The 142,703-nt window shown below is 45.8% G+C and overlaps 5 protein-coding genes and 2 pseudogenes across 6 annotated transcripts; 3 read left to right on the forward strand and 4 right to left on the reverse strand.

Annotated features, from left to right (window-relative positions):
- Positions 1-426: 426 nt before the first annotated feature.
- On the forward strand, positions 427-467 carry LOC121450238 (annotated as a pseudogene).
- Positions 468-9,360: 8,893 nt separating this feature from the next.
- On the forward strand, positions 9,361-43,564 carry Cacng8 (calcium voltage-gated channel auxiliary subunit gamma 8). Its single transcript, XM_041654660.1, has 5 exons — positions 9,361-10,408; positions 13,220-13,680; positions 31,694-31,777; positions 32,607-32,747; positions 35,511-43,564. The coding sequence occupies exons 2-5, from the start codon at positions 13,503-13,505 to the stop codon at positions 36,269-36,271; spliced, it is 1,164 nt and encodes a 387-aa protein (XP_041510594.1). The 5' UTR covers positions 9,361-10,408; positions 13,220-13,502; the 3' UTR covers positions 36,272-43,564.
- Positions 43,565-44,882: 1,318 nt separating this feature from the next.
- Positions 44,883-59,307, forward strand: Cacng6 (calcium voltage-gated channel auxiliary subunit gamma 6). 2 transcript variants are annotated; one of them, XM_041654310.1, is made up of 5 exons: positions 44,883-46,177; positions 51,337-51,411; positions 52,970-53,107; positions 55,228-55,368; positions 58,300-58,391. In XM_041654310.1, the coding sequence occupies exons 1-4, from the start codon at positions 45,844-45,846 to the stop codon at positions 55,329-55,331; spliced, it is 651 nt and encodes a 216-aa protein (XP_041510244.1). In that variant the 5' UTR covers positions 44,883-45,843; the 3' UTR covers positions 55,332-55,368; positions 58,300-58,391. The 2 variants fall into 2 exon arrangements, with proteins under 2 accessions (XP_041510244.1, XP_041510243.1); XM_041654309.1 differs by lacking the exon at positions 55,228-55,368 and having other exon boundaries at positions 58,300-59,307.
- On the reverse strand, positions 54,214-54,391 carry LOC121450232 (annotated as a pseudogene).
- Positions 59,308-91,748: 32,441 nt separating the features above from the next.
- On the reverse strand, positions 91,749-93,635 carry LOC121449082. Its single transcript, XM_041653283.1, has 3 exons — positions 93,360-93,635; positions 92,725-93,002; positions 91,749-91,909 (listed from the first exon to the last, which is right to left on the reverse strand). The coding sequence occupies exons 1-3, from the start codon at positions 93,602-93,604 to the stop codon at positions 91,791-91,793; spliced, it is 642 nt and encodes a 213-aa protein (XP_041509217.1). The 5' UTR covers positions 93,605-93,635; the 3' UTR covers positions 91,749-91,790.
- A 4,288-nt stretch (positions 93,636-97,923) lies between these two features.
- On the reverse strand, positions 97,924-106,854 carry Vstm1 (V-set and transmembrane domain containing 1). Its single transcript, XM_041654474.1, has 4 exons — positions 106,821-106,854; positions 100,499-100,534; positions 98,490-98,774; positions 97,924-98,042 (listed from the first exon to the last, which is right to left on the reverse strand). Exons 1-4 carry the CDS (start codon positions 106,852-106,854, stop codon positions 97,924-97,926), a joined length of 474 nt encoding a protein of 157 aa, XP_041510408.1.
- Positions 106,855-110,986: 4,132 nt separating this feature from the next.
- On the reverse strand, positions 110,987-123,138 carry Tarm1 (T cell-interacting, activating receptor on myeloid cells 1). The gene is made up of 6 exons (XM_041653305.1): positions 123,105-123,138; positions 120,737-120,772; positions 118,159-118,446; positions 117,364-117,660; positions 112,487-112,655; positions 110,987-111,122 (listed from the first exon to the last, which is right to left on the reverse strand). The coding sequence occupies exons 1-6, from the start codon at positions 123,136-123,138 to the stop codon at positions 111,098-111,100; spliced, it is 849 nt and encodes a 282-aa protein (XP_041509239.1). The 3' UTR covers positions 110,987-111,097.
- Between the last annotated feature and the right edge of the window lie 19,565 nt (positions 123,139-142,703).

Raw genomic sequence — 142,703 nt, forward strand, 5'->3', positions numbered from 1 at the left:
TGCCCAGATGTGTTTGCATTCTTTTATGCTGCATTAGTTTAATTCTTCTGATGCTGTGTTACTTTGCCTGTCTAAAACACCTGATTGGTCTAATAAAGAGCTGAACAGCCAATAGTGAGGCCAGAGAAAGGATAGGTGGGGCAGGCAGGCAGACAGAATGCACAGAAAGAGAAATCTGGGAAGGAAAGATCAAGGAGCAAGAAAAGGAGGAGGAAGACAGGAGGAGGCCAGGGGCCAGTCACCCAATCCCACAGCCAGCCAGGGAGTAAAAGTGACAGTAAGATTACAGAAGTAAGAAAAGAAAAAAGCCCAGAGGCAAAAGGTGGATGGGATAATTAGTTAAGAAAAGCTGGCTAGAAACAAGTCAAGTGAAGGTTGGGCATTCATAAGTAAGAATAAGGCTCCGTGTGTGATTTATTTGGTAGCAAGACTATACTTTCAGGGATCATTTCTATAGTTTGTGATTTATTTGGTAGCTGCGTGGTGCCCCCCCAAAGAGGCAAAGTACCAAAAGAATAAAAGAACAAATAACAACACTAACACTTTCCCTCTGTCTCCGCCTCTCTCCCTCTCTGTCTATGTATCTACCATCTATCTATCTATCTATCTATCTATCTATCTATCTATCTATCTATTTTTTTTTAAACAGGCCTCACATAGCCTAACCTGGCTCCAAACTCACTTCACATTGGGAAGGTGACCTTGAACTTCTAACACTTTTGCTTTTACTCACCAAGTACTAGGAGTATGGGGGAGGGTTTACCTCTATGCCTGGTTTATGCTGTGCTGAGGATGAAAGTCAGGGTTTCACCCATGCTAGACAGTCACTCTCTACCCGCTGAGCCACACCCCAGCCTCTGCCTTTTTTTTAAAAATTAATACAGACATTAGAGATCCTTTTGAGAATCAGATAAAAGCTACAAATCTCCAATGCGTTGTGGGAATACACATACTCACAAATTCTGTATATAATTTCAGGAGCACCATGGACATCGTCACAGCTCTTCCAAGACTCTCTGGGTGTGCTGTTTTGAATCTCTGTTGTAAAATGTCCCCTCCAGAGGGGGCTCGCTCGGGCAACCTTTCCCTTGTGCAGATTAAGAGACCCAGTGGGTAGAGGGTGAGGCACTGGCTCTGGATGCCTTGGGGGAGACCGGGAAAAACAGCATGTGAAACACAGACCACCTGACTCCCCAGAGCTGGGACATTTCCACTTCACCCTGAATGAGGACATTCTAGAAGCGCTGATTATCATCCTTCCCCCGATGCGATGGGAAGGAGAGCCGAGCAGCCACTCTCTGTTCCTCTCCAGAAACACAAAGGCCCCAGCTGTGGCTGATGACAAACACCTGGGGAGAGGATGCAAGGGACAGGAGGCTTCGGGTGATGGGAGGATAGAGCTGACGCTTCAGGGTAGGGACTGCAGAAAACAGACCCACTCATTCCCAGACTCCATTCATTCGTTCACTGAGCCACCAGTTTGGTATCCGGGGACAGAGACCTCCCATCTACTGGCTGTGGGAGTGGGGCCGAAGCGAGTCAGACCCATTCCTGTTTTGGTCAGCTCCGAGCTGACAGGCAAGATAGATTCCACACACCAACCACTAGGTGGGGTACCTGGGTGCTGGTGGAGGTAGCACAGGGCAAATTGGAAACATAGCAAGGATACAGACTGCAGCAATCAGGGAAGGCTTCCTGGAAGAATGAGGATTGAAGGTGAACTTTTTTTATATTAAAAGATATATTTATTTATTCATAAGTTTTGGGGGGGGGAATGCACGTGCCACAGCATGCCTTTGGAGGTCAGAGGACAATATGTGAAAGTCAGTTCTCTGCTTCCTCTGTGTGCATCCTTAGGGAATAAACCTAGGTTCTCAGGCTTGGCCGTAAGAACAGTCTCCTGCTAAGTATCTCACTGGTCCTTATTTTATTCTTAAGACAAGGACTCATGTAGCCCAGGCTGGTCTTGAACTCATTTGTAGTCAAGAAGGACATTGAATTCTTGAATTCTACTGACTGTCTCCAGACTGCTGGGATTTCAGGCAGTCAGGACCACACCTTGCTTGATGCAGCATTGGTGAATGAACCCAGGGCTTCATCCATGCTAGACAAGCACCCGAATCAACTGAGCTCCACCTTCAGTCCTGTTATTTTGTTTGCTTGTTTTGTTTTTTTGAGACAGGATTTCTCTGTGTAGCCCTGGGTGTCCTGGAACTCACTCTGTAGATCAGGCTGACTTGATCTCACAGAAATCCACCTGCCTCTGCCACCCAAATGCTGGGATTAAAGGCGTGCACCACCACTGCCCAGTGCAGTAAGTGCTCTTAACCACTGAGAAATTTGGCCAACTCCTGTTTGTTTTTGAGACACCTGGTCTATACGGTACAGACTGACTTGAAATTTGCTATGCAACTAATGCTAACTTTAAATTCCTCAGCCACATACATGCCTCAACCCCCCAATTTTTTGGATTAAAGGTGTGTACCATCACAGCAAGGATAAGGGTGAATCTTTTTTTGTTTGTTTGTTTGGTATTTTTTGAGACAGAGTTTCTCTGTGAAGCCATGATTGTCCCAGAACTAGTTCTGTAGACCAGATTGGCCTTGAACTCAGAGATTCATTTGCCTCTGCCTATTGAGTGTTGGGATTAAAGGCACGTGCCACCATGTCCGGTTGAGGCTGAATCTTTTAAGAGTAGATGGAAGCGGCTAGAGAGAGAGTTCGGTGGTTAAGAGCACTTTTGCCCATCCTGAGTTTGGTTCAAGATTCCCTTTAAGTTCTCAGTAGTCCTCATTGTCCGCTATGTTCAGCGAGTCAGGTTTTATTCCAGGCTTTTTCAGACCCAGGCCAGCTGGCCTTGGTGAGTTCCCGATAGAACATCCCCATTGTCTCAGTGTGTGGGTGCACCCCTCGCGGTCCTGAGTTCCTTGCTCGTGCTCTCTCTCCTTCTGCTCCTGATTTGGACCTTGGGATTTCAGTCCGGGTTTTGATCCTACTGCACGTACTGGCTTTGTGGGAGCCTAGGCAGTTTGGATGCTCACCTTCCTAGACCTGGATGGAGGTGGGTGGTCCTTGGACTTCCCACAGGGCAGGTAACCTTGATTGCTCTTTGGACTGACGAGGGAGGGGGACTTGATTGGGGGAGGGGGGGAAATGGGAGGCGGTGGCGGGGAGGAGGCAGAAATCTTTAATAAATAAATAATAAAAAAAAGATTCCTTTTAAGCCGGGCGGTGGTGGCGCACGCCTTTAATCCCAGCACTCGGGAGGCAGAGGCGGGCCGATCTCTGGGAGTTCGAGGCCAGCCTGGTCTACAAGAGCTAGTCCAGGACAGGCACCAAAGCTACAGAGAAACCCTGTCTCGAAAAACCAAAAAAAAAAAAAAAAAAAAAAAAAAAAAAAGATTCCCTTTAACTCCAACTCCAGGAGATGCCAGGCTGTCTTCTGGCTTCTGCAGGAAACCACACTTAGAGGAAACAGCAAATACCCCGCCTCCATACACACCTCAATATAACTTTAAAAGAATGATTTTTAAAAAGTGATGGAAGGCCAAAGGAGAAGCCTTAGTGTGTTGAGGTACTGGCTTATGACCAATACTGACGATCTGAGTTTGCTCCTTGGAACCCACATAGTGGAGAACCTGACTCCTGAAAGTTGTCCTCTGACCTCCACACTCGCAACACGACATGTGCTCATAATGCACGCCATTAATTACTTAACCACTGTTTGAAAATCAAACAACATCAAAAGGAGTGGGCAGACGTCTGTGGGCTGAGCTGGGTAGGAGAGCGACTGTATCATAAGGATGCAGCAGAGGGCATATCCTGCCTTGAGGCCCATGTTTTTGTCATGAAGACTCAGTTAAGGAGCCTGGCTTTTCTCTTGAGGATGCACAGGGAGCCAAGGAGGAGTCTAAGAGGAAGAAGGACAGGACCAGCTATGATGCCGCACAGTCAGGATCAAGTAAGAAGACATCGAGAGGCTAGTGGTGTGGGCTGGGGGCAGAGCCTATGGGAGAGCAGAGCAGGGAGAAGGGAACCGAGATGGAAGGGTACCTACACGAGGCCTGACTGTTGGAACAGAAGGCTTCAAGGCAGTGCTAAAGGAACAGTGGCTGAGCAGTGTGTGTGCCCTTCACAGTGTGATGCTTTATAGGACATATTCGTCATCTGTCAAAATAGCAGAAGGCCTATAGCTTCAAGCGACACATACCAGTCATCCCAAAGCTTCTACAGATCAGGGTCAAACAAGATATATGGTGCTGTGACCAGGGTTTCTCAAACCTGAAAGCATGGATTGGCTTGTTCTTATCTGGAACTTGGGCTGGGAGAGATGGCCAAACTCATGAAAGCTGTACAGAATTCACTGCCCTGTAGTCAGAAGTTCTTTGTTCTCTTGCTGTCAATCAAAATTCTCTGTACCATGGCTCTCTCTATAGTAGGCTGTGTGTGTGTGTATGTGTGTGTGTGTGAGCGTGCATATATGCTTACAGATACACATGTACCACAGCGTGCAAGTGGAGGTTAGGAAGCTAAAGAACACATTTTTGAGAGTCGGTTCCCTCCTAATTTTTTCCCTATAAATTTATTAGTCTTTTTGTGAATGTATCTGAATGTGGGTGTGCATATGGGGGTCAGGGGGTGGCTCTGAACTGTCTCTTTCCCTCTACTCTGGGTCCTGGGACTTGAACTCCGTTTGTCAGGCTTGTGCAGCAAAAGCGTTTACAAACTGAGCCATTTCGATGGCCCATCCACCTTGTGGTTAAGACAGGCTCTCCTTTGTTGTATATTCCAGCTGCTCTATGAACGTCTATGTAATTCTCCTGTTTCACCGTGGGAGTGACGGGATTACAGATGTGAGCCATGTGCCACATCCGACTTTTTATGTGGGTTCTGAGGGTTGAACTGAGGTCATCAGGATTTCATGGCAAATTTGTCTACCTGGTAACACATCTCTCTAGCCCTGATAGCGCGCTTTTTAAAGGACACTACAGGGACTGGGGATGTGGCTCAGTAGGGAGAGTGTTTGCATAGTGTGTGCACAAAATCATGAGTTCAATCCACAGCCAGCACTGTATAAATCAGGTACGGTAGTGCACACCTGTAATCAATACTTGAGAGGTGGAGGCAGGAGAATCACAAGTTCAAGGCTATCCTTGCCTACAGAGAATGTTCAAGGGAAACCTAGGCCCTGTGAAACCATTTATAAAAAACAAACCAAAACAAACAAAACCAGCTTCCGAAGACACATAAATAAATTAAAACAAATAAATAAATAAATAAATATGTCCTCTTTTTGGTCCCCAGAACAGTAAATATCCTAATCATGTATCATTTAACATATAGAAAACAACTAGCAATATAAAAAATTTATATCTGAAGTAAGGGAGAAAAAAGTGAGTAAAACCATTATCTATCAGAGAAACAAACAAACCAAAAAAAAAAAAAAACAATAGATAATGTATCATGAGACACATCCAAAGGTAATCATTACTTAGAAATGTCAAGGAAAGTCAGAGAAGAAATACCTTTTTCCCCCTTTGAGACAGGGTCTTACTATGTACCCTTGGCTGGCCTCACACAGATCCTTTCTGCTTCCTGAGCGCTGGGATGAAAGGTGAGCGCTACCACACCAGGCCCCAAGAGAATACATAATTTAAAACACTTACAAAGTCAGAGAGTTGGCTCTGTATGTAAGAGCGCTCGCCACACATTCATGACCATCATAGTTCAAGTCCCAGCTCCTACTCCACAAGTTGGGTGTTTGCAAACTTCTATAACTTCAACTCCAAAATGGGCTGAAACTTGGAGGGGGCAGTCCTCTAAAGCTTGCTTGTTTGCTTCCAGAGTAAAGCCCCAAGTCCTGGTACAGGGACAGACCCTGCCCTAAAGGAATAGTCCACACTTATACTAGTGTATGTCACCTGAGTATGTGCTCATGCACACACACACACACACACACACACACACACACACACACACACACGATGGAAACAGAGAGATGGCTCAGTGGTTTGGAGTGTTTGTTGCTCCTATAGAGAATTCAGGTTCAATTCCCAGCACATACATGGTGACTCATAACCATCTGTACCTCCAATTCCAAGAGGTCAGACTCCCTCTTCTGACCTCTCCTGTACCAGGCACACATGTGGTGCAATACATAGATGCAAGCCAGAAATTTATATGTATAAAATAAAATATAGAGCTCTAGAGCAACGACAACAACAGCAATAAAGCCCTATTAATAGCCTTTCCCCAGAAAATACGGAATTTGAGACACAATTGGCTGAACTGTTTTTATTAAAATCCCTCATGTACTATTTGGTTCTTTTCTGTAAAAAGTAGTTACTAGGAATACTGATTTGTTTAGGAAATTTATTTTAATTTAAAATAAAAATAAAGTTGGCAATTAGCTCCCAGTGGCTAATTATCTTATGTGAGCATGTCTCAGCTGTGGATGATTTTTGTCTCTCAAGGGTCTTGGGACAGTTCTGAAGACTTTGCTTGTCACAGCCTTCCTTGCTCAGTCTCCCAAGTGCTGGGATTAAAGGTATGCATCACCACATCTAGCTTAGCTCCCGTTTTATAGAAGTAAAAACTGAAGGTAAGAAAGAGAAGCATCCCATAGCAAGGAAGGCTGATGTAAGTTTAAAGCCTGTCTGGTCTATATAATAAGACCTTTTCTCAATGTATATATGGGCTGACTGTGTGGCTCACCAGGCAGCAGGTGCTCGCCGTCAGGCCTGATGATCTGAGTTCAATTGCTGGGATTTACTGGCGGAGAGAACCAACGCCCGTTGGCTGTCATCTGGTGTGCACATAAGTACTATGTCGTGCATATTCCTCTCACCACCCAAAATCGCACAGAAAATAAAATGTAATGAATTGAGCAATTAAAAACTAGGTATGCTGTTGCACACCCCAAATCTCAAAGTTCAGGAGAGAGAGACAAGAAATTCAAGGTCATCTTTGGCTGCAGAGTGAATTTCTGGCCAGTCTGGGACATATGAGAACTTGTCTTTTAAAAAAATAAAACAAAGCACATAAATAACTAGAAACTGTAGGGGTGGCTCAGTCAGGGAAAAGCTTGCAACAAAAGCATGATGACTGGAGTTCAGATTCCTAGCACCTACGTAAACATCCAAGTGTGGCAAAGTGTGCCGATCTATAACTTCAGTTCTAGAGGGGAGGAGACAGGAAGATGCCTGGGGTCTGCTGGCCAGCCAGTCTAACAGAACCCTCAAGCTCCAGGCCTGTGAGAGACCCCGTCTCAAAAATTATGATGGGATGATAGGAGCAATTGAGGAAGGTATTTAACACTCACCTCTGTTCTACACACACACACACACACACACACACACACACACGCACAAGCACACACATGTAAAAATGAATGCATGCATATACATATACACAACAAAAAATAATAAAACAAAACAGAATGGGGGCTAACCTCTGAATTGTTTCTCGAAAAGACTGAGCCGATGCCTGTAAGGTACTGAGTCTGCAAATTAAACATTCAATTTATATTGGTTGTCATTGTTGTGTCTGTTATATTCCTCTCCATGGCAAAAGATGATGAAAAAATATACCCCGAACTGACAAGTGGATTCCAGGTCCCTTCCTTCCCTTAGGGGTTATTTTTATTTGCTTCTAAACCAGAGGCGTTAGGATGTTCTTCCAAACTCTAGTCCCTCAGGGGGCATGGTGGGGATGAAATGAACTGAGATAAACAATACCAAGATAAGTTGGTGTCCTGATGCATACTTGTCAAAACCGAGACAGGAGGATTGTCTTGAGTTTGAGCCCAGTCTGAGCTATAGGATGAGTCCCAGGCCAGCCTGACCTACAAACTGAGACATTGTCTTAAAAAACTGAAGAGAAACAACAAAACAGAAACAGGAGAATGAAGAGAAAGGAAAACTAGTGGAATTTTTTTGAGAAACTGGGTACCCTGAGATACAAAATCAGGTAAATGATGGAAAGAGGAACATAGGAGTCCTCCATGAGTCCCCAAGATGGAGAAATGCCCTGGCAAAGGTATGTTTAAATGTCAGCGAGATGGCTCGGCCCATCTAAGCATCTGCCATGCAAACCTGACCACCTCAGTTTCACCTCCAGGACCCCTGCCGTATCAGGGGAGGGTCAACCTTGCATGTTGTCCCCTGACCTTCACACGCAAGCCATGGCACACACCCTTCCTCACTCACATGCACACTACACACACGCATACTCACACACTAAAGAAAAGTTTCTGAAACTTACCCGTTGCTGGTCTCTCTCCACAAAGAGTCTTCTTCAACCCAGCTCTGCCTGCAACCCCTGGGTGATTTTGAATGAACGGCCTCACATCTCAGAGTCTCAACTTGCCCATTTTAGCAACGATTTTATAAGAATTTCATGAGATAAAGTAATCCATAAGCTGTCTAGCCCAACACAGAGACAACCCCTGGGCTAGTTCTTAAGATTTTTGTGGTTCGCCTCCACCATGTAGCTCAGGCTGACCTCAAACTCCCTGTGTTGTAAAGGACAACCTTGAACTCCCTATCCTCCTGTCTCTACCTCCCTGGGACCCCAGATGTGACCACCACATCTGGCTCAATTTGTACCGTTCTCCAAAAAAAAAAAAAAATGTGTAAAGTGACTTTTCAAGTTTTTCTCATTTTATCTGAAGATAACTTTGGTCCCTAGAATGGCTAAGTTTAGGACAGGAAATGTTTGGTCCAAGGTCACCCAGAAGCAAAAGGTCATCTCTGAAATTCAGACCAAGACCAAAGTTATAATCATCAATTTTCTGCCTCAAATTGGCCCAACCCATACTCACTGGTTAGTTCTAGAAGTGACAGCTATGTTCAAAACTGTTGCCTAGCTCTCCAGCCCGGTCCTGGATACCTTTATTTCTCCTCTTTGCTCCTTAACCTGATTCTGGTCTCGATGGGAACCGAACGGCATCCTCCTTTTCCATCAGGGTTAAACTACGGTAGGAGCAGAGGGTACCAAGAAAAAGAAAATTGTTGAGAAAACTCAAAATGCTTGCTATGCTTGTAAATGAATTATGGTTCATTTAGAAGAAATCTTTGGCCCCGTTACTTGGGGAAAGAGAAAAAAAGGACCCTGAGAAGTTGAGCTTTCCCTTGATTTTTTTAGGAAAAAGAGGGGAGAGCATTCCTGGGGTCTTTTTAAAAAGGCCCTCCCCTCATTTCCGGCCGCCGCTGCCAACCTTGGCTGGGCGCCTGGATCCTGTTGCTATGACAACAGGAAGAGGCGGTGGCGGCGGCAAGCCATGCTGAAGAGATGGAGGCTAGTGGGGGTGGGGGTGATGGCTTTGAAATGGGGGTGGGGGTAGGGATCAGGGGGATGGGGTGTTGGTGGGAGAGGGCAGAGGTGCCCTCTATTTCGGCCTTCCTCAGTGCATCTGAACTGGTCCCCTTTCCCATAATCAGTCTCTTTGTCTCTCTGTCTCTCTCTGTCTCGCTGTCTCTCTCGCGCGGTCTCTCTCTCTGTGTCTCTCCCTCACTCTCTTCCTTGCCCCCATCCCCAATTTCTTTCTCACCCCTTCCTCAGTTTCTTTTCCTTCCCATCCTCTCAGTCTCTCTCTTCCCACCGTCTCTCCTCCCTCTTCTCTGGATGGACTATCTCTTACTCCTATTCCCTTCTGTTTCCCAGACCCCGACCCCCTCTTCTTCGCTCTCCCCCACACCCTCCCCCAGCCTCCCCCTACCCTTCTATTTCTCCCTCATCTCTTGCTGTTCTCTCTTTGCATCTCTTCCTGCTTCTGTCCCCTTCTCTCTCTGGATATTTCTCTCTGTGTGTGTCTCCTCAACTTCCTTCTGCTACCAGTCACTGCCTCCCCCAAATTCTTCCCTCCCCCACCTCTGTTCTCAGTCTCTGGGTCTCTCTCTCTTTCCGATTCTCCTTGTCTCTCTCTGTCTCCCTCCCTCTCTGAATCTATCTCTCTTCTTCCTCAGCTTCCTCCTGCCACTCAGACCCCGCTCCCCAACCACTTCCCTTCCCCCCAATCCCTCTCCTCTCGGAGGCTCCCCCATCCTTCAGCAGCTCCCCTCCCCCTCCCTCTCTCCTCCCTCCTTCTCTCTTCCAGCTCCGCACTTTACCCAGCGACACGAGAACCAAATTGTCTCCTCACCTTTTTTTTTTTAAAGCCCGACCCTCTCATCCTTACGGCCCAAGCTCCAAGCTACCCCCAGCTCCCCTCCCCCTCACTCTACACCCCCATTCTTCATACGCCTCATCTCCATCCCCTCAACCAGGTCGGACGCCTGGGTCCCTTGCTGCAGGGGGAGGGGGAAGCAGCGAGAATTGGGAGCCCAGAGGTGTTTCTGGGGGTGTGCTGGCAGCAGGGGCTGGACGTCCCTCCCCAGTGCATCGGAGAGTTGATCTACCGTTAACTGAGGTGAGAGATCTTTTTATTAATCGGAGGTGGGTGGGAGTAGATTTAAGGTTCCATGAATCCCCCTAATTCTGGGAGGAAAAACACCTCGTCTCTCAAACGAAGGACTATGACCCCCCTCTTTTATCCAGAATCTTTATAATTGGGGGGTCCCCTTTTCCTTTCTCCGTTGCAGATAGACTCAATGAAGAGTCCCCAAAGCCAAACAGATTGTCTCTCAAATTGACAAAAATGAAAAGCTCTTAAAATCTTTATGGATGGAGAAAGTCCCTCCTAGTCCCCTTTCCCCTTATCCTGGTTGTAGGGCCCACGAGGTTTGGGAATAAGGTACATGTTGGGGTTAGAGCTCATGTCCGTGGAAGCAGCAATTTGTTAAGGCAGTGGAAGAGGCTGCTGTGGTAGTGGTGAGGGGCACAGGCATGTCCAGAGGCAGGAAGAGGGAAACTCCGTCTGGGTTAGGGACCAACCTGGAAAAAACGGGAAAGCTGGGAATGGGCCCAGGAAGGGGCTGTGTGTGATGGTGTGTGTGTGTGTGTGTGTGTGTGTGTGTGTAGGCAGGAACACACGTGTGGGGACTAGGCCCGTTGCCATGGAGACACCCCCCATAGACAACCTTTCTCTACAGCCCCTCCTGGGAGCAGACCCAGTACAGGGCCAGCTGGTGGGGGGGGGTGGAGCTAGAGAGGAAACTGGGAGGCCAAGGTCACCCTGTACTGGGACCTGGGGTTTCTAGTTGGTGCCTCTCATCCTTGGAGCTTCCAGACTCCTTCTTCACTGGGTTTTGGGAAAGGAGTCAGGGGAAGAGGTTGAAACAGGTGAGGGCAACACAGCCAGGAAGAGGCACAGCGGTGGGGATCTCATAGAAGGGAGAAATGAATGGACAGGGAGCAAACTGTCTGGAACTGGGAGTTGTAGTTTCGTAGCTTGCTTTCTTTTTTTGTGTGTGTTTCTTTTTTGGAGATGATGGGGGCTAAGTTTCTGCACAGGTGAGACTGTTATGAGGAAAGACTGGGGATGTTCCAGAGAATCTGCGGGGCCTGAGGAGGGGATTTTCCTTGGTGAGACAGATGCTGAAAGCTGTAGTGTGTGGAAGAAATAGGCAAAAGGGAAGAGGATTCTCTATGATGTTAAAACAAAAGTTGGGGACGACAAGTTTTAATCTGTTAGAGTGTGGGGTTCAGAGTCACCTGGGAAGATCTAGAATTGGTAGACTACTGAAGCTGTAGCGAGATGTCTCTGCTGAAGGCAAGAGCCAAGGCTTGCTGGGCAGAACAGGGGAAGGCGATTATATTTTGGGACAGTTTAGATATTAGAACATTTCTGAATGGGAGGGAATTGGGGTCTGGAGAAAGCAAGTCTGTGAGTAGGAAACCTTGTGAAGCTCACAGAGCAAATTTTTCTTAATGGAGGAGAGAGCAACGGGAAAGATGAGTTTGTGTGAGTTGTAGGGAGAACGGAGACAAGGTTCCAAACACTGGAAAGCAAGACAGAGGTGGAGTTTTCTTTGAGTCCAAAACATAGCAGGCCTCTGGGGTTGGAAGGGAGATGGGTGAATGACCCACTAGGGCCAGGGGGGGCTGCGAGAATCCGAGTGGTAGAGATTGGGGTGTAATCTTCCAAGCCTAGGGGATCTGGAAATTCCCCAGGGAGCTTTTGAAAAGCCCTAGGTGCTTGACCACATTTCAGACCCATTAACTTGGGATTTCTCAGGTAGGAGTCCAGTATCAGAATTTTTATTTAATCTTCTGGTACTTCGAAGATGTATCCAAGGTGGTAAGGCCAGTCCTAAGACACAAGGGCCTATAGAGAGGAAACCGAGGAAGCCTCAGTGCCACTGAGCAGATACTGTACATCTGTGAATAGTGAGGGTCACTTGCGAAAGCTTGTTTTAAGCTAAGGAGAGACTGAGGGATTCATTTTTTCTGGCTAAATTATAGGAGACATGCAAGGTGTCATTGAGTGACAAAAACAGGGAGGGAGGCATTCTGTCAAGGAGGGGAAAAACCAAACCAAACCATGGAATTAATGGGCAATTTTTGTTTGTTTTTCTTTAGAAGTAGCCCAGGCTGGCCTCCAACTTGCAGTGTAGCCAAGGACATCCTTGAGCTGATCCTCCTGCCTCTACCTCCTGAGTGCTGGGATTACAGGCATATGCCACCCTGTCCCGTTGATGTTGTGGTTGCGATCAAATGCAGGGCTTTATGCAGGTTAGGCCAACACCTACCGGGTACATCTGCATCTGAGAGTGTGGTTTCTAAATTGGAGAAGTATGAACAGGCTTTTCCTCAGCAGTGCCCTAGAGCCTGTGTGTGTGTGTTTATGTATGTTACTGTATGGGGGTCAGGGGAATTAAGCAGTGAGAGACGCAGGGACCTCCTTAGGAGGAGCTAACAGTAGAGTTTGAATCAAGGGTTGGGTTCCTAAGAGGGCAGTGGGGATCACAGGAGAGGAATCAAGGGGGCTGGGTCATGACCTCTGAGTATATGGGCTGATAAAGTACAATCTTTCAGTAGAAATTCGCAGGAAAGGTCGGGTGATGGTAGCGCAGGCCTTTAATCTAGCACCCAGGGAGGCAGAGGCAGGCAGGCAGGCAGATCTCTGTGAGTTCAAGGCCAACCTGGTCTACAGAGTAAGTGTTAGGACAGGGTCCAAAGCTACACAGAGAAACCCTGTCTAAAAAAATCAGAAAAGAAAAAAAAACCCACAAAAAACAAAAAGAAAGTTAGAAAAAGACATTAGCAGTTAACAGGAGAGCAGTTTTGAGCAAAAAGAGACCATCTCAACAGAACTAACTCCCTCTCTTGCCTCCACCAGCTGGAGACCATGGCTTCACTCTGACCTCCGCCTCCGCAGCCACCTGCTTGCTGCCTCCATCCCCTCTGGCCCCTCGAGGCCCCCGCTTCTGCCTGTGTTGTGACCCCCCCCAGCCGCCGGCACGGCCCCACCTCCGCTGCCCCGGTGGTGGCCCACGGCCCCCCGGTTGCCTGTGGTCAAACTGGAGTCATTGAAACGTTGGAATGAAGAGAGGGGTTTGTGGTGTGAAAAGGGCGTTCAGGTATTGCTGACCACCGTAGGCGCGTTTGCGGCCTTTGGACTCATGACCATCGCCATCAGCACTGACTACTGGCTCTACACACGAGCTCTCATCTGCAACACCACCAACCTCACCGCAGGTGATGATGGACCACCCCACCGTGGGGGCAGCGGCTCCTCGGAGAAGAAGGACCCTGGGGGCCTTACACACTCAGGCCTCTGGCGGATATGCTGCCTGGAAGGTAGGGTGCAGGAAGGCCCTGGCTGGCCACCTCCACTGAAGCCTGTGCCTCCAGCAAATTGACGGCTAATGTGTTCTGAGTCTCCATCTCAAGGTCTTCAGGGGTGTGCTTCCCTGCTGGAGCCTCTGTGATTCCACGCATTCCTCTGCCCTACCTCCCAACCCTTCTTCTGTGCTTCTCTTATTTTATTTGATGATGTGGATGGATGCGTCACCTGTAGGTTCGACTATGTACCACGGGCATGCTCCGTAACCTTTGGGGTGGGAAAGAGGGTGCTGGGTCCTCTGGAACTGGAGTTAGAGATGGTTGTGAGCCGTGTGGAATTACTGTACACGTATTTCTGTGTGTCAGTGTTTTAAATACGTGAATGTGTTCAAATACCCATGCAAGCTTGAACAGAGCCTCTGATCCCCTGGAGTTAGTTATTAAAACCTTGTAAGCTGTGCGATATGGGTGCTGGGAACTGGACTCTGGTCTTTTGGGAGAGCAGGGAGTACTCTTCACTACTGAACCATTTCTTTGGCCTCCTTAATTTTTTTTTATCCTGTCTATGTATCTATCTATGTATCCATCTATCTATGTATCCATCTATCTATGTATCCATCTATCTATGTATTCATCTATCTATGTATCTATCTAGCTATGTATTTTTCTATGTATTCATCTATCTATCTATCTATCTATCTATCTATCTATCTATCTATCTATGTATCCATCTATCTATGGATTATCTAGTGAGTGCTAGTTCCAGTGTGAATGTGGAAGGCAAAGGCAACTTGAAGGAGTTGATAATCTCCTCCCACTGTGTGGGTTCCAGGCTGTTCCACTCAGCAGCAAGCAGCTTCACACACAGGCCATCTCACCTGCCCTGCCAATTCTCGTCCCTTCCTCACATCTTTCCTCTCCTGTTGGCTTCCAGAATTGAAACAAAGCTATGCCTCCTCTGGTCTCTCTTGCTCTCTCTCTCTCCCTGCTGGAGGCCGTCTTCTCTTCATCTGCAGCGCTTAGCAACTTTCCCCATCAGAACGTCTCCCAAGCTCACATCCTGGTCTTTCTAGTTATTTGGACAGTTCTGCTCCATCTCCACAGCCTCATGCCTTCCTAGCGGACTCCTGGGATGCTTCCTCTTCTCTGACCCCTTGTTTCTCCACTCTCCCTCCAAGTATTTTCTGTTTTTGGGTGCTGCTTTCAGGCTCAAACCTATCTCCTTCCGGACCCTTCTTGTCCAGGACACCTGCTATCTTTCTCTTCGCTCCTTCTCTATCCCATCGTCCATGTTAGTAATTCTTTCATGCAAATTTCCTGTATATCTGTCATGCATATAGAGGCTGTGAAGCAAGACTCGGGGTGCTTTACCATGTGACCCCTGTCCTTCCACCTTTCTGAGCCTTCTCACCCTCATCTGTGGCACTGAGGATGGATCAGCAACCCCGAAGTTCCCCCTTACCACCAAGAGATGAAGTTTTTACACTTTTACTTTTTGTCTGTCTTATGTATTCTATTGCCCCTGATTCCTCTGTCTTGTCAAATCACTTGCCTCAAGTGAAGAATGGGTGGGCTTTGAAGATGAGTCCGTGGAATGTTTCATACTGGAAACCAAAGTCAGTCACCAGCGTTTCAAAGCAGGGAGACTGCTCCCTAAAGATCTCACCTCTGGCTTCCGGCAAGCTATCACAGAAGATCTGGTGTTCAGAACTGACCCCTACTGGCCCCATTTGAGTAGCAGACACTTTCTTAAATCTAGTTATGGAGTCAACCAGTTGTTATAGTCACCTCTGCTCACTGTCATCCCATGTCCCTCCTCTTCTCTGGTACCCCCACCCTACGGGACATGCCACTAACGTCCACTCTTCGGCCTCACCAGGGCTGAAGTACAGAGCCGTATATGGGAGTTTGCACCGGAACCCTCCTTGAAATATATTTCATTCATTCATTCATTCATTCATTCAATCAATCACTCATTTATCTGTGTGTTCATCCATCCATCTTTTTAAATTGACTTTAAACTGTGTAGCAGATTCTGTACCTTTTAATTTTGTATGTGTGTCAGTATGGTTTGAATGTGTGTTTTGGTGTGTAGGTAGAGGTCAGAGGAGAGCTTGTGGGGGTCATTTCTCTCCTTCCCCCATGTAAGTCCATGGAATTGAATGTAGGTTGTCCGTCAGCCATCTCCATGATCCCCAGGTTCTCCTTGTTGAATCAAGAGCAATAAGGGACAGAAACCACATACAAATCTCTGACTTTAAATATCTTCTGATCTGAAAGGAGAAAGACTAATGGGAATACTAGAGAGAGAGCAGAAATGGAGAGAGGGGTCATATCAGGGTTATGCATGTGAGTTAATTGAGAAGGATGGGAGGCGTTTGTTTCATACAGCAGTTGACATTGGTTGGTGGCCTGAGAAAGTGAGGTTGGAGATGCATGGATGTATGGGCTGTGGAAATAGGGGCTGCAAAGCCTCTGAGGTGACCATGAATCTGTGTTGGCCGCCAGCGGGAAGCCAGTGTGACTGGCAGACAGTAGGCAGGGAGCAATGCATGGTCAGAGAGATAGTAAGCTCTTGACGTCACAGGCTCATATGTATCCCACAGAAGATCCAGCTTTTGCCCAGAGATGGGAGCCATTGGAGTCTCTGGAGTAGAGAAGCCACGGGAGTTGGCTTAAGTTCTAGCAGGATGGCTCTTGCTGCTTTGTTGAGAAATGGCTCAGGGGAGGGTGGAAAGGGAGAATGTGGGAGCCGTGGTTTGAATTCATAGTATATTCCAAAGTTCCCCGTGGGAAGGCATTGCTGATGGAGCAACTGTGGGATCTGAGATGGAGAGACGGGTGAGGGGTGTCTTGGAGGCGGGGCTTCTGAACCTCCGCCCCGGTGACATTTTGGGACTGAGGATTCTGTGTGGCGGGGGCTGAGCTGAGCATCGTAGGATGTTGATCTGCTTCTCTATTCCCTGTCTAGTCCCGCCCACCCCCAACAGTTGTGACAACCAAAATTGTAAATTGTCTCCATACATTATCTACCTTCCCCTGAGGGATTAAAAAAAAAATCACCTCAGGTGAGAAATCCCACGTGATGAGGAAGTTTTGGTCAGAGCCACTTGACAATGGGGGATCTGTTCATGAGAAGGAAGAGCAGGGCATTTTGTTTAAATTCCTTTATTTTCTCTTATTTCTCTCACTATTAAGGAGGGATATCACTGGCTCAGTTGTGAACGTGTCTGCTTTAGAATGCTTGCTAAGAAATAATACCAGTGATGGGAGAGGTGGCATTCTCTGAAGGGCTAACAGCATGCAGAGGGGGTAATTATTTCTGGCTTTGTGGAGCACACCGTCAGTGTTGCCACTTCTAGTGAAAACATCCATTGTACCCCCGAGTGTGGCCGCCATCTAGCTGAGTACCCTTGGTGGACGTCGGCATTTGAATTTTACGCCCTCTGCTTTGCTCTTCCTTTCACCCCCTCTTCCCTCTTTCTCTCCCTTCCTTCTTTTCTCCTTCTCCTTCCTCCACCTCTATCTCTTCTTTCTGTGTGTTTTGGTTTGGGTTTTTGAGATAGGGTCTCACGTAGCCTAGGCTGACTTCTAACTTGCTATGTGGCCAAGGTTGGACTTTGTTTTTAAACAGGAAGTCTGTACAGTCTCTTTAAATTTTATTTGTGTTGCATTATACTTATTTATTATTGTGGAGGGGTGCACACACATGCCTGCCATGGTCACATTGGTTGAAGTCAGCAGATAACTCACAGCAGCTAATTTTCTCTTCTCTTCCTACCGTACGAGTTCCAGGGTGGAGCTCAGGCCATCAGATTTGACAGCAAGCACCTTTACCCAGTGAGCCATTTCCTCAGCCCAGACAAGATCCCTTTGTCTCTGTCTCTTACGTGGCTGGATTATATAGCACGACTCCCCATACCTAGCTTAAAGTTTTTGCTTTTGCAACAAGGCTATGAGATGCAGCTCAGGCTAGCCTTCAGTTCACAGCAGTTTTCCTGCCTCAGCAAGCAGCCTCAGTACTGAGATCACAGGTATGAACAGCCACACCTAGGCTTTTCCCCTAATAGATTGAATCCAGGGCCGCATGGATGCTAGGAAGGCATTCGATCCCTTAGCTGTACCCTCGGCTTTCTTTTTATTTTTATACAGTCTCACTGACTTTCCCAGGCTGGCCTTGAACTTGCAATCCTTCTGCCTCAGCCTCCCAAGTAGATGTAATAAAAGGTTTGTGTCAAAAGATCTTGCTGAGTTTCATGCCATTTGAGATACGAGGAAATCACTCTTCTTGATACTTTACAAAGTGAAGAAACCATTCTCAGTTAGGTCTGGTCTGCTCGTTGTCCTTCCCTCCTCTTGTTCTGACCTGTTAGAGACGTGCTCTGGGAGACTGGAGTCAGCAGCCTGGCTGGAGAAGTCTATGTGATGAGCATCAGTGCGTGTGTGGACCAGAGTCACCGAAGAGAAAAGGAAGAAACACAACAAATGACTAAGTTCATAAAGTGCTTTCTTTGCAAATACAAGGACCTGAGTTCAATTCCCAGAACTTACATAAAGAATTAGATGGGGGGGGGGGGCTGAAGAAATGGCTCAGTGGTTAAGAGCCCTGACTACTCTTTCAGATGACCTGGGTTCAGTTCCCAACACCTGCATAGCAGCTCACAACTGTCTGTAACTCCAATTTCTAGGGACCCGACACCCACGAAAAAAACACCCAAAGTCAGACATGGCAGCAAATGCTTTTCTGGGGCTTGCTGGTCAACCTAGCCTCTAGGAAGAGGCTCTTTCTCAAAGGAAGTAGCATACAATAGAATGACATTTAAACAAGCATAAGAAAAATCAAACCAAAAACATTTGAAGCCAGGCATGGTGGCCCACTCCTACAATCCCAGCATTCTGGAGGCAGGATCTCCAAGGCAGGATCCATACTCCAGATGGGCCTGGGCTACATAGCAAGACCTTGTTTCAAAAGGAAAAAAAAAAGACAGTCAAAATGTGTTCTAATTTCATTTCTGTTGTTATGATAAATATTCTGCCAAAAATAACTTAAAGGAAAAAGGGTCTTTTCCATCTTTTTAAGAAAACTATTTATTTATCTTCTTCTTTTTTTTTTTTTTTTGGATTTTTCGAGACAGGGTTTCTCCGTAGCTTTTTGGTTCCTGTCCTGGAACTAGCTCTTGTAGACCAGGCTGGCCTTGAACTCACAGAGATCCGCCTGTCTCTGCCTCCCGAGTGCTGGGATTAAAGGTGTGCGCCACCACCGCCCGGCTTTTTTTTTTTTTTTTTTTGAGACAGGATTTCTCTGTTTAACTAGCTGCCCTGGAACTAGCTCTGTAGAACAGGCTAGCCTTGAACTCACAGAGATCCACCTGCCTCTGCCTCCCAAGTGCCAGAATTACAGGCGTGCACCACCAGAGCCCTGCTCTTTTTATTTATTCTTTGTGTCTTTCACATCATGCATTTGGATCTCGTTCATCTCCCCATTCCTTCGTATCCACTGCCCCTGCAACTCCCTCCACCCAAATAAAATAAAATTTAAGAGGAAAAAAAAGAAAAGGAAAGAGAAAAGAAAAAATGGACAAAAGGAAAAATCTTATCATGGGAGCTGTGTGTGACACAGTAACCCTTTAGTCCATGTATTTTTACTTGCAAATGTTCATTGTAAAGAGTCATTGGGGGGGGGGTTGGAGGTCTCTAGCTTTTGCTACACTATCTATGCTGGGCCCTCATTGGGACTCCTCTAGGATATCCTGTTGTTGCCATGTGTTGTGGAGATTCTGCAGCTTTGGGTCTGCAGGACTGCCCCCTCCATGTACTCCCACAGATCATGGATGGGGTGGATGTTGGGGTGGACCAACTCATAACCCTGGTTCTTGGCTTGGGTAGTTGCAGGGTTGGCCAGTCTGCCAGCTCTCCCCCATCCTCACCATCAGGGTGAACTCTCCAACACTGCTCCTGGCTAAGTCACCCCTTGCAGTGATGAGCAAGAGGCAGGGCCAGTTCTGCTTCCATGCCCTCAGGGTCTGCTCTCCCACACTTGGACCAGGTTACAGTGGATTGTTGGCGGGCAATCAGGCAGTCACTTCAGATAGCTTGTCACATTGCATCCATATCAAGAGCTGAGAGAAATGCATGCATTGGTGAGAATGGGTTCTCCCCATTTTCTCTCATACCATCCAGGACCCCCAAGTCCAGGGAATGGGACCATCCCCAGTGGGCACATCTTGCCACCTCAATTAAAGCAAACAAGCCGTCCCTCCACAGATGCTCCCAGAAGCCACCCTGAACTAAACAGTCCCTTGTTGTGAGTCTCCGATGGCTCTAGGTTGTGTCCAGCTGGCAAATAAAACCAACTCTCACAAAGGGTTAATGAATGAGGGAGCTGGAGAAGTGCTTCACAGGAGACAGGAGGAAGGGTCAGATGTTGGGTGAAACCTGATGGGTGTGCTGTAAGCCAAAGGAGGTTAGTGTGTCGCGGAGCTAGCTTGTGAAGGCTCACTTGACTGTTCCTGAAGCTGCCATTCATGTGGTGCTCAAATAACCCCGCTAAAGAGCTACTATTATCGTCCCCCTCCCCACCCCCGCAAGAGAAAGAGTTGGCTCAGAGATGCACAGTGTCTTGCCCAGAGTCACACAGCTAACACACTGTAGCAACTGAATTAAAATTTAGGTCCGGAACAAAGCAGCGAAACTACCAGCTTCCAGCCCACTGGGTATTCAGGTGTGCAGAAGGTGGACCTTCAGTGGGTCTGGCACTTGTGGGACTCAGTCTCATCTTCCTTTGTGGTATTTGAAATGGTATAGAATTTTGCCTTGAGACATAAAGCATAAAACAAGACACTTTTTGTCCGCCACTGAGAGCAGTGTGGCCATGGACAGTCTGCATATTTTAACTTTCCCAGTTTCATTTCCATTATTGCAAAAGGAGGATCATGATAATGCCCTTTTAAAATTTTTTAATTTATATTTTATGTATAAATGCTCTGCATGTATACCCACATACCAGAAGAGAGAGTCAGACCCTATTATAGATGGTTGTGAGCCACCACCATGTGGTTGCTGGGAATTGAACTCAGGACCTCTGGAAGAACAGCCAGTGCTCTTTACCTCTGAGCCATCTCTCCAGCCCCCCATATATAATATCTTATTCACAAGATTGGGAAAGTCTGCATTAATAAAAGTAAAGCACTTAGTAGGCTAGCAGGTGCTACATGTACTGGTCTACTTATTACTGTTTTCTTCTTATTAGTATCTCAAGTATCCAGAATCTTTCCTCCCTAAGCACTCAGCACTGCCCAACAGAAACATAATATAAATACTATATAGAATTTCTTTTTTTCTAATAGATACATTAAAACAAACAAGAAGGAACAGATAAGGGCTGGGGTGTGGCTCAGAGGTAGAGGACTTTCTTGCCTCGGATCCTCCATTGAGGGTCTGGGGGTGTGCCTCAGTGCAGAGCACCTGCCTAGATCCCCCCCCCCCCAGGGCTCAAGGGCAAGGTTCAGTAGTAAAATACCTGCATAGAATCCACCAAGGGATTGGCTATTGGGTGGGGTAAGGTGGGCCAGTGTTAGAGCACTTGTCTAGGCTTTATTAGCCAGGGGCCTAGTGGTGTAGTTCAGTGGTAAAGTGGCTGCCTAGACTCTTTCAGTTAGAGGTTCCAAGTGGGGCTTGGTGGTAGAGTGCTTGCCTAGAATCTACCAGTAGGGCCCTTTGGTATTTCAGTTTGGTTCTATTCCCAGCAGTAAAATCCAAAAACAGGTGAACTTAATATTTAAGCAAATGTGACCAAAATATCGCATATGATCAATGTGAACCTTACTCCTCCCCCTCCTTGTTCCTCTCACTTCCTCTTATTATGAAAGTTTAGTGGATGTCCCCCTCATAGCCCGTGTCTGCTGCTGTATCGGGGTGGTGCTACCCACACTGGACAGTTGTGTTCCAGCCCCTTTCTGAGAACTCTCAGCTAAGCCGGCAGCTCCTCCCTGAGGATTCAACAGTCTGGACCCACGGCCCCATTTATTGCTGCAGACTCTGCAAATGCCTGCATTCAGCAGTTTGCCTGCCTTATTATCTCCTTGAGTCTTTGCAATTGTGCCACAGGGAAGGTATTATTATGGCTCCTGTTTGTCAGAGCAGCAAGCTGGAGGCCCGAGAAGGGAAAGTGACTCAGGCTGGGGCACCCACAGTGTGAGGCATGTGAAGGATGCCGTGTGCTGGACCTGGTTTTCACATGTCCTGTCCACGGCTATCTGCTGCCACCTAACCTTCACATCCATGTCTATTAGGCAGATCCTGGGCTTGGGGAAAGAGTTGTAGAGCTTCGGGGCCATCCCTGTACATAAACAGCTCCTGTCTAGCCCAGGGTTGGAAAGACGACTCAGCGGTTAAAAGCACTTGCTACTCTTTCAGAAGACCAGAGTTCAGGTCTCAGAATCCTTGTCAGGTGGCTCATGACTGACCGTAACTACAGTGCAGAAGGGATCTGATGTCCTCTTCTGGCTTTCAGGGGCACCAGTACTCATGTGCACATACCTGCCAATCCCCAATTAAAAATAAAATAAATCGCTGGGCGGTGATGCGCATGCCTTTAGTTCCAGCACCTGGGAGGCAGAGACAGGCGGGTCTCCATGAGTTCTATGCTAGTCTGGTCTACAGAGCTAGTTCCAGGACAACCAGGGCTATGTAGAGAAACCCTGTCTCGAAAAACAAAAAACAACAATAACAACAAAAACCCAAACAAACAAAAAGTACAAATTCTTAGCCTCCTGGGCTCAGAGCCTAGAAGTTGGTCTGTGTGGTAGCCGCCACAGGATCTGTGTTTCACTTCTCCGAAACCTCACGAGAACCTTATAGAGCCATAGCCTCGTTTTCATTTCTCAGCGAGGAGACTGAGACTCAGGGGTGTTCTGTTTCCTAAGAGCTGCGCTGCTGGGACTCTGGGATGGGAGTCCAGAGAAGCTGGCTCAGAGCCCGAGCTCTGTGACCTCCAAAACCTGGCTGTGGCTGAACCCTCTCCTTCTCTGTGCATCTGTGTGGGGCAGGCAGCTTCCTCAGCACTCTGTGCCTCAGTTTCCTGGTTTGTAAAGTAGGGGTCCTGTCACTGTGTACTTTAGAGGGTTGTACTGAGTACTGAGCAAGTTATCGAACGCTCTGTCAAATGCTCAGCAGCGGCGGGCACATGGCTAGCCGAGAGGGTACTGTTACAGTGTGTTAGATTCTTCAGTCTTCGAGTGTGAGTGTCAGGACAATTGTGGGAGACCTGGGTATCAAATTCAGATCAACAGGCTTGGTGGTAAGTGTCTTTACACCAAGCCGTCTTGTTCACTCCCTCCCCACCCCTCACCCGTTTTGAGGCAGAGTCTCAAGTGTCTATTCACTTTGCTTTCCATTTACTGTGATAAAATACTCAACAAGATCAACTTAAGGGGTGCGCATTTGCCTCATTTACGGGCTACAGTCCATCATCATTGTGGGGGCAGGGAGTCAGAGCAGCAAGAACTCGAAGCAGCCAATCACATGACAGCCAAAGTCAGGAGCAGAGGGCGATGCCCAGTGCCCAGCTCTCTCTCTTCTCTTTAATTGCATATGTCTGCCTGCCTGCCTATTTATTTACGTTTGGGTGGAGGGGAGTTTACAGCAGGGAGCATGTGTGGATGTCAGAGGATAAGTTGTGGTCAGAAGCGGTTCTCTCCACTCACCACATGGATTCCTGGTATCAAAACCAGGTCATCAGGCTTGACAGAAGGTACCTTTATCTGCCAAGTCATCTCGCTGTCCTACCTTCTCCACTTTATGTAGTTCAGAATCTCTTGCTCAGGGAGTGGTCCCATCCACAATTAGATAAGTCTTCCTATATCAGTTTAATTCAGAAATTCCTCACAAATAAACTTTTTTTTTAAAGATTTATTTATTTGTCAGGCAGTGGTGGTGCATGCCTTTAGTCCCAGCACTCGGGAGGGAGAGGCAGGTGGATTTCTGTGAATTTGAGGCCAGCCTGGTCTACAAAGCGAGTTCTAGGACAGCCAGAACTAAACAGTGAAACCCTGTCTTGAAAAACTAAAACCAAACAAAAAACCCAAAACCAATTTTGGTGTTTTTATTATTATTACTTATTTATAATTTATTTATTATCTGTACAATGTTCTGCCTGAAGACCACAAGAAGGTACCAGATCTGTTATAGATGGTTGTTGGGAATTGAACTAAGGACCTCTGGAAGAGCAGCTAGTGCTCTTAACCTCTGAGCCATCTCTCCAATCCGAGACATACTTGGAGGCTAACCTTAATCTACACAAACCCTCACAGCTATGCCCAGAGGCTTGCCTTCTAGGCACCCAGTTGATAATTAGTAACATTACAATATTCCAGGCTGGCCTTGAACTTGGTATGTAGCAGAGGATGAGTTGAACTCTTGATCGTTTGTCTGCACTTCTTGAGTGTTGGTGTGTTTAACACACTTGGTTTATACAGTGCTGCACGTGGAACCTAGAGCTTTGTTCTTACTGTCAACTGAACTATATGTGCCCAGCCTTTAGTGCGGTTTAGTGACCAGTCTTATGTGACTCCTACCATTCTGAGGTGGGAACCTGAGACATGGTAAATTCTCTCCATCAGCACACCTATGGCTGGGGAGATGGCTCAATTGTTTAAGTGTTTGTTATACAAGCACTAGGAGCTGGGTTCAGATCCCTGGCACCCATGACCATAGCACTATAATCCCAGCATCAGGGAGGCAGAGATAGGAGGGTCCAGAGGTCTGTTGGCCAGACAGCTTAGCTCAGTTGCTGAATTTCTGGTGCAGGAAGAGGCTCTGCTTCAAAGAATAAGATGATGAGTGATTGAGGAAGACACCCAACATTGACTGCTGACCTTCACACACGTGCATGCACCACACACACACACACACACACACACACACACACACACACATATATATATATATATATATATATATATATATATATATATAGAGAGAGAGAGAGAGAGAGAGAGAGAATGAACATTCAGATCAGAAAAATCTTTAGCCTGATCTACACAGCGGGTTCCAGGAAAGCCAGGGCTACAGAGTTGAGACCCTGTCACAGAAACGTTTGCTTATGTATTTGTGTATGTGTGCATGTTCTTGTTTTATTCCATACTGGAGGCATGCCATGGTGCATGTGTGGAGGGCAGAGAACAACTCTGAGGAATTGATTCTTCCCAACCTCGTGGATACAGGGTCTTTCTTGTTTCTGCCATGGTGAATAGTCTCAGCTAGCTGGCCAGTGAACTTCGGGGCGGTTTCCTTGTTTCCATCTTCTATCTCATCCTGGTGTGGGATTACAAATGTGTGCCACTCCGTCTGGCTTTTTGCATGGGTTCTGGTGATCAGAAGAGGCTGTCAGGTTTGCACGGCATGTGTTTTCACCCTCCGAGCCATCCTCTCCATTCCGAGGGAGCAGTGGTCTCGTTTTCCGTTACTGTGTTGCTTTGTTTTGTTTTATTTCATTTCGTGACAAGGTCTCACACAGCCAGGTGGATCACGAGCAGGCTGAGGCTGTGGATGATCTCGAATACCTCAGGTTCCTGATTCCTGGGGAATCGAACCTGGGTCCTTCGGTACACCAGGCTGGCATTCTACCTGCTGAGTGAAATCGCTAGTACCACCATACTCACTGTTAAGCATACAGATCATCAATGCTGAGTGCATTCATGGTGCTCTATAACTAATCTCCACAACACCTGAGAACTTGCAAAAACTGAAACATTATCCACCAAACCTTTCTCCATTCCCTCTCTCCTCACCTTGGTCACCACTATTCTGCTTTCTGTATTTGTGAGTTTGATTTCTCCAGGTGCCACTTGTAAGGTTTTTTTTTAATTACATTTTAAATTTATTATTTTTTTCCTTATTTTTGGTGTATTGAGGCAAAGTTTCTCTGTATAGTCCTGGATAACCTGGAACTCATTCTGTAGACTAGGCTGGCCTCGAACTCAGAGATCCTCTGCCTCCCAAGTGCTGGGATTAAAGGCGTGCGCCACCACTGCCTGGCTTTAAATTTATTCTTAGTGTCCATGTATGTGTGTATATATGTGGGTGGGTGAGTATGCCTGTACCAATGCAGGAGGAAGAAGCAGGAGGACAACTTTTGGGAGTCGTTTTTCTCCTTCTACCATATGGGTCCCAGGGATTAAACTCAGATCCTAAGGCTTGGTGACTGGCTCTCTGAGCCATCTTAACAGCCAAATCATACATGTTTTTTCCATGTGCCTGGCTTATTTCACATAGCATCATGACGTCAAATTTCAGTGACAGTTTCAGTCATGTCACAATTCTACTTTTAGATCGATATTTACTGTTGCGGTGATTGTTTTGATTTTTGTTGTTGTTGCGTGATTGAGGTTTTTCCTTTGTTTTGTTTTTTGACACAGGGTCTCTCTACATAGCCCTGGCTGTCCTGGAACTCACATGTAGATCAGGATGGCCTCAAATTTATAGAGATCCACCTGTTTCTGCCCTCTGAGTACTAGGAAGACATTTGCCACCATGCCTGGCTTGTAGTGGTTTTGAAGACAGTCTTGGGTAGCCCAGGTAAGTCAGGAGCTGACTGAGATGAACTTGAACTCATGATGCTCCTGCTTATGAGAGACTTATGTGTCATCATCCTGTTTTAGGAGGTTCTGGGGAATCAAACTCAGGTCCTCTGGTGTGTTGGGCCAACACTCTAGGCACTAAGCTACATCATCAGTATAATTCCTTTTAAAGGGTTCAATAGTACTCCATTGTATACATTACATTGCTTTGTCTTGTGCATTCACCTTAAAAGAGAACTTGGATTCTTCTCACTTTTTAACAAGGTACAGTGTAGCTGAGACTGGCCTTGAACTCCTGATCCTCCTGCATCCACCGCAGAGGTGCTGGGATTACAAGCCACCAGGTTTTTCGTTCCCGCTTTTTGGCTACCTTCAATGTTGCTAAGAACATGAGTGCGTTAATTCTTCACATTGCTGTTTGCAATTCCTTCAGGTTGAAGTCCAGAAGTAGAGTTGCTGGGTCATGTAACTTTATGATTTTTAACTTAAAAAAATAGGTTTATTTATTTCATTTTATGTCCATGGGCGTTTTGTTGGCATGAATGATTGTGTACCACACACCTGCCTTGTGCTCTCAGCATTCAGAAGAGGGCATCAGATCCACTGGAACTAGAGTTAGAGGCGGTCGTGAACTGCCATGTTGGAGCTGGGAACTGAACTCAGGTCACTGTGCTCTTAACCACTGAGGGTTCTCTCCAGGTCACCTGTCCTTAACTTTTTGAGGACCCTCCACACCATACTATGTCCCCCAGTGGCTGTATTGCCCTTTGTTCCTGCCAGTGGTGCACACGATTTTCCCGTTTCTCCACATTTTGTCAATACTTATCTGACTTTCTGCCCTCTGTAGTCCCAGTGGATACAAGATGGCGTCTTGGGCTGAGCATGGTACTGCACACTTACCATCTCAGCATTCGGGAGGCTGAGGGGAGAAGATGATGAGTTTAAGGCCAGCCTTGCTACACAGTGAGACCCTTCTTCATCAAGCCAAGCCAAACCAAACCAAAAAAAGAAGAAACTATCTCATTATAGTTGTCACTGTGTTTCCCTAAGGATATGGGGCTTTTATTTGTTTGCTTGTTTTTATTTATTGAGACAGAATTTCTCTGCATAACCATCCTGGCTGTCCTGGAACTCTCTCTGTAGACCAGGCTGGCCTTGAACTCACAGATGTCTGACTGCCTCTGCCTCCTAAAGGATTAAAGGTACACCACCACTACCACACACAGCTTTGAATATGTATTTTTAAACTTTTGTGTGTCTGTGTATATGCATGTGAGTGTAGTGCAGAAGAGGGCGATTCCCCTGGAACTGGAGTTACAGGTGGTTGTGAGCTACTAGATGTGGGTGCTAGGTGACAGAACTCAGGTTCTCTGCAAAAATAGGACATGCTCTAACTGCTGAGCTGTCTTTCTGGTCTCTGACATCTTTTAAATTTTTTGAATTACATATATTTATTTATTTAGTCTCTCTCTCTCTCTCTCTCTCTCTCTCTCTCTCTCTCTCTCTGTGTGTGTGCTCACATGTGCATGTGTGCTCATTTTTGAGAATGTGCACCATAATGAACATCTGGAGTTTAGGGGATAACTTTGGAGAGTTGATTCCCCCCTTCCACCATGTGAATGTTGGGGATGGAACTCAGATCATCAAGACGGCAACAAGCTCCTTATCCATCAAGCCTACTTGCTGGCTCCCCAACACCATTTTATTTGCATCTTGGCCATTTACTCATTCTTTCATTACAAGCATTTTTTTCCCTTTTCTTCTCTTTTTCTGTGTTGTAGCACAGGCCAATCTCTGACTTGCTATGGGACTAAGGACAACGTTGAACTTCTGAGTTTCCTGCCTTTCTCTGTTCTGGTGCTAGGAATACAGGCATACATCACAGCCTCCATTTTACGCTGTTCTAGGGGTAGAACCTCTGGCTTTGTGTGTATCAGGCAAGCACTCTACCATTTGGGACTATATACCCAGCCCTTATCACAAGTATTTATTAAGCATTTACTATGGGTGAGACAGTGTTTGAGATTCTGGAATCGCATTGATGGACAGGCCGATGCTGGCACTCCAATGGTGCATGTGTGAACACTTTGGTGTGAGTTCTGTTTCCTTTAACCATCAGTGCTGAACTGCTGAGCCTTTCTCTGCTTTATGTTCCTCATCTGAACAATGGGTACTATCTATGGTTCCTATTGCTGTGATAAAACATCATGACCAAAAGCAACATGGAGAGAAAAAAGTTAATTTCATCTTACAGTTTACAGGCCATCATGAAGGGAAGTCAGGGCAGGAACTCAAGGCAGGAACCTGGAGGCAGGAACTGAAACAGAGATCATGGAAGAGTGGTACTTATTGGCTTGCTCCTCAGATCTTGCTCAGCCTGTTTTCTATTTTCTTTTCCTTCCTTCCTTCCTCCCTCCCTTCCTTCCTTCCTCCCTCCCTCCCTCCCTCCCTCCCTCCCTCCCTCCTTCCCTCCCTCCCTCCCCCTCCTCTCTCTTTCTTCTTTTTTGGTTTATTGGTTTTCAAGACAAGATTTCTCTGTGTAGCTTTGGCTGCCCTGGAACTCACTCTGTAGAGCAGGCTGGCCTTGATCTCACAGAGATCCACTTGTCTCTGCCTCCTAAGTGCTGGGATTAAAGGTGTGAGCCATCACTGCCCGGTCAGCCTGTTTTCTTATAGCACCCAGGACAACCAGCCTAGAGGTGGCACCAATTATGGTGATCTAGGCTTTCTCACACCAATCATTAGTCAAGAAAACGCACCACAGGCTTTCCCACAGGCAAATCTGGTGGGAATATTTTCTCAATTAAATTTCCCTCTTCCTAAATGACTTTAGTTTGTGCCAAATTGACACGAAACTGACCAGCACAGGTTACAACGGATCAACAGAACATTCAGTTATGTTTATCTGGATCCTATTTTCACATCAGCACAATGAATTAGGTCTGATTCTTTGAATCTTGATATGTGAAGGCATAGAAAGAGTAAGTACAGATGTTAACAAGGTGACAGAATAAAGGTGGTCTAGTCTAACAGGAAACAGTAGGATTTAGAAAAGATTGATTATTCTGTATATGCATGCTCTGCCTTGCTGTATATATGTGCACTGTGTGCATGCCTGTTGTTCATAGAAATCAGAAAAGGGCATTGGATCTCCCAGGACTGAAGTTAGGGAAGATTTTAGATGGAATGTGTGTTAGCATTCAGGCAGAGAGAGAGAGAGAGACAGAGAGACAGAGAGAGGGAGAGAGAGAGAGAGAGAGAGAGAGACAGAGACAGAGAGACAAAGAGAGAAAGAGACTGATATGGCCTGGAGAAAAGGGAAGAGAGTGAAAACAGGCCGAATTCCACCTTTTAAAGGAAGGGGCTACTGCCTGCATCCTGAGCATGCACACAAGGGAGAAGTACTCTGTCAAGTCTCCAAGGGGTGGGCCAGGTGTGCCTAAATACACACCTGAATGAGAATTTTGGTAACTCAACCTTGGTCATCTGCAAGAGAAGCAAGTGCTCTCTCTGTCTCTCTCTCTCTTTAAAAAAAGTTATTTATGTATTTATTTGTGTATGTATGTATGTATACAGTGTTCTGCCTACCATGTGAATGCTGGGAATTGAACTTAGGATCTCTGGAAGAGCAGCAAGTGCTCTTAACCTCTCTAATATCTCTCCAGCACCCAAAGTGGGATTCTTAGCATCAAACATTTGGTCTCTTTATTTTCAATTATAATTAATTAAATTAATTAGTGGGGGGCACAGACATGTCCTCTCTATTTGTGATGTGGTTCTCAGGGATCAAACTCAGGTTGCCGACCTTGCAAGCTCCTATGCTTGTGTGTGTGGTGTATGCATGTGCAGTGTGTGTGTGTGTGTGCTTGTGTGTGCGCGCACATGTGCATGCAGAAGCCAGAAGAGGACATCAGATGTCCTTCTGCATCTGCTTTCTGCCTTACTTCCTTCATACGAGATCTCTCACTGAACGTGAAGCTAGATCAGCAGGCAGCAAATCCCAGCAATTTTCCTGTATCTGACCCCTTGCCCCAGCACCGAAGCAATAGACACATGCAACCATATCTGTTTTTTTAAAGCGGTGCTGGAGATTTGAACGCAAGTACTCATGCTTGCCCAGTAAGTGCTTTTACCCACCGAGCCCCCTCTTCAGCCCCTAAAGCTCTCTTTTGGTGCACATCAAGTGACTTGTCCGGCACAGGAAGCACCTAACCATTGGCTCTTCACAGCATTACTCACTGCCTCAGACTCGATCCCTCCATTTCCCCCTCTATTCCCATTTCTTCCCCTGCGTTCCTTTGCCTCACTTGTTCCAACCTCTTTCTGCTGTCTTTATAGTCATTCATTATTCCGTCCATCCATCCATCCATCCATCCATCTCTTCCTTGAGGCATCCTGGGAGCCAGGCTCTATGCCTTGCAATGGTAGGAATACAAGAAGTCAAATTTTAGTTGCCCCTCCCCCACCTTTAGGAACTCCCAGCTTGCAGAAGATAAAGAATATCAAAAAGTCTACCTGATGCATGCACTACAAGGGACGGCCTAGGGAACTGTTAGCCCTGGAGGGTCCACCTTGTGTGTGCGCACGTGTGTGCATGTGTGAACTCCTAAACTGTATCTGCCGAGTAATTATTACATCTGCAAAGACCAGCAAGTTGGAGGGAGCTTGGGTTTAAGAATGAATGTATTTTATGCAATACAATTTGTGTTCTCAGGCTATGTATCACAGGCAATAAAACAACCTGCTCCCACAGATTGAAATAGATAGGTTCTAGTGGGTGGGAGGGTGAGGGTCAGAGAGAGGATGGGATAAAGCTGCAGGATGATCTCTTGGTTCTCAGGAACTGCATGTAGTGTTTTCGGAGTCCTGGTTTTTCCATGCATTTTCAGCCTTTTCAACAAGCTTAGGGTACAAAGGTGCCTTGACATGGCTACAACACTGACTTCTTGGAAAATGGGAAGCCACATAAATTGAGAGCAAAGGTCTCTAGTAGTGGATACTTGGAAGGATGTCAGCCTCTGAGGTGTTGTCTTTCTCCCTTCCCTTTCCTCCTGTCTTCTCTTCTTTCTCCTCCCTCCCCTCTCTGGCAGGAGCTCTGCCAGGTTGGCCTCCGAATTCTGCGTAGCCAGGCGTGACCACGAAGCTCCTGTCCTCCTGCTTCTACTTCTGGCGTGTGCTGGGATTCCAGGCTTGTCCACCACACCTGCCCCGCCCCCTTCTCTTCCTTTAAAAATCATTCTTAATACAGGTGGGAAACAGGTGTGAGGGGTGCAAAGTTTGCCCCGACACCAGTTGTGGACTAGGATTCCAACCTCTTAGTCAACCCAGAGAGAGCGGGAATAGAAATTGGGGGCTGGGGGTGTGCGTCTGAGTAGGGGAGGGTCTTCTCAGAACACAGGGGTTGACAGTCCCTAAGTCTGACAACCCCACCATCCCCATCCCCTCTCCAGGGTTGAAAAGAGGTGTCTGCGTGAAGATCAACCACTTTCCGGAGGACACGGATTACGACCATGACAGCGCGGAGTACCTGCTCCGTACGTGGGCGGGGTGGAGGTGGGGTCGAGGATCCGGGTGGGATAAGGAAGGACAATGTGAGTTCTTGGAAGGAGATGGGCGGTCAGGGGACGGGTCATTGGGAGGAGCTTGAACCTCACTCCTAGATTAGTTTCCCTTCCCAGGCAATCCAGGTCCAGCCCCTCAGCTCCCGGGCCAGAGGGGCAGGCCCAGCGGGGAATCCTGGGTGATGATTGGTCGGTTGGATGTCTATGGCCGGGCAACTTTGTATAGTAAAAGGTTGTAGATTGGCTGCTGAGCTGGGCCTGCAATCTGCCGCCTGGACTGACTACTCCCCTGGGGGAGCATGTACTGCGATTGGGCTGTTATCCTGAGATCGTGGCAGTCTTTATGATGATTGGCTGCTTTAAACAGGCTCAGAAATAACAGAATCTGACTGTCCAGGGTTTTAGGAACGAGAGGGAAAGCACCAGTGGAAAGGTAGAAAGAAAAAAAAAAGAGATAAAGAAGCATAGGATGTACACTCAGAAAGGGAGCGAGGGATGATATATGGAGATACGAACAAGAGAGGGATGAAGACAAGGAGAAAGAAAAGCAGTGGGAGAGAGAAACGTGATAAAGGTGCAGAGAAAAAGGAGGGGAGGTGGGGTGGAAAAACAAAGAAACTTTAAAATCAGGAGGGAAAATGAGATGAAAAAGAAAAGAACCAGAGAAGCAGAATTGGCGAACTAAATTTAGCTAAGTAAAGAGGGAAGCAGGCAGGAGGTGCGGTGGGCCTGGGGCTCAGTGGCCCGCCTGACAGCCCACGCGCTCTCCTCTCGTTCCTTCTCTTTTCTTTCCTTCCCTCAGGAGTGGTCCGGGCCTCCAGCATCTTCCCAATCTTGAGCGCCATCCTGCTGCTGCTCGGGGGCGTGTGCGTAGCTGCCTCCCGCGTCTACAAATCCAAAAGGAACATCATTCTGGGCGCGGGGATCCTGTTCGTGGCAGCAGGTGAGAGGCAGAGAGAAGGGGAGGCGGGCCACCCACGGACGCGTGGGTGTCTGCGTGTGCATGGGCGCAGACGACTGCAAATCCAGCCTGCCCTAAGCGCCCCCTGGGGACTGGAGTTTTCCTAGGCTCCTTTCATGCTGGGTAAGGTAGGTTTAGGTTTAGTTTGTGCCTGCACAGACTGGTGTCTGTGAGTAAAGTGGGAGGCAAGGGGCGGAGTTTCCCTAGCAGTCCTAGAGAACTGAAGGAGGCGTCTGGGATGGAGGAGGGGACCTGAAACACCAGGAGTCTAACGATAGGGAGGTGGAACTGGGGCTGAAGAGGAAGAAATTGACCTGAGTGAATCCTTAAAGGGGCTGGTTCTAAGAAAAACCCTCTAGGCCAGTGTTTCTCAGTGGGTCGCAACCCCTTTGAGAGGTTAGACAATGCTTTCCCAGGAGGTGGTATATCAGATATACTGCATATAGATAATTACATTACGATCCATAACAGTAGCAAAATTACAGTTATGAGGTAGCAACAAAAATAATTGTTTTGCCTGGGGGTGGGTCACAGCATTAGGAAGATGGAGAACCACTGCTCTAGGCCCAGGAAAATGAAACTGAAGGTGCGAAGACCAGGCTTTGCCTGTTTGAGTAAAAAGGCTATTTACTGGAAAATTCAAAAGGAGATAGGTTATGCAGGAAGCTAGACGGAGGCCAGGATGTGAAGTTGGTTACCACATGAGCTAGGGCCTTGGATTGTACATGTGACTGGGCAATAGGATGTAAAAAGGCCCGGGTCCCATCCCAGCCACGTTTAACCCCCCCCCCCCCCCTAGATGTGATGCCTGCCTGCAGTCCAGGGGGATCATGACGAGTTTGAGGACTGCCTAGGCTTTGTGAGAAATCTCAAAATAAAGACTCCCAACCCCAAATAAAACTGGCCTAGGGTAGCAGATGCCAGGATAATGAGCCTTAAGGAGTTCAGACCTGCTCCTTAGTACGATTAGGACTGGAAAGTAGAGTAGAATGGAGAAAAGGCCCCTTCTGCACAGGAATGGAGTTTAGGGTAATGAACATGGGGCTTGCTTTAGATTCCCCCGGATGGTTTAGGCCAATGGGTAACAGGGTATAGATACCCGCCCCCAGACAGACACACACACAGCGTAAAGATTAGATTAATGAACACGGGGCTTGCTTTAGATTGATTCCCCAGGATGGTTTAGAATGGGTAACAGGGTATAGATACCCCCCAGACACAGACACACACACACACACACACACACACACACACACACGGAGATTAGATTAATGAAGGTGGGGCTTGCACCTAGAAGGGAGTTTAAGACATTTAAGTAGGCTGGTATGTGTTGTGGAGAGCAGTGGTCTAGACCTGCACAGGGAGGGTCTGGTTAGGTGTGAGAGAGGTGTGTGGCAAGGTGGAAATACTGACCTACACCTACAGGGCTTGGGGTTTAGAAAACTGGAGGTTGGACCTGGAGTAGGAAGATTTATTATAATTAGGGTGCAGTTATGGCTGGTAAGGCCAGTACTCTAGAGTGCAGGGAGGGTTAGGCCATCAGTGGACAGATTTTAGAGATTTAAAGTGGAATTATGCCATTAGCAACAAAAAAGGAACAGAAGGCGGGAACTGGGGAAAAATCCGGGTTTATACTTTGGACAGGAGCTGCAAACCGCGTCTGGGACTACCTCACCAAGGGTAGATTTGAGACCATTCAGTGTTGGGCCTAGATGTGTGTGTGTGTGTGTATTTAAATCCATGGAGGCTAGATAAGAAGGGGCCAAACCTGAACTACCTGGGGGTGATTAACCTAAACCGTGGGAGGAATCAAGATCATTAGGACAGGGATGGGCCATTCTCAGCCATTGTTAGGACTCTCCAAGGTAAGGTCTGAATCCTCCTGGGGGCAAGGCCTTGACCACATAGGGGTGCAATTTAGACCCATATAGGTAAGGCATATGGAACTGATGACCGGAGAAGGGGCCAGGGCCAAGTAGGAATGGGACCAAGATTGGGGGGTGCGGGGGATGGCGCTAACTCAGAGGGCAGAGGCCAGATCCCCAAGGAAAGTATTTCAGGCCAGTGGGGGAGAGGCTTATAGATTTCTGAAGTGGGGGTTTAGACCAATGAGGATGGGGCTTAGATTCCGGAAGATGGTTTAGGCCAATGGGAACAGAACTTGCATTCCTCTGGTGGGTTTAGATTCTTGAGGAGGTGTTAGCCCTTTTGAGTGATACTTAAACTACTTGGGGGTGAAATTCATACCGATGGCAGTGGGCCTTAGGCTCTTAGGGTGGAATTTAGCCCAGTAATGGTGGGAGTTAAGTGCTTGGGTGTAGTTTAGCGAGCAGGGCTAAGACTGCTGGAGTAGAGTTTAGTCCAGTGGGAACACGGGTGGAATTTAGCTTAGTGGGCTCAGGGCTTAAGACTGCTGGGTGGAATTCAGTCCGATAGAGGTGAATCTTAGACTCTTGGGTGTAAAGCTTAGACCAGTGTGGTGGGTTTAGACTCCTGAGTGGGTTTAGGCCAGTGAAGTGTAGCTTAGACCAGGTGGGCAGGACATAAGTGTTTAACCAAGAGTGGAGTTTAACCAGTTGCAGCCGGGCCTAGACTCCTGGAGTAGTTTTTAGCTCAGTGGGTCTCAGGGTTCATATTCCTGGGGTGGAGCCTAGCCTAGTGGAGGCTCCGGTTTAGACCACAGGGGATTAAGTCGGCCAGAGGGCTGCGGGTCCTCTAGGCTCCCACATGACCGTCTCCATCCAGGCCTGAGCAACATCATCGGGGTGATCGTGTACATATCAGCCAACGCGGGCGAGCCGGGCCCCAAGAGGGACGAGGAGAAGAAAAACCACTACTCGTACGGCTGGTCCTTCTACTTCGGCGGGCTGTCCTTCATCCTAGCCGAGGTGATCGGCGTGCTGGCCGTCAACATCTACATCGAGCGCAGCCGCGAGGCGCACTGCCAATCTCGCTCGGACCTGCTCAAGGCCGGCGGCGGCGCGGGCGGCAGTGGCGGGAGCGGCCCCTCGGCCATCCTCCGTCTGCCCAGTTACCGCTTCCGCTACCGCCGCCGCTCCCGCTCCAGCTCCCGAGGCTCCAGCGAGGCATCGCCGTCGCGGGACGCATCTCCCGGCGGCCCCGGGGGTCCGGGCTTCGCCTCCACGGACATCTCCATGTACACGCTCAGTCGCGACCCGTCTAAGGGCAGCGTGGCTGCGGGGCTGGCGGGCGCCGGGGCCGGCAGCGGCGGCGGCGGCGTGGGCGCTTACGGCGGGGCGGCCGGAGGCACGGGGGGAGGCGGGGCGGGCGCCGAGCGGGACCGCGGGAGCACAGCGGGCTTCCTCACGCTGCACAACGCCTTCCCCAAGGAGGCGGCGTCCGGCGTCACGGTCACGGTCACCGGACCGCCCGCTGCGCCCGCGCCCGCGCCGCCCGCTCCTGCAGCACCCGCGCCCGGGACCCTGTCCAAAGAGGCTGCCGCGTCCAACACCAACACGCTCAACAGGAAAACCACGCCCGTGTAGTGGTGCTCGCCTTCGCGGGGAGCCGGGGGGCGCGTCCGGGGCGCGTGCGCGGGCGCGCGTGCAACGAGGCCGCCGGATCGGGGTGCCCCCCAGCTTTATCCCCGAGAGCGCGCTGGACACCGCTGGACCTTCCAGCCCCTCCCCGCGCCCCTCCACACCCCCTACCCCCGTCACGCTCTGATGCAGGGACCCTTGGGGAGGGGGACGGGACAGGAAAAGGGGCTCAGGCGTGGGAGCGCTGTGTTTTATTTTTGTGTGGGGGCAATTTTAAGGGAGGTGGGAGGGCCGTGGTGTTTTTTGCAGTTTTGAGATGTTTTCTTTTTAAATGTTTTGCTGTGTGCATGTGGGGGCGGGGCGGGGGGAGGGAAGGGAGGGACTCCCAGCCCAGCCCAGCCCAACTCCTGGAGAGGGGCTCATAAGACATGAATATAGAGTTACAACTACAACTATATATACACATGTTCTGTATAAAGATACAGGCCCGCAGAAGGCAAAGGCCAAGGGAGGGGTGCGCTGACATTTAGCTCACTTTTTCATTCATCTTTTGACAAGGGCTTATTAAGCACCTACTGTGTACCAGGTAATGGGTACAGAAGGCGGTGCTAAGGAGGAAGGGACATAAACGCAGGCGCATCCATTCATCCATTTCTGGAAATTCTATGTGTGTTTGCATAACCGCTAGGCATTGTGCACGAGGTAAAATAGGGTCCCTGGCGTTCCTCAGAGAGTGTGCATCTTGTACACGAGACGGTCATTAATCACAGAATCATGTACCTACCCAGTAAATGACACTTAGAAATGTAGAGGCCCCTTGGGGCTGTGTTTTCCTAATGCAAGCCGTGGGTTACATCTCCAGTACTGCATAAACTAGGTGTAGTGGTGCGCTCCTGTAACTGCAACCCTTGGGAAACGGAAGGTGTGCAAGGTCATCCTGGGCTGTGTGCTGAGACTGAGGCCAGCCTGGACTGCGAGGCTTTTGTGCTTTAAAAAAGGCACACCGGGGATGGGGTGGGGTGAGGGTGAATATGACATGCTGCAGAGTGCTCCAAGTAGGGTGATTAACTCAGATGGGGCACGGGGGTGGGGGAGGTGGAGAGCACAGCCAACTATACTAACAAAGAATGGTGCTAGCTAGTCAGACCTGAGGTGAAGTAACCCAGGCAGAAAATTTAACATACCAAGGCCCTGGGACGAAGCAGCTTCCAGGGTGTACCGGAAGTCTAGTGAGCCTAGCCATGGTTGAGTAAAGGGCCTGGAGACAAACTGGTCCAGGGCTCCTATGTGACGTATTATGAGTTATCAAAAGGGCCACGAAGTGGCTTTGAGCAGGAATAGGGCATAAAGACAGGAACTCGGAGGTAAGAGTTAAGAGGCAGAGGCCCCTTGTGGGAGACAGAATACTCTGCCACAAATGCTGGATCTCAGAAGTGGTGTCTGGTGTTGAGGAGACTCAGAAGGTTGGGGCCATTTTCCATCCACCCATCCATCCATTCATTCATTCATTCAGTCACTGTCCTACTTACTAACTATTAGCATTCTGTGTTGTGTAAGTTTGGATTTGGGAGGTGACAGATCGCTGCTCTGGTTTCAGTGTCAAAAAATGTGCGATACAGACAGGGCAGTGGGTGTCACATTAGGGTCACAATGGTCACCTGAGAACACAGGACAGAGTGACCCACTGTCAAATACGTGCAGGGGGAATGGAGCATCCTAGAGTATGTGATGTCTGGACTTAAAGGACCAGCAGGTGTCTGCTGTGTGCTGATGGAGGTGGAGGCAACTTGGGTGAGAACCCGGGGAAGCAAAACAGCACAATGTGTGGGTGGTGAGGGCGGGAGAAGGTCAGTGACTCAAGCATGCTGCAGTCCAACTGCAGGCAGTAGTGGGGGATCTACAACCCGCACCCGAGCTCCAGAGTTCCAGGCTGAGGGGGCCTGGCAGTCACTCAGCAGGCAGAGAGTGGTTCTTGCTGGTTTCATTTGCTCAGTAAATAATCCCCGAGGTCTGCGCATCAGCCCTGTACTCAGTGTGGGAGAAGGGGAGCGGTAGACTGAGGAAGGAAAGCATAGGGACCGGGTATGACATTTGTGCTTGGGGGCAGGGAGGGCTTCATGAGTGGCACATACCTGTCATCTTAGTACTGGTGAGACGGAGGCAGGAGGACTGTAAATCTGAGGTTGCTCCAGGCTAAGAAGCTGACTCCAGAAAATGCAAAGAGCTGGGAATGTAACTGAACTGGGAGAGTATTTGCTGAACATTCACAAGGTCCTGGGCTCCATCCTCAGCATCATATAAACTAGGTGTGGTAAAACTGTGCTAGTAATCCCTGCATTTGGGAGGTATAACCTGGAGGATCAGAAGTTAAGGCATCCTCAGCTATATAGTGAGACTTAGACCAGCCTGTGTTGAACATGGTTTTTAAATAAGGGAGAGAATTTTGCCTCTGGGGCTCAGATGGAATTAGAAGATGGGGAGGCTGAGTCAGGGTCCTGGGCGCAGATCTGCGAGGGCAGTTCAAGAAGAGATGCTAGGGAATGGAGAGAGGAATATAAATTTAGTGGCACTAGGAGCAGGGATTGGGGAGAGGGCTAGTGTAGGGAGGGTGAGAGACTAGTGTAGAGAGAGGTGAGGTGAAAGAGACAGATGTGGAGACAAATGTGGAGGACATAACTGTTCTGGGGCATGATGGGATCTGTAGTCCAAAGGTCAAGCCTAGAGCAAAAGGGGGGTAGGGAGTGGGCAGGAAAAAGTGAAATAAGGGTGGGTAAGAGGGATGGAGGGCAGAAGAGATCAAGACAGAAGGCAAAGACAAGGTCATCCTGAGAGGGGAGGAATGGGAATGACTGGTAAAAGCTTGGCAATCAAAGATAAGAAGTTGCAAAGACACAAAACAGGAACAGAAAACCAAAACCTCACAGAGGCAAGACAGGTAAGAAGTTCGTGAGGCACGAGGAATGGGCAGTTCCTTGTCTTTTAAGAAATTGATTTTATTTGAACAGGGTATCACTATATAGGACAGACTGGCCTGGAACCCACAGACGCCTGCCTCTACCTCCTGAGTACGGGGATTAAAGGTGTGCTACCATACGCTGCGTGGCTTTTATTTTAATATTAGAGAAATACTGGACTGGAGAGGTGGATCCGTGGTTATGAATGCTTACAGCAAAGCTACAGAGAAACTCTGTCTCAAAAACCAAAAAGAAAAAAGATGCTTACAGCTCTATCAGAGGACTTGAGTTCAGACCCCAGCACCCATATCAAGTGAAGATAACTCAAGACTCGGGGAATCTAACACCTCCTTCTGATTTCCATGGCTACACCTCCTCATACAAGTGTGTGCATACAAGTGTGTGCACAGTCTCTCCCCTCTCTCTCGCATGCACACGGGACATGTGCACAAATCCACATAAAATTAGAAAAAGAGAAATACTTTGTATGCTAGCCCTGGTGGTAGAGACCACAGGAAACTGAGGAAGGAGGATCACTTGCTTAACTTACTGAGTTCAAGACTGGCTTGGTGAGATTGTTTCCAAACAAATAGGAAAGAGAGGGCTGATGATACAGTTCAGTGGTTGAGCCCCTGCCTAGAATCCCCCAGTGAGGAGTTGGAGATGTGACTCACTGATAGAGCCTATCATATGTGAAGAGTTAGAGTCAATCCCTGGAAGGGGGGCAGCTATCTGTCTTAGATTATCTGAAGAGACCTTACATCATGGTAGACAGGCAGCAGAGAGAAGAATGGTTTGGGACCGATAGCCTCCCAAGGCCGACCACGTAACTTCCTTCAGTTCATCCCACCCTCTACTTTCACTACTACCTTCGGGTAAAGCCACCATATGAACTGATGAAGGGGTTAACCCATTGATTGAGCCTTCAGGATCCAATCACTTCCCCAAAGCCTAACAATCTGTAACTGAATTCCTTTTTTTTTTCACAATATGTTTTTTAATTAGGATGTAACTGAATTCTTAATACCCCTCGTGGGATAATTCATATTCAAACTGTAGCAAGTGATAAGTAGACAAGGATCTGCTGTTTTGGGACCTCTCCAAGTGACCTCTCCAAGTGACCTCTCTAAGGTTCATACAGGAAAACGGAGCAGGAGGCTGGGGGTGTGGCTCAGATGGTAGCAAACATGTTTAGAATTCACAGGTGCTGAGTTCAAACCCCAACACTGCATAAACTGCACGGTGGTGCGTGCACGGTGTAAATCCAGCAGTTGGAAGATGGAGGCAGGAGAATCAGAAGTTCAAGGTCATTTCTAGACACGTGAGGAATTTGAAGCTAACTTGGGATGCATGGAGATGCTTTATAAAAAAGAAAAAAGGAAGAAAAGCCAGCGCTGGGTGTGCTGGTGCCCTCCAGAAGTTGAAGTAACAATTGTGAACAGCACATTGAGACTCCATCGACTACAAAAGCTACAGAGGATACGGTAACCCTATGTCAGGGCAGAGCCATTCAAGATAAATTGTTTGAGACGAGGAGTGTGAACAAGGATGAGCAACTTGCACACAAATTCCAAAGCATTGGGAACAAAAGACCGATGAGTCCTTGTAGCCCTGGACAAAAAAAAAAAAAAAAATCCATATTCTGATCCAGCTTTGATGGGAAACACCTGGAGAGCTTTAAGCACAGGCATGCCAGGGTCATAGTTTCGTTTAAACAAAACAATAACAGAATCCTGTCACTGGGCTGGGAATGATTTCACAGTCAAAAAGAGGACTAGGTGGGGGTAGTGCATGCCTGGAGGTGGAAATGAGAAGATCAGGAGTTCAGGGCTGTCCTTGGCTTCAGGAGATTCTCTTTGTCTTCCAAACAAAACCCGAGGGGCTGGGAACGTAGCTCAGTTGGCAGGGTAACTTCTCAGTATACAGCAGACTTTCCTTGTTGTATACATGGCATGGTGGCTCAGGCCTGTAAACCTAGTGTTTGGGAGATAGAGGCAGGGGCATCAAGAGCTCAAGACCAGCTTGGGCTGCATGGGAGCCTGTATCTGAAACAACAAAAAAGTCAAAAGGGGAAGTAAGCATTAGGGGCATGGAATTTTACAGATTCTGTCTACAGGGGTGGTGAACTAGGTCAGGGGGCGGGGGCCGTCAAGCAACTAAGGTTAAAAGAAGAAAGGAATCTGAGTTGAAGTTGAGCCGTTGTACACTGGACAGATTTTAGGTGGGAGCAATCTTTTGGACGTGCCCAGTTGGTGATGCCTCTGGAAATCCAAGTCAGGGTATCAGGTAGCCAGTTGGTTATGAGAGTGGTGAAGAGGTCAGGGCTGGAAATACAAGTCTTAGTAACGTCAAGATCCAGGAGACATTTAATGCCAGAGAATGGGATAACTGTGAGGAGTAATTAGATAGAGTTATGACTCCGCTCTAGAAACTTGGGAACATCCAAGGCATCTCTATGAGAGAGAGAGAGAGAGAGTGGTCTGGGGAAAAGCAGAAAGGCAGACCCTCACAGAGGGCAAAGTTAGTGATGGTGGGGTATGGGGCTCAGTGGTAGAGCACCTGCCTAGAATCCCCCAGTGAGGGGATGGGAGTGTGGTTCAGTGGTAGAGCCCCTGCCTAGAATACCACAGTGAGGGGATGGGAGTGTGGTTCAGTCCCTACCACGCAAGATGGAAGGGAAAGAAGGGTGGAAAGTACATAATGTTTTATGAAGCAAGAAGTCAGCCATCTGTGCCCAGTGCTGCTGAGAGCTGGAAAAAGATATGGAAGACTAGAAGGTTTGTGACGGGGACAGTGGTGACGAGCTCGATAAGAGGTGGCTTTTGTCTGATTTCAGAGATAAAAGCCTCGATCCAGCATTGAAGGGGATGGGGGCGTGAGGGAAGAAGAGGAAAATGAAACCCAAGCAATTATTATTTTGGTATGCAAACCATACAGAGCTGGGTGTAGTGGTTCACATCAATAATCCCAGCACTAAAGAGGCTGAGGCAGGGGAATGACGCAGTTCAAAGCCTGCCTGAGCTTCTGATGGAGACATTTTCTTAGAACAATAACAAAATATTTTAAAGAGGCTCAGTGGGATGGCATAGCAGGGGGCACACTTGCTGACCAGTCTGACCACCTGAGTTTAATCCTTGCCCTGGACCCATAAGCTAGAAGGAAAGAACTGAACCCTGCAAGTTGCTCTCTGCTCCCCCATAACATTCATACCCCTATACCACTCCAATATAAATGTAATAATCTTTTAAAATTTAAAAATAGAGAAGGAGGCCAGGCGGCGGCAGAGTACACCTTTAATCCCAGCACTCAGAAGCATAGGCAGGCGGATCTTTGTAAGTTGGAGGTCAGCTTGGTCTACAGAGTGAGTTGCAGGACAGCGAAACAGTGAAACCCTGTCTTGAAAAACATAAACAAACAAACAAAAAATGAGGGGGGAAGAGAGAAGTAAAATGTACAGACAAAAAGACAGAAAACACACCCCAAATTTCTAGAGCTGTTACAGCAGATGGGCTCAGAAAGATGGGTAGACCCACGGCCCAGGAGTAGTTGGGGGTGGAGACCAGTTCAGTAGCAGGCAGGGAAGAAAGACTTGGGAGAACTTCCCGAATGAGGCTGTGCTGTCTGCTTTCCAGCTCCTGCTGCTGACATTGTGGGGCTGGGAGGCCATCCAGCCCTGAGAGATCCAGTGAAGTCTCCTTCATTCATTCAGAAATGAACATGCACTCAGCACTCAGGAATGTCTTCTGGGGACTTGGGGATGCCAGGCCCTGTCGTTTAAGAGCTGTGTCCACCTTGTCATGGAATGGGAGCTAGGCCAGGTAGAACAGAGACAGGTGTTCTGGTGGACACTGAAGAGGAGCGGGTCACATCTTTCCTCGTCTGGACAGGCAGCTGTGTGTATGCCATCTCATTGCACCAGGCCATTAATTCACCCATACTTCATCCATTCATACTACCCATTGAAGTGTCTCAGGCTTCCTGGGTATCTGACCTTGAGATGGATACCTGAGAGGACCGTGACAGGTTGGGCCAGTCTAAGGCGACAGTCAAACCCACAATCGCCTCCAATGATACAGTTCAGAGCAGGGCCATCAGAGGTGGCATGGGTGTTCCAGGGACCTGGGGACGGCACCTGGGAAAGGAAGGAGTTGGTAAAAGGTGGGTCCCGCCTGGGTGGCACACAGAAGGGCTGAGAGGGAGTGAGGGGTGAAGAATCAGGCCCTGCTGCCATGCAACACGGCTGTCCCCGTCTAGGTGTCTGCCCCCGAGGGAGCTGAAACTGCATGGAAGGTCCCCTGGGGGCACTCAGTCTAATAAATCCATGAGGATAGCTTCTCTGCTTCAAGATGCGTCCCAACCGCCCCATTCCCTGAGCTCTGCCTTTTCTTTTTTCTGGGGGACTGAGGCCTCAACACTGCAACCGATCTATATCCATCAATACCCAGGATTCTGGCCATGATGACCTCTTCCAGACCTTCAGCAAATTCAGTCAACTCTGCTAGAGATACAGGTCCTACCCTTCTTCCTCAGACCCTGGAGTCCCCCTTGCACTCCTGTCACCCTCCCATTCCCAGTCCAGACTCAAGGGTCAGGCCCAAGCCTCTTCCCTCTGACCCAGGACTCCTGACCTCAGCCTCCTCCCTCAGACCCAGGACTTCTGACCCCAGCCTCTTCCCTCAGATCCAGGGACTCCTGGCCCCAGCCTCCTCCCTCAGACCCAGGACTCCTGGCCCCAGCTTCTTGCCTCAGACCCAGGACTCCTGGCCCCAGCCTCCTCCCTCAGACCCAGGACTCCTGGCCCCAGTCTCCTCCCTCAGACCCAGGACTCCTGGCCCCAGCCTCCTCCCTCAGACCCAGGACTCCTGGCCCCAGCCTCCTCCCTCAGACCCAGGACTCCTGGCCCCAGCCTCCTCCCTCAGACCCAGGACTCCTGGCCCCAGCCTCTTCCCTCAGATCTAGGAGTCCAGGTCCACTCTCCTTTCTCAGGCCCAGGAGTGCAGGCCCTAGCCTCCTCCCTCAAACTCAAGAGATCCAGGCTCCAGTCCTCCTCCCTCAGACGCAGGAGTTTGAACCAAGCCCTCCCCCTTCAAACCCAGAAGCCCATACTCAAGCCCTTCTCCCTCAGACTCAGGGGTCCTCGCCCCCCCCCCCCCCCTTCAATCCTTCAATCCTCCTCCCTAGCCTCTGGCTCTTAGAACCCTGCAATTCAGCTAGCGAGTTTCCAGCCCAGTCTGCTCAGGACAGAAACACAAGTTCTCAGTCCTTCATTGGCTCTTTGCTTCCAGATTTTGGAGTTTGGACTTTGCAGCCCGGCCTCCGGACCCTTGGGGAAACAAAATTCCCTAGGTTCTGCCTGTTGAATACCCGGCCCCCAGCCCCTCCTTCCTAGAGGCCTCTCTCCCCCGCCCCTTGTCCCCTTAAAATACCCGGGATCCCTATGGCAACAGGCACCCGCGACAGGTGCGGGTGTTATTTACGGGTCGAGCCCGAAATAGCCCATGGTGTGAGGGGGTGGGCGGATGGGGCGAGGCCCGGAGCGAGCACAGCGGGTCCGGAGGGCCGAGCGGGCGGAGGCGAGCAAAACCGGACGCTTCGGAGGCATCGCGGAGCTGGGGCCGGCGCAGCGCGGAGGCAGGAGAGCGCGAGGGGCCCGGACCCGGGAGACCCGGGTGGGAAGACCGAGAGGGACGCGGGACCCCGAGCTGAGACTGGAGCGATCCCGGCCGGGCCGGCCCTGGGAGCCAGGGGGAGGGGGAGCCGAGTGACTAGACGGACTCACTGTGTCCCTTCCCAGGTCCTGTGCCTCCAGGGTACTTTGCTCTGGTTTTCTGAGCCACAGTGTGGACCACAGTGCCTTGATCTGAGCCCTGTCGGGACCCCAGGTCTTTCTCCTGGGCCCTTAAAGAGTCCCCAAGACTCTTTTTCTGGATATCACATAGATTCTCAGCCACTGTTGAGACCTGGGCTCTTTTCTGTGTAGTTCCTGACTCACCCATCCCCTTTCCCCAGAATTCCATAAGAGTTTACCCGGATCTGTTGTGAATATTGGAGGATACTCCTTGCCTCTTTGAGACTTGGAGTGGTTTCAATTCTTCCCTGGGGAACCACAATTCTTCCTCTTGTATAATCTAAAGGTGTTGTGATTCCTCCCTTTACAAACTCTGAGCCCGAAGAACTCTAGACTATCTCAAACACACGAAACACCTCAGCTTCTCTCTCTGAGAAAATTCTGAGGCTTACTGGAGACCCCATCAGCAGCCTGCAGAGACTAGGCAGGTCTTCCAGGGTAGGTGGACCTCAGAGGAGCCTGGCTTTTCTTCTAGGCCTCTCCTGTGCCAAATTCATGTGCACAAGCCCGGGTGGTGTCTGTTTAAACCCACCAGGTATGCTTAGGCCAAGAATATAGCTTATTTGCTTGTTTGCTTTTGCTTATTTTTCCTCTCCGGAGAGGCAGAGGCTTCCTCTTGCATTCAGGGTTCAGCTTTTGCTTATTCCCAATCTAGTTGACACTGAGCACCCCACTTCCTTGAAAAGCCCAGGCCCTGCTCCCTGCTCCTCAGGGCCCCCTGCACAGCTCTGTCTGACTCTTCGGAGCTCGCCTGAGCTCTGCCCACTCCCATCATCATGATGATGTGGTCTAACTTCTTCATGCAAGAGGAGGACCGCCGTCGAGCAGCTGTGGGACGGCGTCGTGCCCAGGGACAGCAGAATCTTGGCTTGACTCCGGAGCTCGAGGGCAAGATCAAGCTAGTGTTGCTGTTGGCTGCCGTGGGTGCTACCCTGGCTGTGCTGTCGGTGGGCACCGAGTTCTGGGTGGAATTTAATACATACAAGACCAACGGCAGCGCCGTCTGTGAGGCTGCCCATATGGGGCTGTGGAAGGTATGCATCAAGCGACTGTGGCAGGCGGACGTGCCCGCGAGCAGGGAGACCTGTGGCCCGGCTGAGCTGCCAGGAGGTGAGAGGCTGTGTCCTGAGCCTGTGTCCCACAGTCAGGGAGAAAGAAGCTTATGTCTGGGAAAACTTTGTTCCAGGAGAAAAAAAAAAGTCTTATCCCTGAAAGTTTGTGACTAGATCAACCTGTGCTCACAGAAACTGGAGAGAAAGGGGGTGTGGGGAGAGAAGTGCAGACCTAGCTCATGTCCCCAAGCAACATATCCCCTCAAGTAATTTGTTCCTTTTATAAAAAAATTTTTTAATTTATTTTTTTAAAAAAACATTCTTTTCTCATTTTACATACCAATCCCAGTCCCCCCCCCCTGCCTTCTGCTCTCTCCATCCACTCCCCATTCACTCCTCAGAGAGGGTAAGGCTTCCTATGAAGTCAACAAAGTCTAGTAGAGCTTTGAGGCAGGACCAAGTCCCTCCAAGCTATATCTAGACTCCTGGTCCCACTGCCAGCGTCCCCATATTCAGAGGGCCTAGTTTGGTTCTATGCTGGACCCCCCCCCCCCCCCTCCGTAGTCAGTCTGGAGTCAGTGAGCTCGCATTAGCTCAGGTAAGCTGAAGAAACTTGTTTCTTAAAGTTTGTCTTCTAGCTATGTCCTGTGCCCCAGACCAGCCTGTACCCCTAGAGACAGCCTGTGCCTTCAGACCCAGCTGGTACCCTCAGAACAGCCTGTAACCACCCCCGCCAACCGTATCCCCTAGAACTGCCTGCATTCCCCATCAGACAGCCATGCACCCACAGACAGCCTGTGCCCTTAACTAGAAGCCTGGAGACATCCCACATCCCCACTCTGTGAGGCTCTGTGGAGACAGACCACCCTACGCCCACCCGGAAGTCATAAAATCTGTGCCGATTCCCTGTTTGTGGATACAATCAAACGAAGTTCTTGCCCGGTACCTCTTACAATCCTGGGTGCACATTGTCTCTCTTGAGAATCGTTTATACCAGCCTCTCTCACCCCTGTGTCATCAGAACGTACATTCCCACCCTTCTCCCTTGCTCTGTAGGCACCCACACCCTTCGTTTCCCCACATGGTAGTTCCTTTGCTTTCAGCTGTGCCAGAGGGCTATCCTGTACTTCTCACTTTCTGACAGAACACGCTATGCCCTTTTCTTAGACAAGTGGGACATTCTATACCACCCCGGGAACTGGATGGTGTTTATTTTACCTCTTTTAACTCAAGGACAGTATTTGATACCCATTAAAAACCACGTTGGATATCACTTGTGTGATGAGATCTCTGCGGTGCTGCTCTCCAGTGTGGACCCGATAGCCTCAGGACCCCTGATGGAATACCCTTTCACCCCTTCTGGGCTCTGGTTGGATTTCCCTTCATTCTTAACCACTACTTTTCCAGATGTGGTATGGAACCCGAAATACAATGTTCTAAGCCTTTGAAGTGGGAAGTCACTGTTTGTGGCTTGAACTACCTGTCTGTCCTGATCAGCTATTTTAATTCCTGTGCTTCTCACTGCTTGGGACCTCAGTCAAGATGATCCAAAATGGGATAGTGAAAAAGAATATGGGATGCTAGCTGGGCCCTGTGGTGCAATTCTGTAGTCATAGGTACTCAGGAGGAATGAGAGCTCAAGGGCAGCCTGGGATACAGATGGAGTTGAAAGTCAGCCTGAGCAACTTTGTGAGATCCTCTCTAAAAAAGCGAAAAGAGGACTGGAGGCATGTCTCAGCGGTAGAACACTTGCCTAGAGTCCCCCAGTGAGGGGCTGGGTGTGTGGCTCAGAGATAGAATACCTGCTTAGAATCTCCCACGAAGGAGCTGGGAGTATGACTTAGTGGTAGAGCACCTGCCTAGAGTCTCCCAGAGAGGAACTGGAGCATAGCTCACTGATGAGCTTCACAATACTTGTTCTAGAGGGGAGAAAAATAAGGAGCAAGAACTCTTAGTGTCCAGTCTGTGCCTCAGGCTAGTTCTGTGGTTTGACTTTCAGATGTCTCGGTTCCTAAGAGCTATGTTTTGTTGCTGTAACTAGAACTTAAGGTCTCAGAGACCCTCATTCTTTGGGAGAGAAGATTGCCTGCTGCCACTTCACCCTGTATGATGAGGTCCTTCACACCTCTTGCTGTTTCCTCTGCTTGTCAGAAAGGACTTCACCGCTGAGCATGGCAACACACACCAGTACTGAGTAGGCAGAAGCAGGAAGACCAGGAATTCAAAGCCAGCTTGGCTACATAGTGAGTTGTAGGTCAGCCTAGGCTACATAACACCTTGTGCCGAAAACAAAACAAAACAAAAAAAGAGGACTTCACCTTTCTTACAAGGCCATTCCCAAAATACCACAATTCTGTTCATCAGAGGACCTCTCTTAGATCCCACTGTCTCAAAGAAATAACTTCATTTGAAAATTAAAAGAAAGCCATTGCATGTCCCTTGGCTATCCTATCAGAGAGTGACTCACTCTGTTGCTTCCTAAGTGAGTTTGCCCTGTCCTCTGTGGGACACGGACACAAAGTCCTGTTATCAGCAGCCAAATGGAATGCCAGATACCACACCCAGTCCCAGAAGGAACTCTACTTTCTCATGGGTCTAGAATGTATCCTCTACCAGTGTCCACAAAGAGCATCTTCCTTGCCTGGAGACTGCAACCCGACTTCCCCAAGCTGATATCTGGCGTGCCCCTACTCTCACTTGATGTGGATTTATCCCCTTGTCCCTTCATCTCTCCCCCTTCAATTGGTAAAGTTCCATTTCCACTTCTCCAAATTGTCTGGCTCCCTTTTCAATGCTCTCAACCCCTCGTTATTCTGCACACTCCCTTTTGTTCTGTGCCTCGGTTTCCTCGTGTGTAGAAGAACAGTAGGTCGGAGAGTAGGATGCATTTTAGGAACCAGGGTGTGATTTAGTTGGCGTACTGTTTGCCTAGCATGCACAAAGCCCCAAGTTTGATCCTCAGCATCACATAAACCAGGCACGGTGCCACATGCCTGTAGTCCTAGCATTTGGGAGGCGGAGGCAGCAGGGTCAGAAGTTCAAAGCCATCTTCTGCTTTGCAGCAGGTTTAAGGTCAGCTTAGGATACATGAAACCCTAGCATGTTAGAACATCCTGTTTTTAACTTTAAACTTTCTCATATTTAAATTAACAACAGCATTGAGTGAATTTTGCATATGTTTACATAAAATGTTTACACAAAAATTATTGTCTGCTTTCAGAAGGTTCTCATGCTATGTCTTAATTTTTTTTTCTTTTTAGAGGCAATGTCTCACATGGGCCAGTCTGACACCACATCTGCATATTTTAAAATTTATTCCCCACGCTGTACATGGTGGTACATACCTTTAGTCCCAGCACTCGGGAAGCAGAGGCTGGAGGATCTTTCTGTCTCTATAGTAAATTCCAGGATAGCCAGAGCTACACAGGGAGACCCGTCACCAAAAAAATCTTTCTTAATTCAATTCTCTAATGTGTTTGGCATTGTAGCCATACACACATGTTTTGACTTGGAAAAAAAGTAGAATTTGAGTTTATATATGTGTGTGTTTTGGTTTGAAGAAATTGTATTATGTGGCTTTGTATTGATTTCAATGTAATTTTTCTTAACACTGATTTCCAAATCTCTCTCACTTGCTTTATTTTTTTTTTAGTTCATCATGATTCTGTTATAAAGCTGTCCACGAGAGCATCTATCTCAACTATCTATCGCCTGAGAGATGGACACTAGATTATTTCCTCCTCCATTTTAGTAAGCGATGCCACAGAGAACAATCATAACTATATACCCATATGTGGTATTTTTCCTTCTTGGAATATACAGAAGTGAAATTATTGTGTTATAGGGCAAAGACCTATAAATACGCGTCACTTAGTAGCAGAGATGTATTCTGAGAAACACACGTTTTAGCTGATTCATGTTGGAGAACACCAAAGCATGTACTCGTGTAGATTAGGGTGGCTTCTATGTGACAAAATCATGACTTTGTTTACTTTTACTTTTAACATGTGTGTATATGTGGGGGGCAATGTGTACCTGTGTGCGAAGGCTCAGAAAGGTCCACCGAGCCCAGAAAAGGGCATTGGATGTCCAGTGCTTGAGTTGCTGTTTTAAGCTGCCTGATGAAGGTACCAGGACCCCCACTCAGGTCCTCAGCAGGGATGGGATATGTTCTTAACCACTGAGCCATCTCTCTAGCTGCGAGGTGAAGTACTCATTGTCCCTTAGTCACACACCTGGCCTATTACTGACTGCTGTACACCTGCACTTCACGCTTTAATATGTCAGAGTCCTTCGCATACAGACTAGTGCCGGTTTACCCTCCCAGCTGCTTCCCCTTCTCCCCCCAATGCTTCACACTGCCCTTTCAATATTTTCCCAACTAATTGATCTGAAGTGCTTCCTCCCTGCTGGTTCAAGTCGCATTTCTCTGCCTCCCGCTGCAGCAGTCTCTCTTCATGTACTTGTGAACTCTCCAGATTTGCCCGCCTGTGAATCACTATTCATATCCTTTACCCGTGTTTCAATGGGGTAACTTCTCTTCCCCCTTGCTAATCGGCAGGAGCTCTTTGTGTAGGCAGCATAGGAGAGAGGACTCTTTCCCGAGTCCCTTAACCTCCTGGTACCTGCATCTTGCTGTCCTTTGTTGAATGAAATGAAAGCTCGTTTCTAATCCACTTGCTCCTCGGACTCACATGAAGGACCTGGGAGGAGAGATTGTCAACTCATTTAAAGAGGAATAGAATCTGAGAGTCCAGAGAGGTGGATGGTTCGCTGTGCCAAAGGCTTAGGCCATAGGTCTTGGGGTTAAAAACGCATTCCCCAGACATCAGTGATGTGGAAAGTGATATTTACATCTCAGTGTTGTCCATCTCGGTGCATTTATTTATTTATTCTGCTCCCCCAACAGTGTATTTGTGTGTGTGTGTGTGTGTGTGTGTGTGTGTGCGCGCGCGCGCGCGCGTGCGGGCGCGCGCGCGCAGAGTCACCTCTCTCCTTCTAGTGTGTGGATTCCAAGAATTGAACTCAGTTCCTCAGGCTTAGCACAAGCACCTTCATATGCTGCACAGTCTTGCCAGTCTGATTTTTCTCCGCTGTGTGTCAGTCATCCTAATATTCTATTTTTAGCTCCCTGTAAGTGTCTGGGTAGTGTCCAGCCTTGAGCTTACAAAGAACTTCATGTCATCACCTCCTCTTTTTCTTTCCTGAACCCCACAGAAGCAAACTGCACCTACTTCAAATTCTTCACCACAGGGGAAAATGCACGCATCTTCCAGCGAACCACCAAGAAAGGTGAGGATATCTCATATTGCGACAAGGGATGGGGGAGGGTAGGATGACAGCTCTGAAGGAGTGAGTGACAGCGTGGTGCTCGGGATGGGCTCAGATCTGGTACTGTCCCATATTTGGAGGGGAATCGTGGGTTAAAAGTGGGGACAATAGTCAGGCAGTGGTGGCACACACCTTTAATTCCAGCACTCGGGAGGCAGAGGCAGGCGGATCTCTGTGAATTGGAGCCCTGGAGCTCTGGTCTACAGAGCGAGTTCCAGGACAGCCAGTACTGTTACACTGAGAAACCATGTCTCAAAAAAAAAAAAAAAAAAGAGTGGGGGCAGTGATCACCAGACCTTGTGTCCAGCATTCTGACCACTGCTCAGCCTGTACCATGTGGCTTGGACAAATTATACTTTCTTTCTGTATTGAACATTACAAACATTTTAAGGACACTGTACAAACTAAGCTCAGCACTCATGGTTTGTTAGCACTAACTCTAGTTCTTACGATAACCCTACAGTTTGGAACTTTAGCTTCATAGCTTCATCACCCAAGTGAGAAAACAAATCAGAAATGGTTGAGCGTATTACTATCCATTTCCACAAAAGGGCAGGGATATGATCCCAATCCTCCCCCAGAATCTGAATCTACAGAATCGTATGTGAAAAATGAAAATGTTGAGCATGTTCTTTGGTCCATATAATGGCTTCTAGCCCCATGGGAGTGCCAAGTGCTCAGAAGGTGGCTGGTGTAATGGGGAAATGAATTTTTAATTTTAACTTCAGTGAATTTAAAATGGAATGTGTCTCTGGTAGCTACCATTATACCAAACAATCAGACTCGGAGAATTTTGTCCTTTCTACCCTAAATCTAGCTTTTTGAACATCGCTCCAATGCCCAAGTGTCTTCATAGAGGAACTGGGATCACTTCATGTTTCTCGCTGTTTGTTTGTTTTTTTTAAATGAGAATTTAATGCAGCTAAACTCTTATGAGACCTGGTGCATACAAGGGTCCCTTACCTTCTCCATTCATTTCTTGTGTGACCTGAGTCAAATCTCTGTGCCCCTCTGAGATGGTAAAATCACCTAGTGCACTGGTCTGGACCACCTCCTATGGTGCCAAGCAGTACACTGAGCACTTCCTGTGACTTCTGATCCTGATTTTCCAGAGCTGAAGACTAAGGGCAGTGTAGGACTTTACCAGAATTTTCCAGCTGGGGGGGTAGTTGGGGAAAATTACAACCTGGGTGATTACAAGATAATGAATCATCTTTACCACTGTCTCCTACATCCTGTTCCCTCTACTTCATTATCTGTTGACCCAGTGGTGACCAAAGGACAAGTTGCAGGTGGTCATTCCAGTATCCCTTACCTGACCTTGTCCCCCTTTTGCTCTCTACCCTGAGCCAAGTAACTAACAGACATACCTGAGTCTCCCTTCTTTCAACAGTGTAAATAACACACTCTCAGGAGGACTTTGAAGTCCTCCGTCCTTCTGGTTGTGCTTCTTGTGGAGGAGTGCTGTCCGTGTTCCTGTTCCCATGTTCTCTGCCTCTTACTTGGCCCCTCCTTGCAGAAGTAAACCTGGCAGCTGCTGTGATAGCTGTACTGAGCCTGACAGCCATGGCCTTGGGCTGCCTCTGTGTCATCATGGTGCTCAGCAAAGGTGCAGAGTTCCTGCTCCGCTTGGGAGCCGTCTGCTTTGGCCTCTCAGGTGAGGGCTGAGTGTGTGGAGGCTAAGGACACTGCATGCTAGGAAGTGAGGTCTCTACACGCTGCTGCATGCTGGGAGGTGGAAACTGTATCCAGTTGCATGCTAAAGGTGGATCTCTACACGCTGTTGCTCTGGGTGTTTGGATCTCTACCAACTCTTGCATGCTGGAAGTTAGTATCTCCACTCACATTTGAGTGCTGAGCGCTCCACACAATGTTGCATGCTGGGAAGTAGAATCTACATGTCCAGCTGCATGTTGGGAGTAAAGAGAAACCCAAGAGCTCTAGTATACTCAAAGATGGAAGAATTCCAAGGACTCTTACTGGAAAGGTTTATTTAGATTTAAATGCTGCTTTCCATTTGGAGCTGGGAGGGCCAAGAATCTCTGTACACTGAGAATGAGGTCTGCGCTCGCTGCTCCATGCTGGATGCAGAGGAGGGGTCTGTCCAAAGGCTGTAGTAGGCTCAAAGATGGAAGAATTCCAAATTCAGTTGTCGGCAGAGGGGTGGAATGTTTCTAAATAATACTATTTTGGGTTTGGACATGGGGTCTCCAATGACTGATACCAAAGGGAGGGGTAAATCTTCAGGCACGATTGCTTGCCAGGAGTTGGAGTGAGTTTATGTAAAATATAAAATCCAGGAACTTTCTAAATCCTGTTGTTGCATGACAATTGAATGCTCTCCAACCACTCTTTTAGATCTGGCTTGCAATCTCCAACACTGTTGTATAATTGTGTAATTGGAGGAAGAGGCAGGTCTGTGAGCAGTGTTGCATGCTGGGTGGTCAAAGAAGCTCAGGAGCTGAGTAGGTCCAAAGATGAGAGAGTCTCAAGCCATTGAGAAGGTTTCCAAAACAGTCTTTGAGTTTTGAACTTTGAGTCTGCAGGGACTGTATTGTATTCTTTTTTTTTTTTTAAAGATTTATTTATTTAATGTGTATGAGTGCTCTGTCTTCATGAATACCAGAAGAGTCAACCAGATTCCATTACAGTTATAGTTATGAACCACCATGTGGCTAATGGGAATTGAATTCAGATCCTTTGGAAGAGCAGCTGGTGCTCTTAACCACTAAGCCATCTCTCCAGCCTCATGTGCTATATTCTTTTTTTTTCTCCATTCCTGGAGGCACTGCAATACCAGGTCAATGAGTGGAGTGGATGGAATAAGCTCCTACTCCAACTCCTAACTCCAAAAATCCATTTAATATAGAGAACACATTAGATATTAATTGGATAAGGACAGATATTACACATTATTTTGGCCAAAACACCTAGAAGCGATGTGTGTTATATTTTTGTAGGGGAAGATTCAGAAAAAAAAAGGCCACATCTTGTAAAATGTATACCTCAGTAATAACAAAGACTTCAGTTTGGTTGACATCTACCTCAGAGCTTTACATTGAGTGGACTAGCTAAAGGTTGCTATGGTTTATTTATTTACTTAAAAAATTTTTAGTGCTTTATTTAGCTTTGCTTTAAGTGAGAGTGTCAGATCCCATAGAGCTAAAGTTACAGACAGTTGAGAGCTGCCATGTGGGTGCTGGAAATTGAACCCAGGTCCTCTGGAAGAGCAGCCAGTGCTCTTAACTGCTGAACCATCTGTCCAGTCCCTATTTTTTACTTATTTATTTAATATTTATTTAATATGTATGAAAGCTTGACTTCATGCATGTCTATTCACCATATGTGTGCTTGGTGCCTGAGGAGTCCAGACCCTGGAACTGGAGTTCCAGATGATAGTGAGCTGCCGTGTGAGTGCTGGGAACCCAGCCTGGGTCCTTTGCTTGAGCAGCAAGTGCTCTTAATCATCAAGCCATCTCGCCAGCCCCAAAGGCTATTAGTCTTCATTTTGTTGATAAGAGCACTGAAGTTCAGAAAAGTCAAGTGACCTCTCATAGACACACAGCCCCTAATGGCAGGGGTGGGACTTTTCTCTTTTAAATTTGCTCACAGTTTTACATTCATGCATACGCACACGCATAGATATGATGTGTGACACCTTGTTCGCACCCCCACCCATGCATTCCCTCTTGTCCCTCTCCTGCCGACCCCCTTCTTTACAAGTTCTCCTTCAACTTTCATGGCTTTGTTTTTTGGTGTCCCACTGCATTTAATTAGGGTTGCCTGCATGGGTAGAAGGTCATTTGCTTCACCAAAGTCAACTTACCAGCGGCTACAACATCACTGAGGAATGTATCTCCATTTCCATAACCGATTGTTGATGGACCAGTCTTGCACAGGTCGCCACCCAGAGGCAAGGTTTGATGCTAAGCTTTCTTGGCCTCTTTCACTGAACTGCAAAGGATGAGCTGGTGATAGAGATGGTGGTGATGACAGTAAAAGTGATGATAGTAATGGTGATTACGATGGGGTTAGGGTAGGGATAGAGATCATGGTGGCGATAGGTTGTGGTGATGATAGTGTTGATCCTGGTTGTGACTCTAGAGATGATGGTGGTAGATATTAGTGCGTTTGTGGTGGTTGTGACAGTGCTGGTGTCACTGCATCATTAGTGATAATGGTGATAATGATGGTGGTAGTGATACATGATGTCCTAGTTAAGCTTCCTTCCTTCCTCCCTCCCTCCCTCCCTCCCTCCCTCCCTCCCTTCCTTCCTTCCTTCTGAATGCTGGGATTTAAGGCATGTGCCACCATCTCCTGGTTTCTATAACTGTGATTAGCACCATCACCAAAAGCAACTTGGTTAGAAAAAAGGATTATTTCATCTTATGCTTCCAAGTAATAGTTCATCACTAAGGAAAGTCAGAGCAGGTGCCAAAGCAGGGCAGGAGACAGGAACTGAAGCAGAGGTCATGGAAGAATACTGTTTACTGGCTTGCTACTTTTGGCTTACTCAGTCTGCTTTTTTATATCACTCAGGAATACTGATTTCCATAGTAGATACATTTTAAACTCACCTCAACAGTGAATATTCTTGCCAGCATTTGTTTTCATGTATCAATTACTAGCCTGGAATTTATCATGTAGCCCAGGCCAGCCTTGAATTTGTGGTAATCCTGAGTACTAGGAATAGGCACACAGGATCATTCCTGACTCTCCCTACTTTAAATATTTGGAGGTGCTGGAGAGATGGCTCATTGGTTAAGAGCAATTGGTATTCTTCCACAGGATCCAAGTTTGGTTTCCTGCATTCATGTTAGGCAGATCATAGCTGCATGTAACTCCAACTGCAGAGGATCTGCTGCTCTCTTCTGTCCTCTGTGGATATTGCACTCACATAGTACACACACACACACACACACACACACACACACACACAGAGGCCGCACACCTGCACACACACGCAGACACGCAAAAATACACCTTTAATTTTTTTCTCCCTACCACATATCACTCTGAAATCCTCTTTTTCCTCCTGTATTTGTTTCCGAAGGTGCAATATAACAGCCCCTATCTAGTAGTATCTAATTTGTGTTCTTTTTTTTTTTTTGACAAGAATGCCTAAGGATTGGAGAAAAATCCTATAAAAAGAGCTAGCACGGTATTGTGGTAAATACCTACAAGCCTAACACTCAGGAGACTAAGGCAAGAGAATTGTGAGTTAGAGAACAGCCTGAGTTACATAGCAAGACTCTGTCTCAAACTAAGAAGCAAACAATTCCTTTAAAAAATGATAATGATTTCAACTGGAGCGATGGATCAGTTGTTAAGAACACGGGCAGCTTGTCCAGAGGACCCAGGTTCAATTCCTCACAACCATCAATAACTCCAGTCCCAGGTGATCCTATACGTCTGGGGGCATTTTGTGCACACAGCGCTCAGACAAAAATGCAGGTAAAATACCCATCCACAGATAAGTGTTTGCCAGGTGTGATGGCACATGCCTTTAATTCCAGAACTTGGGAGACAGAAGCAGGAGGATTCTATGAGGTCCAAGCCAACCTGGTCTACAAAGTAAGCTCTGGACAGCTAGAACTACATAGAGAGAGCCTGTCTCAACGTCTACCTCCTAACCCAAATAAAAGTGATTAAGCCAGACATAGTGGAAAATGCTGTAATCCCACTATTTAAACAGTTGAAGGAGAATCTCAGGACCTTCAAAGCCAGCCTGGTATATATAATGACTTCCAGGGTAGCTAGGGCTATAGGAGACCTTGTCTCAAAATGAAGAAATGGGAGGCTAGGGCAACGGTTCAGTCAATAAAATGCTTGCTGCTGCAAGCACGACAACCTGCGTTTAATCTCTAGAACCCGTTAAAAGCAAGGCATCTTTTATACTCTGTTCTTTATAAATCTATAATCCCAACAGAGTGGCAGAGACAGGATGGCTTGCTGGCCAGTGCGTCTAGCCAAACTGTGGGCACTGGGCCAATGAGAAGTCCTGTCTCAAAAAAATAAGGTGTAGGACCTGCAGGATGGCTCAGCGTGCATAAGGACTTGAAACAAGTCTGATGCCCCGAGTTCACTCCCCAAGTCCCACATGGTGGAAGGAGAGAACTGATTTGCACAAGTAATTCTCTGACCTCCACATATGTGTCATGGCGCGCACACACACTCACCAAAATGTAATTTAAAGGTGTTTTTAACGTGAAGTGGGAGCTGGAGGTGTAACTCTGTGGACGAGCACTTGCCTAGCAAGTATAAGGGCCAGGGTTCAATCCCCAGTGCCTCAAAAATAAGGTGGAAAGTAATTGAGAAAGACACATTGCATTGACCTCTGGCCTTCACATATACACACATGGGTAGGCATACACACACACACACACACACACACACACACACAGAGAGAGAGAGAGAGAGAGAGAGAGAGAGAGAGAGAGAGAGAGAGATTTCTCCATGTTAAGCACAGATGTAAAGCTTGCTTCCTGTCCCCTATTGGTGGAATGAGTATGACCGTTGAATGACCGAAAAAAAACATAAGAGGGTCCTTAGTTGATAAAGGAATGAAGGAGGGGTGACAATCTCAAACCTGAACTGGAGTCCCAGAGCTAAGAATTTCACTCTCTACTTTTTATTCATTCATTCATTCACTTATTCCTTATTTTTGTACATTGTTGTTTTGCCTACATGTTTGTCTATGTAAGGATGTCAGATCTTGGAGCTACAGACAGTTGTGAACTACCATGTGGGTGCTGGGAATTGAACTCGGATCCTCTGGAAGACCAGTCAGTGGTCTTCACTACTGAGCCATCTCTCCGGCCCAAATCTCTCTCTGTTCTCCCCCTACAGGCCTGCTGCTCTTGGTCAGCTTGGAGGTGTTCCGGCATTCCGTTAGAGCCCTGCTTCAAGGAGCCAGCCCTGACACTCCCCCAGCTCCACGCCTGACCTATGAGTATTCCTGGTCCCTGGGATGCAGTGTGGGTGCTGGCCTGATTCTGCTGCTGGGGGGAGTCTGTTTCCTGCTGCTCTCCCTGCCTTCCTGGCCGTGGCGGTCACTGTGCCCCAAGCGGGGTGACCCAACCACCTAGAGCCCTAGAGCCCTGGCCTGCTTTCTGCAGGCATCTGCCAAGCCTGCCTCTGTTTCCATCTTTCTCCTCAAGACTTACCATTTCTCTTCTGAGAGACTGTTCTTCCCACTCTGGGGGTCCATTTTACAAAACATCTTGGCCCCTCATTTTCTCTCTGTAAATAACACTTTTGGGGGTGCAGGAGAGATGGCTCAGTAAGTAAAGTACTTGCTGAGCAAGTCATGAGGACTTGGGTTTGGGCTTCCAGAACACACTTTAAAAGCCAAATCAGTGGTACACGTCTGTATTCCCCGGGGTTGGGAAGTTAGAGACTGGGAGAACCATGGCTCTTAGTGGACAGATAGCCTGGCCAATGAATTAGGTCCAGGTTCAGTGAGAGACCCTGTCTCAAGAAATAAGTTGGAAGCCACGGAGGAAGATGTCTGATGCTGAAGTCTGACCCCCTCCCAATGCATCACGCACGTGTGCGTGTGTGTATACACACACACACAGAGAGACACACACACACACACCCTTTCTTGGTAGCTGAATTTGGGTTGCTTGGGGGAGGACGAGAAGAGGCTATGTGCAAACGCGGGCTTCCTGGAGAACCTTCCAGGGGCCTGTTGGGGAGATGGCTATAAGCTGGTGGGAGGGCAGGGGTCCCAGAAGGATTGGGGGGGCCTTCCTTGTCTGAGTCTGTGATGTTTCACTTGAGGGAGAGACGTCCTCTGCCAGCCTGGTGGGGCAGAGAAGAGCCTGGGCCGGGCCTTACTTTACTGTGATCTGATTTGGGATTAAAGGTTTGAAGATGTGACAACTTTGGTTTGGAGCCTGTCTGTGTGGAGCTCACGGATTCTAGGGTGGGGCAAGGAACCCCTGTCCTCTTCATTCATTGGCCACATGCGACTGTCTGTCCTGGAGTCACCAGTTCACATGCCTACACGCGCAGACGAGAACTTGGAGAAGGAAACAGTTCAGAATGCAGACATGGCTACAGTTTGAATCTTGTCCTTCCCCAAAGTGCACGTGCTAGGGACACTCAGCACAACTTTGTTTGGTTATAGTTTCATGTATGTGCGCGGGTGTGTGCATGCGTGTATATTCACTGTGCAAAATGTTGGTTTTTATATGACTTTTTTTAGATTTATTAATTTTTGTTTTATGTGTGAATATTTTGCCTGTGTGTCTGTGCACCTTGTGTATGCTTGGTATCATCAGAGGTAAGAAGAGGGAATCAGAATTCCTGAAATGAGGTACAGATGGTCATGAACCACCATGGGAGTGGGAGTCAAACCTGTGTCCTCTGCAAGAGCCACAAGTTCTTTTAACAGCTAAGACCCCTCCTATGACATTCTGTACAAATACATTTGACTACATCATCATCTGCCCCACCCCCACTCTCCTACCTATTTCCATTTCCCCACTTCTATTTTATATTATTTTTAAAAATTTGAGGCGTAGTCTCACTATGTAGGCCAGGCTGGCCTCAAATTCTCAACACTCCTACCTCTGTCTCTTGAGTACTAGGGTGTCAGGCATGCACTACTGCGTCCACCTCTGACAATGTGTTTGTTGTTTGTTTGCTCTGAGGCAGGAACTTGCTTTGAACTCCTGGCTTGTCTAAAACTCACTATGTTGCCAAGGCTGGCTGCACACTTGCAGTGATTCTCCTGCCTCAGTGCCAGGGTCATAGGTGTGGTTCTGGAGAGCAGGTCTTTACAGAAATAATCACAGCAAAACAAGGTCTCGAGGGTTGGCTCTAATTCAGCCCAACTTGTGAAAAGGGGAGATGGGGACACAGAGACGGAAATTCACAGAGGGAAGGCAGCATGGAGGGACCCAGGAAGAAGGCAGCCATCTGTACCCTGAAGAGGAAGCCCCTTGGTGGATCCCTGCTTCGAGCCTCAGAAGGAAGGAAGCAGGATGCTCAACCTATATTTTATACTTAAAACATAAAGAACCATAAGGCGACAGGTTTGTTGTCCAAGCACCTGGCAAGGATTTGTGACAACATCCCCAGCAGGTGAATCCAGACTTTGGCACCCAAGAATGTGGGTACTTCTAGGATAGAAACTGAGAAAGATGGGGAGGAGGGGACAACAAGACTGCTCTTGTTGGAAGATGAAGGCTCTTGCTGCCAAGGCTGACGACCTGAGTTCGATCCCCAGGACTCACGTGGTGGAAGGCGAGGACCAGCTTCAGAAAGTTGTCCGCTCACTTCCACACGTGCATCATGACATGCGCACATGGGCACACAGATATGCCCTCTGACCTCCACATGTGTACCATGACATGTGCACACACACACACACACACACACACACAGACACACAAATAAAATGTGCAAGCAGAGGCCGAGGAAGTGGCTCGGTAAAGCCTTTGTCATGCAAGTATTAGGATCAGAACCCGTGTGCACACCTTGCTATGGCAGCCCAGGTCTGTAATCCCAGCACTGGGGAGGCAGTCAGAAGGCTCCCAGGTCTTGCTCTTCAGGTAGTCTAGCCTCCTCATGAACCACACACGAGGGGTGCTGCCTCCAAAACTATCTGGCCTGCACACAAGCACGCACACATGGCCCCCCACAAGTGCATGCACATACTATATGCAGGCATCTTTGAGCAACGATGGGTAGAGTTTGGGCAGTATGAGATTCATGAATGGTAACTGCATCTTGTTGGGGACATAGAGGGGACATGGAGACATAAGAATTTTTTCTTTCCTTTTTTTTTTTAAATAAAAGTATCTGTTGTTCTCTAACAATTCAATATATATGAGCATTGCATCTCAGTCAGATCTAGCTCCAATTGTCTCTTCTTGTTCCCACAAGGCACCCCAACACAAAAGCAAGCACTTTCATATCTCCCCCCCCCCCCCCCCCCCCCCCGTAACCTACCAAGTCCAGTTCGAGTGCTTCCTGCTGGAACGTTGAGTGATCTTTCTGCCTTGATCTTGTGCAGGTGACTGCGGCTGCTGTGGTTTACAAGTGCAGGTCCAGAGCGCAGCGTTTGCTCCCCTCCGTCCTCCAGCCCTTAAACCTCTCTCTGCTAGCTCCCTCTTCCAAAACGTTCTCCAAGCCGCCAGGAAACGAGGACCTTGTGTCAGATCTGGAGTCTCTCAGCAAGAAGAGCGCCTTCATCTCTGATGAAGAGCTATCTTTCCCTCCTCACGTACCACTGTGTGCTGGGCACTGGTCCAAGGGTTTTATTATGTGGCGCAAGCCTGCCACACTGCTGTTGATGCCTCAATAGAAACACAACCCATCAGAGAACTTAAGTGTGGCCTGTCTTAAAGCTATACAGCTGCTACGTGAAGGGAGAATGGCAACTCAGGCCTTTCGCAGCACACGCCTATACTACAAAGCATAGAATTATAAGAGAAGCCAGAATAAGTTCAAAACTCAGGCATACTGATTGTGGTGACATGCACCTTTAATCTCAGCACTCAGGAGGCAGAGGCAGGCAGATCTCTGTGATTTCCAGGGCAGCCAGGGCTATTTATGACTCTACCTCCCAAGTGCAGGGATTAAAAGCGTGCACCACCACCACCCACCTATAAAGGTTTATTTTTTATGTATGCAATGTTCTGTCTGCAGGACAGAAGAGGACACCAAATCTCATTACAGATGGTTGTGAGCCACCATGTGGTTGCTGGGAATTGAACTTGGGACCTTTGGAAGAGCAGTCAGTGTTCTTAACTGCTGAACCATCTCTCCAGCCCATAAAAGGAGGCCAGATGTAGTGCTGCATACTTTAATCTCAGCACTTGGGAGGCAGAGGCAAGTGGATCTCTGCGTTTGACACCAGCCTGGTTTACATAATTCTAGACCAGCCAAGGTTATACATAATGAGATCTTATCTCAAAAGCAACCAAAGATAAAAACCAACCAGCCAAACAAAAGCCTTAAAAAAGAAGAGAAAGTACAAGTCCAGGCTGGGCAGTGGTGGCGCACGCCTTTAATCCCAGCACTTGGGAGGCAGAGGCAGGCGGATCTCTGTGAGTTTGAAGCCAGTTTAGTCTACAAGAGCTAGTTCCAGGATAGGCTTTAAAGCCACAGAGAAACCCTGTCTCAAAAAACAAAAACAAAAAACAAACAAAAGTACAAGTCTGTTTTAAGGTGTAGCTCCTCCACATTACTGAAGGAACCTGCCTTTCATGCGCCTTCATTTCACCATCTTGAGGAAAGCTCACGGGCTCAGCACAGCACTGGCTTCCTCCAGCCATTCCAAGAAGTAAATGCGGTAATAATCCCTGCAAAGCTGCTTGGAGGCCTCCTGGCACCAGATCATAGCTGCATCTGTCTTTGCAGTTATTATTGTTTACCAAGCGGCACTTCGCGGCTGGCATGCAGGAGGCAGTGAAGACCGACCCCTGAGGAGCTGACAGTCTGCCCATGGAAACAGATATTAATCCCATCATCATGCTAATGGCCGTGTAATTATAAGCTGAGATAAGTGCTAAGAAAGATCACCAACCACTTCTCTTTATCTTTGATTTTGTGCCTCGCCAGCTCAGGCAATCCCAGAGTGCTGTGTAACCATGGGGCTCTGGGTTAGGGAAATGGTTCTGCCTGATGGAATCTCCACCTAGAGCGAATGCCTGAGCCAGAGATGACATCCAGTGTCTTTTCACCTTCTACCTTATTTCCTGTAAGACAAGGTCTCCCGCTAGTCTGCAAGCTTACTGTTTCAGCTAGACTGCTTGGCCAGCAAGCACCCAAAATTTGCCTGCCTCTCTCTGCTCCCCAACACTAGGGTGAGCACCCTGAACAGACACCGCCCACTTGAGCATGTGACTCGGGCAGGCCTTGCCCTTCTCCGCCTTTCCCTCTGTCTTGCTAAAAACCACTAGATTACATTCCTGAAGCTAGCCCCAAGGTCCATTCCCTAGTTTGGCCACTTCCTCCTCCTGAGCCTGATTACCAAGGCCCAGCTATCTTCCTGTTGAAATCTAGCAATCAAAAGCTCCTTTAGCTCACCCAATTAACATGCCCAATTAAAGTTAGACACCTCATCCTAACATAGGGGCTCCCTTGTAGCTTTATAAACTGCAATTTTCCTATGTGTCATGTCTGTCTCCTATAAAGAGACAGTCCTTTGTCCCTCTGGGACAAAAACTCTTGCTCCATTTCCTTTCTCCTCTTCCCTTGTCCTGTCTCCTGTCCCTTATCCCTGTCCTCTGTCCCTCTGGGGTAAGTGCTGAGAACTTCGCCGTGGGGGTCTTGAGCTTATACTTTTCTTCCACACTCACAGCCATCTGCAGCTTTTAAATGGGTGCCGAGACAGCAAGTGTTCTTACCCACTGCACCATCTCCCCAGGCCCCCAAATCTCCCTTCCTACCTGGGGTCAAGGCAAGGAAGGGACTGCACTGAGCTCTGACAACCAAAGGAGCCTGCGACCTTCCTCCAAGCCTCCCCAGCCACAGCTCCCCTGACGTAGGCAGCTTTTGTTGCTGTGAAGAGATAGTTGGTAACAACAGATGGTCAACTTAAAGCAAGTGTGGTGGTGGACGCCTGTCATCTCTGAACGTGGGAGGTTGAGGCAAGAGGGCCTTCCAAGCTGCGCAGCAAGACCTTGTCTCAGGAAACATGCAGCTTAGCATGCATATTAGAATACACCAGGAGGAGGGTGTGTGTGACTCAGCAGGAGGGTGCTTGCCTAGGATTCACCAGTGAGGGACTGGGAGCATGGCTCAGTGGTGGAGTGCTTACCTAGCTGATGTAAGTCCTTGGGTTCCAGCCTCAGCACCATAAAAATAGATAGAAGATAGATAGATTAATGATAGATAGATAGATCATAGATGTTAGATAGATATATGCGAGATAAATTAATGATAGATAGATCATAGATGTTAGATAGATATTTGCCAGATAGACAGACAGACAGACAGACAGACAGAGAAAGAAGAAGAAATGAAACCCTTACAAAACTTGGACAGATTACTTAGGCTCATAATTTCAAGTTTCAGCCCATGGTCCGCTGGCCCTGTGACTGGGTTTGTTGCAGTGGTAGAGGAGACCTCACACCATGGCAGCCAGGAAACAAGGAGGTGGGTCTGGATATCCCCGTAAAGGACATGCCCCCAGTGATTTCACTTTCTTTCTCTAGGATTTGCCTCCTAAAGGTTCCACTCTCTCCCAGTAGCACCACAGGCTGACAACTCAGCCTTTGACATGTGGCCTTTGGGAACTATTCAAGATCCAATTGACAGCACCTGCTTCCTAGTGCTGGGATACACAGCATAGGTCTTGGGCCCAGGTGGTCAGTGATGGGAGGGGAAGGAGGGCACCTGGATTTCTCAGAAATGGAACCAGGTGAGCCCCCTGCGGTGGTTTGAATAAAAATGACCCCCATAGGGCCACAGAGAGTAGCACTACTAGGAGGTATGGCCTTATGGAGTAGGTCTGGCTGGGTAAGAGGAAGTGTGTCACTAGAGGGTAGGTTTTGAGGTCTCCGTGTGTCTCAGTTTTTTCCATAATGCCTGTGGACCAAGATGTAGAACTCTCAACTCCTTCTCCAGCACTATGTCTGCCTGCATGCTGCCATGTTTCCCCACCATGATGATAACAGATTAAGCCCCAATTATACGTTTTCATTTATAAGAGTTGCTGTTGTGGTGCCGTCTCTTCACAGCAATAAAACCTAAGACACCCGCTTTTTAGCTGTTCTTCTGAAGAGGTGAGAAGGTGTTTGCCTCTCTCTCTCTCTCTCTCTCTCTCTCTCTCTCTCTCTCTGTCTGTCTCTTCTTCTTCCCTCCCTCCTTCTCCTACTCCCTTTCTCTCAATAAAACTCCCCACATAAAAAAAAAACCTAAGACACCCCCCAAAGACAAAGGAATCCCTTTGTGGAACACTCTGACCAAGCGGTCATTTGTAGAACTGTAGTTGTCAACAATGTATCCTTTCATCCTAGTGTGCTTTTCTATTGCTGGGGTAAACGTCAGGACCAAAAGCAGCTTGGGGAGGAGAGGGTTTATTTCAACTTCCCTTGTAAATCCCAGTCCATCACTGAAGGAAGTCAGGACAGGAATTCAAGGCAGGAACCTGGAACGGAATCACAGAGAAATGCAGTTTACTGAAACACTCACTGGCTCTTGCTTCCTCCTTACCTAGCCTGGAACCAGAGTGTGCTGAACCCTCCCATGTCAGTCTACAAAGAAGACATTTCCTTGAAGACATGGGCCACAGGCCAATCTTAAGATTAAGACAATTCTTCCATGAGGTCACTAAGGAGTGACACTAGGATTATGTCAAGTTGACAATAAAAAGCTTGGAGACTGGAGAGTTGACTTAGTGGTTAAAAGCTCTAGTTGCTCACCCAGAGAACTGGGGTTTGCTCCCAGCACCCACATGGTGGCTCACAACCACCATGGTCCAGAGGATACAATGCCTTCTTGTAGCCTCCATGGATACTGATGCACATGTTGCACAGACATACACACTGCAAACCGCCATACACATACATTAAGAACTTGAAACAGCTAACCAGCACACCTAGTGCTAACTTGTATTATCTCAGGTGGCTGTGATCGACAACACTGTATCTCTGTATTAACTTGCATGACTTTCACTGGTTAAAAACTCAGCCTTTCAGATTGCTTAGTACAGATGCTTTTGAAATGATGGAGGGGCTGGAGCCTTGGCTCCGTGGTTTAGGGTACTTGTTGCTCTTGCAGAGGACTCCAGTTCGATTCCCAGCATCCACATGGTGGCTCACAATCATCCTTCACTCCAGTTCCTACCTTTCCTCACAGTAGGAGGGCTGGGGTTACTAATGCATGCCACCATATCCACCTTTTCCACGGACTCCAGGAACTGAACTCAGGTCATCAGCCTGGGTGGCTAGCACTTTAAACACTGAGCCATCTCCCTGGCTCCCACCTTGCTTTTGTTTGTTTCTTGTTTTTGTTTGTTTGTTTCTTGTTTTTGTTTTTCAAGACAGGGTTTCTCTGTGTAGCCCTGGCTGTCCTGGAACTTGCTTTGTAGACCAGGCTGACCTCGAACTCATAGAGATCAACCTGCCTCTGCTTCCTCAGTGCTGGGATTAATGGTGTGGGCCACACCTACCAGGATTGGATCTCTTATCTTTACCTGGTGTTGTGATCCAGCTGCCCTCACTTCCCCTGACCGGCAGGGGAACTTCCTTGTGGTCTGTAATTGACAAGGATGTTTGTGTTCTTTCTGGCTAGTGGGTCTCCATAGAAAGAGTAGAGGTATTAAAGGTTGCTGGGCAAAATAAAGGTTGCTGTTCTTCCACCTGAAAAGAAGCCTCCGTGTCTCAATCCCGGCACCCCAGGCTGCGCTGGCCGCAGCAACCTGGAATTTGCCAGCTTGGCAAGGTGGCTGACCAGAGTCCCTGGGGACCCATCTGTCTATGCCTCTCCAGCTTTCTGAGATAAAAGCACATACTACTCTGCCCAATATTGCCTACCACTGTTATTATGTGGGTTCTGGGGACTGTGTAGCAAGCCCTTTACCCACCAAGCCATTCGTGGAAGTGCTCTTGCGCTGGCACCTGTGTTCTCTGTTCCCCAAAGTGTGCACACAGGTGGTTTGGGGGGCATCCTTTCAGTCCTGTGATCTGTGTCTTAATCCCCGATGCCCTTGTTAATGCTTGCGGGTCTGAATCTAAGGACTTGTGAGATGTCTCTGTGATACACAAGCTCACGCCTGGGCCTATACTTCTTAATCAGGGGAATTTGAAAAGGGAAGTCCAGCATTTGAGAAGCAGAGGCCTTGGTGAAGCCAAAAAGAGAAGCAGTAGAGACTGTGCTGAAGAAAAACGAGGAACTTCCCTGACCCCGTGTCAGAGCCCCTTCCTCACTTCCTAGCTGTGCGATCTTGAACAATTTGTTGACTCTGTGTCTCAGTTTCCTCTTCTATGTCCAATTATTCTTAAAGCTGGACAATAATATCTATGTTTTAAGGCTGTTGGCAGGGTTAGTGAGTAAAGATTTTTTTTAAAGAAATGTATTAACTTTTTATGAGTACTTATTTTCCCAAGGATCAAAACATTAACTCTTTTTAAGTTTTAATTATTTATTATGTACACAGTTCTCCACCTGCATGTATGTCTGAATGCTAGAGGAGGTCACCAGATTTCATTATAGATGGCTGTGAGCCACCATGTGGTTACTGGGATTTGAACTCAGGACCTCTGGCAGAACAGTCAGTGCTCTTAACTTCGGAGCCATCTCTCCAGCCCTGTAAGTAAAGTTTTTTTAAAAAAGGTTCTCATATGATATATCCTTAATAAATATTACCTTGCCAGGTGGTGGTAGCACATCCCAGCACTCCAGAGGTAAAGGCAAGCAGATCTTTGAGTTCAAGGCCAGCCTGGTCTGCAAAGTGAGTTACAGTACATCCAGGGATACACAGAAAAACCCTATCTCAGTAAATAAATAAATAGCTAAATATTCCCTTTTGATGGCGGTGTAGTCCACAGAGCTGCACGCAGCTGACAAAGTGCCTGTTTTCAAGTTATGCTTCCTCTCTTCATTTTACCCTTGTCTGACTTTGACCAAGATGAGACAGAGGTCCAGGGTTTCAAATGGGAGTGAGGGGCTGGAACAGTAGCAGTGGGTTGCCTGGCAACAGAGGGATTAGGGCTCACAGTACAAATTCCCTGTATGGGGCTGAACCCAGAGAAGTGATAGGAGGGAATAAGGGCTGCCCAGATCTTCAGCTCCTGAGAACTCATTCTTGCTCCCCAAATCCCCCAAACACAGCTTCCACCAACCCTTTTTCTCTTTCCCTCCCTTTCTTCTATCCTCCCTACTCCTTTCTTCTAAAAATACACACATCAATATACAAATGTATTTGCTGTTCTGAAATTTTTTAATTTACATTTTATTTATTTAATTGCTTTTATTTATTTTGTGTTTGGGGCTGGTGCACAGGTACCATGACAAATATAATAAGGTCAGAGGACAATTTATAGGAATCAGCTCTTTTCCACAACCAGGTGTGGTCATTGGGGTTGGTGCCAAGTGTCTCTTCCCACTGAGCATCCCCACTGGCCCACTTAGTTGTCTCTGAGATAAGTCTCATGTAGTCTAGGCTGACCTTTAATTCATCACGTGGCTGAGGATGACCTTGAACTCCTGATTTTCCAATCCCTGCCTTCAGAATGCTGGGATTAGAAGCTTCCACACCAATACAAAATTTACATGGTGCTGAGGAGTGAACCCAGAACTTTGTGCATGCTAGGTGAGCGTTCCACTAGCTGAGCTATCTCCCAGACATTTTCTGAAAATGCAGATTTAAGTGGACATCTTGTAGCTTTATGTGAAGTCTGGTTTTCGATTTTGAAAGGCTCCCTGCATCTGCTGCACTGATACGAGACTTTCACAGTGAGAGAAGATGGATGCAGAGTGAAAAGATGCAGGATTGGAGTTGGGTGTAGTGGAACACACCTTTAATCCTAGCATTTGGGGAGGCAGAGGCAGGCAGATTTCTGTGAGTTCAAGGCCAGCCTGGTCTAAGAGTGAGTTCCCGGACAGCCAAGGCTACACAGAGAAATCCTGTCTCTAAAAACCAAAAATGAAAAGAAAAGATTTGGAGCCAGGTCCAGGGGACACCGAGAAGACGGAGGACCCACCTGGCCCACCTCTTGCCTTCGCATCGTTACACACTGTTCTTTAGGAGCGCAGGTGTAGGAGGAAGGGGTTAGCCGAGTCTGTGACAGAGGATCCAGCCATGATTCATCGTTACTTCGCGTGCAGGAGAAAACAAGCGGTACTGAAGTGTGAGTGTGAGAAACCACAGGATATGGGGACAGAGGAGGGTGCTGGCCTCCCTCACCAGTGTTTTAAAAATTGTGGTTACTAGGTTCGGGGGCTGGAAAGAGAGCTCAGTGGTTAAGAGCACTGGCTGCTCATGCAGAGGACCAACGTTCCATTCCCAGGACTTACACAGCGGCTCACACAGGCAAAACGTCCACAAACATAAAAATATATACACATAAAACTATTATTACACTCTGTTTATTTAGTGTGGATGTGTGTGTGTGTGTGTGCTATGAGAGTTGGTTCTCTCCTTCCACCACGTGGGTCTTGGGTGACTTTGGTGGTCAGGCTTGCCCGCAAATGCGTTGAATCACTAAGCCATACCACTGGTCCTCTTTTCAGTGTTCTGAGGGCACACTGAATTTCCATTTTCACTTAAAGATGCAATCATGGACCTGAGATAGATCAAATCATAAAGTGCCTGCCACACAAGAATTAAGAACCTGAGTTTAGTGCCCAGCACCCACTTTTTAAAAGCTGTGTGCAAAATCTGAGGAGGTAGCACTCACTGTGCAGGCGTGAGCTCTGGAGTTGAAATCCCCAGCAGCAAGGAAATGTCAGATGGCCTTGGTGTAGCCTGTAATTCCATTACTGGCGAGGCAGAGACAGGTGACTTCTGGAGCAAGCTGGTCATTGGACTAGCTCATACCAGTGAACTCTGGATTCATTTGAGAGACTGCCTCAATAAATAAAGTGGAGAGAAATAGAGGGAACTCCCGATGTCTGTTTTAGGCCTCTACCTACACAAATGTATGCATGCATGCACGCACGTGTGTGTGCGCACACACACACACACACACACAAGAGGGGGGTAATTTTTAAAAGTTCTTTAAAAGTTTGCTGCATAGTTTTATTTTTCTTTTCTTGGGGGTTTGAGACAGGGTTTCTCTGTGCAGCACTGTCTGTTCTGGACCTTGCTCACCTTGGCCTCTAACTCACAGATATACCTGTCTGCCTCCCAAATGCAGGGATTAAAGGTGTGCACCACCACCATCCCATACATATGCTGTAAAATTTTCAATACTTATAAACACCCATAACTTCTCCACAGTTTTTCTGTTACTGTTTTTTGTTTTAGACACAGTCTCGCATCTTCGAGGCTGTCTTCAAATGCAGCTATACTCCTGATCCTCTTGACGCCATCTCCTAAATGACAGGATTTCACGCAAGTGCCACCATGTCTGGTGGATGCAGTGCTGGGGACTGGAGGCAGGGCGCTATGCACGCTACGCTAGCGCTACACTCACTGAACCGTATCCCCAGCCGCATAGGCCACATTTTGTCCAACTACTCATCGGTGTACAGTCACCTGGTTTTGTTTTAGCCTCTTGGTTATCGTAAATAATCCTGCTACAAACATGGACGTATAAATATCTGTTTGAGAACTGGCAAGATGGCTCGGTGGATTAAGTCACTTGCTGTCAAGCCTGATGACCTGAGTTCAGTTCCAGAGGAGATCTGATTCCTACGAATTGTCCTCTGACCGTATATCTACTCAGATGCCGCAGCGAGAGTGCACCCAAATGAATGCACACACCAATAAATGCAATTAAAGTTTAAAATATCTGTTTGAATCCTGCTGTCGATTCTCTTGGGTCTTCACCCAGACTCTGAATCGCTGAATCATGTGGTCGGCCTATTTTGGGTGAGAATTTGAAGCATGAGCTTCCACTGAGTCAGTCAGTGACTCACATGGAGGAAAGCCCAGTGGGGAATAACTTTTCAGAGCATGATGTTGGCTACCATGGAGAGCAACACGTTGTACTTTCAGAAGAGCAGATTTGAAGCGTTCTCCCCACAAGAAAGTGACGGAGAGGTGAGCTTTTCCACATTTATCAGCTTGATTTAGTCATTCCTCAAATGTCAAGTGTTTCAGAATGTCAAGTTATATACCATAAATACATATAGTTATTTGTCAATTAAAGATCAGTCGCTTGAAACTGGGTGTGGAGTGCACACCCATAATTCCGCTACTCAAGGACAGAGGAGGGAGGATTGCATAGGGCTAGCCTGGTCTATGCGGTGGATTTCAGGCCAGAGCTGCATAGCAAGACCTTGACTCACTGTCTCAAAGTGATAGATAGATAGATAGATAGATATAGATATAGATATAGATAGACAGGTAGATAGAGATAGGTGATAGATAGATATATGATTAAAAGAAAGAAAAGTAAGGTGTGGTGGTTGGTTCATATCTGTGGTTCTGGAACTTGAGAAGCTGAGGTAGGAGGACCAGAAGCTCTAGGGTGGGTAAGCAAGATGGCTCAACCAGTTAGACCAGCATGACCCACATGGTGGCAGGAGAGACCTGACTCCTGCAAATTGTTCTCTGACTTCCACACAAGTACCGTGGCACCTGCCCTTTGCCCCCAATAAATAAAATCTAATAAAAAATTAAAAATAAAAAAGTTTAAGGTCATCCTTGGCTCCATAGTGAGTTCGAGGCTAGCCTGGGCTACCAGAAATTCTGTACAAAGAAAGAAAGGGAAGGAGGGAGGAAGAAATAAGGAAAGAAAGAATGATTTAAAAAAAGATTTTAAAATGATTTTTTTTGTGGTTAATTTTTTATCGTTTGTGTGTTGATTTTTTTTGTATTTTTTTTATTGAGAAAAGGAGAAAAAAAAACAAGTTTCCACCTCCTCCCAGCCTCCATTTCCCTCCCCCTCCTCCCACCCTTCTCCCCCTCTTCCCACCCTTCTCCCCCTCCCCCCACTCCTCTCCCCTCCCTCTCCAGTCCAAAGAGCAGTCCGGGTTCCCTGCCCTGTGGTAAGTCCTAGGTCCTCCCCCCTCGGTCCATATCTAGGAAGGTGAACATCCAAACTGGCTAGGCTCCCACAAAGCCAGCACATTAAGTAGGATCAAAACCCCGTGCCATTGTCCTTGGCTTCTCATCAGCCCTCATTGTTAGCCATGTTCAGAGAGTCCAATTTTATCCCATGCTTTTTCGGTCACAGTCCAGCTGGCCTTGGTGAGCTCCCAGTAGATCAGCTCCACTGTCTCAGTGGGTGGGTGCACCCCTCGTGGTCCCGACTTCTTTGCTCATGTTCTCCCTCCTTCTGCTCCTCATTGGGACCTTGGGAGCTCAGTCCAGTGCTCCAGTGTGGGTCTGTGTCTCTATCTCCATCCATCACCAGATGAAGGTTCTATGGTGATATGCAAGATATTCGTCAGTATTGTTATAGGATAGGGTCATTTCAGGTTCCCTATCCTCAGTTGCCCAAGGAACTAACTGGGAACCTCAGCTTGGGCACCTGGGAGCCCCTCTAGGGTCAAGTCTCTTGCCCACCCTAAAGTGGCTCCCTTAACTAAGAATTGTGGTTCCGTGCTCCCCTATCCACCCTTCCTTTATCCCAATCCTCCTGTTTAAAACGATTTTTTAAACAATTAGTAATGCGCCAGGCGGTGGTGGTGCACGCCTTTAATCCCACCACTCAGGAGGTAAAGGCGGGCGGATCTCTATGAGTTCAAGGCCAGCCTGGTCTACAAGAGTTAGTTCCAGTGCAGGCTCCAAAGCTACAGAGAAACCCTGTCTTTAAAAGAAAATTAGTAATACTTCAAAAAGAATTCAGTTTCATATTGTGGGCTCAAAACAAGGAGAGGATGATGGCAGGCGCCTTTGCCAGCTGAGCCGTGCTGCTTGCATGACCTTGGACTTGTGATTCTCCTGTTTCCACCTTCCCTGCTCTGGGATTACAGGTGTGTACTGCCGCACTCAGTTTTCAACATTTCAGGTTTAAACTTAATTAATTAATTAGGTTTTTGGAGACAGGTTTCTTTGTGTACCTCTGACTGTCCTGGAACTCACTCCGTAGACAAGATTGGCCTCGAGCCTGGAGATCTACCTGCCTCAACCTCCTGAGTGCTGGGATTAAAGGAGTGAGCCACCTCGCCCGGTTTACTGTAATTTTTAAAAAACTTTTTAAATCTTGACACAATGAGTTGAAGGCCTCCCTGTGTAGCTATATACCATTTCCCAAAGGATAAGACCAGATAACCTGTTTTACAAAACACAGGAGCAGAGAGTAAGAACCTCACAATTTCCCTCTCAAGGCTGCAGGCTCAGAGTTGCTGCAGGATAGAGGGCAGCCATGTTTCCTAGTCCTTCTGTGTGTGGGAGCGAGGCTTGTGGTTCAGAGAGCGAGTACTGGTATGGAGAGATGCAACGTGAAGCTGGACTTCTCTAAGGAAATAATAATCATGCGTTTTCGATACTAGTTCACAGGGCCCTGCGAGAGCAATGAGCAATGGTTACCTCCCCATTCTGCTTTGGCTGGAAACGATCACTGGTGCCACCTAGCGGCAGCATAGGTAGCGACGACTCAGACCTACAGCAGGAGCTTGCAGCGCGGAGTCATGGCCTCCACCACTTCCTCCCTTCCAAGGTTGCTTCTTTTTGATGCAGAAACTCTCTTCTGGTCTTTTATGGACTTATACACAATCACCCTCTCCCCAACGACTGTCCTTTATATTAATACAGATTCTGTGGGCCAGGGATTTGAACAATTACACAGTGGAAGGCATCTGCCTGCTTGACAGTGTCTGGATCCCCAGGTGCTGGAATTCCCCAGAATCATCTAGAAGCTTCTTCACTCATTGGTGAGGCGCTTGGGCTGGGGTGATTCCAAGGCTGAGCTCATACGTGCTAAACATGTGCTCTGCCACACTGACTTACACTGGGGCCTGGAGAGATGGCTCAGTGGTTAAGAGCACTTGCCCTTCTTGCAGAAGACCCAGGTGCAGTTCCCTGAACAGACACAGCTCACAGCTACCCGTAACTCTAGTTCTAAGGGATCCCACCCCCATCCTGGCTTCTATGGGCACTGTGGTCATTGTTGCACTTACGTACACTCAGACAAAATACTCATACATAGAGGGTAAAAAGAAATCTCCTTGTAGAAATTATATTTTCAGGGCCAGGAGTGGTGGTATGCGCCTTTAATCCCAATACTCGGGAGAAAGAGGGAGGTGGATCTCTGTGAGTTGAGGCCAGTAGGCCAGCTTGGTCTACAAAGCAAGTTCCAGGACAGCCAAAGCTGTTACAGAGAGAAATATATATTTATAGACTGGGTCTCATTAAGTTCCTTGGGTTTTTTTAAAGTTATATATATTTGAAGATGTGTGATTCTCTAGAGCTAGAGTTAGTGACTGTGAACTCGCCTGATACAGGTGCTGGGAACCGAACTTGGGTCCTCTGCAAGAGGAGTATGCATGTTTAACCACTGAGCCATCTCTCCAGACCCCCAGGGTGATCTTGAACTTAAGATTCCCCGGCCTCCTCCTCCCAAGTGCTGGGACTCCAGATGTGCATTCCCCTGCCCAAGTGCTGCTGGTGGTTTTCAAGGGTACAATATGTTGTTGTTGTTATGATAACTATAGTCACTATGTTGTACAGTGAACTATAATTCAGCTTTAAAAAAGAAGGAAACCCTGTCACTTCGACAGCACAGATGCTCCCTGGAGGATGTTATGATCTGGGAAATGAAGCAGGCACAGAAAAGGAAACACCGCATGATGTCACCCAAATGGAGAATCTAAAAAAGTCAAACCCATGGAAGCAGAGAGTAGAGTGGGAATTCTAAGAAGTTGGAGTTGGGGGCTGAGATCTGGGCCCTGCAAAGTCTTGAGTTTGAGGTGTGGGAGAAACTGAGATGGGTTGTCTTTTTGATTAAGAAGCACATTCAGTTACTAATATGTCTGGGCAGACAGACAACAGATTGGGGGTGATGCCGCTGAGGAAAAGTTTAGGCTGAAGAACCAGAGTTAAGGGTGTTGCTTCTTAAAGATTTCAGAGAAGGCAGGAGTGAGGCTTTCTCAGAGTACCAGCAGGCAGCAGGGAAGGAAGTGGGAGAGGGGCTCTGGTAGCCTCTTCCATTGTCTAAGGCTAGCAACCTCACGTGGAGAAGTAATGAATCCCAGAACCTAGTAGCCTATTAGAGACTCACAGGCAAACTCTCAGGTGGCTTGTGAATCAAAGCTGGGGGACAGAGCGGGAGGCTGCAGTTGGTATGGCTAACAGGTAGGTGCTGTCAAAATGGCAAGGTCACGGTGACAGACACTACATGTGTACTTCATTCTGTGGGAAGAAATCTGCGGGGAGGGAGGGGGAGAGAGGGATGGGGAGACACACAAAGCACAGAGTGAGAGAGAGGGGGGGGAGAGGGAGAGACAGAGAGAGAGAGAGAGAGAGAGAGAGAGAGAAAGAGAAAGAGAGGAGGGAGGGACACACATACACAGAGAGATAGAGAGAGGGGGAGGGAGGGAGGGACACACACACACACACACACAGAGAGAGAGAGAGAGAGAGAGAGAGAGAGAGAGACACTTAGGAAGGTGGGTTCATCTTAAGCCATGCCAAAGTGATGGAAAGAATAATTAGTCCTTTAAAGAGATGGTGTAGGGGCTGGAGAGATGGCTCAGAGGTTAAGAGCACTGACTGCTCTTCCAGAGGTCCTGAGTTCAATTCCCAGCAACCACATGGTGGCTCACAGCCATCTGTAATGAGATCTGGTGCCCTCTTCTGGCCAGCAGGCGTACATGGAGGCAGAATGTTGTATACATAACAAATAAATAAATCTTTAAAAAAAAGAGATGGTGTATTTTTCCTTCCTAGAATCCCCTCATGTGTTGCAGCCCAAAAGACTCTTAAGTTTGCCTGCTTTGTTTTGTTTTCTTTGTTCTTGTTTTGCTTTGTCTTGTATTTTCTGAATTATTCTCTAGGTTATAAATTCTTTTTTTTTAAAAATCTGTTTTCTAAGCATGTTTTCCTTAATACTTTGGGTTTTCCTCAACATTTCGGTTTCCTTGCTCTTTCTCTAAAGCCTCCCCTGCCCCCGCACCACAGGCAGCTGCCTGCCTGCAACCCCTCTGACCTCCATAACTGGATTAAATGGCTGATCCCTTCCCTTCTCCCCTCCACTCTCCAGGCATTGGTTACTCAAGTTTTCATTTTACCTGCCTGAGGTTTTTCTTAATCTGTAATGAAACTGTCCTTATGCTTCCGAGTGAGTCATTTCTTAAATCCCCACCCCCCCACCCCCAGACAGGGCTTCTCTGTGTAAATCTGGCCATCCTGGAACTTACTCTGTAGACCAGATTGGCCTCTAACTGAGAAATTCTTCTGCTTCTGCTGGGATTAAAGGTGTGCACCACCACTACCCAGCCTCCTAAATTCTTTTATTAATGAGACAAAGAACCCCAAAAGGGAAGACTGGTTTCCCCTGTCTCTGTTTGCTCCGAGTTAATCTTTAACCCAGATACCATCCAAATGCAAGACTTGGGACAGTGATGTTTGTGAACCCTCCCCTGTACAGAGAGGCGAGGATAAGGAGAAACTTACATACATCTCAGAGACAAGATCGACCACTTGGCCAAAGGGACGAGATGGAATTTTGGAATGACTTTGTTTCCCCTGTCCTATAAAAACTGCTAGTTAAAGAAGGTATGGAAGGCAATTTTAGGGTGCTAACTCACTGAGTAAAGAGTAGCTTAGAGATTTGGTTTCCAATTTTGTGCATATGCTGGACTGAGTACAAAATTATGGATAATTCCAGGGCAAGGGAGGAGTGAGTGTAAGCATTCTATTGACTCCGTCCACTGATTTCAGGAGGTCACATGGCTCCTCAGTCACTCCTCTGATGATGACCCACATTCTGGCCTGCAGTCAGGCGAGGAGGTAAACATCTCTCTTACTCTGATGACTTTAAATATAGTATATGCTGGGATGTTTGCAAGTGCACAGCAGGATCAGAGGTATCTTTGGGAACCACCCACCTCATTTAATTATTTATTGTGTATATGAATATTCTTTTTCTTGTGCATTCCACAGTGCACTTATGGAGGGAGGACAAAGGACAGCTTGTGGGTGGCTTATTCTCTCTGCCCATCACAATGGTCCTGGGAATCGAACTCATGTTACATGGCTTGGCTTAGCAGTAGGTACTTTTATCCTCTGAACCATCTCACCCTTTCTACCTTGTTTTTCAAAACAAGGTCTTTTTTTCACTGGGACCTGGGGCTGAAAGGTTTGGCTAGACCAGCCTTGAACGCCAGTCTGAACGTCCAGAAGGCTGGAAATACAGCATTCGGCACATGCTTGGTTCAAATCACTCATTTACTTAAATGACAACCCTGAAGTTTATTAAAGGGAATTTTACACACAGATTTAGGCCCCACAGTAAACTGAAAGAGGGGCTCAGAGAAAGAGTAAAACACACCCGAGAGTGGGTGTGGCTTAAACCACCGGGTACAGGGGATGGGGAAATCGTCCTTTGTGAAGGGCACAGAACCCTTTCCATTGTTTTTCTTCTGCTTCCTTCAAGTGTCTGTGAGCTCACACCACAGTTCTCAGTTTATGATTAGCTCACAAGCTTAGGGGGCCAGGTGTAACCTCACACTTTCTTGATTTTGCTTTTGTTTGTAGTGTTCAAAGGCCAACCTACAAAAAATGACTTGTTCCCCCTGTTCCGTGAGTGGGGTTAAAAAAAAAAAAAGCAAATTTGCCAAGTGGTTTATCAGAAAGATCTAGTTGACTCATCCACACCTCACCCTACTTCCCCCAAACCCCCAAAGGCTCTTGAGTGAGCAGCAAGGGGAGGTCACAGGGAGGTAAACTTCACGGGCAGCAGGGGTGTGGAGGGAGGGGGCGCAGGGGGGCGGGGGCGGTGAATCGCTCACTGTCCTCACCGTCCTGTGAAGTCGCAGGGGATTTCCTTACCATGCTGAGCCAGCTGGACTGGAAATTTTCTGGTTTTGGAAGACAGCCTATCATAAAGCCTATCATAAAGATCGGTTAGATGGTTTGGCCATTAGAACAGGGGACTCCAGTGTGGTTTGGTCTGGTGTCCTGGGGCCTGGTATAGGAAGTCAGTACCCACAAAAGCCTCTGGTAAAATGGGTTTAGAAGTGGGCAACGCTTTGGCATTGGTGGTGCAAGCCTGTAACCCTAGCTATCTGAGAGGTTAAGTCAGGAAATAGGAGGGGGAGGGGAAAACACAAGCAGGAAGAAGAGGAAGAGGAGGAGGAGGAATAAGAAAAGGAGGAAAGGGGAGGGCTGGGGAGGTAACTCATCCACGTGCTTGTAATGTACACAAGGCCAGCGCCACATAAACTGAGTGTGAAAGCACAGGTCTGTAATTCCATCGCTCAGGAAATGGAGGGAGCAGGAGGATCAGACGTTCAAGACTATCCTCAACTCCATAGAGAGTCTGATGTCAGTTTAGGGATATGGGGCTCGGGGAGCACGGGAAGTACGGGAACGGACAGAGAGACACAGAACAGGGAGAGAAATGACTTTTGCACGAGCGCCACCTGGAGGCATGTTGTGGGACTGCAGAGAGAACCTGGAAATCTACAGAAGGAGCCCTTGAGGTTTCAGGTGTCCTTAGCTGACTGACAGGAGATGCATCCCAGTACAGGAGGTGCAGAATACAGGCTTGCATCTTTGGTCCAGGTGGGGAATAAAGAAATAGCTGAGTGTTCTAACTCGGCAGCTGCAGGCAGCCTGCCAAAGAGTTTCAATTACTAAGCTGACACCATTTTCCTTTCTTCTTGCCTCTGACTAATATAAAAAAAAAAAAAAGGACTGGAAGTTTTTATGACCTAAGATGTCTATGAAGGTCGTTAGACTCACTTTCTATGGCGCCCAAAGATACAGGCAAAGATTTAGGTGCCGGGCATGGTGGTCTATGCCTTTAGCACCAGCACTTGGGAGGCAGAAGCAGACAGAGTTTGACACCAACCCACTCTACGTAGAGAGTTTCAGGACATCCAGGACCATGCAGACAAAAACTGTCTCAAAAAGACAAAGCCAACTAAACAAAAAGACTTAGACCCGGGGGAAGTGGATCATGCAGAAAACTGATGGAATAATCATGCCCATGGCTTTATTGACTTAAAAATATACATATAGCAAAGATTTATTTATTTATGTAGTTTATTTTAGTGAGTGAGTGTGTGTGCCTGAGTGTATCTATATGCACAGAGGCCAGAAGAGGTGTCAGATCCCCTGAAGCTGGAATTACAGGCCATTGTGAGCCCCCAGTGTTGGTGCTAAAAACCAAGCCTGGGTCCTCTGCAATAACAGCCAGCAGCATCAGGCATGGTTTCCATCTCATGGAGTGGGCCTTAAGTAGATGAATCAGTGGTTGGTTACTTCTGTAATATTTGTGCCAGTATATTACAGGCCAGTTACCATTGTAGGAAGAAAAAAAGGTTTGCAGCTGGGTAGTATTGAGGTAAGAGACCTTGGAACACTTATTCCTAAGTGGGATGCCTCCCTCAAATCTCTCCCCTCAAGGTTCAGGGATCTGTTTGGAAGAGGGAGAGGAAAGACCGCAAAAGCCGAAGGTGGTAGATAACTCTAAAGAAACAGCATCTTCCAGACAGACACACACAAAAGAACTGATACACATACGAACTCAAAGAGCCCATGACAGCATCCACAAGACCTGCGCAGGCTCAAGCAGACAAAATCCCAGCGCTTTCGGAGAAAGTGGATGAGAAGTCATGTCGCTTCAAGACAGTATCTAACTATATAGCCCTGGCTAGCCTGGAGCTCCCTGTGTAGACCAGGCTGGCCTCAAACTCACACAGTTCCACCTACCTCTGCCTTCCTAGAACTGAGATTAAAGGTGTGCCCCACAACACCTAGCCAACCACTGATTTTTGACTGTTTATAGTACCAGATTTGAATTCCTACCATGAATCAGGCCTCAATTTCAATCAGGGCCGCAAGTTCAATCAGAAAGTAATTAGTTACTCCTATAGCAGACTGGCCACGCTGTCCCAGTGGACACATAGTGCTTGACTGTTTGGTAAGTGTAGCATAAATTATAATTGTCCTTAATAATCAAAACTCAGAGTCAGCTATCAGGGGGTAAAAGCAGAGAGATCAGAGAAGCAGAGCAGCCAGTCACTAGAGAATTCTTATCTCTACCAGTGAGGCCATCCTGTCCTCAGACTGTCTCCTCAGACCAACCGCCTAGACTACAACCTCAGACCGCACTGAGTTCCTGCCTCCTCCCGTCTTATAGTCCTTTCTCTGCTAAGCCAGATCACTCCTGTCTTTGTCTCCCTAGTCCGGGGATCACCTTTGTGTGAAATCTTTTAGACAGATTCAATCTTATGTAGCCCAGGGTGGCCTTGAACTAATGGAGATCCATTTGCCTCTGTCTCCCAAGTCCTGGGATCAAAGGTGTGTGCCACCACTGCCTGGCCTCTAGTGGCTTAGCTCTGCACTCTGATCTCCAGGCAAGTTTTATTTGTTAAAACACAAAACATCACTAGAGGTAGTGTTGACACAGGATCCACAGCTAAGGAATGCTGTTGATGGCAGCCATGCCCCGGCAATCTGCACATCATTTTCTGGCACTATGAGGCCTAACCAGCAGGGAAGAAGCTTCTAGTCCAATCCTGTTTCTCTCTGTCTTGTGACTAAGATGTATGGCATCATTTAGACATCACTATATCCAGTTACAGTGCCGGGGACCGACTGCATCACGGGTTTCCTGAGTGCAAGGCAAGCGCTTTACCAGCTGGGCTCCAGCCCTCCTGTGCCATTGCACACACGTCTATAACTGCAGTTTGCTCCTAATCTCCCTCTGCCCTTCTCTCTCCTGTCCTCCTCCAGCCAATGGCTCTCCTTCCCCTCCCCCTTTCTATGCTGTGTGTACGGACATCTAGACTCTGCTAAAGAGAGAAAGCCTGCGGCACTTTCTTTCTGAGTCTGGTTCATCTCCAGGTTCATCTGTTTCTTCACCCTGGAAATGACAAAATTCCATGCTTTCCTTTATGGCTGAATAAAACTCTCGGGTGTATTGATTGCTTTTTGAAATAGTATTTTAAAAATATTTATTTTTTTCATCATGTATGACCATGCGTGGCTATGTGCCCAAGAGTACGTCACATGCCTCGAGATGGCAGTACAGGTGCTTGTGAGCCCTCCAACACAGGTCCTGGCAATCTAACTCAGGTCTTCTGGAGGAGCAGCCATTGTTCTTAACCGCTGAGCCATCCTTCGACCCTTTAAAATGGTATTTTAGGGTGCGAAATGGTTCAGAGGTTGAGAACACTGCTTGCTCTTCCAGAGGTCCTGAGTTCAGTTCCCAGCAACCACGTGGTGGCTCACAACATTGGTGCCTTCTTCTGGTGTCCAGGCATACATGAAAGCAGAACACAGTATACATAATAAATAAATAAAAATGGTATGGAATTCTTTGAGAAATTGTGGAATGTGTTTTGATCATATTTACCATCCTCGCTGAGTCCTCCCAGATCCACCACCTTTTCTATCCACTCAGTTTCATTTCATTTCATTCATTTATTTATTTATTTATTTATTTATTTATTTTTTGTTCATTTAAAGTTCATTGTTGGCTAAATGCTCAGACCATCCCATGGATGGTGCTCAACCCACCAGGGACCACACCCTTAAAGAAAATGGGTTCTCCCTCTCTGAGCAGCTCCCTTGAGCCTACCTCCCCTGTCCATGCTGGGATGATGACAGGTCTTAGGCATGCTACTGTAACTTCTGAGTTCCCGTGTGCTGCTGCCTGCCCTACTGTGTCCAAAAAACTGTTTCACAGCAATTGATCACCTCAGACTCTTATGCTCCGTCTACACTCCTCTTTATTTTGTTTTCTGGATGGGGGTCTCTCTGTATAGCCATCCCTGTCCATCTTGGAATTTACTACGTAAACCAGGCTGGTTTCAAATTCACCTGCCTCTGCTTCCCAAATGCTGGGCTCAAAGGTGTGCACCCCTGTGCCTGGTTCCACCCTCTCTTCCTCCATGATCTCTGAGCTCTGTGAGGAGGGGGAGCCATATAGGTTTCTCACCTGAAGTGAAGTATTCTGAAGTCTCTTATTCTCTTCTCTTGTGCATATGTACCACATTTTCCTTGTCCCTTCCTCGGTTGATTTACATCATTGGTTTTGAACTTTGGCTCTTGTGAACAACGCTGCAGTAAGCACAGGCGTGCAGGTGTCTCTGGGCTGTGCTGACTTATTTCCTTTGTCTGCATGCCCAGAGGGTGGTACAGCTGGATCTTACGCTAGCTCTGTTGTTTTTATTTTTATTTTCTGAGAAACTTCCATCCTGGTTTCCATAGCGGCTGCATCAGCTTAGACTCCAAAAAGCAATGAATAAAGAGTCCGTTTTGTTTCATTCTCTCTCCCATTTTGTCTTTGATTTCCTGGATGATAGCCATGTTGAGTGGGGTGAAATGGAATCTGGATGTAGCCTTAATTTGCATTTCCCTGATGACTAAGGATGGAGAACCCTTTTTTGTGTATTTATTGGCTCTTTGTTTTTCTTCATTTGAGAACTGCTTGTTCCTTCCATTGGCCCATTTACCGACTGGATGATGTGTTGTTTGGCGAGCCCACATCTTTACCACCCCTGTGCTCACAGCCAAGGTGACCACCTCACCTCAGTGCATGCAATGAATTATGAACAAATTCATCCCCTTTAACGTCTCTTATCTCACGTCCATTCCTATACACCTTTCTTCCAAACCATCGTTACCTACTTTTATGTAATTGTGTATTCTCTCTCTCTCTCTCTCTCTCTCTCTCTCTAGTGTGTGTGTATGTGCGTGTGTGTGTGTGTATGCAGGCAGTCACAACTGCTGTGTGTCCTGAGAAATCCCTCACTTAGAAGCACAGACTCCCACATATTGAGACCCCCCCCCCCCACACACACACAGACCAGGCCTATGAAGCCAGGGGCAGCACCCCGGTTGGAGATCTTCTGTTTACAGTGGGAAAGGAAATTATCCATCTTCACTCAGCCCAACCTTCTATCCAACACTGTAGACCAAAGGGTTTTAGTCCCATAATAATTCTCAGCTTCTTCCCCAGCGCATCCCTCAGGGATAGGCCAGATGACAAAACAAAACAGGGCAAATTCATTTTTCTCACAGTCTGGAGGCTGGAAGTTGGAGATCAAATGTCAGTAGTTCTCCAAGGAGGATTTTTGTTTTTTTTTGTTCAAGAACAATAAAATAAGAAAAACTTCTGTTCTTGGCTGGCAGATGGCAGCCTTCCCACTGTGGCCTTGCATGCTTTCTCTCTTTTCCTAACATTTTATAGATATGATATAGATATGATAGATTTATTTGTATGCGCCTGTGCTTGTGTGCATGCATGTGTGCGTGTCTGAATGCGCCTGTGTGTCTGTGCAAAGGTCAGAGTACGTTATCGGACATCTTCTTTTGTCACCCTCCACTTGTCCCAGTTAATTGTCAACTTGACACAGGCCAGAATCATCTGAAAAGAGCTTCTCAATTGAGGAATTGCCTATATTATATTGGTCTATAGGCATTTCTGTGCCCAGCCCCCTGTGGGTGGCATCATCCCTAGGCAAGATGAGATTGTGCTATATAAGAAAGCCAACAGAGTAAAAGCAGGTCTGTCAGTGATCCGGCAAGCTGTATCCTCCGCAGTTTCTGCTGTATTTCTTTGGCTACGGAGTGAGTTCCTTGGTTTGGTGAAAGCAAGCAGGCTTGACTTCAGGTTCTTGCCTTGAATTTTTGTGATGGATTATGACCTAGAAGTGTAAGCAAAATAAATCCTTTCTTCCTCTAAATTTTTTTTTTGTCACAGCAGAAGAAAGGAAAGTGGAGTGGAGCACCACCTACTTCTCTGAGGCAGGGTCTCTCCTCTACCTCAGGGTTTGCACTTTCTCAACAAGCTAGAAGCCAGCAAACGTCAGTAACCTTGTTTTTGTATCCCTGGTATTCCTTCCTCTAACTTCATGTCTTCCTCTTACTCCCTGATATGAGGGAAAATACATGAAACTTGTCTGTCTTATTTCAAGTAACATGGTGATCCCAGTTCATCCATTTTCCTGGAAATGGTAGGTTCCACTTTTTCTTTTGTAACTGAATAAAGCTTTCCCATGTGTGTATGCCAGATTTTCTTTATCCATTCACCTGATGATGGACAGCTGGACGGATTCCACGCTCTGGCTATTGCAATTAGTATTACAATAAACATGGATATGCAAGGGCTTTTTTTTTTTTTTTGTCTTTTTGTTTCAGTCAGGATTGATAGACCAGACTGGGCAAGGTAGCTCAATCAGTAACAAGCATAAGGATCTGGCTTCTTTTTTTTTTTTTGAGTCTTTAAAATTTTTAAAAATAGCTGGGCAGTAGTGACACATACCTTTAATCCCAGCACTTGGAGGCAGAGGTAGGAGGATCTCTATGAGTTCAAGGCCAACCTGGCCTACAGAGTGAGTTCCAGGACAGTTAGGGCTGTTACACAGAGAAACCCTGTCTCGAAAAACCAAAAAGGTAAAAAAATATTATATATGTAAGAATATTTTACCCATGTGCATTCTTGGTACTGCAGGTGAGAAGAGGACCCTGGGTAATTCTGTCACTGGGAACCACCATGTGGGTGCTGGAAATTGAACTTGGGTCTTCTGTAAGGGCAACAAGTACTCTTAATCACTGAGCCACCTCTCCAATCCCAGGACCCGATTTTTTTCCATTGAACTCAGGAAACAAAACAAAACAAAACTAGACATGGTGGCATGTGCTTCTAGTCCCAGTGTTGCAGAGTGAAGACAGGAAGATCCCCAGGCTTGTTGACCAGCCAGCTTAGCCTATTCAGCAAGTTCCAGGCTGAGTGAGAGCTTTACCTTGTCTCAAAAAACAAGGTGATGACCCCTGAGAAATAACACCTAAGGCTGCCTTCTGTCCTCTGCATGTGTCTGCACCCTCACCCGTATATGTAGCCATCCACCCACATATATGGGGTGGGGAGAGAAGGGGAGGGAGGGAGGGAGAGAGGGAGGGAGGGAGGGAGGGAGGGAGGGAGGAGAGAGAATGATAGACTGAGGGAGAGCAGAGGGATGCTGAGTTTGGAAGCAATTAGAATCAAGAAAACGAAGCCTAAGGCATCACCACTCACCCCCGGTTCCTGGATGTTTTGAATCATCATTCTTATTTCTTGTTAAAGACCAGCTTCCTCCACATGGCAGGGACAGATGGTCCTGAGGGCTCCCAAGTTTTAAAGAGCGTGACTGTGTGCAAGAGAAGAGCTGCAGATGCTCCTCCCCCATCAGCTGCTCCTGATGAGACTTAGCCACTATGTCACAGGGAGGCTGTGGTGCGAGAAGAGGGGCCAGGACGGGTGGCAGAGGTTCCCTTAAGAGCCATAATCCTAAAACTTCTGCATGGGCTGACTATGTTCACAGCCCAGATGTGTGTGTTTTGTCGGCTTGTTGCACCTAGGAAGGGGAACCTCAATGAGGAGTTGTCTCTATCAGACTGGCCTGTGAGCATGTTTGTGGTTGACGGGGTTTAGTGCCACTCCTGAGCTGGGGGTCCTGGATTCTACAGGAAAGCATGCTGAGCAAGCCAGCAGAAGCAAGTCAGTACGTAGCATTCCTCCATGATCTCTGGTTCTGTTTCTGCCTCCGGGTCCCTGCCTGAAATCCTGGCCTGACTTCCCTCAGGGATGGACCTGTGACATGGAAACACAAGAGGAAACACATCCTTTCCCCCAAGTTGGTTTTGGTCGTGATGTTTTATCACAGCAATTGTAATTTGCAACATGACAGTGTGAAGAGATGGGGCCTCTTGGAGGTAATGGGATCAGTGCCCTTATAAGAGACCCCAGAGATTTGCTATCCCCTTCACCACGCAAATACACAGGTGTGACGCCAGGTGTGGCAGCTCTTGTCTGGAGTCCCCGCTCTTGGAAAGTTGAGGCAAGAGGGTCGCCAAGAGTTTCACACCAGCCTCAGCTATAGAGTCAGACCTTGTGTGTGTGTGTGTGTGTGTGTGTGTGTGTGTGTATCTGTGAGTCTGTGTATCTGTGAGTGAATATGTACAAATGAGTGTAGGTGCATGGGGAAGCATGAAGGTACAGAAGAAGGCATCAGAACCCTGGAGCTGTGATGTGTGATGTCCTTCCGTATATGTGCTGCTTTTATTGGTTAATGAATAAAGCTGCTGTGGCCGGTGACAGGGCAGAATATAGCCAGGCTGGAAGAGATATAGAGTATGCGGAGTCTACACCATGTAGCTGCCGAAGGAGAAGGACACACTGCTGAAACCTTACCTGGTAAGCTACAGCCTTGTGGCGATACACAGATTAATAGAAGTGGGCTAATTTAAGATGTAAGAGTTACTTAAGAAGAAGCCTGAACTAACAGGCCAAACATTGTTGTAATTAATATAGTATCTGTGTGATGATTCGGTTCTGGGCATCCAGAAAATGAACCAGTAGTCTTCGTTTACAGATGATGATGTGGAAGGTCCTTCTGTATATGTGTTGCTTTTATTGGTTAATGAATAAAATTGCTTTGACTTATAGCAGGGCAGAATAGAGCCAGGCTGGAAGAGATATAGAGAGAGAGTAGGCAGAGTTAGGGAGACTCCACAAAGCTGCCAAAAGAGAACGACACTTGCAGTAACCTTACTGGTAGGCCACAGCCTCATGGTGACACACAGATGAATAGAAATGGGTTAATTCAAGATGTAAGAGTTAGCTAGAAATACGCCTAAGCTGTTGGCCAAGCAGTGTTGTAATTAATATAGTTTCTGTGTCATTCGGGTCTGGGTGACTGACAAATGAACAACCAGTCTCTGCCCACAGAACTGGAGTTACAGGTAGTTGGAGCCATCAGATGTGGATGCTGAAACCCAAGCATTGGTCTTCTGTCTGCAAGAGCAACAAGTGCTCTTAATTGGTGAACCATTGGTTGGCTTTAATTTTTTTAAATTGCATTTTTATTTGTGCATGTGTGTGTACATGTAAAGGTCAGAGGGCAACTAGTGGAAGTCAGCTGTCTCCTTTCGCCATGTGGGTCCTGATGATGTAACATTAGGCTTGGCAGCAAGCACCTTTACTAGATAAGATATCTCATAGGCCCTGCCCCACTCACCTTAAAACAGCAGCAACACAAGTTGAGCAGCAGTGGTGCACACCCAACTCTAACCTTAATCCCAGCACTCAGGAGGCAGAGGCAGGTGGATCTCTAAGTTTAAGGTCAGCCTGTTCTATAGAGTGAGCTCAAGGACAGCCAGGGCTACACCTATCTATAGCTTGTCTACACGGAGACCCTGTCTTGGGGTAAAACAAAAAAGGCAACACAAAGAAGCCATTTAGCCATTTATGATGCAATTGGGTCCTCAGCAGGCAATAGTGCTGTCCTGCATGCACCTCAGTCTTCAGCCTCCAGAATGTGAACATTTGTTATTTATGAGTCTTGCAGTCTGTGGTGCTTTGTCACAGCAGACTGGATGAAACATTCTCTCCTGACCCCTCATGCCTTGGACTTTAATCAGGAATACGCATGGAGGGGAGGATGGTCTAGGGCTTATAGCCTGACTGGTCAGGCTTAGAAAAAGATCGGGACCTTTGACTTTAGAACCTTTAAGTTTAGTAATACAGGCTGTAAGCTGTGTGTGTGTCATCTGCCTTTGTGTATACCTGCATGTCCCTCCCATGTCTTCATGCTTGCGCGACTCTGTGTAAGTTTTGGTCTGTGGTTCTGACATGCTGGTGGTTTTCAATAAGAATGTAGGCTTGTCTGTGGGTTACTATGTGTAGCTGTCTCTGTGGGTCTCTGCATAGTACAGTGCGTTCATTCGGCTTCCATCACTGTGTTTAGTGTAGTAATGACTTGGGCTTTAAAGGAGAAACCAGAAATTCAACCAAGTTGCTGAGCATGTTCAGTCTCTTTCCAAAGCACTGTGGGATTTAGCCCTCCTACAGGACATACTGTACCTACTATATGATGTATAGTTCCAGAGTCCCAGTTTGTCAGAGATGAAAAGGTCCTCAGAGACAATCCCATCCAAGGTTTATTTATTTATTTATTTATTTATTTATTTTTCATCTTCCTATCAACACTGGAACACAGAGTTCTGTCTCTCCAATTCTTATCCTGGTAATTTTTTCAGGATTTACACAATGCATTGGTCTAGAACAAGAGTTGGCTATGGACCTCCATTTGTGTTTATAAATAAAGCTTTATTGGAACATAGCCAGCTATGCTTATTTACGTATCAGTTATGGATGCTGAATTCCTATAGTCATAAAGCCAAAATCACTATTGCTTGCTTCTTTTCAGAAAGAAAAAAAAAAGGTTTGCCTTCTGAGGGTCTAGGACCTAACAAATCTGGATTTAGATCTGAACCTTTGTGACTTTGGAAATATAATAAGTTTTGATTGTGAGTACTTTGGGTCTTTTGTTCATCACTGTAGAAATGAGAAAAATGACTGTCTCATGTTCCTTCCACCTTTCCTCTGGATGTTCACAAGCCTCTGATTCCACTGTGGTTCTGCTTCTTCCTTGGGAATCGCTGGTGTATTGGTCCATGAGAAGGAGGGAGCAGAAGTGGGGAACAAGGCTCAGACAGCTGTGGGTATGATGGAGAAAGCCCTCCAGGGGATGACTTTGGTAAATCTGTTCAACTTTATTCCAGAGTATACGGAATATATAGAATTGGAAAGCCTGGCGACAAACCTTAATTTACTTTAAGTGGCAGGTTCCTGTCATAAGCCTTCTTATATGACATCAGGGTCCCAGAGCAGAGCTCCTAGCACAAGTCTTAGTTACCATACGTGCAGCAGAGGAGGCCTCTAGCAGGAAACTGTGGCAAGGGTCACCCTAGAGATAAATCAGGCTTCCAGGCTTAGGGACTGCTCTCAGATAAGGTCAGTCCTCCGGCCTCAGGGACAGTCTCCAGGGCGGGTAGAGAGCAGGAAGTTCTGCTGGGGGAGGAGGGAGTCCCCACGTCCTCGAGCTTTGGAAAGAGCTGCCAGGCCATGATAGACTGCAACCTCTGACCAGTCATCATGGCCTCCCACCATCCCACCTTGATATTTCTGGAAAGGTAGATGCAAAGACGGGCTGTCTGTTATTATTCTTGATGATGTGGACTTTTCCTGGTCACAGATAGGATTTTGAGAGTGTCTTCTTTATGAATTCACTACTGTAATTCCATAACAACAGATTTTCCTCATAACTATTGTGTGTCTTGGATTATAGATTTAAAAAAGCAGGCAATAAATGCTTGTTTTATGCTTTATTTAAAAATTATTGTTGTGTGTATGCATGTGTATCTTTGTGTGGGTATGCACTCCTAAGTTCATCTGCACAAAGTGGCTGGAAGAGGGCATCATATCCTTTGGAGCTGTACCCAGTCAATGAGGTGGTGGGAACCAAATCCAGGTCCTCTGCAAGAAGGATGTGCACTCTTAACTGATGAGCTATTGCGCTAGCCTCTCTCCATTTGTAATACAATGCTATGTGTCCCAGCTGGCTTAGAACTCACTATGAAGCCAAAGATGGCCTTAAACTTCCGGATCCTCCTTCCTCCACCTCCTGAGTGCTGGGATAACAGGTCTGTTTATGTACTGGAGATGGAACCCAAAACTCTGGGTACTAACTGAGAGCAAATGTTCGATTTTTTAAAACTCCCATATTCAACACTTCTGTGAGTTAGTTTTCTAGTCTCTTCTGAAGGGAGTCTATGATTTTTTCCCTAACAGATCCACTAAATAAGATCCCCCCAAGCCCTCCCTTTTCTCCTTGGCTAAAAGTCTGTGAGTCTGTAAGCCTGGAATTGTCATTATCAGTCATAGACTCATAGGAACAGCTGGTCTGAATAATAATAACACAGAAATAGAAATGGAGATGAGAGGCAAAGGAAGGGAAGCTGAAGTGGTTTTCATTATGTGAATGCAGGCATCTGAGGATGTCTCTACAGCTCTGCGTTTTCTTCAGCTTGCTTACATAACCAACCGACCTTCCTCCCTTCCTCCCTCCCTTCCTTTCTTCTTTCCTTCCTTCCTTCCTTCCTTCCTTCCTTCCTTCCTTCCAAGGTTTTCTTACTTGGATTTTTCCTTTTGTCACTTCTGTCCAAGAGGCTTAACTAAGCTAACTGTCAAAGGTGCTATACATAAAATATAAATTAACATCTAGAAACATTAGCCCCTCCTCTACTCAGACCCAAATTTGAACCTACAGCTTAGGTTAAAGCAATTTCAAGGCAGGTGTGGTGGCACACAACTTTAATCCCAGCACTCAGGAGGTAGGGCAGGGGGATCTCTGAGCTTGAGGCCAGCCTGGCCTACAGAGAGAGTTCTGGAATTGTCAGGGCTACATGGAGTAGTCCTTGGTCTTGAAAACAACAACAAAAACCAATTTCAAATGGGTCTAAGAGATGGCTCAGTGGGTAAAGATGCTTGCTGACAAGCCTGACTATTAAGTTTGATCCCTGGGATACACATGGTGGAAGAATAGGAAGAACTTCCACAGGTTATCCTCTGATCCCCACATGTGTGTACTCTCACACATGAAAGAAGTGTAATAATAATTTTAAAAACATCTTAAAAACTTTCAAATGCACCAAGTGTTGCAAGGGCTAAAAAACACCATGGTATTGTATGTATTTATGTATGTTTAGTAGCATAAGTATTACCATATATTGACTATCAATGGATGTCTATTTAATAAAAGTATGGAAAAAGCACACAGGAATGAAGCTAGGCATGGGGGCACAGCCTCTAATACTAGCACTTGGGCGGTGGAGGTAGGAAGATCAGGAGTTCATGGTTATCCTCAGCTTAGTTTGAGGTTTGCCTGGGCTACCTAAGACCCTGTCTCAAACAAACAAAAAAGCGTTACATAGTGTTTGCCTCTGGTGACGGTGAGAGAGGGAAAAACAAACTAAGGGTAGATATGGGTGGGGAATATATCTCAGTCAGAAGGTACTTGCCTAATGTTGGTCAAGTCCTGCGTTTAAGACTTAATACCCCCCAAAAAACTTAAAACAAAAAGAAAGGTAGAAGAAAAGGAAGAGGAAGAGGAGGAGGAGAAGGAGGAGGAGGAGGAGGAGGAGGAGGAGGAGGAGGAGGAGGAGGAAGAAGAAGAAGAAGAAGAAGAAGAAGAAGGCGGGGACAAAATGTCGCTAGACAATATCAGGCAATGCGTTTCCATTCATATTTTGTATTTTTCATTGATTGGTTTATTTTGAAATACAAAATTTTAAAAGGGGCCAAGCATAATGGCACACACATTTAATCACAGTACTTGGCCGGCAGAAGCAGGTGGATCTTTGTGAGTTCAAGGCCAGCCTAATCCACATAGCAAATTCCAGGCCAGCCAGGGATACACAGTGAGAACCTGTTTTAACAAACAAACAACAACAATAAAAAACCCCAAACATCAAAAAAAAATCATAAAAAGAGAAAATTATTCAAAATCTTCTCATGAGCTAAGGATATTTATATAGAGGATCCAAATGTTCACACTTCCATTTCTTCCTATATTAAAACAATGCCTTGCAAAGTCGAGTGACAGAATATTGGAAGAAAAGCATGTGTGTGTGTATCTGAGTGTCGTCTGTGTGTGTACATATGTGTGTCTGTCTCTGTGTATGTGTGTGTGTGCGTGTCTGTCTGTCTGTGTGCATCCCTGTGTGCTTCTCTATGTGTGTCTGTTGAGATATGCTCTCTGTATGCAGCTTAGGTTGACCTCAAATTCACAGTCTTCTGCTTCAGCCTCCTGAGTGTTGGATTCCAGGTGTCACCCAGCGCAGCTGGCTTCATGCTCATATTTACACATGTGATCATTCTCAGCGTCACTGAAACAAAGAAGTCCATACTAGAGAAACCTTACAATGATGCACTTAAATAATCAGACTGGGGTCTCTAACTGACAGCATACACCCAATAAACTCAGGGGTAGCTTACCCATCTAAGGCCACACTCCTCTCTCTACCTGTGGGGCTAGAAAGGCTCCAAATACCCAGGTTGCAGTTGAAATCAGGGTACATCTTGAGATAGGGTTTCTTTGTGTAGACCAGACTGTCCTTGAACTTAGAGATCCACCTACCTCACCCCTGCCTCTCGAGTGCTGGGACTAAAGGCAATATATATATAAAATTTTGTTTGTGTGTGTGTGTGTTCCTGAGTGTGCGTATGCAGGAGCCCATGGAAGCCAGAAGAAAGCATTGGATCCTCTGGAACTGAAGTTACAGCTGGCAGCTATCATGTGGGTGTTGGGGATGGAACCCAGGTCCTCTGTAAGAGCAGTAGCTGCTCTTAAAGGCAAAGACATATCTCCAGCCCCCAGGGTGCGTTTTTTTATAAATCTCTTTCTTGGTGTCAGGCCAGGCTGGGAGGAATGAACCCATGGAAGAAACTGAAACTTAGGGCTGAACTGTTAATATAAGGGTGTGGGGGACTTTCCTGTGGGCAAATTCTCAGGAGAGCTGTAGCTGGATCGTTTGCTTGTTCTGTTATTTGTATTTTTGAGGAACCTCCACACTGTACTAGTTCCTGCTGCGATTCCACTACTGGATGCACTAGTTCACACCCCCACCAACAGTATATACAAGGGCTCATCCCTTTGTTTAAAAAGAAAAACTCATGATTTTTCTGGTATCTTATCACTTACCTATTGCCTCCTCCTGCTTTGGAAAATCAGAATGGCTGGTTCTGAGAGAGTGGGATGGGGGAGGGGGAGATGGGTGAGAGGATATGAATGGAAAGTGGAAGTAGAGGATATGAAGACTTGATGGAGAGGAAAGTGAGGCAGAAATAGGCTGGGGTGGGTAGCAATTGGCGATATTTAAATGGGGTCTTAGAAGAATGGAGTGGGAAGGAAGTGGGGCATGAAGCTTGCCGAAGACTGTGCATTCATTTACCTCTTGGGAGGCTCTTTGTGTGACAAACCTATAAAACATACCAGGAAGAAGAATTTACACATATATCTATGTATACACATCTACATGTGTGTGTGTGTGTGTTTGTATGAGTATGTGGTGTGTGTGTGTGTGTGTGTGTGTGTGTGTGTGTGTGTGTGTGAATGACAGGGTGTCGCTATGTAGCTCTGGCTGACCTGGAAATGATTGTGTAGACCAGGATGGCCTTGAGCTCACAGAGAGTAACCTGCCTCTGCCTACCGAGTGCTGAGATTAAAGGCATGTGCCACCTCGCCCACATCTTATCAGAATCATTCTCTTGCCTTCCCCCCCCCCCCCTCTTTCTCTCTCTCTCCCATGCATGGATATATAACTCTTCTTAACTCACCTTTCTGAGTGCATCTGTAGATAAAGTAGATGGAGACAAAGAGGAGAGAGATGCAGAGGCAGCTGAAGGTGGTAAGGATGATGTGTTTGCTGTTTGATGGTCGGGCGGGATTTCCTCCACCTCCTCCCACTCCATCTGTACATCGGAGACGGAAATGGCAGCTGTATCATGAGATATCCCTGAGAACACGTGTCGAAGGAGCTGGAGAGGGCTGGGCAGAGCCTCACACACGGGAAAAATTCCATGTGAGCATCTCACCCACAGCCATAAATTTGATCGTTTATTAAGAACGGAGTCACAGAATCAGTTTGCTTCCCCAAACAGTTTAGCAGAGCAGTTAAGAGGCTCCAGACACAGTGTGTGGTGGCACACTCTGAGAATCGCAGGACTCCAGTCAGAGGTGGGAGGATCTTGAGTTAGAGCCCAGCCTTGGTGATACAGTAAGTTTCAGGCTAGCCTCAAGTGCTTGTGAAATCCTGCCTGAAACTAAAAACAAAATAAGAGCCAGAAGCCAGAAAACCCAGTAATCAAACTGGTGGCACTGTCTTGGGTGGCTGTGGCACCTTTTGAACAAGGGGTCTAGCCCTGCTCAAGCAGGGCCATGGGGTGAGGGGAGTTCTGGTCCTTCGAGATATGAATAGTCAAGGCTCCTTGCTGGATATTTTGGTGTCCATTCTTTTAAATCTAAAGACATATTTATTTGATGTATAAGTGTTCTATTGTATGTACACCCAGAAAAGGACATCAGATACCACTATAGATGGTTTTGAACCACCATGTGGGTTCTGGGAATTGAACTTAGGACTTCTGAAAGAGAAGTCAGTGTTCTTAACCACTGAGCCGTATTTCCAGCTGTCATCCCCTTTTTTTTTTTTGAGACAGGGTCTCACTGTGTACCCCTTGCTGGGCTGGAGCTCACAGAGATACGCCTGCCTTCTGCGTGATGACTAAAAGCAGGCACCACCACAATATTGAGTACCCATGTTAGTAATTTATTCTCTCTCTCCTTCTATCACCTCCCTCTCACTATTTATTACTTAATAAACTCATTCATTCAAAGTAGAAAATATAGCTATCATAGATCATTCTCCAGAATGTACTTAATGAAAAGATGGGAAATTTTCATCTATCAATTTGTGGGACTCTGATGTACAGTGTGGGTGTAGAGGAATGTATTCAGTTTGTAATAATCATTACGCAATGTGCACCTTGAGTACAATCTTTGTCAATTAAGAGTTTTTTTTTTATTGAGAAAAGAAGAAAAAAAACATAAACAAAAAACAAGTTTCCACCTCCTCCCAGCCTCCCATTTCCCTCCCCCTCCTCCCACCCTTCTCCCCCTCCTCCCACACTTCTCCCCCTCCCCCCAAAGAGAAAACATTTCACTATCTAAAACACAGTGTCTTAGTTTAAGGGTTTTTTTTTTTTATGTTTTTCCAGACAATGTTTCTTTGTGTAGCCTTGTTTGTCCTGGAACTCACTTTGTAGACCAGACTGGCCTCAAACTCAGAGATCCACCTGCCTCTGCCTCTGAGTGTTGGGATTAAGGCTTGCACTACCACTGCCTAGCTTTAGTTTAGGGTTTTTATTGCTGTGAAGAGACACCATGACCATGGCAATTCTTGTAAGGGAAAACATTTAATTGAGGGGGCTCGTTTACAGTTTCAGAGGTTTAGTCCTTTATCATCATGAAGGGGAGCATGGTGACAGGCAAGCTGGAGCTGAGAATGTTACATCTTGCAGACAGCAGGAAGCTGACTGTCACACTGAAAGAAACTTGGGCAAAAGGGACCTCAAAGCCAGAGTTCACAGGGACAAACTTCCTCAAACAAGGCCGCACTTGCTACCAGTGCCACTTCTGTTGGAAGCCATTTTCCTTCAAAGCACTACATACAGTAAGTAACATCATTTTACATCCTTCTAATCCACATCCAAAAATCCCGAAACCCTTACAACATATAAATAAATGACTTTGTTCTCCCATTGCACTGCTGCCAGTGGAGTCTTGTTCTGTTTAACAAAATCCATGGTTAGTTTAAACACCTGTGATGGTTAGTTCTAATCGACGCTTTAACATGATCTAGAATGGCCTGTGAAGAGGGGATTGTGGTACTGTCTAGATCATGTTGGCCTGTGGGGATGGATTTGATTATATTTACAGGTAAGGAATGACACAGCCTAAAGTGGGTGGTGCCATTCCTTATGTTTGGGTCCTGTATTGTATCAGTGTAGAGAAAACGAGCTGAGCAGTAGGCTTGGGTGCATTCATTCTCTCTCTGCTCTTGACTGTGGAATTGTGAGTTCTTGGCTGTGAACATGACTAGCTGCCTCCAGTTCCTGCCTTGATTTCCTTGAAGGATGGGCTGAAACCTGGAGCTTTAGCAAACTCTTTCTTCCCTGAGCTGTTGTTTTGTTTCGGTCATGGATTTTATCCCAACAAGAGAAATGAAGCTAGGACAGGACCCAAGGTGTAGGTCCTCTCACCCCCTCCTCTTGGTCATGGATTTTATCCCAACAAGAGAAATGAAGCCAGGACAGGACCGAGGTGTAGGTCCTCTCACCCCCTCCTCTTGGTCATGGATTTTATCCCAACAAGAGAAATGAAGCCAGGACAGGACCTGAGGTGTAGGTCCTCTCACCCCCTCCTCTTGGTCATGGATTTTATCCCAACAAGAGAAATGAAGCTAGGACAGGACCCGAGGTGTAGGTCCTCTCACCCCCTCCTCTTGGTCATGGATTTTATCCCAACAAGAGAAATGAAGCCAGGACAGGACCGAGGTGTAGGTCCTCTCACCCCCTCCCCTTGTACTCTCCCTCGTTCTCTGTTCTCCTTTCCACTTCATTTCTCCATTACAGAAACACGCTTTCTGATACTGGCTTTTCCTGTTCTCTACCCACAAAGGCTCGTCTTCAGATGTCAGTGTGATTGGGTATGTCTCATCCCCTAGAACTGTGTTGAACAGCCGCCGCCACCACCTACCTTCTCCTAATATTCACATTCCTGTCAATGCCTCTGGCCTTGAGTGCAGATACTTAGGCCTTGCTTCTAACCAACAAATGTGCAAAAACAGTAGAGTGTTTGAGTGTCATCCCCATGACAGTATGCTAATATCTAAGAACCCCCCTTAAACCAGTGCAAAAGAGAAGATTTTTCCCCCAATCCAGCTTCCAGAAGAAAATGCAGCCCTGAAAACTTGCTTGCAGCCTTGCGAGACCCAAAGCAGAAAACTCAACGAAACCTATTTGCCTCCTGACCCCCTCAAACTGTAAGACAAATAAATGGATGTTTAATGGGGCTAAGGATGTATGTAGCTCAGTTGGTTGATTCATGCCTAACACGTGCAAAATCCTGGGTTTAATCCCCTGGTACCTTGTAAACTGGGTGAGGTGGTTCATGCCTGCATCTCAGTCCTTGGGAGTGAGAGGTGAAAGGATTAGAAGATCAAGGTTGTCCTTGACTACGTTAGGAGTTCAAGGCCAGCCTTGTCTACATTAGACCCTGTCTAATAAAATGGATGTTTTGAACTTCCAAATTTGTGGTTATTTGCTATACAGCTATAGACTACTAAGCATGATCACTCACTATCTATGATTTTCTTTTTAGGATTTCATTTCTGACTGTCCTCTTCCTGAGTATTGTGATCACAGATGCTCCAATCATGTGCTCACTGCCTTGAAATCAGTTACACATTATAACCCTAATGGATTTTAATTCACAGTCATTAGGACTCCGTGTACTCATATTTAGCTCTAAACCCCCAGTGATAAGTTACTGCTTCCAAGCTGTGACCTCTGGTTCATTGTGTATTCATCTTCTACTGATCTACTGACCTTACATTACATCAGATTTCCTACTAATTCACTCTTCCGAGGCATTCATCTCATATTACATCATCGAGACCTATTGGAAATCCCTGGCCAGAACCTCATCCCCTGCACTCAACTCCACATCTCCAGTCTCCTCTGAGGACTTGTATCTTTATTGCTTCCTGGAGTCTCCAGCCGAGACCCATTAGAAAAGAAGGAACATGTCCACAAAGGAACTGATCTGACCATTTGGGAAGAGGGTGAGTGGGAGGGGAACTTAGCGAGGGGCCAATAATTCCAAGCAATGATATACTTGAAGGAAAATGTCATTAAACCTATCACTTTGTATAAGAGTTGCATAATAATATAAATTTGACGGAAAAAGCAGAACAAGTCATGGTGGACATATATAATGCCAGCACTTAAGAGAGGAAGACAAGAGCATCAGGAGTTCAAGGCCATCCTTAACTATATAATGAGTTAAAGAACAGCATGGGCCAAGGCCAACCTTGTCATTGTCATTATTATAAATACAATCAATCACATCTATTTATTAATAATTATAACAATTATTTGAAAACTAAACAGATGACGTTATAAATATAAATAGTTAAATATACAAAGTATATACAATTATAAAACTATAATTATAGCTAATTATATTTATAATTATTATAACATTAATATTTTAAAACTCAAGAAGCAAGGCTGGGAGAATGACTTAGTGGGTAAAGGACCTAGTATTAGAGACCTGAGTTCAGATACCCAGAGCCCGTGTAAAACTGGATTGGTAAGTCTGGTAGTACCGGTTGTCCGGCACCCCCTCAGGGAAGTGGGAGGTGGAGACAGAAGGACCTCTGAAAGCTCTCAGGCCAGCTAGCACGGGGTACACAGCAGCAATGAAAAAGGGAGACTCTGCCTCAAACAAGGCGGGAGAAAGACCATCATCCAAGGCTGTCCTCTGATCTCCACATGTGTGCCATGGTACCCTTGCGCCCACATGTACACCCGTATCTCTCTCTCTCTCTCTCTCTCTCTCTCTCTCTCTCTCTCTCTCTCTCACACACACACACACACACACACACACACACACACCGAGTTTGAGGGTTGGCTCGATGGGTAAAGTTGTTGGCTGTTAAGTGCAATGACTTGAGTTTGATCCCCAGACCCACACAGTGGAAGGAGATAAGCAAGTGTCACAACTTGTCCCCTGACCTCCTCACACAGGCTGGGGCACGTATGTGTACACACATGCACACACAATAAATAAAAAAGTGTAATTTCAAAACGTATGAGGAGAGGGTCTGAGGCTGCTCGGCTCACCTGTGACCACCAGCTGTAGGTGCTGACTCCGTGCTGACCACCTGCGGGAGGCTGCTGTCCTGTAAGCACAGAAATAGCCCCCAGCATCTTCAGGCTGCACGTGAGTGAGGTGGAACTCAGCCTCCTTTGCCGCTGATCGTAGCTCCTGCTGGTACCCAGAGTTGTGCAACTTTCCCAGAGTAACTGTAACGTTCTGGAAATGAGTCCAGCATCGGAGAGTGACGTTACTCTTGCACCTGACCACAGAGCTGGGCCAGGCACTGATGGAAGGAATGGGAAGTTCCTCTGGAAAGAATTCAGAGTTAATTGACTCTCCATCACAGTAAACCTCTCTTAGAATTCTAAGGATTGAAGGTGTGACGGTTAATGTCAGTTATAATTTGATGAAGTCTTTAATCGCGCGGGAGACAGGTGTTTTGCCCATGCTTGTGAGAGGCTGTCTTGATTAGTCTGACATGGAAAGACCCATCCACTACGGGTGGCACCATTCCTTAGATGGTGGTCCTGCATTGTATAAAATGGAGAGGGCCAGCAGGAGGGCTCAGCTGCTAAAAGTCTCACTGCCAAGCCTGAGAACCTGAGTTTGGTTCCTGAGACCCACACTGGTAAAAGGAGAAAACTGACCTCCATATACATGCTGTGACATGTGCATGTCCCACAAACCTATATACATAAGTAAATGCAAGAATTCTTTTAAAAGGAGAAAGTGAACTGAGCATAAGTGTTCATTGCTCTCTTGTTCTTAAGTATCATTCCTTAAGGCTGGAGAGACGGCCTGAGACCAAGCATCCCAGGGGACCCATGTTAGGTGTCTCTCAACCAGCTGTGACTCTAGCTAGCTCCAGAGCGTCTGACATCCCTGACTTCCGAAGGCACGGAATTCATGTACACAAACACACATTCACATGATTAAAATATTTTGCTTTCTAAGTTTAGGACTGGAGAGATGGGTCATGTTTAAGAGCACTAGCTGTTCTTGCAGAGGACCCAGGCTGGATTTCAGAGCATACACAACAGTTCAGTTGCCTCTAACTCCAGTTCCCGGGGATCCAGTGACCTCTTCTGGCTTCCCTGGGTACTGCACACAATGGTACATTCACACAAATGCGTGAAAACTCGCATATACATAAAATATTCTTTAAAAAGTTTTAAAATAAAATTTTATTTTGAGTGTGTGTGTGTGTGTGTGTGTGTGAGAGTGTGTGTGTGAAGTGTGTATGTGGATGTCAGAGGACAACTTCTGGGAGTTGATTTTCTTCCTCTACTATGTGGGCTTCCACGTTGTCAATCTTGGCAGCACCTGCCTTTATTTACTGAGCCGTCTTATCCCGCCCACTCTTTTCTTCTCGAATATGGATGCAATAACCAGTTGCCTCAAGCTCCGGTTGCTGTGACCTCCCCACCAGTAGGGTCTGCAACCTCAAACAGTAAGACAAACAGGCCATTTCTCCCTTAAGTTGCTTTATCAGGATTTGTCACAGCAACAGGAAAAGTAGCTACTGTAGGGCAAAAAGCCCAAGCTCACTTTGGGGTTTCAGAAACCCACCAATCTCTGAGCTCAAAAACCAACCAATCCTTGATCTCGGAAACCACCAATTCCTGAACTTGGGGGCCAACCAACCCTGAGTTGGGAAAACCACCAATTCCTGATCTCGCCCTAAGCTCAGGACTTGAAACCCCATGGATCCCCACCCTGAAAAATGCTACCCCCTCTAAGAAACCCTACATAGAATGCCTGCCTGCTGATTAGTTCTTCACTGCTTCTCATCCTGGCAGAGGCGATCACTCTCGTGTGTTTGTCCCAGTAAATCTCTTGTGTGGGGTTTGTTGTGTGGGGTGACTTTGGGGTATTCCCTGACTCCTGACTGCCGGGATACTTTTATCTTCAGTGGTGTAGCACTGACATTGGGGAAACCATTCTCCTCAGATCTGGAACACCTGCAGCTACTACACAGGGAGAGGGTCACGGAGAGTGGAGCAGGGAACACATAGAACGTGTGGAAACTCACCGTTCTCTTCCTCATCTCCATAGCACAGGCACAGCCCTGAAAGAAGAGAAACCTCGGTGAGAGAGAGACTGTGTCCTCTGACTTGAAACACTACCTCCCGGCTGAGGAGGAGTATATAAAAAAAGTGGGAGTAGATGAAATACACAAGGCTCAGGGAGTGAAGGAAACCTGCAAGGCTCGTGAAGCTTTCCCAGCTCAGGATATTCACAATGGCCCCCCGTACAGGGTATAAAGGCAGTCACCATAGCTGGGGAGAAAAGGCTTTCCAGTGTGCACAAGCTGTGGGCAGTTCCAGGGGTGCTGCTTTTATCAGTTGTGACTTATCCTGGGGCACGCTTTTTTCCTGATGTGACTGACTGTGTAAGCCCAGCTCCTATAGTAATCCCTTATACGCCTGGCACAACTCACTGGTTTACCAAGATAGACTTGGGTAGAATCGAGGTAGGCAAGTGTAGGGCTAACTGAGTAACCTAGGATGCCACTTGGCTAGAGCAATATACACACTGTCTTCCTTAGAATGCACATATCAACCTGGGACCCCCTGCTTCATGCATATACCAGGGTCCAAACAATGCATTATGTCATTCCACCCTAAGAACTGTTGGGAGGGGGGTTCTGAAACTAAATGAAATGGCTCAATACAGGTTGAAGAAGTTTGGGGTGCTAAGTGCTAAGTCAAAAATATATCCTTTGAACAAACATTTAGGGGAAATTGCTCTTTACTGTATTATACCTATGCATGATTATGACCAGATGCATCTTAGGTAAAGATATGTGCAACAAAGGCTTACATATCTAAGCCTATCAATCAAATCCAAAAGGCTCCTGCATCCTGCCTCTAGCAATCAGTCCCTCCTCCTAGACTCACGAAAGGAAGCCCCAGACAGTGACCAAGGACTCTTGAGCCCTCTAGGCTGGATAGACTGGTATGATTTTTGTAGTCCATCTGACCTGTGATTTTTCTTTGATTCTGAATAAAACCCCTTGCTATTTTACCATTTGTGTATGTTTTCAGTTATTTGAAGAAACACATACACACACACAAACTTGAAGACACCTGGTTAAGTCTGAGACCATGAGACAACCAGTACCAGAATCATTTCTTCGGTCGTCAGTGTCCTATCTGGAGAGATACACATTTGTTTGAGTTCTAATCTGTTCTACTTTCATTCTGTTGCTGTGATAAAAACACTGATCCAAAGCAACCTGGGGAGGAGAGGGTTTATTTAGTTTCCACATCAAGGCAACAACCAATTATTGAGGAAAATCAGGGCAGGAACTGGGAGGCAGAAACCATGGAAGGACTGATTGTTGGTTCACTTACCCGTCTCATATATAGCTGACGCTTTTATACAGCCCAGGCCCACCTGTCTAGCGATGGTGCCACCAACAGTGGGCTATGTAGGTTGAGTGTTTTTGGGGAATGCTGACTCCAAAATAAATGCACAGAGACTTAATATTAATTACAAATGCTTGGCCAATAGCTCAGGTTTGTTACTAGCTAACTCTTACAACTTAAATTAACCCACTTCTACTAATCTACATTCTGTCACGTGTCATTACCTCTCTTTCACCTTGGACTCTCTTTCTGCTGTTTCCTCTCTGTGTCTGGCTGGCAACTCTTCCGACTCTGTCTTTCTTCCCAGTGTCGTTAGTCTGGTATTCCCACCTGATGGTAGCCTGTCCAACTACTGGCCAGTCAGCTTCTTTATTAATCCAATTATGGCAACATATATTCACACAGTTTAAAGTAATATTCCACAGGGATATTTATGCAGAAGGCTGGGCACTCCTGCATAAATTAGTGACCAAGAAATTAAGACAATCCCCCATAGACATGCCCAGTTTGATCTAGGCAATTCCTTAGTGGAGTCTTTCCTCTCAGATGATCCTACGCCATTTCTAGGGTGTGTCAATTGACAATTAGAGCTAACTAGGAGAGAGCTTGAGGGTGGGCAGAGGGGGTGGTAGCCATTAGAATGGCCATGACTGACTGACTGTTAAGTTTCTTCTTCTTCTTCTTCTTCTTCTTCTTCTTCTTCTTCTTCTTCTTCTTCTTCTTCATCATCATCATCATCATCATAATAATATTATCATCATCATCATTTTTTTAGACAAAGTTTCTCACATAGCAGCTCTGGCAGTCCTGGAACTTTATTTTTAGGCCAAGTTGTCCTCAAACTCACAGAGATCTACCTGCCTCTGTCTCCAGAGTGCTGGGATTAAAGGTGTGAACCACCACTGCCAGGAGGTAAATGTCTTCTTAATTCTTGCTTTTAAATTCAGGATCAAGTGCTATGGAATAATCTTTCTGTACACTGTGAAATGTGTTGTTCTCATTGTTAATAAAAAGCTGATTGGCCAATAGGTAGGCAGGATTTTTGGAGAAGACAGAATGCTGGGAAGGAGGATGGAGTCTGAGGAGTCTTGAGGAGACTCCATGAGATGCAAACTGAGCAGGATGGAAAGTGCGTACATGAGGTAAATGAGCCTTGGGGCAGCATATAGATGAATGGAAATGGGTTGATTTAAGTTATAAGAGCTAGTTGAAAATAAGCCTAAGCTATTGGCTGAGCATTTATAATTAATATTAAGTCTCTGTGTGGTTATTTGGGAGTCAACTGGTGGGACAGAACTGACTGCCCCGACACAAAGAGACTGTCTACAGCTGGGATCTAGCTCAATTGGCAGAGTGTTTGCCTGGCATGCATAGAACAGTGGCTTCTATCTCTATCTCCATGTAGAGTGGGCATTAATTTACTTTCCTGTAGTTTTTGCCCTTGGAGACAGAGGCAGGAGGATCACTTGGGAGGTGGAGGAAGGAGAACAGAATGAAAAACATACTAACTAAAAGTGAGGGACCAAGAATTACACATTGTGTCGTTCTGTTCCATACCTTATCCAGAATATGCAAATCCAGAGAGACAGAAAGCTTATTAGTAGATGCCAGGAGCAGGAGGTGTGGGGAGCTCAATGAGCATAGTGTCTCTGTGGGGGTGGTGACAGTGTCTTGGAACTAGATAGAGGTGGTAGCTGCACAATACTGTGAATATACCAACTGTCCCTGCTGTGTAGACTTTCAAGTCATTGGTTTTATGTTCTGTGACTTTTACCTCAGTAACTGTTTAAAAATCAATGTGCCTTGGGTAATTTTCCCTCTTTCATGGAGATTTATATGAAGCCACAGCAGCCAGCCGCACAGGATCAAGCCGTTGCATACCTTTAATTCTAGCACTTGGGAGAGAGACTGGCGGGTCTCTGAGTTTGAGATCAGCCTGGTCTACAGAGGGAGTTCTTGGGATAGCCAGGGCCACTCAGAGAAACCCTGTTTGGGGGCTGGGGAGAGGGGATTCCAGCATGGAGTGGTGGGGGCTCTGAGGTTCCACCCTTAGTTAATTGCTGTTGAGGGAAGGAGAGCCACTTTGCTTTAGGGGTGTAACCACAGGTAGGTCGCCTGTGTCCCATTGGATGACCTCATACCTATAGGCATATGGTCAACACTAATTGAAATCAATGAGGTAAGGAAGGAAGGAAGGAAGGAAGGAAGGAAGGGAGGGAGGAAAGAAAGAAGGAAGAACAAAAGGAAGGAAAGAAGTAATGAAAAAGAAAGAAAGAAGGAAGGAAAAAAGGAAGGAAGATTTGGGAGGGAGATGTTCTTGGAAATCCTGGAGGGAGTTAAAGAAGAGAGTGGGGATAAATGATTACAATGTATAGTATATGTGTATAAATTTTTCAAAGGATAAATATTCATATAAAATATATATGGGGTGGAGAGATACAGGTGTTAAGACCACCGACTTCCCTTCCAGAGGACCAGGTTTCTATTCCCAGCACCCACATGGTGGCTCCCGTCTGTAACTCCAGTTCATCTGCTCCAACAAGGCCACGTCTCTTAATCCTTCCCAAATATTCTCACCAAGTAGAGACCAAGTATTTCCAATGTATGAGCCTGTGTGGTTATTCTCCTTCAAGCCACCACAGTGAACAAGCTTTCAAAGCTGTAGAACCATAGCTGCCCAGGGCCCTGCTTTCAGCCCCTCAACCCATGCAGTAGCATGCCAACAGAGCAAAGGAAAAATGGCCTGGCGGCATCAGGCTTGGCCCAGATGGCTCCAGGGGCCAGACCCACAGTTGCCATCAGTGATGTTCCTCCTGTTGCTGCTGTTCGTCAGCTGTGGCTTTCTCCCACTTGTGGAGGGCTCTTGATACTGAAACCCATGCAAACATTTGTATTCACTTTGTTTTTTATTTAGCGACTTACTAAGTGTGTCTATGCCATGTGTGCGCTCTTGTGAGAGCTCATGAGGGCATAGGCACCATGGCGTGTGTGTGGAGATCAGCTTGAGAGCTCATGAGGGCATAGGTACCATGGCATGTGTGGAGATCATAGGTACCATGACATGTGTGTGGAGATCATAGGCACCATGGCGTGTGTGTGGAGATCATAGGTACCATGACATGTGTGTGGAGATCATAGGTACCATGACATGTGTGTGGAGATCATAGGTACCACGGCATGTGTGTGGAGATCATAGGTACCATGGCGTGTGTGGAGATCATAGGTACCACGGCATGTGTGTGGAGATCAGCTTGAAGGAGTTGATTCTCCTCCGCTGTGGCATGGACATCCAATGATTAAACTCTAGTCAGTGAAGGGCGCCAATGGCCCAAACATGGCAAACAAGAGAGGTCCCCTGTTCTTCCCCCTTCTTTTGTGTCCCCTATTTGGCCATTTTCTTATCCCCAAAACGGACTGTCAATTCTACTTTTTTTTTCTCCTTAAAACTCACTCATGCAGAGCCGCTTGCTGCTGTTTCTGTCTGATTAAGATTCAGCCACGCTGTTTCTGTGTCTTGCTTAATATGAGATCTCTTTGTGTTAGAAATTGGTGTTTGAGTGTGGTCTGTGCCTAATGGGGGTTCAGAAGGGAGCACTCTATGGTGGTGCAAGCCTTTTATCCCAGTACTCAGGAGGTAGAGGCAGGTGGACCTCTGTAGGTTCCTGGCCAGCTCTGGCTACCTAGTGAAACCCTGTGTGGTAGTTTGAATGAAAATGGCCCCTAGAGGTTCATAGGGAGTGGAATTATTTGAAAGAATTAGGACATTTGTCTTTGTTGGAGTAAGTGGGTCTTGTTGAAAGAAGTATTTCCATGGATATAGGCTTTGAGGTTTCAAATGCTCAAGCCAGGCCCAGTTCCGCCCCCCCCCCCCTCGCCTCCTCTCTCTGTTGCCTGCCACTTCAGACGTAGAACTCTCAGTTACCTCCACAGCATGATGGTTTGCTGCCATGCTTCCTGCCAAGAGGATAATGAACTAAATCTCTGAACCTGTAAACCAGCCCCAACTAAATGTTTTCCTTTATAAGAGTTGCCATGGTCACAGTGTCTCTTCATAGCAATATAAACCCTGACTAAGGCCCCAGCCTTTAAATACATTTAAAAAATGTCAAACAATAGCAACAATAAATGGAGCCCCCAAGCACATTGCCAACTGTTACCAGAAGCTACAAAGAGAGGCCTGGAATAAGATCTCCCTTCTCTCCTTCCAAAGGAACCAGTGTTGTCTACACCTTGATTTCCATAACTCACGTAATCAAGAAATTTATTTTCCATTGTTCTAAACCAACAGTTGGTGACACTTAGGTACAGCTGCCCCAATAAAGCAGCTCGGGCTGTATCAGGACATTTCCAAGAGGAGCTGCCAACCTGGTCTGTGGCTGGAGACTCTCTCTAAAGAGCATACACAGAAAGAAGCACTGACCGGGAGGGAATACTGTGAGCAGTAAAATAGGAAGGAACGGGGCAGATGTGGCCTTCTGATTGCCATGCCCACACATCTTGACCCTACTCTTGCACCAGGGAGGAACAAGGGGCCTCTTAAATGGGAGCTGCTGTATGATGCAACCCAGCCAGCAGCCCCCTCTTCCTCTTCATGTACCGAGATATCTACATGTGGGTAGTTCAAACCTATGTTGTTAAAATCAGCCCCAGGATGGGGATGGTTGGAAAAAATCTGCATCTTACCCACAGCTCTGCATTCGGCAGTTCCTGCACCTCAACCCCTTTCTAATCTGGTGGCATGACCAGGCAACGTTCTGGGTGCCCGAAAGGAGATGCAGAGACCCTTATGGAGCTTGAACTTCTTGCAGTAATCAGTGTCTTTAGGTGTGGCACTGATACAGATGTCCTTGAGACCCCCCCATACCAAGTCTCTCACACCCACACATAGACACCCTCATTACTGCATTTCCATAGTCACCACCTTGACCCTGCTGTGAGCTTTTCTCATCCAAGCAAGCACTTGTCATAGCCCTGGAGACTCACCCAGGCAAAGCAGGTATATGAAATCTATGTCCATAGCTCCCCTTCTCCCTAAGCCAAGGTCCGGTCTTCAGTTCTCAGGAAGGATTGGCAGGGCAGGAGGAGACCACAGTTCTCTCCTGGCCCCACTTTGTCCCTGGAACCTGCAGGCTGAAGCTTTGCCCTGACGCTTGGGTTGCTTTCATAGTTGTTTGCACAGTTTCCTTCCTGAACAGACACAGGAAGCAAGAAGCCTTGGATGATGACATCTCTGTCAGCCTGGGTGCCATGCAGCTCTGCCCACCCTGGGACCTGCCCTTCTCAACTGAAATCTTACCTAAGATGCTTTCCATTTTAATTTGCTCATTTTTTGACAATGTAATACTTGCATATAGTGTCCTCTGTTCATATTCATCCCCTTCCTACTCCTGCCAGCCCCCTCCTTTCAAACTAGGCCCCTCCTATCTTTATACCCTTCCCACCATCCTACCTGTCTGCCCCCCCACTTTTTTTTTAGTTTTACACTTTGGTTATCATTTTTCTCTGGTTATTTAGTCTAATTATTCTGTAACTATAATATCTTTAGGCAAAATTTTTAAAATATTTATTTATTTATTATGTATGTATTCAATATTCTTTCTGTGGGTATGCCTGAAGGCCAGACGAGGGCAGCAGACCTCATTACAGATGGTTGTGAGCCACCATGTGGGTTGCTGGGAATTGAACTCAGGACCTTTGGAAGAGCAGGCAATGCTCTTAACCGCTGAGCCATCTCTCCAGCCCCCTCGGCAAATTATTTTATGTCCTTCTGAAGTTATTCTTTCTTTGAAAATTTCATGAATGAATACAGTGTATCTCGCCTATACCTTCTCAAGTCTCCCCAGCACCTTCATCAATCTCCCTCTTAATCTCATGTCTTCCTTTCAAAATCATTTGTTTTCAGGGCTGGGCAGATGGATCGGCGGCTAAGAGAACATGCCTGTCTTCCAGAGCACCTGAGTTTGAGTCCCAGCACCCAAGTCAGGTGGCTCACAACTGCCTGTACCTCCAGCTGCAGGGAGAACAGACACATCTGCCCTCGAGCGCCTGCTCACACACAGACACACATACATACATAAAATTAAAAAGTATAAATAAAATGTTATTTATTTTAGGTTTACATACAAAATGATGCATTTCATAGACAATTTCGTGCATATATATCATTTATTTATTTATTTATTTATTTATTTATTTATTTATTTAACGTATATGAGTGCTCTATGCTTTTAGAGCAGAAGAGGGCATCAGATCCCACTATAGATGGTTGTGAGCCACAGTGTAGTTCCAGGGAATTGAACTCAGGACCTCTAGAAGAGCAGCCAGTGCTCTTAACCGCTGAGCCATCTCTCTGACCCTGCGGCTTTTGTTCTTCTTCATCCCTCTCCTCTGTCTCAGCCCTCTCCCATCTTCTCCAGTCTTCTACCCTAGCCAATAGTCCTCCCTTTGCTTTCACAGAAACAACCCAGTCACATTAAGTAAAATATGCCAGGCCCACCAAGCCAGTGCCACATTCATTCTTTCATGCATAGGATCAAGGAAGAAAAAATGTCAAGAATGAGGGACAGTTACTGATGTCATATTCCTTACCTTCCTTATTGCTGTGAGAAAATACCTGACAGAACCAACTCAAGGGAGACATTGTTTTGTGTAGGGGGAGCATTTGTTGGAAGCTTTTCTCATCGCTCAGGGAGCTTGGAGGTGGAACAAGAAGCAGGCTGTTGTAAATTTCATTTCCCTTAAGGCTATGATAAAACATCCCAACAAAGACCAGGCCTGGTGGTGCACACCTTTATCCCTAGCACACCCTAGGTGGAAGCAGGTGGATCTACAGTTTAAGGAGAATTTAGTCTACAAAGTAAGTTCCAGCACAGCCAGGGCTATATGGTGAGACTCAATTTCAAAACAGAAATGAAACAACCCAAATGCAATTTGATAGGCTTTATTTGACTCACAATTCCAGGTCAAAGTCCAGCATTAAAGGGACATTAAGGCAACAGAAACCTGAAGCAGCTAGTCATATTGCTTCCATGGTCAAGAGCAGTAAGTAATGAATTAATGCATATATGTTAATACCCATCTCTTTCGCTCTTGGAAAATTGGGTGACCCACACTGACGAATATCTCGAATATCACCATAGAACCTTCATCCGGTGATGGATGGAGATAGAGACCCACATCAGAGGACTGGACTGAGCTCCCAAGGTCCAGTTGAAGAGCAGAAGGAGGGAGAAGACGAGCAAGGAAGTCAGGACCGCGAAGGGCTGGTCCACCCACTGAGACAGTGTGCCTGTTCTAATGGGAGCTCACCAAATCCAGCTGGACTGGGACTGAATGAGCATGTGACGAAACTGGACTCTCTGAATGTGGCTGACAATAGGGGCTGACTGAGAAGTCATTGATAATGGCACTGGGACTTGTTTCTACTGTATGTACAGGCTTTTTGGGACTCTAGTCTATTTGGATGCACACCTTCCTAAGCCTGGATGGAGGGGAGAGGGCCTTGGACTTCTCACAGGGCAGGGTATCCTGCCCTCTCTTAAGACTGGACGGGAAGGGAGGAGAGTGAGTGGGGGAGCGAGAGGGGAATGGGAAGAGGGGAGGAAGTGGAAATTTTTGAATGGAAAAATAAAAATAAAAATGGGTGACCCAAGAAATGGTGCCATCCAAAGTCAGAGCAGGTCTTCCCACCATAATTAAACCCAATTAAGAAAATCCCCACAGTCATGACCACAGGCCAATTAATGTAGACAGTTCCTCATTAAGATGTCCCAGGCGATTTAGATTGTGTCAGGTTGACAATCAAAACCAACCATCATACAACTATAAACCTCAAGGTCTACCGTCTGTGACCCACTTACACAGCCATGTTGTCTGGGCACATGAGCCCGTGGGGTTATGTTTCACATTCAAACCATTAAAGATGTGGAAGGGGAGCAGAGTAAGGAAGATTGGGGATGAGAAAGAGTAACAGAGGGATGAATATGACCAAAGTTCATTACCTGCCTGAACCGAAGAGTCATAACAACACTTTACTACAAACTACTACTTGCCATGGATAATTTTAAAAAGAACAGATAAAGTATTCACTAAGAATATATTTGGGGACTAGAGCAGTGGTTCAACAATTAGGGGCACTTACTACTGCTAGGAAGGACCTTGTTCCATTTTCCAGCACTCACGTGCTGGCTTACAACCATCAAAACACATGAAAATTAATAAATCTTTTAAAAAGAATATATATGTAGGAAACCTGTAATAAATATGATGTGTATCAAGGTAAATATATAACATATATTCTAGATAACCAACAGAAGACACTTAACATGTATATTCTTGTTGTTTTGTTTTTTGAGACAGGGTTTCTATGTATAGCTCTGGATGTTCTAGAATCAGTCTGTAGATCAGGTTGACCTCGAACTCAGAGATCTGCCTGTCTCTGCTTCCAAGTGCCAAGATTAAAGGCATGGCAACATGTATGTTCTTAAGAAAATGCAAACTGGGGCTGTGTATGGTGACAAATCCCATTTAATCTCAGCATTGGGAAGAAGAATTAGATGGATGTCTGTGAGTTCAAGGCCAGCCTGGTCTAGGACAGTTATGGCTACATAGTAGAAACATCCTGTCTTGGAAACACCAAAAGGAAAAAAAGTGTTAGAAAGAAAGAAAGGAAGAAAATACACACACACACACACACACACACACACACGTACACGCGTTTATTTCTATATAAATACTAATGTGTCAGGTAAACAACTGTATGCTGTGGAATATTCCTTTTCACTGTGTGAAGATGTGTCACTGTGATTGGTTTGGTAAAGAGCTCAATGGCCAACAGCTAGGCGGGAAGAGGTTAGGCAGGACTTCTGGGAACAGAGAGGTCTCAGGGAAAGAGTAAGGGGGGTCTTCAGTCAGATGTGAAGGAAACAGGATGGGCAGTACAGAGCAAAGGTAACCAAGCCAAGTAAAAGAACACAGATTAAAAAATATTGGTTAATTTAGTTATAAGAACTTGCTAGGAACAAGCCTAAGCTAAGGGCCAAGCTTTCATAATTAATAAGTCTCTGTGTGGTTACTTGGGGGCTGGCAGGTGGAACAGAGAAAGACTCATTACATCTGTAATCAAGTATGGCCTCTATTCTATGTGAAGAGTCAGAATGAGGCAGCCATCATTCTGTCCTGGGGTGATTCCCACAAAAGCTGCCATCACGGTTGCACAGAAATTCACAGGGATAATTTTGTCCCATTTCACCAAGGATTCATTATTTCTCTGGGGCATTGTGGGGCCTGTGGGTAAAGAAAGTCAAAGGTTAATTGAAGGGAAGACAACCGCTAAATTTGGGAGATTTTCACCCACACCCATTTCCCACCCTTCCCATCTGGAGATGTTCAAATGTCCTTCTTAAATGTTTCATTTGCAGGGAGGGTGTTGAGACAGAGTCTCATGGTCAAGCTGTCCTCAAACTTGCTATGTAGCCAAGGATGACTTTAAACTCCTGACTCCCAAATGCTGGGATTACAAGTGTACACCATAAACTATAAACTGTTTATGCAGAGCTGAGTACCAAGTACTGGACTTCATAACTGACATCTCTAACTCCAGCTCCAGGGAATCCATGGTCCTCTTCTCACCTCCTTGGGCACTTCATGAAAATGATGCACAGATAAAAATGCAGGCAAACCTCCATAAACATAAAATAACTTCTAAAGAATAAAGGACGGGCAAGTGCTCCATCCACTGAGCTATACCCCCGGACTACTTTTTTCATTGTTTGATATTTATCACTTTATTTTATGTGTATGAGTTTTTGCCTGCATGTATACTATGTGCACCATTTGTGTGCCAAGTGCTTTCAGAGTCAGAAGAGAACACTGGATACTCTGGAACAAAACTCTGTCCACGGTAAGAGCAACAAGTGCTCTTAACATCTGAGTCATCTCTGTAGCCCCTTCTTATTATCCCTACCCTTTGGTGAAAGGAATTTTCCTGTGTGCCTGTGTGGAGAATCCTGAGACACCACTGTGGGGGACCTGTCTTTTAGATGAACCTATATTGATTTAGGGTAGGGCATAGTTACTATAAGTAACATGGCTGAATTGGATAATTAAAAATTGCCACAAATGTAGGTCCAGATTGGTGGGCAGATTCGATAGCTGCTTTGTGGAGGCCATTTCATGACTGGTGAAACTTCTTATTCAGCACATAATTGATTACTTACTTTTTTCCTAGGGTGATTAGAGTATAATTGATACATGAAAATTAAATATGTTGGGGCTGGAAGGATGGCTCAGTGGTTAAAAGTACTGGGTGTTCTTGCTTGATCTTGGTTCAATTTCCAGCACCCATATGGTTGCTCACAACCATTTGTGCTTTGGAACTTCAGTTCCAAGGATTTCAATACCCTCTTATGGCCTCTTCAGGCATCAGACATGCACATGGTACAGACATACATCTGCTACACAGACATACATTCAGGCAAAACACACATACACTTACTTTTTATAATTAAATATGCCAATATATTGCTTGTACATAATAAATACAATTCAACTTGTATCTGTCAATTATACCTCTATCAACCCGGGATGAAGAAAACCCTCATAATAACACAAGAGACCATTAAAAAAAAAGGAATGTTCAATTATTTTACCAGAGTCTATTTGGAGACAGCCTCTGGCTATGCCAGGCTTCAATCAGGAAGCCTCCCATTATTAGCACAATTACAGCTGCCAGTGCAAGACGAATGAGGTTACCCATGACATAGCCTTCTGTCAAGGAGTCTGGGGGTGTGTAGCCTTCTGTCATGGTATCTGGTGACTCTGAAAGGGAGAAGATGATCATGACTGGCCACAGAGGGCATCCTGCCTTCACAGACAGATTGAACAAATCTGACTCCCATATGTCCACTTGCATAATGGACTCTGTTCTCTAAAGACTTAACTCTAAATGGGTTTTAAAATTTAACTTGAAATGGGTATTCCTTTACTTTCTTTTCCTTGTGTTTACCTTAGCTTAATGTGGGGATGCTCCTCTCTATGCTGTGAATATGTTTTATTGCCACCAGTTAATAAAGAAGCTGCTTTGGCTTGTGGCAGAGCAGAATATAGCTAGACAGGAAATACAAACAGAGATAGTGGGAGAAAGAAGGCAGACTCAGAGGAGATGCTAGCAGCTGCCGGGGAAGCAAGATGTGAGATAGAAAGCGACGAGCCTGATGATAAAACATAGACTAATGAAAATGTGTTAATTTAAGTTGTAAGAGCTAGTTAACAATAAGCCTGAGCTAATAGGCCAAACAATTATAATTAATATTAAGCCTCAGAGTGGTTCTTAGGGAAATGGTGGGCAAGACAGCAACCTCCAGTTACATTGGCTCTTTTCCTTTTTTGGCTTTATCTTATTTCTACCTCTGCTCTCTTCCATTTCTCTATTTTCCTTAATGTATTAGGGGTTAATTGTTGATACAATGCATAGATCAAAGGAGAGACACATAGATCTACAGAACACAGAAATCAGTGGCAGGCCAGCAAGCCTCCTTGGACCACAAAATGCCATATAGGCTGTGAGTTTCAGAAAATTTGAACCTAGCAGAGGAAAGGCTGTTTCACTGTTCATCTCCCCTTCATTTAAGAGGAGCTATTGAATGGTAAGGAGTGAGGGAAATGGCTAAGTGGGCAAAGTGCCTGAACCCCAGAACCCACATAAAGCTGGATACAGTAGTGCATATCAAAACCATATACTGTAGTGAGATAGCAGGAGAACCTACAGAAGTTTGAGGGCCAGCTAGCCTGGTATCTGCAGCAGTGAACTTGCAAGTAACCCTGTCTCGCCCAGGGAAAAAGGCAAAGAGACTGAAAGGGACCATTGCTGTCTTGTGACATCCACACATGCATCTTGGCATGTGAGTGCACTTAAACACATGAACACACACACACACACACACACACACACACACACAGAGAGAGAGAGAGAGAGAGAGAGAGAGAGAGAGAGAGAGAGAGAGCAAAAGCAGAAGGAGAAGGAGAAGGAGAAGGAGAAAGAGAGGAGGATAAAGAAAAAGAGGAGGAGGAGCTGATGTGATGCTGGGCGTTGATCTGTTTTTAAAGATACCACACAAGAATGAGTTCATCCCAAAGAGTGCAGCTTCATAACTAAACACACCAGTAGCAAGCTCACCTGCAGGCAAAACCCACAGGGAGAGGCAGGCAACTTCACCACCATATAAGCGTCACTCTTCACCTATCATTACCGACTACACAGACCTTCACACCTAGCAGTGATCACTCTCTGTTGGAGATTGCAAAGGCAAACGGAGGATTTACAAACAAGGTGTGTAGCATTTAAGGGAACAACACCATGACAGAAAACTTTGGATAGTGTTGAAAACTTCAAACAGTAATGGAACTACATCAGGGAGAAAACCCACTTATAAACGTTTGATTATATCTACAGGAATAAGTGTAGGAGGTCAAATATCTTTACAGTGAAATGTCAACTCACTGAAGAAACTGAAGAAGATGCTAGAACATGGAATGACCTCCTATGCTCATGGATTTTCAGAATTAATATTGTAAAAGGATTCTATTACCAAAAGCAATCCACAGATGCAATCTTTATCAAAATCTCAACAATATTCTTTACAGTACTAGAAGAAGCAATGCTGAAATACATATGGAAGCACATAAGACATCAAATAGCAAAAATATTTTTTAGCAGAAAAGCCATGTTGAGAGCATCATGATACTCTATCTATCATCTATCTATCTATCTATCTATCTATCTATCTATCTATCTATGTGATAGGAACAACAGCAAACCCACAAAAGCAGAATGGCACTAGTGTAAAACCAGACATGTAGATCAGTCAAATAGAATGGATGACCAGGAATCAGCTCATGTGGTGTGATTCACCTAATTCTGATGATGTAGTAAAAAACATACACTGAAGCCAGGCATGGTGGTGCACACTTTTAATTCCAGCACTCTGGGACTAGGCAGATCTCCATGGGTTTCATGGCAGCCTGGGCTACAAAGTGAGCAAGTCCTTGTCTCAAAAACAATAAAAACAAATTGCAGAATATATCCTCTTTAACAAATAATGCGAGAATACTGATGTCTAGTTGTTGAAGAATGAAAGCACATCTCTCACCCTGCACAAAAGTCAATTCTAAATAGACCAAAGACCTTAGATCAGAACCTTCGACAGTACTAGAGGGAAAGCACTGGAGATATAGACATAGACAAGGACTTGCCGAAATAACACTTTGATAGCATGGGAAGCAATCCAGAGAGCTAACAAAGGGGACTGCATGAAATTAAAAGACTCTGTATGACAAAGGAAACACTCTACAGTGGGGGCTGACTGAGAAGCCATCAATAATAGCACTGGGACCTGTTTCTACTGCATGTGCTGGCTTTTTGGCACCCTAGTCTATTGGAATGCACACCTTCCTAGGCCTGGATGGAGGAGGGAGGGCCTTGGACTTCTCACAGGGCAGGGGGAGGGAGGAGGGCAAGTGGGGGAGCAGGAGGGGATTGGGAGGAGGGGAGGAAGTGTAAAATTTTGAATTGAAAAATAAATAAAAAATAGACATCATGAAGAATGGAGAAAAATCTTGTGCATCAGACAGAGGATAATTACATAGAATATATAAAGAACTCTGAAAGTTAAGCAATAAAAGTCGTAATGTATGAGTGAAGGAACTGAATAGACAGTTCTCGGAGCCAGAAGCACAAATGACTTTTAAACAGTTTACAAAGATGTTCAATAGTCTTAGCCATCAGACAAAAGCTAATTGAAGCTGCCATGAGATTCTATCTTATCACAATCCAAATGGCTGAACAAGTAACAACAAAAGGTGGTGCTGAAGTTGGGAGAGAGGCAGCCTCAACATTGCTGGAAGTATGTGAACCTGTGCAACCTCCATAGAAATCAGTATGGAAGTTTCTTCAAAAATTTGCAAAGAAGACTATCATACAATCCAGCTGTATCACTCCTTGGTACATACCTAGAGGACTCTAAGTCAACATATCACAGAGATGCCTGTCCTTCATATTTACTGCTACCTTATTCATAACAGCAAGGAAACTGAGCCAGCCTAGGCATTCATCATTAGAAGAAGGGAGCAAATGTGATATGTGTACTTAACAGAATTTTATATAGCCATGAAGAAAAATAAAGTCATGGGTCTACTGGAGATCATTATGTTAAATAAACCAGATTCAGAAAGAGAAGCATATGTTTTCTTTCAAATGTAAAAAATAGGTTAAAAATTATATGTATATGTGCATGAATGTGTGTATTCATGTATGGGGGGCTCTAAACTACACAGGGGATTACGAGAAGTGGGGACAAGAATTAGGGGAGAATAAAGAATAGATAATAGAATGCATTGAACAACAAAGCAGACATTGAAACTAACCAGGAGAAGAGAAGAGCACAGTTTGGGGGCAGGCAGGGGACAAGGCATGGCAAGGGAAGGTGTGAGGGAGTAAGAATAAATGTCCTTGTTACTTGTGTACAGACACCTGATTAAACTCATTATTTTGTGTGCTGTTATCAGTGATCAAATACCCAAATAAAGCAACCAAAGGAAGGGTTTGTTCTGATTCACTTTGTGAGGTTGCTGTGGATCATCGTGGGGAAGGCATGACAGCAAGAGCATCCACAGTCAGGAGAGAGAGAGAGAGAGAGAGAGAGATTGGGGCTCAGTTCACTGTAGCCTTTTTATTTAGTCTGAGATCGAAGTCCATTGATGGCACCAACTGCATTTTGGATGAGTCTTCCTACCTTAGTTAACCTTGTCCAGACAATCCTTCATGGACAAGCCCAGAGATTTATTTTTTTTAGTGATTCTATACCCCATTATGATTAACTTTACAGTGATCCAAAAGACTAGTTAAAATAACAAGAAGCCAGCAGAGTAGCAGTGCATCCCTTTAGTCTTAGTATTCAGAGACAAAGGCAGGCAGATCTCTGTTAATTTGAGGCTAGCCTGGTCTACATAGTGAGTTACAAGGCCAGCTGGGCTATATAGTAAGACTCTGTCTCAACACAATAATAATAACAATCAAAAAAATATAAATATTTGCATAACTAAATAAAACATGTATGCTAGGCAATTATGAGGATACCATATGCTACAAAACAGGGAACATAATTTGTTTCATTGATTTGGAGATCAAACTCACTCATGTGTAATAACTTTTATCATCCAAATTGTAATTCACATTGCATTATAAAGTTGCCTGCTTTATAGACTACAACATGGTGTTACTTTGCAATGGGACTTAAGGGAGAAAGGATATGCTTCAGCTTTGAGAAAATGTGCGTATTGAATCTCTTTGTATTTCTAAAAAGGTAATATAAAAAGAGATGTAAATAGAACCTAGGTGGAGAAAATATACCTTGAAGCAAATCCTAAATAAATAAATAAATACATAAATAAATAAAACATGTGTGCTAACTACTCCCTCCCACATCACACAGACAGACACAAGTGTTCAGAAAATAATAGCAAACCTTACCTGCCACGGAGATCTCAAGGGGATCGCTGGGGGCTGAGGCCCGATAGCGAGCCCTAGGCTGGTAGTACACACAGCTGTATTTCCCCGAATCTCTGGCTGTCACATTCTGAAGAGAGAAGTCTAGCACCGTTCCCACTGAGCTCCTCATCTGCACAGGAGATGAGCGTCCCTCCTTCAGCAAGGCAAAGCTTATGGGTCCGAGCACACTGCCTTCCTTCTGGCACTGCAATGTCACCTTGCTTCCCGCAGCCACTGTGCCCCAGTGGTAAGCTTGGAGGGAAGGTTTAGGCAAGTACCCTGGACAAGAAAGAGGCTCTGAGCGCAAGGGAAGAAACTGTTGGCCTCATGCACATTCTTGTTTTTTGTTGGTGGTGGTGTTATTCCTTTTGGTTTTTTTGAGACAGGGTTTCTCTGTGTTCTGGAACTAGCTCTGTAGACCAGGCTGGCTTCAAACTCACAGAGATCCACCTGCCTCTGCCTCTCTATTGCTGGAATAAAAAACGTGTGCACCACAGCCTGATAAGGTTTTTGTTTGTTTGTTTGCTTGTTTGTTTGTTTTTTGTTTTTAAATTCTTTTTCCTGTGGCAGAAAGCTCATGAGCCTCGTCCTCTCACTGTGCACTGTGGCTCCAGGACAGAGATTTTCCTCTCTCACAAAGCCTAGGTGGAACCACATTCCTGCTCCTTTATCCCTTGTTCTGGAGATCCAGCCCCTCTTCTTCCTCCCTTCTTCCAGTCCCTCACTCCACCTCTCTCTGAAGATACCATATATCTCCCTGAGACAAGCCCTTCTCACCTGTGACCAAAAGGAGAAGGGCATCACTGGGCTGTGATGATATGCCATTGTGCCATTTGCTATAGGATTCACAGGTGTACTGTCCTCCATCATTCTGTTGTAGCTCAGGGATATGAAACTCAGTCATCTCTGTCGAATCATTTGGCTTCTTAGAATCAAAAACAAGCCCTTCCTTTTTGAGGATGAAGAATTTACTTGGGGTGGGGCTCCTACATTGCATTGTCACACTGCTCTTGGTGGGAAGCACTGAACTGGGCCAAGCGCTGAGGCTAGGCTTGGGAGGCGGCCCTGGAAGCAAACAGAGCCCAGGGCTGCATCAGACATACTTACCTGCTCACAGAGCTCCTCCCTCCTCTTTTTTGTAGCGAAGAAGAGAGTACTGTGGGATACAGCTCTTGTACACTGTAAAGGTTTGTTATTCACATTGGTTTAATAAAACGCTGATTGGCCTATAGTCAAGTCAGGCAGGAAGTATAGGCGGGGCAACCAGATGAGGAGAATTCTGGGAAGAGGAAGGCAGAGATGCACTCACCACCAGATACAGAGGAAGCAAGATGAGAATGCCTCATTGATAAAAGTGAGGCTAAAAATATACAAGAATTTAAATTGTAAGAGCTAGTTAATAATATGCCTGAACTAATAGGCCAGACAGTTTATAATTAATGTAAGCCTGTGTGTGTTTGTTTGGGACTGAATAGCTGTGGAAATAGTCAGGACAGAAACTTCTGTCTACAAGAAAGTACTGTGGAGGTAGTTCAATTAGTAAAGTACTTGTTATGCAAGCATGAGTACCTAAGTTGGAATCCTGGCCTCTGCATAGAAATCAGGTTTTGGTAGTGTATACTTGCAGTCCCATTGCTGGGGACGTGGCGACAGATGGGCCCCTAGGGCTGTCTGGCCAGCTAGTCTACCCTAATCTGCATGCCCCAGGCCCAATGAAAGAACTTGCCTCAAAGAAAAAGCGTAAGATTTACAGCATGCCACATAATAAAATGAAATAAAATAAAAAGGATGAGGACTCCTGGGAAAATACACTTGCTTGTAACCATGTCAGAGGTACTGAGCAGGTGGTAACTGAAGTTTGAGGTGTCAGTCCACGAGAAGGCAAATCCATGATGGGTGAATCTCAGAGAGGCAAGGCCGTGAGAACAGTCTCCAGAATGTCTTTTTCTTCTGCTGTGCCTTTATGGGTTTGCCACTGTCATCTTTCTCTGGTGTCTAGCATGGTGTCAGTGGCTGTGGGGAGGTCCCACTGCCTGTAGTGTAGCGCATTTATCTCATGGAAACATCCTGTTCTGCTGGGCATTTTTAGCTGTGGATTATTATGGAGATGGTTTTGTGTTAATAAAAATTTTGTGTCTAGTTGATAATGATAATGTTAGAATAAATAAAGTTTTGGTGATTAAAAATAAATACAGGAACGTGTTATACGGCGAGGGCCTATGAGTTTTACCTAAAGAGCTGCATAGCTCATAGTTCAGGCTAATGACTAAGGAAAACAATAGCGTTCCAACGACCCGGCTGGATCGAATTCTTTTTATCTTAATGTTGAAAGATGCACTCACAGTTTTCAGTGTGCATCATAGCTGAAACACAAAGCCTTAAAATAAGCTCAGGTTAAGTCAGATGTGCTGGAAAACCCTAAAAAACAACCTAAAGTTCACGAGGGCACAGAGCTGAGTTACAGATTCATTAGGTTAGGGTCAAAACTACAGAGCAGCCCAGTTGTTACTCGCTGACATATTTTCTTTGCTAGGACTGACTGATGGTCACAGGTGATGATTAATTTCTTGTACCCACTTTCGCCCTCAGTCTCCCGAGATAGGAAACTATTAACGAGTAGGTACGCAACCTAAGGACTTAGAGTAGAGCTAGCTGATGGTTTTTCACGGATAACAGTGTAGGTCTGTGATTCCTTATAGGATTGCCTTTCAAGATAAAGAATGAAGTGATTGATTCTCTCTTTGTAACCACAATACACAGCCTGCCAGTTAAAGATGGCGAGAAAACATCCCCTGCTTGCTCACACTGTTAATCTGTAACAGGTTACTTATAAATGTATGTGAGGCCTTGGGATGCTATTTTTTTTTATCACAAAAGAGATGAAAAACTTGTTTTTACCATTATTCGTTATAATCATTCACTTGAAAAATAGAATGTAACCACACTGTAATTCCTATATTGCCTGAAAGATTTTGTTGACTTATATAAGCTGTAGAGAAGGGAATACAGTGATAGAATAAAAAGGAAATCATCAGGAGTGTGTGTGTGTGTGTGTGTGTGTGTGTGTGTGTGTGGGTGTGTGTGTGTGTGTGTGTGTCTTTTCCTTTACCTTTCAGATAAAAATGTCATGGTACTCAGACTCCATGGATTTCTTTTGAGCCCTGTACTGCTGCAGCTGGTCCCCCAGGCAGCGGAGAACACTACAGCTGTTGACCTCTGACTTCTACATGAATGCACACACACACATGTGTACTTGCATAAGCACATGGACACACACACAAGATTGAAAAGGGAGAGGAAAAACAGGGTATTTGGGGAGAAGAATCAAGGAGAATTTGCCTGAAGACCCACTTACCACTGTCAGGAATATCTGTTTGCCCAACACACAGCCCTAGAAAAGAATTAAACATGAGACACAAGTTCCTGCCTGGAGTCACCTAGTCACCCTCCCTGGTCCAGAGGGGCACTCTGAGAGCACTGGCATTTTATCACTGGTGTCTGCCTTTGAGGAGTTGCATGATCCCTCATCTGTGCTGTAGCTTCAGCTTATATCTGAGTTTGGTCATTATCACTTTGTTAATCTCACTCCAAGGGTTCCATTTTAGTTCGACAAGCTTCCACAAACCCTTCCAATTCTCATTCGTACCCCCAAGCTTCATACAGTCACCATCCTACTGGGACATGGGTCACATTGGGTCATCACCTCTCCTCCAAGGAAAGGGCACCAACCTTTAGGACACTGGGGAGATAAGAAGTTAGCCTACTCCTAATGGTATCAAGGACCCGAGGAGGAAGCTGGGCATGGTGGTGCATGCCTTTAATTACAACACTCAGGAGTCAGAAGCAGGAGGACCTCAGTGAGTTTGAGTCCAGCTTGGTCTACATAGTAAGTTCAAGGATTGCATAGAGAGATCCTATTTCAAAACAGAGGGAAAAAAAAAAAAGACCCTGTGGAGGGAGGTTCAGGAGATGGTTCAGTCAGTAAATCTCTCCATATAAGTAAGTTTAATGCCCAATACCCGTGTGAAAAAGATCACTGTTGTAGTGTGTGTTTGTAACCCCAGTGCTGGGAAGGTGGAGACAGGAGGATCCTTTGAGCTCAGTGGCTAGCCAGCCTAGATAAGCTGGCGAGCCTCAGACCAAAAAGAGACCTTGTCTCAAAAACAACATGAATAGCCAGTGAAGAATAACGTGTGAGGTTGACCTCTTGCCCCTACACATTCATGCACATCCTCACACATAGATGAGGCCAGGTAAACACGCCCACAAGCACACAACTCATTTACAATGTACACAAATAAATCAATGTAATAAAAATATATCTATAATTAAACCCATCATACCTCCACATGGTTTGACCCCTATATGATGAGCTACAGATGGAGAATGGATGCTGAGAGGGGAATCAGTCCCTTCCAGGAATGAGTTCCCACAGAGGTTGTCCAATGCCACGTGGTCAGTTATGGACACATATCCATATAATTAAAGGTAAATGGATTAAATAGGTCGTATATATGTGCACATGTGTGCATGCACATGTACATGTGCACAGGCACATGCACACACTCAATAAATTAAAGGAAAAAGGAAAATATCATGAATTAGGGAAAGACACTCTGAGCTCAATGGAAGAAGTTGTGGGAACTGTGCTCAAGCTTGTTTATTTTCTTTTTGGTGCTTAGAGACAGGATTTCTCTGTGTATCCTGGACCTTACTCTATAGATCAGACAGAAACCTAGCTGTCTCCTGCTCTCAGTACTGGGATTAAAGATGTCCCACCATATCTGTTTGTTATTATTTTTACATAGTATCTTATATAACCCAGACAGACTCAAATTCACTATGTAAGTGGATGGCTTTGAATTTTTGACGCTCCTGCCTCCACTTCTACAGAGCTGGGATTACAGGTGTGTGCCATGGCAACCTGACTAGAAGTTATTCAATACTGTTTATCACCTATTGTAGTTATTATTACATCAAAAAGACCTAAGCAAGGTTGTACAACCTGTAATCACACCATCTGAGAGTGTAGAGAGAAGGATCTCTGTGAGTTCAAGGCCAGTCTAGTCTAGGTACTGAGTTTCAGGTCATACAGGGTTGCATAGTAAAAGCCTAACTCAAAATAATTTAAATATAATAAACAAGAAGGTCTCTGATGTGTCTCAGTCATAACAAGCTGGCATCACAGAAAAGAAATAGTTGCTGCTGACCCAGCCTTGGCTAGCAACAGCAGAGAGAACTTGTCAGTTTTGATTCCTTCCCATTCCACACTACTGTGTGTGTGTGTGTGTGTGTGTGTGTGTGTGTGTGTGTGTGTGTATGTGTGTGTGTGGTCTCAAGCAGTCCAGGTTGGCCTGAAGTCCCTACTTAGCTGAAAATGTCTTTCAATATAAGATCTGCCTCTCTCCACCTTCCATGTACTGGGATGACAGATTTGTGTCACAATTAGTTTATAGTACTGAGGCTGGAACCCAGGGCTTCACACTCACTAGGTGAGCAAGCACCCTGCCAACACAGCTACATCCCCAACCCCTAATTCCCCCCATCTACTTCTACTACATTTGAGCATTGGTTTTGTCCTAACATGTACAATGAGATTCCTGGTTCATTCTACACACTCAGGACACTGATCTGGTATGAGATCTAGCTTCAATCCCCATCAAAAGCATCTCACCACGTTTATGATTTCCTGGAGATGGAGTGAACAACCCAGAACAACTTACGGAGGCAGAGAAGGGAAAGAAGCTTAGGGATCATGGTGGCTTAGCAGCTGCTCCAAAGGTCTACTATCAGCAGAAGAATAGGTCCAGGGTAGTGCAGTCTCTCCAACCTTGGTGAGTAGGCAGGACTGGTTTTGAGTCCGCTGGTCAGTTCCTTCCTCCCACATCCCCTTTCAGGAAATGCGTAGATGGCATCTATTGCAACATGTTCCTATAAACTCTTCAGAGACTTGATGCACTTATCCACTTCTGGGTCAGTTAACTTTCAGGTCTTACTTCTGTAACTTCCAAAATGCCTAACACTGAGCTTCCAGGTTCCTGCCGAGATGGTGTAAGCATGTCAGTGCTGAGATTTATGTAAATTTAGAAGCAGATATGGTAGTCACTATTGGCCAATACACCTTTCATAATAGAGGTGACTAAGCCTCTCGTTACTTAAGAAGATTCACAGAACACAGACAGATTCTTTTTTATATATTTTATTTTTATTTTTTTAAAGATTTATTTATTTATTATGTATACAGTGTTCTGCCTGCACATATGTTTGCAAACCAGAAGAGGGCACTAGATCTCATTACAGATGGTTGTGAACCACCATGTGGTTGCTGGGAATTGAACTCAGGACCTCTGGAAGAACAGCCAATGTTCTTAACCTCTGAGCCATCTCTCCAGCCCCCTATATATATTTTGCTTTATATTTCAGACATGATCTGGTATAGCCCACAAGCCTTAAATTACCATGTAACCACAGGTGATTTTGAACTTCAGATCCTTCTACTTCTACCTCCTGAACCCTGGGATTATGTGTACCTATGGCTTAGGTGGTGCTGGAAATTGAACCCAAGTCTTTGTGTTTGCTAGACAAGACCCTACCAACCAAGTCACAGCCACAGGCCCAGAATGTTTTTCCAGCTCGAGTACATGAGTATTAGTCATAAAGATTATATTTTTATTTGATTTTGGTTTTTGTGTAAGAATTTTGTTTAGTTTAATTTTTGTTGTTGTTTTGAGATTGGGTCTCAATAAGCAGTCCAGGCCTGCCCCAACCTAACCGTGTTGGTGAAGATGACCTTGAACATTTTATCCCCCTGTTTCCATCTCCTGGGTGCTGGGGAAAGTTTTTCAATCAAGGAAGCCTCTGAACACATGAAGATGCTCATGACAAGATTCAGGCTATGGGTCAGGAGTATAGTGCTTGTCTGGAATGCATGAGGCACTAAGTCTCATCTCAATTACCATCCCCAAAACAATCCAGAAAAGGAATGATCTTGGTAGTATTATCCAAAAAAGATTAAACTTGAAGGAGCCCAAGAGAATGATAAACAAATCATGATATAACTGTACAACAGAATGATCTCAGGATTCAAAAAGAACAATATATATGTACGATCATGAAGTCTCTGAAAGCAACACGGAGTAGAAAGGATCTGAACATAAAGAATGCATGTGGTACGACTCTGGCTGTACAAAGGTCAACAACAGGAACAATGCCGTCATGGAAAAATCCAGAATGAATTATCTCAGAGGAAGTAGAAACTGAGCGGAGAGAGTGACAAGGCAACTTTTAGAAGTACTGAAAATCGTTTAGTTTTTACCTATACAATTTGTTCACCAAGTTGGGAGAAAGAGAACTCCCAACTAGATAATAGGCATGAGAGATGAGAGATATATAGATATCTGGATGTAATAGATAGGTGTTAGCTAGCTAGCTAGATGATAGATAGAGTGGATGGCTGACTGCTGGCTGGCTGGACAGATAGACATATAGAAGTCATACAGTGTCACAGTTTGGACATTTTCTGCTGAAGAGGTCAGGAGCATTAAAACGTACAGTCACTTGAAAATCTTGAATCTCTGAAAGTGTGTTCTTGAAGAAGACGGTAATAGCCTAGCTCCTCTGTTTCCTTCTCTGTTTCCTCCCACCCACAAGGAAAGTAACATTTCTTTACAGTCTATTTCTGAAGTGATAAGCTGTCCCAGCAGAGACCCCAAAGAGTGATACCAACCAATCAGACTGAAATCTCAAAAATCATGAGTGGAAACAAAACTTTTCTAATTATAAGTTGATTTATCTTGAGCATTTATTACAAAAACAAAAAGCCAAAATGACAAACATAGCAAGCTAGCTAGAGGGCTACAAGGTTCCTAAAGTGTATCCTAAGATTTGTGTGTTGTACTTTGTAAATGATACCACTAATTAAAAAATTTTAGGGTGCGACTGTAGAGTGCTTGCCTAAAAAGCACAATGCCCTAGGTTTACTTCGCAGCATAATATGAGCATGGTATTAATCCCATAACTTTTACTTAGCCATTAAGGGCACCCAAGGCTCTTGGAGAGGAGCTGAGTCCAGTTCCTAGCACATACCTAGAGTGGCTTAAAATCTTTAACTCCAGATCTAGGGGATGTGCTACCATTTTCTAGCAGCTGTGCACACCTACACTCGTGTGCACATACCTACACACAGTCACATACACATACAGATTGTCACTAAAATTCCTTCTCTGGGAAAGATGTAAACAATATGTACCACTCCTCTTCAGCACTCAACGACTCACTGAAGTACTGTTCCGTCACAGTTCACGCTAAGACGGTGGTTCTCAGTGTGTAGTTCCCGACACCGTTAGTGGGTCACATGTCAGATATCTTACATATCAGATATTAAATAACAGTAGCGAAATTGCAGGTGTGAAATAGAAACAAAAATAACTTTGTGGTTGGGACTAACCATGACATGAAAAACTGTATTAAAGGGTCTCAGAATTAGGAAGGTTGAGAACCACTGATCATGGGGAGCCAATGTGTTTGTTAAGTTTACAGAGCAATGGGTGAGGAGGTACGGACAGGAGCATGGGTGACTTTAAAGCAGCCACACTGTGAGGTTTTCACCTGGCATGGTGATGACTCCCTGATAGCTGCATAGACTGGGCTCCTCAATAATGTCTCATAACCTATATACTTCTAGGCCCCACTTAAACCACATACAATTAAGACAGAACTGCATAAAAACTAGTTTCAGGAGTGGATGCATGATCAAGCGAGAGTGCCATGACCCTCCGACTTCCCCTTCTATGGTGGAAGTCAACAGTCACCAAGCCCAGATGTGATGGTTTTTTTGTTGTTGTTGAACTCATAAAGATAACAGCTGTTCAGCTCAAAGACTAATCCTGTACAACACACATATTTTTTACAAGAAGGAAATGCATCTTCCCTTCAAGAAAGGGAACCACAGTGTGGCTTCTGTGCCGTCTCTGTTCCATTATCTGATGCCTTCCTTCAGGCTCCAGCTCTTCCTCTGCTTCAGAACTGAGCAGACTTATGTGTCTTGAAACTGGTTGGTGTGATGAAAGTGTTCTCACTCATAGCTCTGGTGTCCCATTGAGCATACATAATTCACTCCATGGGTTTCTTCAGCTTGAGGCCTGGGGTTCTTCATCCTGAAGGTAAGCAAGTAGCAGTATCATGTCCAGGAGTATTTGACTGTGAGGCTTGTAGATGCATGACAGTGCCAGAGCTGGAGATCAAGATGGGACACAGGCAACATCAAGGAGGAGGGGCAGAGAAGATGTAAATGCAGTGCCTGTGGATGGAAGGAGACCTGTCAAGTGCTGCCTTCTGGGCTGTTCCATGGATGCACAGACTCACAGCACCTATGGCGACCTGCACAAGATCAAGTCTGGCATGCACAAGGAGTGCCTACATGTATGTCTGTACATCATGTGTATGCCTGGTACCTGTGGATATCAGAGATGTTGTTAGATCTCTTGGAACTGAAGTAATAGATGGTTCTGAGCCAGCATTTGTATACTGGAAACTAAACCTGGGTCCTATGAAAGAGCAACATTGCTCAAAGAGATAAACCATCTCTCCAGTCCCTACATATGGCTTTCTGCTAGGCAGGACTGACAGCTTTCCAGTTTAAAGCCCTCTGATTGACAACTTTAAGATACCATCTTACACCTGTCAGAATGGCTAAAATAAAAAACACCAATGATAGCCTTTGCTGGAGAGGTTGTGGAGAAAGAGGTACACTCATCCATTGCTGGTGGGAATGCAAACTTGTGCAACCACTCTGGAAAGCAGTGTGGCGGTTTCTCAGGAAATTCGGGATCAACCTACCCCTGGACCCAGCAATACCACTCTTGGGAATATACCCAAGAGAGGCCCTATCATACAACAAAAGCATATGCTCAACTATGTTCATAGCAGCATTGTTTGTAATAGCCAGAACCTGGAAACAACCTAGATGCCCTTCAATGGAAGAATGGATGAAGAAAGTATGGAATATATACATATTAGAGTACTACTCAGCAGTAAAAAACAATGACTTCTTGAATTTTGCATACAAATGGATGGAAATAGAAAACACTATCCTGAGTGAGGTAAGCCAGACCCAAAAAGAGGAACATGGGATGTACTCACTCATATTTGGTTTCTAGCCATAAATAAAGAACATTGAGCCTATAATTCGCAATCCTAGAGAAGCTAAATAAGAAGGAGAACCCAAAGAAAAACATATAGGCATCCTCCTGAATATTAACCTTCATCAGGCGATGAAAGGAGACAGAGACAGAGATCCACATTGGAGCACCGGACAGAAATATCAAGGTCCAAATCAGGAGCAGAAGGAGAGAGAGCACGAGCAAGGAACTCAGGACCGCGAGGGGTGCACCCACACACTGAGACAATGGGGATGTTCTACTGGGAACTCACCAAGGCCAGCTGGCCTGGGTCTGAAAAGGCCTGGGATAAAACCGTACTCTCTGAAGATAGCGGACAAAGAGGAATACTGAGAATTCAAGAACAATTGCAGTGGGTTTTTGATCCTACTGCACGTACTGGCTTTGTGGGAGCCTAGGCAGTTTGGATGCTCACCTTACTAGACCTGGATGGAGGTGGGTGGTCCTTGGACTTCCCACAGGGCAGGGAACCCTGATTGCTCTTTGGGCAGATGAGGGAGGGGGAGGGGAATGGGAGGCGGTGGCGGGGAAGAGACAGAAATCTTAAATAAATAAATAAATAAATAAATAAATAAATAAATAAAAAGCCCTCTGATTTACTTATAACTCAAAGTAAAAAAGGTAAATAAGATAACTAAAAGAGGCCTAAGAATATGGCAGAGGCAGTAAAATACTTACTATTTCAGTATGATCACCTTAGTTTTTTAAATTTTAATTTTATTCTTCTCTCATGGAGCACATTCCAATCACTGCTTCCCAGTCGCCCCCCCCCCCATCTGCCTTCAGAAAATAGCAGGCCTCCCAGAGACCTTGTGTGACACAACATCCAATAAGAGTAGACATCAAGGCTGGGCAAGGCAGCCCAGCAGGAGAAAAAGGGTCCTAAGAGCAGATAACAGCCAGCAACACCCTGACTTCCGCTGTCAGGATTCTCCCCAAAACACCAAGACAACAACCATAACACATATGCGGAGGACTTAGCACAGATCCTTGCAGACTCAGAGATTGTTGCTTTGTTCTTTGTGAGCCCCCATGAGCCCTGCTTCATTGATTCTGCAGGGCATACTGTCATGGTGTTCATGACCCCTCTGGATCCCACAATTTTTCCTCTCTCTTCTGCTGGATTCCTAGAGTTTGAAGTGGAGGAACCCAGTGGAAATCTTCAACTTGGGTTCTCCCTCCTTTGACTGTGGGGAGGACCTGAGTTGTTATCCCTAGTACCCACATAAGAAGTCAGATCTACCAACATGTCCCAGTAATCCCCTGCTGGGGAGAGGGAGACAGGAAGATCTCTGGGGCTTTGTGTCTAGATAGTCTAGGCAAATCAGTGAACTCCAGGTTCAGTGAGAGACCCTACCTCAAAACCAAGATGGAAGGATGGAGAGTAAGAGAGATATGGCTTAGTGGGTGAGAGTACTTATTGCTTTTCCAGAAGACCCAGGTTCAATTTCCAGGACCCATTATCAGACAGCTCACAGCTGCCTGTGATTCTAACTCCAGGGGATCTGATACTCTCTTATGGTCGCAGTGGGCATCTGCACATATGCCACACAATAAATAAATAAAAATAAATCTTTTAAAACATGATGTAGCGATAAAGGAAAGACACATAATACCGGGCTCCACATGCACACATGCATGCATAAGCACACACGTGTGCACATACACAAAACAACCAACAACTTATCAGAAGCATTAAAATTTATTGTATATAAGATACATGTAATGCATGTTCCATAAAGTATACATAATTTGCATACTACATACACAGAGCCAAGGATACCTGAGAAGGTGAACAAAACACATCTAAAGAAATGAAAAATAAAGCCTTATAGATCATGTACTGACATAATCTTGTACACAGAAACAGATCCATAGTACATGACTTTGGTTCATGTTAGGCAGCATGCCCTATCCATAGGGAGAACTAGGATTGTAGTTTCAGTGTAGCAATTGTAAATCAGCGAAGTATCCCATGTGCTCCTGTGCCAAGTTCTGTCCTCTGTGCCGTGAAGGGATGAAGAGACAGAGCTGCCATCCCATCCCTGGACAACTCTCAGAGACTTGTCAGTGTAGGCTTCGTAGAAACCTGAAGAGCTGCTTGTCCACCTTGACCCGGATTCATAGTGGCCCTGGGGTCCTTCAGGGACTGTGGAGAAAGAAGATTAGACCTGAATTTAGTTGAGAAACATTAACTCTTTTGTTGTATTTTATTTGTTTCATGTGCATGTGTGTGTGTATGTGTGTGACCACATGGGGGTGCCACATTAGGTGTGGGGAGGTTAGGGGATAACTTGTGGGACTTGGCTCTCTCCTTCTACCATGTGGATTCTAAGGATCAAACTCAAGTTGTCAGGCTCAGCAACAAGTGCCTTTAGCTACTAAGTCACGTCAACTGCTCCATAATTATTAACTATGTATGGTCTGAAAACATGGGTTCTACTTTGGGTGTCGACTTCCCCACTTCCCATCACTCCAAACTTGAGGTGACTGAAAGCTGCAGAAGGTAGAAGGTGCTTTTTTTTTTTTTTTTTTTTTTTTGGTTTTTCGAGACAGGGTTTCTCTGTGCCAACTATTTATTTATTATATATACAGTATTTTGCCTGCATGTGTTTTTGCAGGCCAGAAGAGGGCACCATACCTCATTACAGATGTTTGTGAGCCACCATGTTGTTGCTGAGAATTGAACTCAGGACCTTGGGAAGAGCAGCCAGTGCTCTTAACCACTGAGCCATCTTTCCAGCCAGTAGAAGGTGCTTTTAAATAAGATAGGTTTCATGTTTTAAAAAATGGGTGTGAGTGGAGCAGGTACGTGCATGTTGGGTGGGGACTGCAGAGGCAAAAAGAGGGCATTAGGCCCCTTGGGGCTGATGTCACATTGGTTGTGAACTAGCCTTTGTTGACTCTGGAAACTCATCTCTTCTTGAAGAGCAAAGCAGGACTCCCTAACCACTGAGCCATCTCTCCATCCCATAGGGAACTTTCTTTTTCACAAATTTGAGGCCTCGGCAGACATTTAATGGGAATAGACATTGTACTGCTTGTTATTCTTTCGGTCCCTGCCCTAGCCACGCCCACTCCTTTTAACTTCTGACCTCCTCCATCGCTCTCTCCCTGTTTCCTCTCCCGGTGTACACACGGGGCTTTGCCTCTCTTCTCCTCCTCCTCCTCCTCCTCCTCCTCCTCCTCCTCCTCCCTCCCTCCCTCCCTCCCTCCCTCCCCCTTTCTTTCTTCCTCTCCTTTTTAATAAATTCTTATATGGCTATTTCCTGTGTTTATATGTCTGTTACCACAGTCACCGCCAGCGCGGCTCGTGCCCTCCCGCTGGTGGGAAGCTGTAGCCGCTTTTCTCATGGCAACTCCACCAGCCCGCCCCGCGACCGACAACCGTCTCTTCGGGGCTAGCAGCTGCTTTTATGGCTCCATGGGTCTGCTCACATGCGCCCGCTGCATTGGGGGTTCTGCCGCGTGGCTTCCCGCTGCCGCTGGGAACCCCATATATATTTTTTAAGAATAACACTGCTTACTAATCTAGATATGTTAAATATGCTTATGTCTAAATAAACCAGACAATGCAACATGGTAAAAAAGTCTACTGCACATAAAATGACATCAGTGCCACTGTGGATGATTATGAGAACTCTCTACCCTCATCCCAGATGTTCAGTTAGTTCCCCACAATGATAGAAACTACAATGTGGTGACTTCAATAGATAATGGAAATTTTCTATAAAAAGGTAAACTTTTCCTAAGTAAGTTCATTAGCTCCTTTGTACTAAGCATTTAATTATTAGTGCAACTGCTTAATATAAAATTAATTATTTTGTTCTTTTTCCCAAATTGATTAATGTGTAATCAACAGAAACTAAATATAAAATCATTTGTTATTTCTTTTTCTATTGTTTTTATTTTGTGTAATTTGTTTTTGGTTTTGATGACAAGGTCTCACAATGTAGCCTTGACTGGTCTGTAACTCTCTATGTAGGCCAGGCTGATCTGGAACTCAGAGATCCACTTGTCTCTGACCCTGAATGCTGGGATTAATGGCATTCACCGCGACACCGGGCCATTTTTATTTCTCTGTTATAGCTCCATTAATTTAAGGTCGCACAACTCATAACTACCCAACAGTCATGAAATAGGGAAAAACCTCAGTTCTTTTTACCTGGGTCCGCTTGGTGACACTCTTTGGCTGTACCAGGCTTCAGCCAGGAAGATTACCATAAGCACCACAAACATGGCAGACATTCCCAGCCTGATGAGATTAATCTTGGTGTAACATTGTGATGAGGCCCTTGGGGAAACTGAAAGAGAGAAGACGATTAACACTGTAAGGAGCATCCTTCCTCCCTAAAAGGATCGACCAGATCTGACTTCCTTCCATTCACTCAGACATTGGCTGGTGGAAGCTGTCCATTCTTTGCAATTTTAACCCCTGAACACACAACACAGGTTTTTAAAGAGAGTTATAATGAATTGACATTTTTCAAAAATCTTATTTTCTGCATACCCATTCTGTATATTCTACTTTGTGTATTTTTTTTTTTGTTGCCCTGTTAAATATGTTTCAAACAAAAGCAACTTTGTGGAGGAAAGCGTTTATTTCATCATACAGGTTACCCTCTATCGTCAAGGGAAGTCAGGGCAGGAACTGAAAGTAGAAATCGTGGAGAATAGCTGGAGAAATTGAAGCACGATTAATAAAAACTCAGAGAGAGAAATCTGGGTTCAACCTGAAGATCTGAAAAGCAAAACAGCCAGCCACTGTTTTACCTTACCTCAACCTCAGCCTGAAATGGCAATCCTGTTTCCAGGAATTTCAGAAGAGACTGTATCTGAGACCTAACTCCCCACTGTCTTAAATTCCTTTCTAGTGCTGGGATTAAAGGCATGCACTACCCTATTTCTGTGGCAACTAGTGTGGCTCCTGGGATTAAAGGTGTGTGTTACCATAACCTGGTCTGTAACGCTGACCAGTGGGACTGTTTTACTCTCAGATCTTCAGGCAGTCTTTATTTATTAAATTACAATTGAAATGCCAATATAAGAAATGGCTCAATGGTTAAAAGCATCGACTGCTCTTCTAGAGGACCTGGGTTAGATTCCCAGCACCCACATGCAACTCACAACCATCCACAGTTCCAATGACAGGGGTTCCAACACCCTCTTCACACTACCTGAGTACCTAGCAGAAATATGGTGTTTAGCTATTATATGAATAAAACACTCATACAGAGAAAATAAATAAGTCTTCAAAACGAAAAAAGAAAACACTGCATTCCAGCTTGCTCTTAGGCTTGCTCTACTTCCTGCTTAGCTGCTTTTATTTTACATACCAATCCCAATTCCCACTCCCTCCCCTCCTCCCATTCCCTCATGCCCCACCCACCCAGTCGCCACCCCACCCACCATCCATTCTTCAGAGAGGGTAAGGCTTTCCATGGGGAATCAACAAAGTCTGGCACATAACTTTGAGGTGGGACCAGGCCCTCCCCCCTATATCAAGGTTGAGCAAGATATCCCTTCAGAAAGAATGGCTTCCAAATAGTCTGTTCAAGCACTAAAGATAAGTCCTGGTCCCACTGTCAGTGGTCCTACAGACTGCTCAAGCCACATAACTGTCACCAACATTCATAGGGCCTAGTTTGGTCCTATGCAGGTTCCCCAGCTGTCAGTCCAGGGTCAGTGAGCTCCCACTAGCTTAGGTCAGCTGTTTCTGTGGGTTTACCCACTGTGGTCTTAACCCCTTTGTTCATATTACTGCTCCTCCCTCTATTCAACTGGACTCTGGATGCTTGGCCCAGTGCTTAGCTGTGGACCTCTGCATTCGCTTCCATCAGTTGCTGGATGAAGGTTCTATGATGCCAATTAAAGTAGTCATCAATCTGAGTACAGTAGAAGGCCAATTCAGGCATCTTCTTCACTATTGCTTAGAGTCTTAGCTGGGGTCATCCTTGTGGATTCCTGGGAATTTCTCTAGTGCCAGGTTTCTTGCTAGCCCCATAATGGCTCTCTCTATCAAGACATCTCTTCCTTTGCTCTCCCTCTCTGTCCTTTCCCTGTCTCAGCCATCCTGTTCTCTCATGTTCTTCTCCCTTCCCTTCTCCCCCTCCCACACTCCCAGTTTTCTCAGGAAATCTTGGCTATTTTCCCATCCTAGGGGGATCCTTGTATGTCTCTCTTAGGGTCCTCCTTGTTACCTAGCTTCTCTGGGGTCATGAACTATAGGCTGATTATCCTTTGTTTCACATCTAATATCCAATTATGAGTGAGTACATACTATGTTTGTATTTCTGGGTCTGGGTTACATCACTTAGGATCTTTTTTTTTTTAGTTCCATCTGTTCACCTGCAAATTTCAAGATGTGATTTTCTTTCTTTTTTCTTTTCTTTCTTTCTTTCTTTTCTTTTTTTTTTGCTGCTGAGTAGTACTCCATTGTGTAAATGTACCACATTTTCTTTATCCATTTTTCCATTGAGGGGTATCTGTATTGTTTTCAGGTTCTGCCTATTACAAATAATGTTGCTATGAGCATAGTTGAGTAAATGTCCTTGTGTTATGAGTGTGTATTCATTGAGTATATGACCAAGAGTGGTGTTGCTGGGCTTTGAGGTAGATTGATTTCCAATTTTTTGAGAAACCACTATATTGATTTCCAAAGTGGCTGTACAAATTTTCACTCCCACCAGCAATGGAGGAGTGTTCTCCTTGCTCTGTATCCTCTCCAGCATTAAGCTGTCATTAGTGTTTTTTTTTTTATCTTAGCTATTCTGACTGGTAAAAGATGGTGTCTAAGAGTACTGACCCCACCTGGAGAGGTGATTATCTGTCTCACAGGTTGGAGGGACCGACTCTCTAGGTCATAGTCCCTGGAGCACATTCTTTGTCCCCCCAGCAGAGCCCCAGATACCTGGAAGTAGCTTCTCCATACTCCAACACCCCCACAGCATCTGCAAACACCAGAGACTTGGCCCCCACTGGCTGATGGGTTCTACTCTCTAGGCCATAGTCCCCGGAGGCATATCCCATGACCTACCCTCACTCACCAGAACCCAAAAGTCCGGGGACCAGCCTCCCCAATTCCCTAACCACCCCCCATAACATCTACAACCACCAGAGCCTTCGTCCTGCTTACACCTGGGGGAGCTTCAGAGTCACACCAGCATCCAGTAGAGGCATGGACCACATACACCTGAGGAGGAGAGATTATCTAAGCCACAGACCCCACTTGCACCAACTGGGGGAAGAGGGGTCCCCTGAAATACAGACCTCACCTTCACCTACTGGAAGAAGTGATAGGCAGATGGCGGTGTAAGAACACATTCAACAACATAAAGAGCAATACGGCACCACCAGAAACTACTGCCAGACCTGAACATCCCAAAGCAGATGAGGCAGAAGAAAACAACCTTAAAAATAACTTTATGAAGATGATAGAGGCCTTTAAGGAGGAAATGAAAAATTCTCTTAAAGAAATGGAGAAAAAGTCAAACAAAAAATTGGAAGAAATCAACAAGTCCCTTAAAGAAAGCAAAGAAAGCCAAGAAAAAAAAAACAATTAAACAGGTGAAAGAAATGGTTCTAGACTTGAAGTCTGAAATAGAGGCAATAAAGAAAATACAAACTGAGGGAAATCTGCACATGGAAAATCTGAGTAAATGATTAGGAACTACAATGCAAGCATAACCAACAGGATAGAAGAGATGGAAAAGAGAATCTCAGATGTCAAATATACAATAGAGGAAATAGATTCATCATACAAAGAAAATTTTAAATCCAACCAACTCTTAACACAAAATATCCAGAAAAATCTGGGACACCATGAAAAGACCAAACATGATGTGGGATTCTCCTCTGTATGTTGTGAATACCATTGATGAATAAAGAAACTGCCTTGGCCTGTTGAGAGGGCAGAACTTAGGTAGGTGGGAAAAACTAAACTGAATGCTGGGAGAAAGAAGGCAGAGTCAAAAAGAAGCTGCTAAAGACAGATGGAAGAACTTTAGCCAGTAAGCTACAGCCACGTGGCGATATACAGATTAATGGAGATGGGTTAAGATGTAAGAGTTAGCCAATAAGAAGCTAGAGATAATGGGTCAAGCAGTGATTTAAATAATATATGGATAGAAGAAGGAGAAGAAGTCCAGTTTAAAGTCATAGAACATATATTCAACAAAATCACAGAAGAAAACTTTCCCAAATTAAAGAAGGACATGCCTAAGAAAGTACAAGAAGCTTATAGAACACTAAATAGACTGGGCCAAAAATGTCCCCTTGCCACATAATAATCAAAACACTAAACATACAAAATAAAGAAAGAAGGGAAAAGGCCAGGTAATATATATAAAGGTGGACTTATCAGAATTACACCTGACTTCTCAATGGAAACTCTGAAAACTAGAAAGTCCTGGACAGATGATCTGCAGACATTAAGAGATCATGAATTCCAGCCCATATTGCAATACCCAGCAAAGCTTTCAATAACCATAGGCAGAGAAAACAAGATATTCCATAACAAAACCAGATTTAAACAATACCTATCCACAAATCCAGCCCTCCAGAAAGTACTAGAAGAAAAACTCCAACTCAAGGAAACTAGCTACACCCACAAAAACACAGGCAATAGTTAATCCCACATCAGCAAATCAGAAGGCAAACATATATTACTCTACCACCACCACTACCAAAACCAAAAATAATAGGTACTAACAACAACTGGTCATTAATATCTCAATATCAACAGTCTCAATTCACCTATAAAAAGACACAGGGTAATAGAATGGATATGGAAACAGGATCCATACTTCTGCTGCATATGGGAAACACACCTCAACTTCAAAGACAGATATTGCCTCAGAGTAAAGGGTTGGGAAAAGATTTTCTAATCAAATGGACCTAAGAAACAAGCTGGGATAGTTATCCCAATATCTAACAAAATAGACATCAACCTAAAATTAATTAAGAGATAAAGAAGGACATTTCATATTTATCACTGTAAAAAAATCCATCAAGATGAAGTCTCAATTCTGAACATCAATGCCTCAAATACAAGGACACCCACATTTATAAAATAACCACTACTAAAGCTCAGATCACACATCAAACCCCACACACTTGTAGTGGGAGACTTCAACACCCCACTCTCACCACTAAACAAGACTGCCAGACAGAAACTTAATGGAGAAATAAAGGAACTAACAGAAGTTATAACTCAAATGGATTTAACAGACATCTATAGAACATTTCATCCAAACACAAAATAATATATCTTCTTTTCAGCACCTCATGGAACTTTCTCAAAAATTGGTCTCCTTGTAGCTGCCTCCTGGATGATAACACTGGAAATGACCATCTAGGTCCTCTGAAAACCTGGGGAATTTAGTATATGGGTGGAAAGAGGTCAAGCTGATCAGCTAAAGGCTACCACATGAAGAGGTGGAGAACTGATCAGTCATTCTTATCAACTCAGACCATGAAGCCCAATAAGGACAAGGTCAACAGAAACACCTGGGTTAAAGTCCCAGAATCTGGCAGTGCCCCAGTACCTCCATGTCCTAAGGACAGAACAGATGTCACTTCTCTCTCAAAGCCGAAAGGTGAGAGGGGAGCTGATAGAAATGGACAGGAAAGGTACTTCTTCATGCTAAAAAGAGGGACATGGAATATGAGAACACTAAACACAGTTGGGGGAACCAATTAGCTCAGGCATGAGCTCAGTCACTTCAGGTGGGATGCCGTTGGATTGGCAGAAATGCATTGGACAGGAACACAAGAACTTATAGGTAACGGATGCAAGATTATAAACCCAGGTGGAGAGGGAAAACACGCAGCAGGTGTAGCTCCAGTGCTACCCAGTTTGGCCCAAAAACGCATGCTCGGGTAGAGAGCTGTAAATGACTGAATTATATCAGCCAGATTTTAGACAATGACACATTCAGTAACTGTCATACAGGTATACCTGCCAACAGTAGAAGCAGATGAGGATGTCATCAACAGTTTCTACACAGATCTACAGAACAAGGTCAGCAGGGGGCATACGAATGACATACTAATTGCTATGGGTGACTTCAAAACAAGAGTGGATTATAGGGTTATGGGAACATATGGATTTGGACAAAGGAATGAGAGAGGGTAATGGCTGCATGACTTCTGCTAGGCAAATTATTTGTATATATACTACACAAAATTCAAGCAGACCTAACCATCAAGATGTTGGACGTGGCAATCCCTGATAAATGCACATACAGCCAAATTGACTACATTCTGGTCAGCAGAAAACTCTTATCTAGCATCCAAAAGAGCTGATCATTTCCTAGCGCTGACTTAGGGTCAGATCTCCAACTTGTTATGGCCAACATTCAACTGAAACTTAGGAGAGGCATGCCCGGCAAGACAGAGATAGACAGTAAACAACTGATGAACCTAGCTGTACAGAGAGAGTATAAAAGAACCACTGGAAAAAAAGATGAGGGAAATCACTAAATAACCCTTTACAGATATAGAAAGTGAATGGGAGGAAATCAAAAGAGCTATACAGGAGGCTTCAAAGGAGATGCTTGGTTATGCAAAGAGGGCAACAGCAGTAGAATGGCTTACTACAGAGACGATCAACCTGACGGAAGAAAGAAGGACGCTAGACAGCAAATGAAGAGGCAAACCACAGGCACCAAAACACCACAACTATCTGTGCAAGGAGAACAAAAGAAGAGTGAAGAATAGAGAGCTGTGTCTATAAGGTATATGCAAAGAGAGTGAAGAGGCTAGATTCCATAAAAAAATACATCTTGTCTACAAAGCTATCAGACAGATAACTGCCAGATATGCTTCTCAGACTTGGTGATTAAAGTTGGGCAAGGTCATTTATTAGACAATACTTTGACACCCTATACAATTACCCTAATGCTCTCAACATAGAGTACAATGAGAAACACTTCGGCAGCCACTCAAACACCAAAGACAATGAGGAAATATTAAATACTGACAGGAGCAAGACAGGAAGCTATAAAGAAAGTGAAACACAGAAAGGTGGTGGAGCATCTAGAAGGGGCCGAGGCACTTCTCAGACTCTTTAGGGAGATATGGGAACATGAATTGATTCCCACAGAATGGAAACACTCAATCATAATTCCCATATACAAGAAGAAGGACAAGCTGGACTGCTCAAATTACAGGGGCATTATTTTCTTGTGCCATTATCCTGCAAAGAATCAAGGGCAGAACAGAGTAAATCCTAGCAGAGTCCCAGTGTGGATTTAGAGCTAACAGGAGCACAATTGATCAGGTCTTCACTTTGAGGCAACTGGCAAAGACTTGTATGTCTGTTACATTGACTTCAGAAAGGCATTCAACAGCATTTGGAGAAAAGGGCTTTGGGAAACAATGAGGTTCTACAGGTACCCAGAGAAAATCAAGAGGCAGATGGGATAGCAAGGGCTGCATTCCAGGCACTAGGAGCGGTTTGATCAGAGAGACACATAACGACAACAATAAAATTACAAATATATGAGACTCTTGTCTTGAGCTGCCTTCTTTACAACGCTCATACCTGGACAAACACTTCTCAGAGCATCAGGTAAATGTGTTTGAGACGGCAGGTCTCAGGAGGAGTCTAGGCATCACACGAAGAGACAGACTGCACAACGATGACATTAAGAAACCTCTTCATCTACAGAAGAAAGTAAACTATAGAATACAGCAAAAGCACCTGAGATACTTTAGCCATGTTACACAAGTGAATGATAGCAGATACCTGAAGATAGCACTTCTTGGAGGAGTACATGAGAAGGTGAAGAGAAAGGCCCAAAAAATGCTGGGTAGACAGTATTAGGAAGACTGTGGAACCTTAGGTATGACAATAATACAAGCATCTAGGACAGCCCGGGATAAGAACAACTGGAGAACCGCCATAAATAGGCTGCTCATGCATCCCTAAGCATTGCCAGGGCATAAATGAAAGAATATAGAACATTCCACCCAAACACAAAATAATATACCTTCTACTCAGCACCTCATGGAACTTTCTCAAAAACTTATACTCAATAACAAAGCAAACCAAAACAGGTAAAAAAAAAATTGGAATAATTCCCTGTATCTTATTGGATCACCATGGCTCAAAGTTAGAATTCAACAACAACACTAAATGAAGAAAGCACACAAACTCATGGAAATTGAACAATGCTCAACCAAATCACCCCTAGGTGAAGTAAGAAATAAGGACTTTAAACACTTCCTAGAATTCAATAAAAATGAATACATAACATACCTAAACTTATGGGACACACTGAAAGCAGTGCTAAGAGGAAAGTTCATACACTAAGTGCTTACATAAAATACATGGAGTAATCTCACCCTAGTGACTTAAGAGCGCACCTGAAAGCTCTAGAACAAAATGAAGCAAACTCACCCAGGAGGAGTAGACACCAGGAAATAATCAAATTGAAGGCTAAAATCAATAAAAATGGGAATAAAGAAAACAATACAAAGAATTCATGAGAAAAAGAGTTGGCTCTTTAAGAAAATAAAAAAGATAGACAAACCCTTATCCAAACTAAACCAAAGGCAGAGAGAATATCCAAATTAACAAAATCAGAATGAAAGGGGGGTGTAAAAACAGACACTGAAGAAATCCAGAGAATCATCAGGTCATACTTCAAAAACCTGTACTCCACAAAATTGGAAAATTTAAAGGAAATGGACAATTTTCTGGATAGGTACCACACACCAAAATTAAATCATGACCAGAAAAAATACACACACACACACACACACACACACACACACACACCCCTAAGGATATGGAAGCAGTCAAAAAAGTTTGACAACCAAAAAAAAAAATCTCGGGGCCAGATGGTTTTATCACAGAATTCTACTGGAATTTCAAAGAAGAGCTAATACCAATACTCCTCAAATTGTTCCACACAATAGAAACAGAAGGGATATTGTCAAACTCTTTATGAGGCGACTGTTACCTGGTACTCAAAGCACACAAAGATGTAACTAAGAAAGAGAATTAAATCTCTTTCATGAACATTGATGCAAAAATACTCAATAAAATACTGTCAAGCTGAATCCAAGAACGCATCAGAAAGATCATCCACCATGGTCAAGGAGGCTTCATCTCAGAGATGCAGCCCATAAAACAAACTGGAGGCAAAAATACATAATCATCTCATTAAATGCAGAAAAGGCTTTTGACATAATCCAACACCCCTTCATGATAAACTTCTTGGCGAGATCAGGGATACAATAACATTTCTAACCGTAATAAAGGCAATATGCAGCAAGCCAACAACCAACATCAAATTAAATGGAGAGAAACTCAAAGTGATTCCACTAAAAACAGGAACAAGATAAGGCTGTCCACTCTCTCCGTATCTATTCAATAAAGTACTTGAATTTCTAGATAGAGCAGTAAGACAACAAAAGGAAATCGAAGGGATACAATCAGCGAAGGGATACAATCAGAAAGGAAAAAGTCAAAGTTTCACTATTTGCTAATGATATGATAGTTTACATAAGTGACCCCCAAAATTCTACCAGGGAACACCTACAGCCAATAAAAACCTTCAGGGATGTGGCAGGATACAAGATAAACTTAAAAAAAAAGTCCATATCCCTCCTATATACAGATGATAAATGGGCTGAGAAAGAAATCAGAGAAATATCATCCTTCACAACAGTCTCAAACAACATAAATTACCTTGTGGGAACTCTAACCAAATAAGTGAAAGACCTGTATGACAAGAACTTTAAGTTTTTAAAGAAATTGAAGAAGATATTAGAAAACATAAAGATCTCTCATGTTCTTGGATAGGTAGGATCAACATAGTAAAAATGGCAATCTTACCAAAAGCAATCTATAGATTCAACACAATCCCCATCAAAATCCCAGCACAGTTCTTCACATACCTTGAAAGAACAATAATCAATTTCATATGGAAAAACAAACAAACAAAAACCCAGGATAGCCAAAATAGTCCTATCCAAGAAAGGAACTTCTGGAAGCATCACCATCCCTGACTTCAAGCTCTACTATAGAGCAATAGTAACAAAAACACCTTGGTATTGGCACAGAAAAAGACCCCAATATTAATCTGCACACCCATGAATGTGGGAACTGCAGCCCCGAGTTGATATCCCTGCCCCCATTTGAGGTGCTTATCTGCAAGGAAAACATAATAAATTCCCTCTGCTCCTGGAGCAGGGAAGGAAGGAATTTTAAGTGCATGGTGGCCAGTCCTTGATCTCTGCTAGTGTCAGGTTACAGTCCCTTCGCAGCCCCCTCCTCATTTGGTGCCATGGTATAAAACCAGCCCAGCAGACAATTAAAAAAAAAGCTGTTCCACCTCAAGCTCGTGCTCTGTGGATTCATTCAACCTGGACACCCTCCGCCGAGATTCTTGGTTCCAGCCCGCGCTGGCGCGGCACATGAACACCTGATTTTTGACAAAGAAGTTAAAATTATACAATAAAAAAAGAAAGCATCTTCCACAAATGGTGCTGGCATAGCTGGATATCAACACGTAGAAAAATGAAAATAGATCCATATCTATCACCATGCATGAAACTCAAGTCCAAATGGATCAAAGACCTCAACATAAATCCAACCACAATGAACCTCATAGAAGAGAAGAGAAAGTAGCAAGTAGCCTTGAATGCATTGGCACAGGAAACCACTTCCTGGATGTAACACCAGTAGCCAAGACCATGATGGGGATAGCCATGGAAACAGCTGACTCAAAATAGTAAGAGCTCACTGACCCTAGACTGAGAGCTGAGGAACCAGCATAAGACCAAACTAAGCCCTCTGAATGAGGGTGACAGTTGTGTGGTTTGGGCTGTTTGTGGGGCCACTAGCAGTGAAAACAGTATTTATCCCTAGACCATGAACTGGCTCTTTGGAACCCATTTCCTACGGAGGATACCTTGCTCAGCCTCGATACAGAGGGAGGGGCTTGGGCCTCCCTCAAATTATATGACAGACTTTGTTGACTCCCCAAGGGAGGCCTCACCCTCTCTGACAAGAGGATAGGGGGTGATGGGAGGAGGTGGGGAAGTGGGAGGACAGGACGGAAAGGGAACTAGATTGGTATATAAAATGAGATTTAAAAAAAAAAAAAGTTAAAAAAAAAAAAGCGTGTGCCA

Source organism: Microtus oregoni, unplaced genomic scaffold (genome assembly GCF_018167655.1).
Source record: "Microtus oregoni isolate MIOR12 unplaced genomic scaffold, Mior012 000006F_ref0000085, whole genome shotgun sequence".
Lineage (NCBI taxonomy): Eukaryota > Metazoa > Chordata > Mammalia > Rodentia > Cricetidae > Microtus > Microtus oregoni.

Excerpts from the sequence above, each read along its gene's own strand:
- Cacng8 (XM_041654660.1), top strand. The coding sequence starts at position 13,503 with ATGACCATCGCCATCAGCACTGACTACTGGCTCTACACACGAGCTCTC. Across the intron at positions 31,778-32,606 it reads CAGCGCGGAGTACCTGCTCC|GAGTGGTCCGGGCCTCCAGC; the intron begins GTACGTGGGCGG and ends TCCTTCCCTCAG. Across the intron at positions 32,748-35,510 it reads GATCCTGTTCGTGGCAGCAG|GCCTGAGCAACATCATCGGG; the intron begins GTGAGAGGCAGA and ends GTCTCCATCCAG.
- Cacng6 (XM_041654309.1), top strand. The coding sequence starts at position 45,844 with ATGATGATGTGGTCTAACTTCTTCATGCAAGAGGAGGACCGCCGTCGA. Across the intron at positions 46,178-51,336 it reads CCCGGCTGAGCTGCCAGGAG|AAGCAAACTGCACCTACTTC; the intron begins GTGAGAGGCTGT and ends TGAACCCCACAG. Across the intron at positions 53,108-58,299 it reads CGTCTGCTTTGGCCTCTCAG|GCCTGCTGCTCTTGGTCAGC; the intron begins GTGAGGGCTGAG and ends CTCCCCCTACAG.
- LOC121449082 (XM_041653283.1), bottom strand. The coding sequence starts at position 93,604 with ATGGAATTTTTCCCGTGTGTGAGGCTCTGCCCAGCCCTCTCCAGCTCC. Across the intron at positions 93,003-93,359 it reads CTACAGATGCACTCAGAAAG|GTTTGTCACACAAAGAGCCT; the intron begins GTGAGTTAAGAA and ends TATGTTTTATAG. Across the intron at positions 91,910-92,724 it reads AAAGCAGGAGGAGGCAATAG|TGACGCTGAGAATGATCACA; the intron begins GTAAGTGATAAG and ends TCTTTGTTTCAG.
- Vstm1 (XM_041654474.1), bottom strand. The coding sequence starts at position 106,854 with ATGGACATAGATTTCATATACCTGCTTTGCCTGG. Across the intron at positions 100,535-106,820 it reads CATATACCTGCTTTGCCTGG|GGCTGTGCCTGTGCTATGGA; the intron begins GTGAGTCTCCAG and ends CTCTTCTTTCAG. Across the intron at positions 98,043-98,489 it reads CCTACAGCTGGTGGTCACAG|CTGGCCTGAGAGCTTTCAGA; the intron begins GTGAGCCGAGCA and ends ACCCCGTGCTAG.
- Tarm1 (XM_041653305.1), bottom strand. The coding sequence starts at position 123,138 with ATGATCCCTAAGCTTCTTTCCCTTCTCTGCCTCC. Across the intron at positions 118,447-120,736 it reads AACAGATATTCCTGACAGTG|GGCCGCCTCCCAAGCCTAGC; the intron begins GTAAGTGGGTCT and ends GTTTGCTTCCAG. Across the intron at positions 111,123-112,486 it reads CTGTCTCCAAATAGACTCTG|GCCCCACAATGCCCCAGAGA; the intron begins GTAAAATAATTG and ends CTTTACCCACAG.